Consider the following 121,896-nt stretch of genomic DNA (forward strand, 5'->3'; position numbering starts at 1 on the left):
ATCAAGTTTTCCATTTTGCCCGAAGGCCCCTCACACGTCCCAGCTGCTGCTCAAGAGGAAAGGGGAGCTTTTGCCATTGGAGAAGCTCCCAGTCGGCGTCTTTCCCGGTGGGGCTGGGGTGGAGAGAGCTGGCAGCTTGTCCCCCAGCCTCGGCCCATCCCTGGAGTTAAATCGGGCCTTCTGGAGTTCCCGTCGTGGCGCAGTGGTTAACGAATCCGACTAGGAACCATGAGGTTGCAGGTTCGATCCCTGGCCTCGCTCAGTGGGTTAAGGATCCAGCGTTGCCGTGAGCTGTGGTGTAGGTCGCAGAGGCAGCTCAGATCCCACATTGCTGTGGCTCTGGTGTAGACCGGCAGCTGCAGCCCCGATTCGACCCCTAGCCTGGGAACCTCCATATGCCACAGGAGTGGCCCAAAAAATGGCAAAAAGACCAAAAAAAAAAAAAAAATTGGGCCTTCTGCTGACTTGGCGGCAGGGTCTCTGTGCGTGGGGGCCGTCCCGGGCAGTGTGGGTGTTGAAAGCATTCCTGGCCACCATCTGCTAGGTGCCAACAGCACCCCCTGCTGTGGTTGGGACAACCCAAAATGCCTCTAGACACGGCCAATTCCCCCGGGCCAGGGGTTGGGGGGGCGGCGTACAAGTGCCCCCAGGAGAGAACCACAGAGTTAGGTCTCTTCATTTTGCTTCGGTTTCTTTTAAATCTCTTCCCATCCGTTCCCGCTTCCCTTGGTTCCCTAGCCTTCAGATCTGCCCTAAAGTCAAGTCACCCCCACCCCAGCGCTGTCCAAGGGTCAGTGACTCGGTGCAGAGTCTCAAGGCGAGGACAGTGGCCTCTAAAATGACTGATGCCAGCCCTGCAGGGTGCAGCCTGAACCTGCCTGGTGGGCATCGCCAGGCTTCCTCACCCTACTTGGGGATCTTCAGGCTTGAGATGGCCACGTTGCTTGTGGGTGCCCAGGCCCCACCCCTGGGGGTCCAAGGGTCAGAAGCCCACAGCACCAGAAATTCCTAGGAAGGGCTTTTCCCAACCCACATTTAAGTATCAGAGTAACAGGATTCAAAAGAAACGACTCTGAAAGGAAACTGAATTACCCGGAGCCACTTCCCATCAGCGGGACCTACCACAGCAGGAAACTGGGGGAGTCCCTGGGGCTGCCTGAGTCACCGACGGAGCCCACAAAAGGCACTGCGAGCGTACCTGTCAGGAGCAGCCGGCGGCACAGACAGAAACTTGGCCTTCAGCCCGCCTGAGCCCTGGTTTTCCCCCGCTGCCTGTCTGGAGGGGCAAATTCAAACCAGGAGGACCCAGGGTCGTCCTCCCCGGGTCTGAATGAGAAAGAGCTTCTGAGCTTACACGGGGTCATGCCTAACTGTGTGCCGGTCTCAGGTGACATTCCACTGTAACATTCTGTTCCAGCCCAGATGGAAGTTTCTAGAAAATGTAGACTTCCGTGCCCCCACCTGCTGGTCCCGTGGTGGACACAGACGCCATAAGCTTGAATCACATGGAGCTTTTGGTTTGCAGTTGCCCTGAAGCTTGGATTTAGGAGTCTATATACATATGAGATTGTTTTCACTTGCTGGTCTCTTGACTCCATAAGCTTGACAGCGAGGCTGCCTGCCCTCTGCTTTCCAGGTGAAGATGCGGGTGGGAAGCTCTCGGCTCAGACAACAGTCCCCAGCGGGGGCATCGCACCCGAGACAGTGGCCCCAGGGCCCTGCGCTCATCTCCTGCCGTGTGATCATGAGATCGGAGGCACAGGCAGCCTTGAGGGACAGTCCACTGCAGCTTCCAGGTTCTGAGGCGTGTGTTCCGGCTGTTCTGGGTGCCCGTGAGCCTCACTCCCACCTCCGAACCTGCCCTCCATCCACCGCCGGAGGCCCCACCTGCTCCGCCCGAAAGGGAGGGGAACCAGCGCCCGCACGGCCTTACCCACTCGGGGAGGCGAGCACCACGCCTGCTACACGCCGCCCTGCCTTCGCCAAGCCCACCTCCCTCCCGGCCGGGCGCATTACCCTCTCCCGTCCCTCCCTCCCGGAAACCATCGCAGGCTTTTCTCTCCTCAAGCCTCCAGCACCCCCTCGATCTTGTTCCTGTTTCACTGAGCAAACAGAAGCCACCAGAAGAGACGGTGCCCGGCCAAGAAGAGACAGGGCCTGGAGCCGAGGCCTGCCTTCGGTCGGGGTCTTCACGGAGGGTTCACCTCCCCGGCACCCGGCTCCCCAGGAGCTGCCACGGCATGAGGCCACGTGAGGAGGCCGTGATGCTCACCTGATCACGCAAGCATCTGACCCCAAGGCTGGCTGCAAAGCCCCGGGGTTCGAATGCCACGGGGCTCTCCCTCTTACAGGACAAACGCGTGGCCTGCAAGTGGACGGGAGCGGGCCGAAGGAGGAACTTGGCCATCGGAGGATAATACAGCCAACATCCTCTTCTAGGCCCCAGGAACAGAGCTGTGAACGAGACGGGGTTTCTGAAAGAGCCGGGAGACAGCCCCCCACACCCGCACGCAGGACCACGAATTGTGCGCCTGCCATGAAGCAAGGAAGCAAGGAGCATGCGGGGGGGGCAGAAAACCGAGTTGAGGGTTTTGAAATGGGCAGGTGGTCTGGCCCCAACCACGGGGGTCCAAGGTCATCACAGGGTCCTTACAAGAGCAAGGGAGGAGGGTCAAAGCCACGTGACGGCAGACACAGGGTCAGAGAGAAAGAGAAAATCGAAGCTGTTTGCTGCTGACTTCGAAGCTGGAGGAAGGGGCCACAAGCCCAGGAAAGTGGGCGCCTCCGGAAGGCGGAAGAGACAAGGGAACAATTCTCGCCTGAGCCTCCAGCAGGAGGCAGCCCTGGGACACCTGCTGTCAGCCCAGTGAGACCTGTGTCAGCTTCTGATCCCAGAACTGCAGGAAAGCAAACCTGGGTGGTTTTTGAGATGGAGGTAGACGAGACACAGCACGTTGCGTTCGTCTCAGCATATACAACACAGAGGGCTCGATAACTGTATCCACCGTGAAATGCTACAACACTACAGGTAGTTACAGAATTTTTTTTCTTGTGTGGAGAACTTTTAAGATCTACTCTCTTGGAGTTCCCGTCATGGCTCAGTGGTAATGAACCTGACTCATATCCACAAGGATGCGGGTTCGACCCCTGGCCTCGCTCAGTGGGTTAAGGATCTGGGGTTGCCGTGAGCTGTGGTGTAGGTCGCAGACATGGCTTGGATTCCGCGTTGCTGTGGCTGTGGTGTAGGCTGGCAGCTGTAGCTCCGATTCCACCCCTAGCCTGCGAACTTCCACGTGCCGTGGGTGCGGCCCTAAAAGGCAAAAAAAAAAAAAAATTAGCAGCTTTCAAATAGGCGATGCCGCTTTGTTAACCAGAGTCCCCCGTTGTACCTACATGCCTGCGACACAAATCTGTGTCGTTTTCAGCCATCACGTCCACAGTAATTTGTTACAGCAGCAAGAGGTAACTCACACAGGACCTTAAAAGTCTTCTGTTCAAGTCTATTCCTTAAATGACAAAAAAAAAAAAAAAAAAAACGGAAAAAAGAACTCGGGGCGCTATTACCAAGCAGCAAGGCAACCTTCCTAGTCACCAAATCCAATGTACAAATAGTATAAGCACATGGAGAGACGGGACATCTTCTCGTTCCTGCCAAGAGTTGCTTCTGGCTGCGCACAACAGCTGCTGAAACAAAGGCTCTCCCAGCGCCTGGACCCAGACGGGGTCCCACAGCCCCCCGAGAAAAGATGAAGCCTGGGAACAGTCAAGGGCTCTGTCTTACCAGGAGCCCCCCTTCATGCCTCCTGGACTATGCCATAATCGATTGTCCCCACGAGGAGAGCCCTGCACCAAACACTGACAAACAACTCGATTTAACCGTGAGGGGCTGTGCGTCCCTGTGACCTTTGAACCAGGCCCAGCACAGAGCCTCACATACAAAGATGAACAGGAGAAGTTGCGGGCTCCTAAGCTGCTCAGAGTGCAGCTCAAACAGAGTAAAATGCTACAGTGCAGCATATAAAAGATGCTGCTTCCAAGGTCTTAGATGCACAGATGAGAAATTATTTTTACTTCATTCTCAGTCCCAGGAATCACAACGGAAAAAAACATCCAAACATTTCCCAGTTTTTCTCTGCGTAGTCTGAACGTCCTCTTCTTCAAAGAGACAGATTGAGTGTGCTGATTTTCATATGTATTTACAAGATAAATATATCGCGTACGATAAATATATGTAAAATAGAAATAAATAGAAATGGTAGACTATAACGAGGGAAATTAAACCATTCGACAGGGAGCCAGTTCCCACGACCAAAAACAAAAGTGGCAGTTTTGGAAGTGTGCCTCCATGGAAAGGAATCGGTCATCCTTAAACTGAGCAACTCTTCCAACCATGTTTCCCGTGAAGTTCTGTGCTACCCAAACATTTCTGTGTCACCCTCTATCTCCTTGCAAGTTATTGTAACTATGACAATAATATAATCAGGGAGGTCCCGCTGTGGCACAGTGGGTTAAGGATCAGCGTTGCTGCAGCTGCGGTGGAGGTCACAAGTGCAGCCCGGATTTGATTCCTGCCTGGGAACTTCCAGGTGCCGTGGGTACGGCCCAAAAAAGGCAACAAAAACAGAAAGGTAATATAATCAGTCTGAGACGGTGGAGACCCCGCCCCCTGAGGGCCTCTTTGACCCTACAGACCTCAGCAACCTGACCTCAGGGCCCGGGGAGGGTACAGGCTCTCTCCACTTCCAGATACTGGGGCAGCCGCTCCCTTTTGAGGCGAATAGTAATATACGTGGAGTCCCACTATTTTCTTCCCTGACCCTGCTGTGCCTGCACCCCCAGGGGTGATGTAACTTAGCATCCTCCCATCCAGAGACACTGAACGGGAAGGAGACAGCCGGGGGCAACTGGGCAGGGGCAGCGCCTAGGGCGCGTCAGGGAATGATGCTCCGCGCAGTCGCAAGCACAGGGCGGACACTCGCCATCCATCCTGACCCTCCTCAGAGCTGCGAGGCTGTCGCTGCACAGGGAGACTCCTGGGAAACCCCCGGGATTCTAGAAAGCCCCATGGGACGATGGAGCAGCACGCTGTAGAGAAACGATCAAAACCGGGAGTCCTGGGTTCAAGTTCTGCCTCTGCCAGGAACTGGCCACATCATCTGGGTAGGCTGTTACAGTAATGACCCCCGCCCCCACGGTGAGTAGCACTTCCTGTGTTTTCCCCTTTGGTCTCATGGCTTTCCTGCTCCCCCCGCAGTAGGGGGGTCTCTTTGCCCACTGCTCGCCCCTGTGAGGGCCGTGGGACATGCTTCAACCACAGCAAGGACCAAAAATGACTTGCAACTCCCCAGGCGTGGCAGCGCCTGTCTGGCCCTCTTAGAACAGTCTCACCAGCATCTGAAGATGCACAGGATGAGAAGCTCCCCGGCAGGTTGCTGCCGCACGAGCGAGCCAGGTGAGACCAACTACAGAACGGCCCGCTCCACCCACAGCATCTTGAGGAATAATGAGCCACTGCAGTTTGAAGCCACTGAGTCTGGGCAGTTTGTTATGCAGCATGCTGCCCGCTACACCACTCTCGTCTGTTTACGCCTCTTCTATGCACCTGCTTCCTCATCTAAAATATGAGTTTGTAAAGAGAGAACTACCACACGACCCAGCAACCCCATTCTTGGGCATCTATCCGGACGAAACTTTCCTTAAAAAAGACGCACGCACCCGTACGTTCATTGCAGCCCTATTCACAACAGCCAAGACATGGAAACAACCTAAATGACCTAAACGACAGACAAATGGATTAAGAAGATGTGGTATATATACACAATGGAATACTACTCACCCATTAAAAAGAACAAACTATGCCATTTACAGCAACATGGATGGAACTAGAGACGCTCATACTAATTGAAGTAAGTCAGAAAGACAAAGACATATGATACCACTTATATCTGGAACCTAATATACGGCACAAATGAGCCTTTCCACAGAAAAGAAAATCATGGACTTGGAGAACAGACTTGTGGTTGCTAAGGGGGGGGGGGGCTGGGACTCTGGGGTTAATAGATGCAAACTACTGCCTTTGGAATGGATAAGCAATGAGACCCTGCTGTATAGCAGCAGGATAATGTGAGAAAAAGAATGTGTGTGTGTGTGTGTGTGTGTGTGTGTGTGTGAGAGAGAGAGAGAGAGAGAGACTGGGTCACCTTGCTGTACAGTAGAAAACTGACAGAACACTGTAAACCAACTATAATAGAAAAAAAAAATCATTGTCAAAATAAAACCTGAGTTTGAATGAGATTCTCTCGAGGCCCCCTCCTCTCTGGAGCAGCATTAATAAATACAGGAGCGGTGAGGATGGCAGGTCCCAGAGGGCCATGCATCCTTGGGGCTGGGGTCTGTGCCCTCCTGAAGATGCTGATGAGGAGCGCAGCAGGTGCGCTCCAGCGGCTCTCGGCGCCTGGGATGCGGCGGCGGCGGCGAGAGTTGGCTCAGCCAGGAGAGGGCGGTCCCGGAGACCTGCCTCCCGGCGCCAGCCTGCGCCCTGGCCCCACAGCCCCTGCGCCTGGCCTGCATCCTCCCCTGCGCATCACAGAGCAGCACCTACCCCGAAGCTGCGGGGAAGATGAAATGAGATCCGAGGAGCAGCACGACGTCGGCTGCCATCCTCACCCGACTTCGCTGCAGACGCACAAGGAGGCGCCGTCCCAACAGATGGAGGAGAACGCTGGCGGGACGTCAAGGACAAAAAGAGGCCGTGGGCCCTGCCTGTAACCGAAATGATGAGAACTTCTAGGGCAGCAGGGCTGGAGGCAAACTCCACGCCGTTCTCAGAGCCCAGACGGATGGGGAGACCCGAGGGAGCCCACCCTGGATTCACATGGACCAGCGCAGACACTGAGGGAGGTCGCTACCCCAGGCGCCAACGTGGGTGGCACATTCCTCGGGCCATAAACCCATACCCCTCGCGCCCCATCTCCTGTGAAAGGGTACCTTTAAGAGCAGAAGTTTAAAAGAAAGAAAGAAAGACGTAGGTTCGATCCCTGTCCTTGCTCAGCAGGTTAAGGATCCGGCGTTGCCATGAGCTGTGGTTGTGGGTCACAGCCGTGGCTCAGATCCCACATTGCTGCGGCTGCAGTGTAGGCCGGCGGCTATGGCTCTGATTCGACCTGGAGCCTGGGAACCTCCATATGCCGCAGGTGCGGCCCTAAAAATTTTTTTTTTAATTTTTAAAAATGAAAAACAAAGAAAGAAATAGAGCAGCCAGTCCTCACGGAAACCCCCAGGAGACCTGCCTCTGAGACAGACTCGGGTCTGAGAACCTGTGCTCTGGGGAAAGGCTTTTACTGCCTCTGTGCGAACAGCGCTGCCCAGGATGCCGAGCCGGGGTCTTTGCCTTGGAAGCTCCACAAACACCTAAGCTCGCACTATGAACGCTGACGACTGTAGGGGGTCCATGGGGAAGAAAGTGACCTTTGACAGAATTTTCAAGCATGATCGTGTGACCTCAAACAAACAGAGAGAGGGCGGCAGTGCGGGTCCCTGGGACCTCCCAGCTGGGGTCGATCTATTTCTCCTTGGCCCTTCTGCAAACCCTTCACTTCCCCATTGAGCCTCACTGAGTCTGCCCTCTCACTGCGGGCTCATGTCCAGCGGGTGTAGACTCGGCTCTGAAAGTCTCTCCCTCCCCAGGGGTGTTTAATGGTCACTCTGATCCTTTCCTTTTCTTTTCGTTCTTTTTTCTCAGGGCTTCGCACGGGAGCCCGAAGCGCCTCCTGACAGTGTCTGACTCGCAAGCTGCAGCCGCCAGGGAGGGCACGAGCCCTGTCTCCCCACCTACATGCAGCCTGTTGTGAAATCGAGGCTGTAGAGGGATGTTCAGAAAATAGCTTCTTGAAGGAGGCTTCCTTCCTGTGGCCGATTTCATGTAGACATGTCACAATTGCAGGGGGAAAAAAATGAGAGGTTAAAAAAACACACTGGATTTGCTGAAAAAGTTATTTCTTGTAGAAGCGTCTCCCTTCCACGTCGGGAGGGCACGGACAAGCAGATGCTCCCTGGTTGCCTTACTCTGTGAAGCTAAGGAAAACCTCGCTTCGGCAGGAGCTCTTGCCCAAGCCCAGCAACGTCCTGCCCGGCCGAGAGATGAGAGTAACAGCGAGGGTGGATGGGACCAAACCCGCTGCTCACCCCTGGCTGCGCTCATGCCCTGCTCAGTGGCTTCTGTTTGAACACTTCCACGACCTGAAAAAACTGGAATGGAATGGGGTCCCTGGGGCGTGGGGAGGTCTTCCTTCCACTGTTTCCCTTACTCCACTCCTTCCTACAGCTCTTAAAAGGTTTTCTTCTTTTTTTTTTTTTTTTTTGTCTTTTTAGGCCCGCACCCTGGGAACCTCCAGGCTAGGGGTCCAATCAGAGCTGCAGCCACCAGCCTACATCACAGCACAGCCACGCCAGATCTGAGCAGTGTCTGCGACCTACACCATAGCTCACGGCAACGTCGGGTCCTTAACCCACTGAGAAAGGCCAGGGATCAAACCCGCAGCCTCGTGGTTCCCAGTCGGATTCATTTCTGCTGCACCATGATGGGAACTCTTTAGAAAGGTCTTCTGGTGCAGGTCACTCATCTCCATCTGAAATGTCTCTGCTTCACAGGCACCCTTGAGTGAGGACTGAGCTGGGTTTAGATCCTAGCTTGACAGTTAGTTTTGCTTGTCTTTGTGAGAATATTATTCTATTGTGTTCTGCTTTAATAGGCATGCTGGGATAGCTGGGCATCCATACAGGGAAAAAATGAAATTGGACCCCTACCTCACACCACATATAAGACTCAAGTCTAGGCATTCCCGTGAATTCACCCTCGATGCGAATTACAGGCTTAATGCTACAAAGTCTTTAGAATTAATGTAGAAGTTTCTCTTCAAAAACTTGGAGGAAGGAAATTTTCCTTAAGACAATAACAAGTCATTAACCACAAAGGCAAAGATTGATAAATTCAGCTTTACAAAAATGTAACACTTCTGTTTATCAAAAGATGCCACTAAAAACGCACCGAGTGAGGTAAGCTATGTATGACACATGTACCAAACAACTCATTCTTATTCCCTCTGTACAGATCTCCTCCAAATCAGTGACAAAATGACAAACACTGTAACCGAAACACTGGGGGAGACATTTCACGAGAAAGCCAGAAGGTCAGAGTACCCTGGTAGCAAATGGGTTAAGGATCTGGGGTTGTCACTGCTGCGGCTGAGGTCACTGCTTTGATGCAGGTTCGATCCCTGGCCAGGGAAATCCCACATGCTGCAGGTGTAGCCAAAAAAGAAAAAAGAAAAGGGAGGATTATCCAGAAGGCCAATAAATATGCAAAAGCATGTTCCGCCTCTTTAATAATTGGATAAATACAAATTAAAACCACAAAGAGCTAAACTCTGTACCCTCCAAGACCCACGGTTCCCCATCTAGTATCTGCCTGATGGAAGTGCAAACACCAGAATACATGTAAATATATATACATGCATGTGTATATATGCGTGTGTGCGTGTACGTGTATACGCTGTGTGTGTGTGTGTGTGCGCATCTCCAGAGCGCTGCGGGAATATGCCCATCACCATTCAAATGCCGTGGTTACCAAAAGGCACAGATGTGGGGAGGGATGGATGGGGGCCGGGACTGGCATGTGCGCATCGTGGCAGATGGAGTGACTGGCCAGTGGAGACCGGCGGCACAGGGGACTCTGCCCAATGTTCTGTGATGAGCTATGCGGCCAAGGACTCTGAAGAAGAACGGACGTGTGTATGTGAAACTCCATCGCTCTGCGGTGCAGCAGAAATGATCACAGTATATTGAATCAACTACACTTCGATAAAACTCAAAAGGCAGAATAAAACAAAATAAAATGTTAAACGGAAAAGCACTCCAATGGATACACTGCGGTATATTCTTGCAAGGGAATAATACACAGCAATAAAGATGAATGGCCTGGGGCTACATACAACACGGATGAGCATTCTTTTCTTTTTTTCTTTTTGTCTTTTTTAGGGCCGCACCCATGGCGTATGGAGGTTCCCAGGTTAAGGGTCGAATCAGAGCTGTACCCGCTGGCCTACCTACGCCACAGTCACAGCAACACCAGATCCTTAACCCCCTGAGCGAGGCCAGGGATCGAACCTGCATCCTCATGGATGCTGGTCAGATTCGTTTCCACGGAGCCATGATGGGAACGCTGAATGAGCATTCTTTATGAAAGAATAAAGCCCTGAGTGAAAAGAGCCAGTCCCGCCCCCACAGTGTATAGGAAACGGTCCCAGCAGCATCACCTTGGAAGTAAAGGAAAGTGGCGCACTGGGGACGCGCACGCGGGCTGCGGGGGCGGAAGGCCAGGGAGGGACGTGGTGACCACAGGGCAGGCGGGCTGGCTGGGAGGGCTGCTTCCCAGGGATGAGTCAGGGCACGTTTGTATTTTATAGACGTTTCTGGAAAGCACGCCACAGCAGAAGGGGGACGTTAAGGGTACCTGCTAACATGAGAGGAAAACAATCTACAGCTTCCGAACTAGCAGCCCACGAAACTGGGGAGAGAGGTTCGGGGGAGCACATCGAAAGATCGACAAAACGTAAAGCAAGACGCTGGGGAAAAGAATAAAATGGGAAGGAGGGTAAACAGTAAGCACGACATAAATGCCAGTGAGGAAAGGTTATTCAGCGAAGGAGGGCACGGAACGGCTGCCACACGCCTGAGGGCCAAGGAAGCTCCCACTCTGAGGAGCGTGACGTCTGTCTTTGTTCAAAATAAGCACACGTTGGACTTCCCATCGTGGCTCAGTGGCTAACGAATCTGACTAGGAACCATGAGGTTGTGGGTTCGATCCCTGGCCTCACTCAATGGGTTAAGGATCCCGCGTTGCCACGAGCTGTGGTGTAGGTTGCAGACATGGCTGGGATCCCGTGTTGCTGTGACTGTGGTGTAGGCCGGCGGCCACAGCTCTGATTCGACCCCTAGCCTGGGAACCTCCATATGCGGCGGGTGTGGCCCTAAAAAGACAAAAATAAATTAATTAAATAAAATAAAATAAGCATGCATTAAAAATAATAAAAATAATGAAATTCAATAAGCATGCATTAACATGGTAACACACACGCATCTACAAGTTCTGGGAGACAAAAAACGTTCGGCAGTGTTGATGGCTGTGCGGGGAACCGTGGGTAATTTCAGACTTGCTCTTTGCATATTTCCACATCTAAGTGGTGGCCCCTCGACCGCCTCTAAGACTTCATCTTCTGGAGCAGTTGTCACAGCAAAACTGAGAGGAAGGTGGAAAGATCCCCCACACGCCCTCATCCCTGTCCTCCCCACCCCGCCCTCAATCTGTCCCCACCACCAACGTCCCCACCAGATGCTGCGTTTGTCGCACCTGACGAACCTACAGCATCGCCCCACAGGCTCCATTAGGGCTCATTCTTGGTGCTGCGTCATCTGTGGGTTTATTTATTTATTTATTTATTTTCTTCGTAGGGCGGCACCTGTGGCACATGGAAGGTCCCAGGCTAGGGGTCGAATAGGAGCTGCAGCCACAGCAACACCAGATCCTTAATGCACTGAACGAAGCCAGGGATCCAACCTGCACTCTCATGGATACTAGTCAAGTGCTCCTGGACGGTGTGAGACGATGCCCAGGGAACAGCTGGGCGCAGTTAGAGCATCTCGGGGATGCAGAAGGGCGGACATGTAAGAGCAGTGACCAGAGCGTGTGGCGCCTTGACCTCTGCCGCCGCCCTCTGGCTTTAGCATAACCCTGTCAGGTATGGCAGAAAAGGACGGCGGCACTCAGGGAGATGGAGGGACGTGGCCGAGACCGCGAGCAGTGGAGGGCGCGGCTACAATCAGAGCCACATCTCCCGTGGGCAAATCCACTTTGCTTTCCAATAAACACTCCTGTAGAGACGTCCCAGCTGTGGGCTGAGGAGCAGAGGGGCAAAGGACCCCATCCGCGAAGAGCGGGATGGGGGTGGCAGGTGGAGGCTGCACTGTCTGGGAGCCCGGCCACCAGGCATGGTGGCGGGGGACACGGGAGGGAGCAGGGGCTCTGGCAGAAGAGACCTAGCCGCACCCCGCGACAGCCACAAGGGCATCACATCAGCTGGCACCAGGAGGAGGCGCTTCACCCCACGGCTCTTGCCTTCTGCAGCAGAGCCTGGCGCGCACAACCGCTCTCCCTCCTCCCTGTGACAAGTGAAGAGTCAGAGCCCCCAGGTGTGGCAGGAGGTCCAGGGCACAGGCTTTGGGGTCAGGCAGAGCAGCTCTGAGCCTGGCTGTGACTTTCCAGCCTCAGGTTCCCCGTCTGTGCAATGGGAACAGCACCTGTTAGGTGCTAAGGTGTGTGAGCCACCATCAGGACGCCGGCTTTTACTAAGTCCTAAGAGCTTGCGCAGAAATGATGGCTCGTGTTTATCAAGCACCTGCCACGTATCAGACACTTTGTTAGAGTTCTCAGAGCCCTGAGCCCAGCACTGTTTTTCTTTTGTTTTGACTACAGTTCTAGGACCCTTTTCCCAATATTAGGCCACTTTGTTGGAAGACACAGTCTGTGAAAAGGAAGAAATTAGGAGGCTTGAAAATAAAGTTCTGGCTGAGAGTGAAAAGCAGAAAGAAGGGCTGAGGTGGCCGCAGGAGTGCGACCAGGATGGCTGGCGGGGGGGTGCATCTTCAAGGACTGACGTGGAGACACACAGTCTAAATCACTCCTAGGGGGGATTAAGCATTTAACTGAAACTTCCAGAACCTTCCATGCACAATTTCCTCACAGCAATCCCTGCGATGTAAGTTATACTGGCCCATTTTACAGGTGAGGAAACTAAGGCTGAGAGACATGAAGTGACCTAAGGACCTCAGTATGCATGTTGTTAATAACATTTCTTTACTGTTTTTCTTTTAATGTAAACTTTACAAATGATGAAACACATAAATTTTACTTATCTATTTACTGAGTTTTGACAAACGCATATAATTGTGCAGCCCAAAGCCCTACCGAGATAAAGACGTGTCCATCAACTGGAAAGTTCCTTCACGCCGCTTCTGCTCAAGCCCTGCCCCTCACGGTGACCAGCGCCCCCAATGTTTCCAGCCTGTAGTAGCAGACTTGCCAGTTCTAGACCCTCATAGAAATAGAATCACGCGGTAAGTCTGCTCCTGGGCAGGGCTCCTGCCACCCTGCGTGGTGCTAAGGTCCACCCACGTGGCTGTCCACCCCGGCTTTCTTCCGGGGCACCAAGCACCACGGCTACCTACCCCACCCTGCCACTGGTGGGACTTCACTGTCCCCAGGTCCTGAGGCTGCTCTGCCCAGTCTTGTGCCAACTGGCAGGCCTTGAAGAGTAAGTGGGAGCACTACCCAACGTCTGGCCACTGCTGTGGGCAAGCGGGGAGGCCGGCCAGTAGCGCCCCCTGCCGCCAATTCCAGCTCCCTGCGCAGCCAGGCTCTCCGCATCCTCGTCCCCACCCTCTGCAGCCAGGGCCGAACCCCGTCTGTCTGCCCCTAGCTTCCCTCCCCGCCCCGGAGTCAGGCCCACCCTCCGCAGCCAGGGCCGAACCCCCAGTCTGTCTGCCCCCGGCTTCCCTCCCCACCGCGGAGTCAGGCCGCCTGCCTGCCCTAAACATGGGATCAAGCCGCACAAGCACTTGAGGGGATCTCCTCCTCTCCCTCACACTAGTTTTCTGGAATATTGGATTTCCAGGTTCCCTGTGGCTGTGGGTAAAGCTGGCAACTCCTGCATTCATGGCAGGACTGTCCTGGTTGCTTTTGAGTCAAATGCACCTGAGTCATCACCCCTCCAGCTAGGGACCCAGAACGCGCCCCCCTCTCAGCTTCAACAGGCCCTCTGTGAGTGCCAAGAAAAGGCAGAGAGCCCTGCTTTGAGCCCCGCTGCCCTCACCGATGCCAGCTCTGCCCACATGCCTGCAGTAGCAAGGGGCACCCCCGGCGTCTCAAGTCAGGCTGGTGCTGGGTTCCTGCCTCCCGCCCTGAATCCCTGGAGGCGACTCTGGGCCTGGCAGCACGAGGCAGTTTCTGCAGGAAGTCTTTCCAAATTAGCTCCTAGGCTTGCCGAGCCCAGGGCTGGATCCCTTTGGACGAGTCTTTCTTCCGCTGACACGTGCGAAGCTTGGTTTGGGCATGACGTGCTTCTGGTTGTGTCTGGATCCCTGCCGTGCCTCATCCACAGCGGGGTTTGGATAAACATTTGGGGAAGCAAGGGAAGGCGAGGGCAGGGAGAGCCAGAGGGCAGCCTGGAACGAGGGCGGCTCTGGACCAGGATCTCCGTCGTGGAGAGTGTTTGGCCAGTGTATAAATATGAGGGGTGCAAGATTATACAATTTTGCTCACTCGCGATACAGACAAACTGCCTAAAGGGAGAGGTTCAGAGCAGACAACCTGGGCACAGAGGCCTCCTCCAGGTTGAAAAGCACTGCTCGGTGCCAAACGGACCGAGGATGCGGGAACCCGGCTGGGCTGGGAGGGGCGGCAGAGCTTCCCCAGTCCCAGGCAGCGCGCGCACAGGCTCGGCAGACAGCCGTTGGGACACTGGCCGTGGACCCCTACGACCAAGGAAGAGTCCTGGGGGCGGGGTGCAGGATTTCTCTGCAGGGGAACCTTCTCTCTGAAGGAGACACCTGCCCCCCCACTCGTCTCACACACTCTGAAATCTGGAGGTGCAAACTTTTTGGAGGCTGCACCAAAAAGTGAATGATGAACCTGTCAGACGGAGCTAAACACAAGCCCGCTCCCCAACACAGAGCCCCCACCCGCCTCCCCCCCGCCCCCGCCCGAGACTAGGCTTGACCTTCGAAAACCCAAAGGCGTATAAACCACAGTGCATGTGTGGCGGGGGCGGGGGGGGGGGTCTGCTCCACAGGGGAGCATCTGAGGACCTAGGGAAGTGACGTGTCACTTAAAGAGAGCGCATCCGTCACTACGTCGCAGCCCAGTTTCCTCCCAACATCTGTCTTCAGCTCCGTCCTTAGAGCGAAGGCGCTCTTGGAGCTGGAACTCTGCGGGCCAAGGGCGTGATTGAGGGGTCAAAGCCGGAACACCCAGAGCAGGCAAGCGGGCACCCCGATGAGCCAGCACTTCAGGAAGAGGCTTGTACAGCAACACAGGTGTGTCCACTGCACGCTGTCCGTGGCCGAAGGATCATGAACAGACATCACACCACCTTAAAACCGAAGACGGGGAAATGCCACGTACAGACCAGCCGATTTATAAAAGATGGAGTTACACATTTTCATTTGTTTGCCCCTGCCCACGGCATGTGGAAAGTTCCCAGGCCAGGGAGCAAACCTGTGCCAGAGCAGTGACCAGAGATGCTTCGGGGACAACGCTCGGTCCTTAACCCACTGCACCACCAGGAAACTCCCCGTGTATTCTGTTTTTAAAGTCCAAGTTGAAACACAAATGCCAGGGACAGAATTAATCCTGCACTGGGGGAATGAGTGCTGACACACTGCAGTGTGTTTGCCACGTGGAATGAAAGAACAACAAAGATTCAAACAAACCCGGAGGCATAGGGAGTGAGTGCTGGGAAGACGTAAGGCCCTGGCATCTCTGTTACAAGGACTTTGGGGCCAAAAGCAGAGCTTGGGGTGGGGTGGGGGCAGTGGGAGAGGTGCTGGGGTTCTGGGGAGGGGGTGGGAAGGCCAAGTATCAAAGCCCTGATGCATTAGGGCCACGAGGAGCCCGAAGGGAGCGGCAGAGGGACTCGGGGCAACAGCACTGTGCTGCTCACACAGCAGCCAAGACTGGGGTCCCCTGCGTCCCAGGCCGGCTCTGGGCTGGCATCTGGACACCTGGATTGGGGCGGGTGCCCCCACTGCCAGGACCGAGAAGCGGCTCCCTGCACCACAGCGCGTGTCCAGTGTGGCTGGTGCTCATTGTCCTGCGAGCCTGGGGTTTGGGCACCTGCCAGGCAGGGGTGCTCATGTGACCGGGTCCTGAGCTTCCCTGATGCACAGCACTGCACACGTGCTGTCACGGCTCGTCACTGGGGAATTAAGCACGGCCTGTGTGACTCCTCGAGGGAGGAGGCTGGAACCGCCCCCCCCCAGGTGTCACCCCCATGCTCGTCCCTGTCACAGCAGCAAAACCGGCCCTGGAAGCCAGTCGGCTCTGGGCTTTTTCCAGGAACCTGAACCACACCCGGAAGTGGAGGAAGGGCCTTCCAGGTGAGGGCGACCACAGAGGGAGCACCTTTCCTAAACAGCCCGCCACAGGGGGCCAGTCGGAGGCCACGCTGATGAAGGACAGCCGGCAAGACCCGAAGGGGGTCGTGCACCATCGCAGGAGGGTTAAAGCCAAGTAAGCAAACGCAACAGAACAAGCCATCCTACGCTTCTACTCTCGCTGAAGCAATGTGTTCTGAGGGTAAGACATCACCGAACTGGATCACCAAATACAAGTGAAAATCAGGGAGTTCCCACTGTGGTGCCACAGCAACAAATCCCGCTCGGATCCACGAGGATGTGGGTTCCATCCCTGGCCTCGCTCCGTGGGTTAAGGATCTGGCATTGCTGTGAGCTGTGGTGTAGGTTGCAGATGCGGCTCGGATCCTGTGTTGCTGGGGCTGTGGTGTAGGCTGGCAGCTTCAGCTCCGATTCGACCCCTACCCTGGGAACTTCCACGTGCTGCAGGTGTGGGCCTAAAAAGACAAAAAAATAAAGGAATTTTTTAAAAAGTAAAAATCAGGGTGCAGTTTTCCTCTTTGTCATGGGTTGAATTGTCTCCCCAAAAGACACACTGCAGCCCTAACCTCTGGTACCCGTGAGCGTGGCCTCGTTTGGAGGTAGGGTTTTTGCAGATGTGATCAAGTTAAGATGAGTTAAGATGGGTCAGACTGGGGGGGTGGGGCTCAGGCAAGGGCAGTGCCCTAGGAAGAAAAAAGACGTCTGGACACGGGGAGAAGGCCCTGGGCTGACGGAGCTGGAGCTGGAGCCAGGCCCCCACAAGCCAGGAAAGCCCAGGATTGCAGAAAGCAGCAGACAATGAGAGGAAGGCAGGGAAAGAGGAAAGAGGCTTCCCGGGGGGCTGCGGAGGGAACAGGGCCCCGCCGTCAGTTTCAGACCCCGGCACAGGACTGAGAGAATCCCCAGCCACTGTTTAAAGTCATCCTGCTTTTGGTATTTGCGCTGCAGCCCTAGGGAGCTAACTCACCGGGAGCAGGTAACTCACCGGGAGCAGGTAAGCGGACGCGTCCGTGTCAGCCGGTGGAGGAGTTCCGCTCGCTCCAGAGGCACTTCCTCCACGCAGGAAAGCTTCCCCTGTGCAGCAGAGAACGGGTCGACCTCAATAAGCTCAATGGTACGAGTCACAGTTTTTAAATCAACCTATCAATCAGCGCCCGGCCTTCCAGGCAAAAAGACAAGGGACCCAAACTGGGATGGAATCGGTGGTGAAAGGTTGCTCCCTGCCCGACAGGTGGGCTGGTCTCAGCCGCCACCCCCCTCCCGGCCCCAGGCCACAGACGAAAGGGAGGCCAATCAGCACACAGACTTCCTGCTTTGGGAGGGAGCTTGGAAAGGGGCTGCAGGTGCGAGGGGAAAATGCTTTCAAATTCCAAGTGCTCAGATTGAAAGAGAAAAGCGTTCACCCTCCAAACGTTCGTCCAGGGCCATCAAAAGTTCAAAGACAGATTTCGGGATCTCAACACCGCAGAGCGGATTTTAAATCACATGCATGCCAGGAGCACCAAAGAGCCCACGACAGGGCCCCTGCCTGGGGCGAGCCGTAGCCGAGGGCAGTGGAGGAAGGGTTCCCGATGCCGAAGAGGTCCCAGCGTGAGAAGCCCTTGAAACGGCATCCGAAGCTCCTCACAGCATGTCCAGGTGACCCCGGCACCTTCCAGATTAGAGTCTCTGATTTGAAGGGTCAGGAAATGCTGTGCCTGAGAAGGAAGCCACTCTCCCAGCTTTGCACAGAAGGTGGGACGGACTGGGCCCGTCTGGGGGCTCCTGGCTCCCCGCTCCCCGTCTCGAGCTCACCGGTGACCCACATGAGCGCACGCGTGTGTTTCTGGACCCTGCCAGGTGACAGGTGAGAAAATGGAGCAGGAAGAGGCACAGCGGCGTTTCCCGGGCCCCCACGAGCGATGGAGGGGTTAGGGCCAGAGCCCTGCTCAGCCCCAGTCCCCCTGCCCGGCCCTGCCTCCCGGCTCTGGGGAGGAGGATCGGATCCCGCTGACGGCCGGGCAGTGGCTGAGAGAAAGCTTCGAGGGAGCCGTTTGGAGGGGGTACGGGGCTGGGCCGAAGGGGTGGAGGGCATCCCCTTGGGGGCAAAGAGGGAAGGAGAAGAAGGGCATCTCATGAGCCAGACCCAGAACCGAGCCCTCTCCACTCACGGCTGCGCAGGGCGAGCGAGGGGACTGGGCTGAGTGGCGGCGGCTCCACGCTGGGCTCACCCCCAAGTGCTATCGTGGGGAGCAGTGAAGACCCTTGAGGTCACAAGGGGGCACCCTGTGAGGTGCACAGTCTCCCCAGGAGCTCAGGATACCCGGTGTTAGCCTTTTCCTGGCCAAGGCCCGTCTCCTGGACCCCGTGAGGATTCAGGGGGCACCGCGGGCCCCCCGAGGCTCCTTGAACTCTAAAGATGCCTGCACTTGGAAACGCAGCCTGCTCCCTCTCCTTGGGGACCCTGGGGGCCAGGACAGCTAACTGAGTCCCCAGCTCCGCCCTGACCAGCAGGTACGTGGGGGAGGTCACCCCCCATCCCCACCGCCATGCACACATGCGGATGGGCACGCCATCTCTGTGCTACCAGCCGGCTGGTGCTGCCCAGCAGGGGGCCTTCAGAAATGGGCTTCCATGAAGAGCGTCTTGGAGAGACGGCAAGCCAGCCTTGCCCCTGGATTCACGGGGGTTTCTGGCTTCCAGCTCGTTGGGAGAAGCAGTGTTCCTGGGTCACACCTGCAGAGAGCGCTTGGCTTTGGGGTCCCGTGAGTGTGGTCGTCCCCTGGTTTCCCCAAGGTTTGGAGGCGGGCTGTGTGCCTGCAGCTAGCCATTGTGGTGGGAGGGAGTCACAGAAAGACTCTGCCAAAAGGCATCCCGGGCCCCAGGCCACCCCGTGACCGGGACTCCTCCCTAGGATGTAGCGAGGGCCCTGCCCCAGACATGGCCCCGGTCAAGGGCTCGGTGTCTGCAGAGAGAGGGTCCGGCCGAGCTGCAGGGACCCACACCACGGACCTCAGCAGGAAAGAGCAGGGACTGTGTGGGACGTGGGGAGGGGGGTGAGGTGTCCCTCGTGAGGAAGAAGCAGAGCAGGGAAGCGCGAGAAGGTCCTAAGAGAGGCCTCCAAAGGTGGGCGGACACAGGCAACGTCTGGTACGAGGCGGTTTCCCACGTGGCCCACTGGGACCCACAGGGACCCTATGCCGTGGATCTTACTGCCCGAGTTTACAGAGCGGGCTCCGAGGGTTGAGGCCTTGCCGGGCAGCAGGGTACCCCACCTCCCCTGCACCCCCGACCTCTCGTCCAACTCTCCCAGACAGACGGCCACGCCCACGTCCCCGTCCAGGCCGGGCCAGGCGATGGCACGCAGAGCCCCACTCCCAGCAGCCGGGCCAGCCACAGGAGAGGGACCACAGCCCCGCGGCCAGGCTTCCAGCTGAGTTGGGCAGCAGCAGCCTGGGAACGGGGGGGCCAATGGGGAACTGAAAAAGTGCAGCCTGACCCAGCTGGAGCGCAGCGCCCAGTTCCCAGAGACCCGGCCAGGACAAGGTCAAGACCACACGGCTGTTTGTTCTGTTCATCGTTCATTTCTGAACCGCCACCGGCCCCTCTGTGTTGGTGCACGCGCCGGCCGTCCCCAGGGCCCCTGGAGAGCCTGGCCAACACCAAGCAGCAGCCCGCTCTCACCAACCGACTCCCAGGAGCTGGGGCCTTCGGCACCAAGGTGGAGACTGAGCCCACGGGCAGGAACGTCACCAGGAGAGGGCAGAGGGAGGGCAGGGGCTCGTGGGCCCATCCGTGACCCACGCACAGGGACGGGTCCAGGGACTTGCCCCTCCCTCTGCACCAAGTCTCACAGGTGCACCCTGAGGGTGGGCCCTGGGGACCCCCGGGAAATGTGTGGCCCTGGGTCCTACACCCCAGGTGTTGGCCGAACCGCATCTTAGCCCTCTCTTCTGGGCCATCCATCAATGCCCACCCCTCACTTAGTGACCCAGAAGCCCTCTGGCCACCGTCGCGGTGGTACACATAGCACCACAGCCCCCACTTTCTCACGTTCTCAGCTCAGTTCCGCATCCGATCCAGCTATAAGGCTCCCTGCCGCACAGAACGGGGCCCCGGCTGCGCGCTCCTGCAGGCCGCGTGTCCTCGGGTGAGGCACGACTTCTGGCTTTAAGAGACACCTCTGAAACCTCCCCAGAGATCCTCCGGCTCTTAGCTTCCCTGGGCAGGGGGACAGGGAGAGACAAGCGACCTTCAGCCAAGCCGATGACAGGTCACGGGTGCAGACCCCCGGGAGGGGCAGCGGCCGGGGGGTGGGGGGGTAGGGGAGGGGACAGCTCCTTCCAACTCCTCACTCCTGACTCCACATGGAGATCAGCCTCTGCGGGCGTGTTTCCATGGTAACGGGCAGGTGCTAAGGAATCAGGGCTCTCCCCCCTGGGCCCGCTGGTTGCTAAATCTTCCTGCAGCAACCGGAGGCAGGAGCAGGGGCAAAGCACCAGCCTGTGCCCTGCTAATGGTCCGTGAGAGGCTGGATTAGGAGCTGCAAGACCCCCTTCTATCTTTGGAACCGATTCTCTTCACCACGCGGCCAAAAGAAGCCAGGAGCTGCCGCCGGCTTGGCTTTGCCAATGGCCCTCCCTCCTCTCGGAGCCGCATCAGCACCGCACACGTGTGCAGAAGCTCAGGGTTGCCTGGAGCCCGCAGGGCCAGGGGCCGGCCCTCACTTTCCCAGCTGAATGCTAACTTTCCGCTCATTATTTGTAAAGGACATCCTACCTCCCAGAAGGGTTGGGGATGCCAGCAAGGAGTGTCCACACTGGAGTTCCAAGCCCCATCCTAAACCCGAACGAGCAGCACTTGCCACTACAGAGAAGGATCTGGAATGCGGATCTCGGGCTGGCTGGGAGACCGGGTGGGCCTCTCCAGGAGGCCTCATGGGGTGGAATCCGTCCCCTTATCCCGTTAATCCTGGTTCTCCGGAAGCTGCCAGGCTCAAAGATGCAGAACTAGTGCAGAGCCAACTCGCTAGACTAGCTGGGGAAACCAGAGGCTGCCGTACCGACCGTTGCTGACGATTCTGCTGTCGGGGGACCTGTGTCGTGACGCCCTTGAGACGGATCTGCCCGGGAAGCCGAGTCACAACCAGGAGCATCTGGGCGGCCTCAGGGCCAGCGGCAGGCTGTGCTCAAAGACGGCCTGGAACACACTGCCCTGGCCCCCCAGGAGGCAGTGGCCGCTGGGACTCTCCCTTCTCCAGACACCCAGGTGGGCCTGGTCCCTCCCCCCGCGTGGAAGCCGGTCTTCCTCCCACTAGGGTGATGCCCTCCACGGGCCGGTCATTGTGCAGGGGTGGAAATCACATCTGCTCTGCTGGGTCTGGTCTGCCAGCTGGACGTGCCATCCGGGTCAGGGTTCTGCCCCTGCAGCTGTGGACACGGGGCAGCAGACAGACAGCCACCCACCTCTACCTGCTGGGCTGCAGGTGCACAGGCCTGAAGCACAGGGCAGGCTGATGCCCACAGGCCCTTGTGTCGGCGCCTGGCGCACAGCAATCACGCCCAACGAAGATTAATGACCAGGCTTCAGCCCACCCCTTGCCAGTTTTCAGGAACTCCTTCAAGGACCAGAGAAGCCTCCAATCCCTACTCTCGGACGTGCGCTCGCTTGGAGGTGCGGGGCGGGCGGAGGGTGTCCCGCACCCAAACACCCAGAGAAAAGCCATCATGTTGCCACATTGAAAGCCTTCAACATGCGAGTGCTTTGCCACATGGAGCTGAAACCTGCCTTCCCGAACCTTCCCTCTAGGGTCCCACAACCAGCCCGATTCCTAACTCCTGCCCTGCAGGACGGTCTCTGCAAGGCTTGGGTCCACACGTTTCTCCATGGCTGCTCCCCACTGGCTTGGACACTGGCTGCCCCTGGAGAATCCGTCTCCTCGTGAGCCTGAGGGGCTCACCATCAGGCGAGAATCAGGAGCACTGCCCTATCCCAGACCCCAGAGGTGCCCAACATTAAGAGCTGGCATGTGTCCCACAGAGGTACTTCTCAGCGAGAGAAGCTCGTTTCAAACAAATAACCTGTAAGGCAAAGTGTGGTGCGTCCCTCCATGCATATTCTACTCAAAACAAAAGGAGTGGCTTTGTCTCCTGCTTTCTCCTTCCCACTGGCCGGAATGCAGACATGACAGCTGGAGCTTGAGCAGCCACCACAGACCATGAGGCACAGTGCTGGGAAGGACAGAACAGCACATCGGGAGGAGCTAGAGGTGCGGAAGACCATGCAGCGGCCACACCAGCCTGGAGCTACTTCCTCTGGAGTCTCCTTTTTCCATACGTGGGAGAGAAACGGTCTATCTGGTAAAAGAACTGTGTTTCTCTCGCATTTCTTTCCCTCGTCTCCCTCCCCCCCTTCCTCCCCCCCTCTCTCCTTCCTCCTTCTTCTGCACTCAAACTTAATTCTAACTTATACTCAGCCCAACACTCTTTCTTTCTTTCTTTCTTTCTTTCTTTCTTTTTTGTCTTCTTGTCTTTTTAGAGCCGCACCCATGGCACATGGAGCTTCCCAGACTAGGAGTCGAATCGGAGCTACAGCTGCCGGCCTGCGCCACGATGGGAACCCCCCGACACTGTTTCCATTTCGCCAGTAAAGCGGATCAAGCAGGGAAATAAACTGAGTGCAGCTGCCCCACCACCGGCTCTGGAGGAACACAGGATCCATCAGGAGAGCCGGCTCTCGCCAGACAGGCCGTGTGCTGAAGAAGAGCCGAGACGGGCACCCTGGACGGAGACACTCGGCAGGCAGGTCTGGAGGACAGTCCGGTCCCGGTGCGCTCGGCTCGGCCCAGGACCACGGGCTCCACAGCCGCCTCCCTGGGCACAGAGGGCCTCGCTCACTCACCAGCCCCACTGCGGGCACAAGCCTTTGGCTTTAGAGCTCCGTGGCTCCACCGGCAGGACCGGGTGGGTAAGACGCTGCAAGGAGATGGACTTTGGTTCAAAAGGAGGAAGAAATTTCTAGCCATCTGAACTTTCTAAAATACAACGAACGCCTCCCACAAGGGAACAAAGTCCCTGCACGAGGCTGTTGACTGCAGTGTCGTCGGGGGAGAGGGGAGGCAGAGCCACGGGCCAGCCAGCGGACCTGTGCCATCTCGGAACAACGAGGCTGCGTTTAGAAAGAACGAGCAGTCCCTGGGTCCTGCTACGGGACCCGCTCGGTTGTAGGTGGTTCAGGGACAAAAGCAACTTACACAAGGGCGCGTGTGCTTGAGGGTGGAGGTAAACGAAGAGCGCGATGGGGTCTGGCTTTGAGCGTAACAGGACTCTAGGAAGGCACAGTGGACGGACCACCATCACCACCCCCAACGGGACCCCCTGAGAAGACCTCAGCCTCGTTTCTGTGATCTTCCAGCCAAAATGCATAACCTGCATTTCACTGTGAGGCAGCACCAGACAAATCCACACCGAAGGGCATGTGACAAAAGACACGTTTGGAATATTTCAAACGTGTCAAGGCTGCGAACGCCAAGGAGCGGCCCAAGAACCCATCCAGACTGAAGACGGGGGCATCACGTGATCCTGGCTGGGGTCCTGCCCCAGAGAGCAGGAGCCGGGAGCCCCGGGGCCCCGCCGCTGGGGAACTTGAGTGGGGGTCTCTGGGTCAGGGGTGCCCAGGAATGCTCTGAAATAGTCTCATGTTTCTCTGGGTTCTAGAAGGTTTCCAAACAGAGTAACAATAAACATAAAGGAAACATGCAAAACAGGAGGGGACGGCGCTGATGCCCATGCCTCCTGCCTGCACAAACGTCAGAGGAAGGACGTGGCGCCCCCCACGCCTGCCCGCCCCAGACCGAGCCCGAGTCGGGTCCAGCCTAGGGACCAGAGGGACACAGAGACACACCCACCCCCCCGAGTCAGCATGTGACACACCTTCTCCAAACGGACGGTGACCCAGTCTCTTCAACAAGCAAATGGCCGGAGAGAGGACGAAGGAGACGTAGGAGGCAGCCCAGCCTACCCGGGATCCTGATTCCAGCAAACCACCCCAGGAAGACGTCCCCAACGTGATATAAGGGGCTACTGTTAAGCTGTCTGCGTGGAATCATGCTGTTATGATTTTTTTTAAATCTTCACATTTAAGAGCACTGAGACATTGCCATAGGCAAAATAAAATGATGTTCGAATTTGCTTACAAGCACCTGCGCAAACGTGCATCGACAGAGGAACGGAGAAGCCGAACGTGACACACACATACGACGGAACAGTATTCAGCCTTCAAAGGGACCGAAACGCGGACACCTGCTACCACTATAGTGAGTCTTGAAAATACTACGCTCAGTGAGAGAAGCCAGGCACAGGAGCCCAAATGATTTTGTCCCACGTTCTTGAGGCACCTAGAGAGTCAAAGTCACGGACACAGGATGTGGAACAGAGGTTCCCAGGGCAGGGGAGGGAAGACAGGTGGCCAGTGTTTAATGGGCACAGAGTTTCAATTTGGGAAGATGAAAAATTTCTGGAGCTGGATGTGGGTGATGACTGCAGAACAATAAGAACGTGCCTAATGACGGAACTGAGCACGTAAACGGTTAAAAGTGGGAAGTTTTGTGTTGTGTATGTTCTACCACAATAAAAATACACAGGGGTGCTGAGTCACAGGCTGACAATCGTTGAAATTGGATGAGCAAAACCTGGAGGTTCCTTCTACGAGTCATCGGACTTCTGTGGGTATCGTAACTGCGTCCACGCCAACATGCTTTCTTAAAAACCTACCAATAGGGAGTGCCCGTCGTGGCTCTGTGGTTAATGAACCTGACGAGCATAGCATCCATGAGGATGCAAGTTCGATCCCTGGCCTTGCTCAGTGGGTTAAGGATCCAGCCTTGCTGTGAGCTGTGGTGCAGGTCACAGGGGCAGCTCAGATCCCGCATTACTGTGGCTGTGGTGTAGGCCGGTGGCTACAGCTCTGATTTGACCCCAGCCTGGGAACCTCCATATGCCTCAGGTGTAGCCCTAAAAAGACAAAAGACAAAAAAAACAAACTTACCAATAAAACAACAGGCCAGACACCCAGGGCTGATGATGGCAGCTACGAAGACCACCGCAGCTCTGGAAAAATGCTCATTAGATGATGCTGGATCCGAAGCTGGCTCTCCAACTGTGTCGCTACTATATACTAAACCACATGCAAAAACGTCAATTAAGGGGAAAAGTTAGGAAGGAAATATACACATCACAACAGTGGTCAGATGGTGGGATCCTGGGCAAATTTTATTTTCTTATCGTAAATTTCCTCTGAATTACATGTACAGTTTGGGAGACAAATTACACAGACACCAAGGCAGCCTCAGGAGAGAGACTGCTAAGAAGCAAGCGAAGAGAAGGGCGCCAGCTGATAAGGTAACATTCCTTCTGGAGAGTTCCAGAGGCTTCCTGGAAGAGGCGGGCGGAGGAGCAGCCTGTGGATTCAGGGAAGAGCCGCCTGTGCCCCTGCCTGTCTGACTGTGGGGTGTGAAGTGGGGCTCCCGCAGTGCCACTCCTCCTGGGGTGCAACGGGCCGCGGCCACGTGCAGGACGGTGGCAGCCCAGGCCTGACCCCAAGGTGCCCCCTGTACAGAAGGGCCTGTGCCTCCTGGGCTGGGGGGCGCTTCCTGTGCAAACGCCTGGCGGCCACGGTACCCAGGAGCTGTGGTTGCCTGGCCCCAATCTGGGCTCCTATTGCTCAACCCGCCGTGCCTTTCCTGTTCCCCTTTCCCGACGGCGCAGCCCGGGCAGCGCGGCCGGCGGCTCTGCGGGCTCACCGCAGGGGAGCGGTGGCTCCTGCACGCCGGGCCCCCCCACCTCCCCCCCGAGCTGTTTCCATGTCTCTGATTTTGCTTTTTCCCTCCCCGGGTTGCCAAACAGCTCATGAAGAAAGCCCTTTCTTGTGCTTTTTTATTTGGGGGAAGGAATCTAGCACTGTTTGCTGAGAGGCTGAGCCGTCCAGCCAAGGTGACAGGACAGGCCCCAGTGCCCCCAAGGAGACCAGGTGCGGCAGCTCCCTGAGAACAGCCCAGAGGCTGCACAGTAACAGCCGTTAGCAGGGCCCGAGGCAGAGGGTGCTGGCCCCCGCCCTCCACCCAACAGCTCCCCAGTGGGCCTGCTGTGACCCTGGGGTTCAGAGGAGGAAGCTGCAGTGTCACAGGAGGTGACAGAGGTGACCTAGGTCAGGCGGGGTCAGGGGGTCAGCCAGAACCAGGACTCAGCCACCCACCCACGCAGGTTCCCCTGCGCTGAACCAGGTGCCCTGTGCTCCCAAGGCCACACGATGGCTGCAGGTACCGGAGGCCTCAGCATCCTCTGGAAAAGTGAAGAATCCTCCCGAGGTCACCTCTTTAGGAAGAGGAAAGTGCCGTCGGGGCAGGACACGTGGTCAAGGACAGCCCGCCTTCGGGGGGGGGGCAGGGAGGGCAACGGAGAAGGGGGCCCAGGATGTTCGGCTGCTTAGGCCACATGGCAGGTCCAGAGGTCCCTGTGTTACCCTGTCGACACTTTGCTACGTCGGAAATATTTCATAATAATCTTAAAACTGAAACAAACAAACCCAACTGCACAGGCTCTCCTCGACACGGAGCCAACCCTCTGAGCAGGGAGCCAAGTGGCTGGGGTGGCAGCGCACGCTGGGCCCCACTATGTATCCCAAGGCCCCTCCTGAGGACTGAAGCGTCAAACAGACCAACGAAGCGGGGAGCGAGGCCCTTCCCGACCCCAGAACTGTGGCGTCATGTGGGCCACCCGCAGCCCCGTCCGCTCCGAGGGAGGGCCCTGCCTCGCTCCCTGTGACGGGCCAGCCTCTGTGACGAGAACCCCCAGCGAGACCACCGACCGCGCTCCCACGGCACCCCGGCCTCTGAGGAACCTGCTGTACTTTCCAAGCCCAGTTACAGAAAAATTCAGGCTGCGCAGAGCCCAGAAACAAACACGGGCTCTTCTGATGCTGAGACCCACAGGGATCTTGACATAAACTCCTGAGGAACTGTCCTCTGTAAATGGACAAAAATACGTAATTCGCTGGCAACAGAAACAGCTCAGCGTTCCGCTGCTCCAGTGCCTGGTTATGCATTATTATTTCAAAAAACTCGTGCAGGGTTTTGTGGCCAGTGACCAAGGCTCGGTCACCAAGAGCACACGTCTGCGGTGACAAGGGGTGTGTGGCGTGAATCTGGGAGAGCCTGGACGCGGGGCCAGGACGTGGGACCCTGAGGGGCCGCATCCCAGCGCCTGCCCCCCAGCCCCCTCTGGCGCCAATGGTATTGGCTGGGGCTGGATCAAGACTACTTCAAATTGAAAACACTTCTACAGGCCTCGCTTAGAGATAGATACTGTGGATTTGGTTCCAGACCAATCCAGGAAATCCACACAAAAAGCAAGTCACGTGAATTTTTTGGTTTCTCGGTACAAACAAACATTATGCTTATGCTACACGGAAATGATTAAGTCTGCAATAGAATTACATCTAAAAAATGTGCATACCTTAATTTAAAAAAAAATTGTAAAAAAAATTTTTTCTTAATTTTTAAATAAATTAAAAAAAACAATTATGGCGTTCCTGTCATGGCTTAGCTGAAACGAATCTGATTAGCATCCATGAGGATGCAGGTTTGCTCCCTGGCCTTGCTCAGTGGGTTAAGGATCCAGCGTTTCCACGAGCTGTGGTGTAGGTCGCAGACGAGGCTCTGGTGTAGGCTGGTGGCTACAGCTCCGATTCGACCCCTAGCCTGGGAACCTCCATATGCCGCGGGAGCGGCCCTAAAAAGACAAAAAAAAATTATAACGGTTAACATTTAAGATCACTGATCACACGGCACCAAAGCAAATAAATAAGGAAAATGTTTGAAATGTTGCCAAGAATTAGCAAAATATGACACACGAAGTGAACAAATGCTGTTGGAAAAGGGGCACCGATGGACTTATCCAATGAATCATTGCCTCGAGCCTTAGATGTGTCTTTTTTTTTTTTTTTTTTTTTCCCGCCTTTTCTAGGGCTGCACCCACAGCATCTGAAGGTTCCCAGGCTAGAGGTCTAATCGGAGCTATAGCTGCTGGCCTACACCACAACCACAGCAACTCAGGATCTGAGCCACATCTGCAACCTATACCACAGCTCACGGCAACGCCAGATCCTCAACCCACTGAGCAAGGCCAGGGATCGAACCCGCAACCTCATGGTTCCTAGTCGGATTCATTAACCACTGAGCCATGAAGGGAACTCCTCAATGTGTCTTAAAAAAAAAAAAAAAAAAAAAAAAAAAAAAAAAAAACCACCTGTGTGTGGAGCCCAATGAAGCAAGGTACACCTGCCCAGGGAAGCAGGCGAGTGTTTACCCCAACACAGCCCACGTCTCTGAACCTGAGCTGTTCATCTGTGCTTCGGGACGAGGTGGGGACCAGATCAGCAGTGACAACGTCTCATCCGATTTCAGAGCCAAGGCAGGCTGGCAAGAATTTTGCAGCATTTTTTTCAGATCAACTTCAGCCTGAGACTCTTGGCATCCAGAAAATCTTAAAAGCTCCCCGGAGGCTAAGCGCGCGATCACGAGCTTGTGCCTGTCCGTGATTCCACACACGTCTAGGGAGGCGATACTCAGCTCTCGGTGGATTCTCAAAGGGGTGGTGACTGAATCTGTGCGTTGGACTCTTTCCGTGATGAGTGACACACAAAAAATTATCCAGCTTGGAGTCCCCGTCCTGGCACAGCAGAAATGAATCCAACTAGGAACCATGAGGACGCAAGTTCGATCCCTGGCCTCTCTCAGTGGCTTAAAGGATCCGGCGTCGCTGTGAGCTGTGGTGTAGGTCACAGACACGGCTCAGATCCCGAGTTGCTGTGGCTGTGGTGTAGGCCGGCAGCTGTAGCTCCGCCTGAACCCCTAGCCTGGGAACCTCCATATGCCACAGGTGCGGCCCTAAAAAGAAAAAAAAATTATCTTGGTTAAACTGACTGGAGTAAATATAGGAGAAAAAAGGAATTTATTGGTTCACGGAAGCAAAAGTTCCTGGAGACACTTGGCTCAGGGCAGGCTGACTGCAGGGCCCAGGTCTCTCTGCAGCTGGGGTGCCACAACCCTCTTTGGCTTCGTCAGTGTCAGGGACTCAGAACAAGCAGCGCCTGCCGTGGGTCTAGCCTCACAGCCTCACCGTTCCTGATGCGGCAGAAAGGGGAGAGGCCCTGGCATCCGGGGGTGTGATGCGGGTCACGTGCCCAAACCCTCCCGGCAGAGGACCAGGACGGTCGGGTGGACGCAGGCCAGGTCCCACCCCAGCCCTGGCCTGGGGGGTGACGGGTCCCCAGCAGAAATCCAAGTGGTGCTGAAGGAAGGGCAACGAAGGTGGCCGGGTCCGAGAAGAAGCCAACTCCTCAGCGAAGCATAAGCTCACGTGGTTGCCATGACCGTCGTGGGTGAGACCTGGCAAGCCTGGTGCTGCCCGCAGGGCGGGCCTAAAGGTGGCCGTGCCATCTGTTTGGGGTTGAATTATGTCCCCAGGAGATATGTTGAAGTTGGTGAGGTCCTCAGCCCTGGTGCCTGTGTGGCCTCACCAGCGAATGGTCTCTGCAGGTGTACTTGGTTAAGATGGGGTCACACAGGCCAGTGGCCCTAAATCCAATGCCACGTGTCCTTAGAAGAGGAAGGAGGGGAGATCAGACGGACACAGGGAAGAGGCCCTGTGAAGACAAAACAGACTGGAGGGAGGCGGCCAGGAGCCCCCAGAACCAGGAAAAAGCAGGAGGGACCCGCACCTGAGCCTCGAGATGGAGCCTGGTCCTGCCACCCCCTGACTTCAGACTTCTGGCTTCCAGGACGGCGGAGAAATAAACTCCTATCTCTCTAAGCGCCCCCAGAGTGGGGTCATCAGTGCAAGAGCCCAGGACGCTCATACACCACACAGCCTTGCCACCTGGCTACGAGCTGAGTGCGTCCAGGCCCCGCAGGTGGGTGCCCAGTCTCTCCAGCCCGTCTCCCCTGCGGCCCCAGAACAGTGGCTCTCCAGACCCATGTGGCTCCCACGCTGGTGTTTTCCAGGGGACCTCAGGGAGGTTTGAGGAAGTGGTGGCCCTAATGGCTGGGAAAGTCCTCCAGGGCAGCCTTGTGACTACTTTGCAGGTGACCCCAGCAGGCTCCTGATCAAAGGGAAAACCCAAGAGCCCCCCTCCAGCCTGGCATGGCCACAGCGGGTACAGAAATGCCTGGGAAGCACCAGAAGCCAACATAGCCACTGGCCAAGAAGCCCCAAACATGGAATTGCTATGAAACCTCCTGCAGGTCACACCTTCTGAAACCCACGTGGGCACCTCCAGCTCAGGCCCTCTGGCATCTGGACACGGACTACCTCAGCGTCCATGGAGAAACTAACTCAAAGCCACCCCTCACCAAGCCAGCCTCAAGAGCCCATGCCCTTTGAGCTTAAGTCCTACCCCACAGCTCTGCCAGGAGCCTCAGGCCACCGTGGTTCAAGGTGGGAGGCCAGGCACTGCAGGTGCATGGATCAGGGTCTAGACACTAACCCCATCATCTACTGGGGTACAGCCCTTGGAAGTTGTTCAGTTTCTCTCGGTGTCCCCATCTGGAAGAGACAGCTACACTTCCTACCTCCCAGGACTGCAGGAAGCTGTAGCTGGGCTAGTACGCAACACAGAGGGGAGCGTTATTATATGACGATGAGACACCCGCTCAGCAAATATTTATCGAGTATCTAATATATGCCAGACAATACCCCAGAAGCTAGGGGAACAGTGGGGAACAAAACAGACACAGGTGTTTCGGAGCTTATGATGGTGAAGAAGAAGAAAGAAGGTGGTGGTCGTGATGCTGAGGCTGGAGACGGTGGGGGAGGAGGATGAAGCTGGGGATGACGGTGGGGATGGGGATGGGGAGGAGCATCATGGTGAAGGAGATGCTGGAGAGGATGAGGATGCGGCGAGGATGGTGAGGGGGACGGGGATGGGGATGGGGGTGGGATGGGGATGGGGGTGGCGGTGGCGATGGGGACGGGGATGGGGATGGGGGTGGGGATGGGGATGGGGGTGGCGGTGGGGGTGGGGATGGGGATGGGGATGAGGAAGAGGATCACAATGACGGCGATGCTGGAGAGAGTGGTGAGGCGGAGGAGAGTGGAGATGTAGCCAAGACCCCTCCCTGGACCACCAGATCCTCAGGAGCAGGAGGAGCTGCACCTTCCACTTTCCACCCGTCCGTGTCTGGCCCAGGGCCTTGTACACAGTACTCGAGAAACGGGTGGAGTTGATAGATGAACTTTTCAAGTCACTCTCAGCAGAGGAGACCCCCCCACCAAGGGGAGGGGGCTCCAACCGGCCGCCATGCGAATCTCTTTAAAGTCGTCTGTTTTATCTTTAAAGTGGAAGGAGCCTCTTTCCACTTTGTGGTGTATGCTTGTTTCTTCTACTTGTAAACAACAGGAACCTTTTTCCAAAACTTTGAAAATAATGCCCCAAGAATACATGTCCTGTTTATTCCTGTGGCTTTTGAGAAACTAACCACACACACAGCACACGCACACACGCAGCCCCCTAGGCCACCCCCACACACACTGGAGGTCCGCAGAGCCCAGGGCCAGAAGCACGACCCCAGTCTGTCAAGGCTCCGAGCAGATGCGCCTCTCCCAGTGGCAGTGGGCCGCAGCAGGAAGGGCACTGGCCCTGGAGGCGGCTGCAAGGCTCCACCCTCTTGGCAGGAAGGCAAGGAGGCTGAGCCAAAGGCTCTGAAAAGGAAACTGGGAACTTTGCTGCCCCCTTAAAACCTGGCATTTCCATAGCAGGTGCCCCGTCACCATCACACGGACTCTGGAGGACAAAGCAGCAGCGAGGGTCCTGGAACTCGTGGCATTTAGGGAGCTGCTGCTCTGCGTGGCTAGAGCCTCGGGATGTGCTCAGGGGTCCTGCCAACTCCCCAGGGACAGCCTCTCCAACAACGAAACCAGGCAGGAAGAGGGCAGGACACTCCCGGGCTGCTGGGCAGACCAGAACCCCGGCGGAGAGGGGCTCCATGCTGTGCCACCACCATCCCCCACGGCCCCCAGGCTCCCTGAGTTTCTGTTTCCCCCTTTCTGAAGGGAGCCCTCCACGCCGCCTCGCAGGCGGTTTTCGGTCCTGTTACATAACATTCGCCCTCAAAGCGTGGAGGTGGGAAGCAGCTCACCGGCAACGCGATGACACAGTGGAATTTACTGAGCCGATGACAACGCGTGTCACCCGATTCCCCAAGATGGGGGTGGGGGTGGGGGGGTCCTGTCCTTCCCATGCCAGGAGTTTGGCACCAACGAGGAAATGGACGAAGGGGGAGACAGTGAAGCTCAGTTCGTCCCTTGCCAGTGTCGGGAGGCTGATCTGAAAAGCCTGGAAGAGCCAGTGGATCTGCCTGGGGGGTGGGGGGGGGCAATTTTACTCCCGATGCGCGGAAATAATTATTTCTGTATCAAAACAGACACGGCAGTATCATGGGGCAAAAGAGCAAATTCCCATGGATTTTCACCATCAAACACAAGACTTTGGAAGGCATGCCACACACCCGGCAGCACAATTCCGGTCACTGCCCTGCACTCCAGGCTGCACAAACCCCCTGGCCAACTTTTGAGCAGACAAGTCTGACAAGAAGGAAAAATTGCTTTTACTGCAGAGCCAGCCACTGGGGCTCCAGGACAAGGATGGAGCCCGGATGCCACCTGGTGTTCATTTGGGGTGTGGCAGCCAGTTTTGTGACACTGTCAGATTCAGATGCCCACGGGAGGAGGGTGGGAGGGTTCCTCCTTCGCAAGAGGACCTCTGCATTGACCGACCTTCCCACCCCACCACCGCCAGACTGCTGCAGCACCCGGGGCCCCCCTTTGTTAAAGGCCTGGCCTCCAGAGCACGCTTTGTGCCCCTAGAGATCCTGGTCCAGCAGCCCTCAGTTAGGCAGAGGTCTCTGTTTTCACCCAGTTTCCCAGGCAACGTGGGAATGAATGCAGAGGTTTGAACTTGCACTTGAATCACCTGGGGCAGACTTTAAACCCTGCAAGTGCCCCCGAGGTAAGACCCCGCCTCAGCACCTTCACACACCTGCCTAGGGGACCCTAGGCGTGGCCTGAGCGGACAACACTGGCATAGAGACTTGTTTCCCCTGAGTTTCCTGGTAAGATCCCGGCATCTTACCAGGAGGGACGCCGGCAGTGAACCGGGCTCCTTAGCTGGGGAAGCAGCTCTCAGTCCTGGGACCAAGGAGCTCAGGGACAGGGGTCCTGCGTCTGAGGATTATCCCCTGCTCCTGCCAGGGCTTTGTCAGGACACCCTAAGTGTTCTGTTTTCAGCTTTTTTTCAGCAGATCATAGAAATTCCAAAGAGCTTTTTTTTTTTTTTTGGCCTTTTGCCTTTTGTCTTTTTAGGGCCGCACCTGCAGCATATGGCATGTGGAGATTCCCAGGCTAGGGGTCCAATCGGAGCTGTAGCCACTGGCCACAGCCACAGCCACAGCAATGCAGGATCCAAGCCACATCTGCGACCTACACCACAGCTCACTGCAACATCGGATCCTTGACCCGTCACTGAGTGAAGCCGGGGATTGAACCCGCGTCCTCACGGATGCCGCCGGGGTTCATTAACCGCTGAACCACGATGGGAACTCCCCAAAGAGCTATTTTTTGCCACAGTAAGATCAGTGACATTAGGGATGCAGGGCTCGAAGGCTACAACTGGGACAATCCTGGGAAAAGCAAGCTAAGCTGGGCGCGCTCACCCTCAGACCTGCCTCAGACTAGCAGTAACTTGTTCCAGGATTCGCCGCGTGTGTGTCTGTGAGTGGCCACAGGACAGTCTAGCAGATTCTCGAAGGGTCTGTAATCCCTGCGGATGGCAATCCTGCCTCCACGCTTCCCCCGGCGCACGCCTGCTGGTGTGCAGGGCTGAATCTGGCAAAAGCACGCCTACGTTTTATGGAGGCGTGAGATTCCAAACATCCACCCCAAGCGGGGTGCTGCCCCCAGCGAGGGCCTAGGAAAGGAAGGCTCAGGAGGTCCCCCGTCACCTGGAGTGCAGCAGACGTCCGAGCTGAGCTGGTTTTGCTGCTGACTTTTGGTCTGGTTGAGGGGTGGGGAGAAAGCGTGGTTAGAGCACAAAAGATGTGGAAACAGTTTGCAAAGGCCCTGAGAGGCTGCCCCATTCCTAGGGTTTGGACAGGTTTGTTTGTTGAATAAACAAGCACGAGCACCTACGACATGCCAGGAGTTGTACAGAGGCAACTCAACAGGCATTTAGTGGGCTCCAGCGTAGGCTAACTAGAATTCAAATCCCAGCAGCGACTCTACTGGCTGTGTGCCCTTAAACAAGTCACTTAACCTCCCTGTGGCCTATTCCTAAACCTATGAAATGGGAGAACAAGCTCACGTCTGCAGAGGACAGAATGCATGTAGGGCAGGAAGCCAGAGCTGGGACCCAGGCGGCCTGAGCTGGAGACGGGTTCTCTTAGCCCCTGGCCAGCCTGCATCAAGGATAAAGCCCTTCTACGCTTTAACGCAGGTGCCAGCAAGGCCAGGAGCAACGACTCTCAGGCCGTGCACGCCTCCAGCGCACCCCTGTAAAGTGCATCCTGCTCTCGGGATCTGTGCCGAGTCAAAAGCAAAGCTTCCCTGCTTTATGAAATAAAGTCTCCAGCCTGCAGAGCTGCCCCTGCACAGATGCCCCCATGGGCCAGAGGATTCTGCAAGACAGAGCCTGGGCAGCCGGGGCAGGGCACATTGGGATGGGCTTGGCCAGAGCTGCCTGCAAGAGCCCTGCCCGTGGCGGAAGAGCGCACGGGCCAAGGAGGGTGTGGAACAGATGTGCTGCCCAGGCCCTGGTCCCTCTGCTGACACCCTGGAGAAAGCCTCGCTCACTCCGCTTTCTGGATGCTCCAGCCCTGGAACGGGATGGGTGAGGCTTCAGCTCTCCCTCTGCTGTGCAGAATGGAGAATGCAGCCCAAGGAAAGAAGTCTAACGCCACGAGATGCAGGTCCAGCTGCTCAACTTGGGATGTCTGCAAGCTGAAGACCCCTTTTCAGAAGGCAGGTGAGCCCCTGCTCAGGGGTGGGAACTTTGGCCCAGGGGTGAGAAAAGACATAAGCCTAAGTGAGCCAACCTCGAATGAGCAGAGGACCTGAATCTTCTCAAAGAACACACCCAAGAGGGCAACAGGAACATGACAAGATGCTCTGCAGGACCGGTCAGCAGGGCAGTGCAAACCCAAACCACAGGGCGCTCCCCTCGCCCCCGTTAGAACGGCCGTGGCTAAAAAGATAAGGGGTAACAGACGCCACTGGGGATGCGAGGGAAAAGGGACATGTGTGCCTTGTTAGTGGGAATGTAACAGACTCAAGCTACTATGGTAGAGGAGAGAGGATCCTTGCAAAATGAGAATGGTACCCGCCCTACGACCCAGCGCCTCCATTTCTGGGAATGTATCCAAAAGAAATGAAAACTCTAACCCGAAAAGATACCGGCGCCCCCAGGTTCAGAGCAGCATTAGTTACAACAGCGAAGACACGGAAACAACCAAAGTGTCCATCGATGGGCGAGCAGATGAAGAAGCTGCCGTGGATGTGAATACAGAGTGGGATACACTCACGCATATAAAATGAGAGATTCCACCATCTGACCGTGACTGGACCCCGGAGGCCTCGCGTTGAGTGAAATCAGCCTGACAGAGAAGGGCAAACACTGCATGATGTCACTCACACGGAGAATCCGAAACACAACCAACCAAACTCGCGCACAGAAAAAGAGATGAGACTGTGGTTGCCAGAGGCAGGAGGTGGCGGAGGACGGGACTGGAGGAAGGTGGGCCAAAGGTCCAGGCTCCAGTGAGGAGATAAATAAGGACCTGGGATGTGACGTGCGACCCGAGCGCTACAGCCGATGCCGCAGTGTGACACGCAGGGAAGGGAAGGCGAGTAAATCCTGGGTTTCCATCCCCCGGGGAGTTTTTCCCCCTTTCTTCTTCTTTCTTTTCTTTGTGTCGCGTCTGCGTGAGATGATGGGTGTTGGCGGAACCTTTTAGGGTACATGTACACGATGGAATACTACTCAGGCATAAAAAAGAATGACATAATGCCATGTGCAGCAACGTGGGTGGACCTGACGATGATTATACTGAGAGCAGCAAGTCAGAGAAAAGACAACCATCACAGAAGAGCACATACATGGAATCTTAAAAAATTACACAAGTGAACTTATTTGCAAACCAGAAATAAGACTCACAGACATAGAAAACAAACGTATGGCTGCCAAAGGGGAAAGGAGCAGGAGAGAGGGAGAAAATAGGAGTGTGGGATAGAGAGATGACACCTACTACACATAAAATGGATAAACAAGGCCCTGCGGCAGAGCACACGGAACTAAATTCAGGATTTTGTAACAACCTGTAACGGTAACGAATCTGGAAAAGAATATGTCTATGTCTCTCTCAAAGTGATTCCATTTATAAACACACACACACACACACGGACAAGGGTTGAGCTGGTTATGCGCCTGTGTGTGTATAATTGAACCACTCTGCTGTATACCTGCAACTAACACAATACTGTTAACCAACTACACTTGAATGAAAAGAGTTTCTAAGAGCTGCTATCAGAGATAGATCTACTTCCTCCTGAACAGCAGCTTGTCCCCTTCAAATACCAACACCAAAGATCATTTCTAAATAAGCGGTTGAGGGCCACACCCGCGGCACATGCAAGGTCCCAGGCTCCGGGTCAAATCGGAGCTGCAGCTGCTGGCCTACACCGAAGCTCACAGCAACGCTGGATCCGTAGCCCACTGAGCGAGGCCAGGGGTCCGAGGAAGCCGCATCCTCGTCATCACTAGTCAGGTGTGGAATACACTGGATGCTCGTCTTTTCTTGCAGTCAATCGGGAGAACTTCATGTGAGAGACAGAATTCAGATAAAAACCTCCTATCTAACGGCACTGGATTAGAGTCTATAGAATTAAACATTTTTAATATATTTATGCACAAATCTTTATGTAGGACATCACTGGATCATCACTCAAAACCAAAAAGGAGGAAACTGAATTGCTCGGAAATAAGGTGATTTCACGGACAAGCACCAGGTCCTAAACGGCTAAGCCTGAGTCTGTACCTTCACCTCTCAGCTGCAGAGACTGTGTCTTCAGCTCCAACTTGAGAAATACTCTAGGCTGGATCAGTGTGCGTTTCCCATGCAGTGTTTACAGACTGCTCGTGGTCTCTCACCCGCTTCCAGCGTGAGAGTATTTCCCATTCCTTCTACCTGCTCTGCCTCCATAAATTCTTGAGCACTTGCAAATTTCTAAAGCTGCTTTAGGAAGACCTCCTTGTTCTCTGCGGCAAACTGTTTTCCCCACTTAACACATTTGCATCTGTGCTCAATACACAGACTGTGTTGTGGAAAAAAAATTAAAATAAAAAATTCAGTAGTTGAGGGAGCTTCCTGGTGGTCTAGCAGTTAAGAACTCAGCGCTGTCATTGCTGTGCACGGCTGCAATCCCTGGCCCAGGAACTTCCACATGCCTCGGCCAAAAAATAAATTAAAAACAAATGGTTGGGAGTTCCCTTTGTGGCTCAGCGGCAACAAACCCGACTAGCATCCATGAGGACGCAGGTTTGATCCCTGGCCCCCTCAGTGGGTTAAAGATCTGGCGCTGCCATGGGCGGTGGTGTAGGTTGCAGCTGAGGCCTGGATCCAGCATTGCTGAACGTCCATGCCTTGGGTGAGGCCCTCAAAGGACAATAAAAAAAGAGTGGTTGATCTGTCCCCCCGCCTTTGCACTCTGGGGGGGCCGTGGGGGGGGGGTCGTGGTAACATCGCACCTGATGGCGTCATAGGTCTCATCAATAGGGGTTTTGGTCTTGCTCTCCCGTCACCACCTCTAAGCCGGGATCCCCCTCTCCCAACCTGGTCATCATCCCGTGGTTTACCCACCGGCGTGGGGGCATGTGCCACGGGGTTCCCAGGCCTCTGCTCCCCTGCCTTCGGCCACCTCCCACCCTCCAGTTGGGTTTCCTCCTTCCTGGACCACGTCCTTCAGGGCATCTCTGCCGAGACCTGTCAGTAATCATGCCCTCTCTCCATGGTCACCACGAAACACCTTGTCTTTCCTTTGCGCTGGGTCCGTAGTTCCGTGGTTACCACGTTCTGGATGAAACCACTGCTGCACTGCTTTCTGGCTTCTAGAGCTGCATTTGACATGTCTGCTGTCACCTGTCCCTCTGGACGTAGTGTCTGGCCCACCAAGTGCCCCTCCCACCCAGAATCCCCCAAGGGCCACTCCTGGCGGGGCTGCAGAGACCCTCTGGCCTCCGAGGAGCTAAGCCAATGGCTGCTCCACGGGCCTCGGTGTTCCTCAAAGCCCTGGCCCAACTTCGCCCTCCAGAAGGAGGGAGCTGCACTGGGTTCTCCCTGGACAGCCCAGGAGGGGCGTCTGGGGCTCGTGAGCTCTCTCCCAGCCTCCCACCCGGCTCAGGCATCGGCTCAGGCATCGGAGCTCTGCACACCCTCCTCAGCCCCACTGGTGGCGTTTCTCGGGCCCCAGAACGGAGCAAGCTGTCTTGGGGGGGGGGGGTTGTCCCCGTCCTTCGAGCATAAACTGTCTCCCGCCTGTGCTCCCACCGCCCGGCCTCTGCTCAAGTCTCAGCTCATTTGCTGCCCCTCCCACTGGCCTCGGCCTGTCCCATCACCCCCGGGACCCTCTTAATCCTTGTCTACTGTCTCCCTTGTCCTCCGTGCTCCCTGTTCCCGGAGGGTCCTGCAGGCACTTCCCCAGGACGTACAGCCCCACCACAGAGAGCTGACCTCCAGCCTACAGATGGTGGACGGCAGGCTGGCTCGAGCCCTCACGCTGCTCCCTTCAGGGCATAAGCACGAGTACTGAGATGACAGGCCAGCCGTCCGTCACATCCTGGAACCTGACACTGACGCGCAGGGGGCAGGACTCCGAGCAAGTGCAGAAGTGGTTCCCACCGTCAGGGGAAGCCGCGGGGCTCGGGGAGACCCCGTCTGGAGCCACCCCAGGGTAGAAGCAGTGTCTGGGCTCAGAGGGACCCCCTCTCCACCACCGGCTCGATCCCACTCACACAGAACCTGCTGCCTCTGGCTGTGCCTGGCCCCACCGTCCAGTCCAAGGAGGGCGCCTTCCTCTGAGGTCTCCCGAGGAGTGAGCGAGGGCGCCAGGCCCAGGGCGGGTGCCCCGCCAGTGACCACTTAAGGTCAAAAGATCCAGGTGGAGGGCCGGGGTGACCCTGCGCCGGGTCGGGCACTTCAGCCCCACCGCAGGAGCCCACCCTGGAAGGAGCTGAAGCCGTCCAGCCAGACGGGTCCTCACGGCCAGACGTGCGCCTGCGGCCCTGGGCTCTTCCTTTCCCACCAGGGCCCTGCGAGCACAAGCCATCAGGGGCATTTCTAAAGCAGCGGGACGCTACAGTCCGGAACTACCTTCAACCTGACCTTAACCTGGCAGGTAAGGCCTTCCCACAAGCCTGCCGAAGGCGTCTCCTGTGAGCTCCTCTGGTCCAGCTCCAGGGGTCGCGTCCCGTCCCAGGCACGGCTCTCACCTCCCTCCCTCCTGCACCGATGCCGCTGGGAGAGCCCTCTGCCCGCTGGCCCTGGTCCCTGCGGCTTGTTCCCTGGGATCCGTTGTGCTGCCCCTCGCAGGGGCTCCAGGGGAAGTAACGTGAGGGCGAGGGGGGGCCAGGACAGCAGGAACGCCCCCCGCCCGGGGACCTGCGGGGGCCGGGGCAGTGCTCCTCAAGCCCTGCCTGGCCTGATACTGGGCTCGCTGCTGCTTCTTGGACAGAAAGACTGAGAGGAGCCAGAGACCAGGCCGGGAGCGTGGGCTCAGCCTGCCCGTGCCAATCTCCACACCCCGACATGGATGATTTCACGGGCGCAAGGCCCAAAGAAACGTGGCCCGGAGACATCTGTCTGGCTACTGCCCCGGGCTTTCCCTCTCACGAGACCTCGACACCCCACATCGAAGGGCTCGCCTTCCTCGTCCGCGTTTACACGACGCTGTCTTACACCCTGTGTTCGGGCCGCTTCACTCCCACCCAAGCCGCGTGTACCAGACGCCCGGGAGGACCCGGGCAGCCCCAAAGAACGGATCACAAGGACTTCGGGTCACCTGCTCGTTTATTAGCACTGGTCGTGTCACGTGACGGTGCGCAGCCAAGGCGCTGCGCTGCAGGGCGGCGACAGGACAGGTGGGGTCGGGCCTCACTTCTTCCACTCGTTCTTGTCGTAGTCCCACTTGGCCGAGAAGCCCTGGATGGGGGCCACCTTCATGTCCAGCATCCTCTTGGTCTGCTTGGCCACCCACTCCTCCTCAAAGGTGTGCGGGATGGGGCCGTACACTACGGTCCAAGGCAAGCTCATGAGCCGCGTCGCACCGACACGTCGAGTCCGAGCCCACGCGGTACACGGCTGAGGCCTCCCCCACTCACTGGGAACCCGCTGCGCGCGGCCACCTGCCCGCCACACCCACACCCACACGAACACACCGCTTTCAAACTCTGGACACGGATTACTCCCCACGTTTCCAAATCACTCCTTCCTTTGTACACATGAGCAATAAACACATAAGCTAAAAGCAGACCGGCCCCTCTACAGGACAGAGACAGGCCTACAGCAAGCGGAGAGCACAAACAGAACCCAAGGGGGCCGGGGCAGACGAGACAGGCCTGGGTCTGTCACCGACCCAGGTCCAGGCAGGCCGCAGGCGCAGGGTGACACCACCTCAGGGAAACGCCTACGCCGCTGGACAGACAGCACGAGCGCGAGCGGGGAGCCCGACACGGCCACGCTCTCGGTCTTCGGAGGGAGCGGCAGCCCCGCAGCGGGAGGAGCGCGCCTTCCTCGCCGAGCCCCACCCCGCCTCCTGACAACTGGCTGGGGAGCAGGCAAGCCGCTCGGGAAGCGTGGCCCCACTTCGCAACACGACAGTGCTCGAGAGACACGGCAAGCAGTCCCGGGGTGGAGCCCAGGCCGGAGGCTGGGCCCTGGAAGCTGGAGCCGGGGGCCCCCCGGAGCCGCTGCGCCCCGACTCACCATAGTGCTTCTCCCAGATGAGGAGGAGGGCGGTGAAGCCGATGAAGAACAGCGCGGTGCCCACGATCGTCTTCCACTCGTTCGTGCTCCTGTTCATCTCGGCGAAGCTCTCGTTGAACTTCAGGCGGTACACTGGCGACGCAAAGGACGGGGCTGTGGGCCGGGGCCACGGGCCCAGGGTGCTCTGCTCGGGGCGCCACCACGCCCCGCAAGACGCAGCGGGAGGGCGAGCGTGGCGGCCTGAGGCCCGGACACGCCCGTGCACACGCACACGTGAGCAGCAGGCAGGGAAGGAGACGCGTGGCGTTCGCTCCGGGTGCAGCAGAGGGGAGCGCTGCCTCCTTGAGCTCAGCGCATCGGGGTCCCTCTGAGCGCTCGTCGCCAGCCTCCTTCCAACTGACCCCTTCCCCCACCTTCCCTCAAGGACGACCAGCAGCCCAGTCCTCGCGCGGAGGCCCCGGGAAGCCACACGCACACAGCGAACACACCACCAAGGCCCACTCGGCAGCTCTGCACCCCCATTCCCGCTCCTCCCCGGGCATGAAGGGCCCCGGGCGGAGGTCCGGTCGGCTGGCAGGGCTGGGGCCCTGGACACCCCCCACCCTCCCTCGCACGCCGGGCCCTGCGCAGCAGCCCGGAGCCCAGAGGCGGGAGAGTTCTCCCCTGACGCCGGGCGTCCCTCCGATACCCACGTTCCACTTTCTCATCCATGGAGAGGCTGCTCCAGGAGGCCTTCTCCTTCTCCTTCAAGGCCTTCTGGCTGGCGGAGAGGTTCTTGACGTGGGCCACGTCGGGCAAGGGGTAGTCGCGCCGGTCGACGTAGACCGGGAGGGCGTAGTCCTCACTCTTCACGACGCTGCCTACAACACAGGTGGATCGACATTTGAAAATTCACAGGTTCAGAGTTGCCCACGAGCTGGTACTTCTAAAAACGGAAATAAGCACGTGTACCCTGAAAACCTCCGTCATCCGGGGCCGCGGCCCCTGCTCCCAACAGCGGCAAGCCTGCCGAGTGACACAGGCTCGTCCCGGACAGCAGGCAGCAGAGTGAGGGTGGCGGGCAGGTGCGTCCAAGGCAGCACCTTCATCACAGCCAAAGGAAAACCTACCAGGGGCCCGGCCAACAAGGCGGCACCTCCTGCAACTAACAGCGCCGACGAAGCGGTCTGAGCTGCGGAATGGGCTCGATGAAGGCCCTTCTGCGAGGGACTCCAACTAACCAATGAGGAAGCACAAAAACAATACGACACGCGTAAAAGGAACACGCTTCAGGATCAGAAGGAAAGACGGCTGAAAAGACGGCCGTTACTGTGGCACTGCTGCTGCAGCACGAGACCACGGGGCAGTTCCTGCCTCGCCAACAAGCGTTTACCGAGCGCCTGCTGCGCACCAAGCGCGCTGCTAACCTGCGGCGACCCTCGGTGAAGATTCCTGCCTCTCGGCGTCTACAGGCCACGGCGGGGGCGAGACAGCAAACAAGAGACAGGACCCGATGGGCAACGAGCACTCTGGACAAGAGAGAAACTGGAGCAGAGGACGGGAACCAGGGCCGCACACACAGCAGGAAACTCGTCACCACCACAAAGTGAACGAGGGAGACCCCGGGCGCTCAAAACGGAACGACAACCAAGTCACAGGATACCTCGGCGTTGCTCAAGTTTCCTTTTCCAAAACACGAGGCTATGTGTACACACTCACGAGTGTATGGAAACTAAACCTGTCAAACTCCGAGCAAAAGAAAGCCAACTTGTCATCAGTGGAAAGAGAGGACAAGATGGAGACACCTGCTCCAAGAGACAGAAACCGTAGTATCTTAAATTGGCCCTGGGAGTTCCCTCTGGCGCAGAGGAAATGAATTCGACTCATTATTCATGAGGATGCAGGTTAGATCCCTGGCCTCACACAATGAGTTGAGGATCCAGCATTGCCGTGAGCTGTGGTGGAGGCCAGCAGCTGCAGCTCCAATTTGACCCCTGGCCTGGGAACTTCCAAATGCTGTGAGTGGGGCCCTAAAAATCAAAAAAAAGGCTCTGTACGCCATGTAAAGAGGGAAAAAGAAGAAACAGCAGATTAATTAAAAAAAAAAAAAAAATGATTGGAGTTCCTGTTGTGGCGCCGCGGTGGAAACGAATCCGACGAGGAACCACTAGGTTGCGGGTTCGATCCCTGGCCTTGTTCAGTGGGTTAAGGACCTGGCATTGCCGTGAGCTGTGGTGTGGGTTGCAGACGCGGCTCAGACCTGGCGTTGCTGTGGCTGTGATGTAGGCTGGCAGCTAGCTACAGCTCTGATTGGACAGACCCCCAGCCTGGGAATCTCCATCTGCCGCAGGTGCAGCCCTCAAAAAAAAAAAAGAGTATCTTAAATGTGATTGAGGGTTTTCCCTCTGCAAAAAGCTGGGTGTTGGGTTCTACCGCCTATCTACAAGAAAATGTTGTGTTCCAAACTGGTCTGGAGGCATCAAGTCCCACGAGAAGGCTGCACCTCCATTAGCTTAGTCCCAGTGAGCTCCCAAAGCCTGGTAAGAGTGGTGAAATAAAACGTTAAGTCTTAAACACAGCAGTGAAGTTTCTCTAGCTGCTTGTCTGTGCCATGCGAGTGAGCAGCGTACGTGTTCATACTGAGCCTCATCTCATAAGGATTTGAGGTGGAAATGGCTAGAATTACTCCCATTTTAAAATTCTCAGATTCTGTTAAAACGATGAGTGGACTGAAAATCACTCCGGCTACACATGGGTTACTAAAAATAGATGCTCATTAGGGTGACGAGAATGTTCTAAAATTGACTGTGTGATCCCGGCACAACTCTGTGAATGTACTGAAAACCGCTCAAGTGGGCCCTTTAAGTGGGTGAACGTGTTGTGCGAATTCCATCTCAATAAAGCGCTTGCAAAGGTATAAATGCTCATGACGCCGGGGCACTCTCAGCAGAAAACTGCAGTTGCTGGAACAAGAATGGCCAATTTGTGATCTCAGGGCTGCCAAGGGCTCTTCAGCACTCCGGGCCCGGTCCCCCAGCAAAGGCCTGGCGGGCAGGGGACAACTGCAGACACACATGAGGTTACCACTCCCAACGTTCCTTCTAAAAAGAGAGAAAAGCGGAGTTCCCGGCGTGGTGCAGCCGCAACGAATCTGACTAGGAACCATGGGGTTACGGGTTCCATCCCTGGCCTCGCTCAGTGGGTTAAGGATTTGGCGTTGCCCTGAGCTGTGGTGTAGGTCACCGACGCGGCTCCCATCTGGCACTGCCGTGACTGTGGTATAGGTAGGAGGCTACAGCTCCGACTGGACCCCTAGCCTGGGAACGTGCATATGCTGCAGGTACGTTCCTAAAAAGAGAAAAAGAGCAAAAAAGAAAGAAAACAGACTCCTAAACCTTCGTAGCTAGTCCCAGGTAGAAAGGAGTTTAAACCAGTTTAGTCTAGGACCTCGAGCTCCTCCCTTCCACTGCTGCAGTGATGTACAGGCATCCAAGTTAAAGGGCTGGGAGCTTATTTTTAGAAGCCTTTAGGAGCTCAATGCGTGCATCTCCTCATCTCTAGAAAACACTGAAATCCTTCAGGGTGCTATCGGCTCCTCGTGACTGGTGGTAACCTTCACAAGACCGGCGGCAAACTTGCAGCAACGGGCGTGCGTATGCACCTCCCCCCCACCTTTTATCAGAAATACACCAAACAAAGGATGTCAAAGTCGTCCGGGTGCAGCCACCGCCCAGGGTGAGCCGGTGAGCCGGTGAGCCCCAGGGAACTCTGGAAGGAAACAAAGACTACCTGCCGCCTAGCAGTCACTCCCACCACCCAGCCCCGAGGAAACTCAGGCTACGGAAAATGCAGGACAGTGGCCCAGACAGCGGAGGTGCCTATCAGAGAAAGGATTACAGAGAGCCCAGACCTTAGCATCTTCCCAAAGAAAAGTGCTACATTCCTTGAGATATCTGGTTTTCTGTTATTTACAGTAATCTTTTGTTCCCACTACCTGCTCTTTGTTGCAAAACTCCTACAGATCCTAACTCCTCCCTAGGTCTCCTCAGAGCCATTTTCTCAGTTACTTAAGACGCTGCCTCTGGGCTTGGGCTTAAATTCTCATTTTGCCCCAAATAAAACTTTACTCTCAACTTTGAGGTTGTGCGATTTCTTTAAATCAACACTTTTCAATATCGTTCACAAATACTCTTTGGTTTAGAACTTCGCTGGGTTAAAATACACATACCTCCCCTTTAGCGCCTCAACAACACAATCTCACGATCTGTCTGAAAAACTTCGGCACAGGGCCTGACACATGACAGAGCAAAAAGACGTTACACTTACCATGTGCTCGCACACACACCGAGGTGGAAATTGCTCGCCTGCCAATGAGGTTAAATACTCTGGTAGCCAACATCCTGAAAGATAAAAATGTACCCTTTCTATGAATGAGAGTAAACACCTACCAGGCAAGAGTCTCCTTTTTGCCCCAGTGCATTTTGGGAGTCACTGGAGTTCCTTTTTTTCTTCCCAACATAACTGATCTCTCAATTCACACCTAGGATGAGGTTTGTTTTTTTTCTTTTCTCGGCAGTCAACACGCCTTAGTGGAGCTGCGTTATAAACCAAGCACTGTAACATGTACACACTTTAAGCAATTCGTAGAACAGTGGCTTTCTTAAAAAGCAAAGAGAAAAAAAAAATTTAAAGGAGACTCTGAAAAAGACAGAATCCGCTCCCCTTTGTGGGCCCCATTGTTTAGAGAGAAAAGATAAATAGGTCAAAGGGACTGTGACAGGCACTGCGTTCACCGTTTGGTTAAAAACCCCATAGGTGCAATCAACAGAAAAGCGAAACCTGGAAGAAAGGCTGCAAGCAGGGTCCCCGTGCATTTCCAATCCCTGCAGGACCATAAATGCCCTGGATGACTCACCTCTCACCTGCACCTTTCCTGAATCTAGCCCATTTCCCCTACCTACCGGTCCCTTAGAACTGCACCTTTCAAGGGACTGTTAACAATGAAAAGGACCTCGAATGACTTCCAAAAATACCCATCACAGGCAGAATAAAGAGAAGCATGACGTCAGGATCGAACTGGCTCCCGTCTCCCACAGTTTCTCCCAGGGCCTGGCCCGCGCGTGGGCGGATGCTGAGCGCCTTCCAGGCCGGGAAGCCGAGCCCCTTCTCCGGAGCACCGTTCTGCCCGGAGCGGTGGCAAAGCTCCGTCTAATCGGGTGGCCGGGAGGCCGCAAGGCGACCTGCCCTCGGGCCGGCGCCCGCGGCCAGCGGACGCTCAAGGTCAGAGCCGGAAGCCAGCCCGCGGCCGCGACAAGTAAAGCGGCGATGGGCCGGGTGCTTCTGGCCGGCACATAGGCTGCGACACGGCAGCCCCCGAGACCAGAGCCCCCGCAGGCCGACCTCAATGTCACCGGGATCCGAGGCCCAGCCGCCGATTCCTGCTGGCGCCGGGCGGCGAGCACGCAAACCCGAGGGTTCCCGGCGCCCGACCCGCCAGCGCCTCGTAGCGTGAACCGGCCGCCGCCCGCCTCACCTGCCTCGGTCGCTCAGCACTGCCTCGGCGCCTGTCGCGACCGCCCTCTACGCCCCGGCTGCCCGCGACCGGAAGAGAGCGCGACCCTGCCGCGGAGCACCACGGGATCGAGAGGGGACTCCACCCCGCGCCCGGCCGCGCCGAAGGTCACAGGACCGGAAGTGGAGAGGGCCGCGAACGTCGTAAAACGCCGGGCCGGGGTGCTTTCCGGCGGACAGTGGGGGACCGCTTTCCGGCGGCGCGGGCGAGAAGAGCGACTGGAGGCTGAGGCGGGCGAGTTGGTTTCTACCCGGCGGGAGCCAGCGTCCGAGGAACCGGAACCGAGTGGGGCCGGGCCTGCGGAGGTCTCCAGAGCCGCGAGCCCGCGCCGGGCAGCCGCTGCCTCGTCCTGCTTCTCCCCTGAGGCGCCGCGCGGCTGGGAGGCGGATCCAGGCCTCGGCCGGCGCCGGGCCTTCGGGGCCCTCCCGGGCTCAGCATGCCCGGGGTGAAGCTGACCACCCAGGCTTACTGCAAGATGGTGCTCCACGGCGCCAAGTACCCGCACTGCGCCGTCAACGGACTGCTGGTGGCCGAGAAGCAGAAGCCACGCAAGGAACACCTCCCCCTGGGCGGCCCTGGCGCCCACCACACCCTCTTCGTGGACTGTATCCCCCTTTTCCACGGCACCCTGGCCCTCGCCCCAATGCTGGAGGTGGCCCTCACCCTGGTAAGCGTGGGAAGGGGCCTGCCTCGGAATCAGCGGGACAGGAGACGGGCTGGCGATTGGCTTCCGAGCAGTCCTAGCTGGAAGCTCACAGTGGTCCGGCCGGAGTCCAGACCCGCCCCCGAGGTCGCCGTGACCATGAACGGAGGACCCGCGAAGGCAGATAGGTTTTCCCTGCATTTAGCACGCGCCCGGTAGGCGGCCGCTAGCAGTAGCCGCAGCCAAGGGAGATGCCGTAACCGTCCTGGGTGGCATTAGAGGCGCTTTGGGCGACAAGTAGTACATTAATTTTCTCAAGCCAGTAGCTTTTATAGAAGCAAGCTGTCATTAACTGAGTAATGATTCGATAGCGTTTGTAGTTGGGATTTTGAGTTGCCGGAAGTTTTGACGCTGCGGTTTGGCTCTTGAGCAGCTTCACGTGTAGGGATCCGTGTCTGGCGTGTGCATAAAGATTGTGATTCCTCCGATGTTACTGCCCCAGACTCCCAGGATGGAGACACGCTTAGAAAGGCAGCGTTGGCATCATGGGCACTGTTGCCCTAGAATGCACGTGAGGACTCTGTAAGAAGAGGTTGTCTGTCCCCCTTAGTGACAGCTAGAGTAACTGGTGGTTTTAAAAGCTGGAGCTGATGTGCCTGCCGGCCAGCACATTTCTGTGTGTCTGCTTAGGACTGCTTCATTGAAGTACAGTGGGAAAAGATGTGTCAGACAGACAGACAGACTGGCTGGTCATTGAATCCTAGGCAGTAGCCTTCCCGGAAAAAAGCCCATCTACAAATTTGAGTTAAAACCTTAGGGAGAAATAAACTGGCCTCAAACCTCCCGCAGTACCTGCGTTGAAGTATGGTTTTCCATGTATCTATAAACTATGATACCAGAAAATATACTAGTTAACCTGTGGAAATAACAGTTAAGTTTGATAAGGGTTATGTAGAAATCCTTTCTCGGTACCTCCCAACAAGTAAAGTGAATCCATTTCGTAATTTGACTAGTTGTGACACGCGGGTGAATTCTTGGTAAGCAGGAAGTATCTTTAGACAAGCGGTGCTGGCCTGAACTCACTGACGGCATGTCTTTGAATGCCTGTTAAACCGAGTCACGTGTGGATTTCTTTATATCAGCTTGGGATAGGAGACAGATGAGAGGTAGAGGTGTCTGTAAAATCCGCCGTTTCAGCTCCAGCAGATACGTACGGGCTTTCCATACCAGTATGTCGCTGGGGTGAGCGTATGTGTGTTTGAATGCAAGTCTTTCCAACCAGCTGTCTTCATGATTCTGTTATCAGGGGAATTGCAGCGTGATTGGATGTGTGAAGTGCATTCCCTTACAGGGAACTAGATTAACCAGTAAGTGTTAATGCAGGATTATTCAGTTATTACATAGTGCCCAGCTTGTGCTGGGCGAGGATATGGCTGTGGATCCAACACAGTACCTGCTTAGCAGTTGAACTTGGACCAGGCAGACACGTACAATACTGAAGAAGTGCCACATGTGGGGTTAATCAGAAAGCGGTGAGGGGTCAGCTAACCCAGGCTTGGAGAGAAAGGGACATGCAGGTTAGGTGGCCCAGGGTCTGGGGGTGGAGGAAGAACACTCAAGCCAAAGGGACCAGCATGTGCAAAGACCAGGAGAAAATGGGGGCCGGGTGTTTGGGTAGACCTAGAGTGTGGGGTATGAAGGGCCTGGGCTTAGAGCGGGGTAAGCCGTGGCAGGGGTCAGGGTGGAGGACCTTGCACATCACACAAAGGAGGGTGGGTTCCATTACGAGGACAGGGAGGCCCCGGGAGAATTGCCGGGTCACATTTGGGTCCGGGAATGGTGGCTCCAGCCTGCAGCTGCGAGGATATTGGGAATGGGAGTGTCTTTTACACCCGAGGCAGAGACGTAGCCTAATCTGAGTACACTGTGGACACATGAGAGACAGATTGGAGAGGGCCAGGTGGGAGAATCCCCAGCGTTCAGTGACGGATCGTGTGTGGACGTAGGGAGAAGGGAGCTAGGGTGACAGACACCTTGGTTTCTGATTTAGGCGCTGGGGGGACAGTGGTACCATCATTCATTGAGGCAAAAAGAAGACAGCCTAGTGTTGAAAGTTGAAAAACGCATCTGCAACTCAGAAGATGGCCAGGCTGGAGACACAGATTGGAAACCAGTGGCTTCTCGATGCCTTTTGAAGCCATAAGAATGGGCCATGTTGGCGGAGACAGTGTGTAATGAGGAGAGAGCGGCGGACAGAACGCTAGCCTTTACGAGGTGGGTGGGAGGAGGGGAGTCAGCGGACCAAGGTGTAGCCTTGGGGATAGGAGAAGATGTCTGCCACTTTAAATTCTAGAAGGTCCCACAAGGTGAAGACAGACTTAAACTAACTCACTTGGAATGGCCAAAGTTGGACTAATTTTTCTCATTCTTCACGGGGTAAAGGGTTATGTTCTTATTACGAGATACGAATGCAAGTATCTGAGCAAATTAAATAGACTAACTCTAAACAACTATACTGGAGTCCCCTTTGTGTGAACTTTCCCCTAGGAGCGGGGCTTCCACCACTTACCGGGGCGGGGGGTGTGTGTGTGGGGGGGGATATGCCCAGACGGGACCTTGACTCTTAGATGTACCACTGCCACAGCTTGTCGAGGGGGGCACTGCTCGAGGCTTCATGCTAACCTTGCACCTCTGCACTCCAGACTCACCTTCTAGCACTTTTCCCCCAGAGCGCCTGCAGTCGGGGTGCAGTCGGGGTTTTGAGTCTCCCGACCAGCAAAATGAAGTGCAGACGAGACTGCAGTTCACTTCTTTTCACACAGTACAAGCAAACAGCCAAAGTTCTGCCCTTGCCAAGGTTTTGTTTTATTGACCAAAACTTAGATCGGAGACCCAGCATTTGACAAATATGAAAAGGCTGTTGATCGAGTCCAAATTAAATAACTCAGAGTCATAGAGGAAAGTTTGCAATTTGAGTCCGTCTGCAAATTTTGTGTTACAATTCAGAGACTTAAGTTTGTATCATTCACCTTTGTCTTAGCAATTCTGTAGCCCGAAAGCGATATAAAATCGCAGTGTTTGAAGCCACAGTTTATCAGCTATAGGAGACACGGTTTAATAAGCAGCTAAATTCATGAAACTGTATAAAGGAGACCTGATTCCCATGGCTTATTTCTATTTAGGGAGTCTCAGATTGAGTTATTTTTGATAAGTGGGAAAGGCTTACTTGATATGCAGTCCATCAAAGGGCCCCATCAGATCCCTTTTTAAGGCTTTTCATTATAATTTTCCATTTTAAAAAATGTTGCATTTCTGGGTGCTTTCTATCTTTTTTTAAATACTAATGCCTGTTTTTGTAATTTATCCTTATAACCCTTTGACGTAGGTAGTGATGGAATTATTTCTAATAGCAAAAGCCCATAAAATGTCAGTGGGGAAATTAGCATCAACCTGCTCTTTCCCGAAGCCTTCTCTGCCCTTTTCCCCAGGGCTGTGGAGCAGATTGCCACTCCATTCTGCTCACATGACCTCCTTATTTGCGGTGATCTAGTCACGTAGCTTCGGTAGCTTCGGTCGAGAATGTCTTCTCCCGCCTCCACGAGCTCGTCCATCCCCGTCCCGAACAAGCTGCCGGCCCCCTGGCTCTTTGCTCAGCCCCCTCCTCCCTTCTGCTCCTTTTGTCTCCAGAGCATAAACCTGCGGGCGCGGGCGAGGGAGGTGCTGCTCGGGCTTCTCCCTTGAGGGCTCCCCCGACCTTCGCCCTCTGGCCCTGCGCCGTGCCCTCCAGCGCCCTTCCTCCCCAGCCTGCTCCTTGCCCCGCCAGAGAAGCCGGCGGCCGGCTTGAGGTGGAGCTTGTCCTCTCGGAGACGCTCACACGCCCTCTCCTCTTAGACTCCGAGGCCCGTGTGTCGGTGCCGGCGGAGAGGCTCGCAGACGCCGCCAGCTTGGAAGCGGCAAGCATGGGATTAGTGCCTTCCTCGGGGCGGCTCATACCTGCTCTATGGCTGTCATCGTATGGTCACGGGAGGTTGGTGATAGTGCTTTGAAATTGCACAGTGCCCCATGCACGCATGCACGCGCACACACTCAGCAGCAGCTTTGCTGAGAGGAGCGGCCTTCTCTGTGCAGTCTGGCTGGGGTTGGGTGAGTTGGGTCCAGAGCCTTTAGAAGGTCTTACGTGTCTGGAGTGGAACAAACTGAAAGGGCAGAGAAGAGAGGGTGCAGCTCATGCCAGGGTTAAAGCGTCCTTCTTCCCTCTGAAACATCTCGCTGCGTTGCTAACTGCAGGTGTGGCTCCTCCACGCAGGGTCAGGTTTACCAAGTTGACCTCGGGGTTCAGAGTGTTGTCCTGAACTCTTTGACGTGACCGTTCACAGGTACAAGCAGGGTGAGGAAGACGGAGGGGACTCGCTCAGCACAGAGGTCACACAGCGCTGCCCCCCGCGGGAGGGAGCCCATCGCCTTTACTGTGGGGGCTGCCCCTTCGGTCCACTGGAGCTTTGCCCTGGCAGGCTGCCACGGCCGACCTCCGGAGCGGCCCCTCCACCCCTCCCCACCCCACCCCCGTCCACACAGCTTGCCTCCTCGCGCGCACCAGCCCCGACTCCGCCTTCGGTCACCGGCGGATGCTGTCTGCTTCCCCTGCGGCTTGCTTCCCCGGCCTCTGCGCGCCCGTGTGCGCCTGTATCTGGACATGGTGAGCCAGCCGTGCGTGCCTTGTACCGGCGTCCAGAGTTAACTTGGTTTTTCGTACTTGAATCATTCGAAGCTAAGGCCAAGCCAGAGCTTTTGTAACCTGGTTCACGTCCGGGGCAACCTTGTCAAAGAGGTCTACTGGAAGTTGGAGGGTATGACACTATTTTTTGACGTGAATTTGGGTGGGCCCTTGGAGTTCTTCATGCGGGAATCCACCCCTCTTTAGGTAGAGTGTAGGTCGAAGTGTGTGTTGTGTTTGTCACAGTCGTCCACTGTGTCAGCTGACTTTTCTCTTCTCTGAGTGAGGATACAAGGTGACACCACTTGTTTGCTAAGGAATGAGTCCTGACGCTTGCCCTCAGCCCAGGAAAGGGATCCGGAAGCGGTTTAGACTGCTCAGTGAAGACTCTGCTTGGCATGGTCCTTGTCCTTACCTTGTCCTTATATTCAGCATAGCTGTGGTGAGCCAGAAAATGACCCCCCAAGATGTCCCCATCTTAATCCGTGGAATCCGTGCACATGTAACCTGACAGGGCAGAGGGGGACATGCAGTGAGAGGAGATGAAAGATGCTGCGTTTTCCGATGGGCCAGTGTGGTCACGAGGGTACTTGTCAGAGGCAGCAGGGTGAGAGTCAGAGGACAGTTTTGTGACAGTAGCAGCAGAAGTCAGAGTGGTGCAGCCACCAGCCAAGGAGCCTGGTGACACTCAGGGGCTGGGAGAGGCAAGGAATGAATTCGCCCCTGGAGCCTCCAGGAGTCAGCCCTACGGATCCACCTCTAAGATACACGTGTGTTGTGTTAAGCGACTCAGTCTTTGTGACCTGCTGCAAGGCTATCGGGGGCCAGGCCAGGAGCCAGACTCGGGGGATACCTTCTGTAGTGGTGGCTCTGGATGTCGGAAGAGCCCCCACCGCCGAGCCTGGAGAGCGGCACCTCGGCAGAGGACACGCGCGGGAGGTCGGTCTTTGGTCAGAAGCAGAGGCTGAGAGGGCTGCTCTGAAGGGCAGGCTAACATGTGGCTTCGAGCTCAGGGAATGGGGCCAGGTGCCAGATTTTAGAACTAGGCTATGCCCTTTGATACCTCTTAGAGATAGATTTAGAAAAAACTAACGAATTTGCTGCTGTAAGCAGCCATAGAAAGTTTCTAGAACCCATTCCTTTAACCCATTCCTATAAGCAAAATGTAATGAATTGTGGAGTAATTTGCATCAAAGTTATAGGGAAAGAGCCATTATAAATATTTTGGACACATAGCCCTCATCTTTTGGGTGAATGACCACAACATCTAATTGGTTCAGTGAGCCTTGGTTTTGACCCAATATGGTAATTTGTGAGCTCTTAGGAGGCCAGAATTATTATTCTGATCCTCGTGTGAGCCAGGGAACCTTGAACTATAACCATTTTGTAATGTCTGCTTTTAGTCAGAAAGGAGATTGTTGGAAGCCCAAACCAGAATTCGAGAAAGAGAGCAATAGGGCTGTGTTTAAAAAGGAAAAAGAAGAAAATGTTTAACCAGTTAATTCACTCTGAAAAAAATCAAGGCTCAATTTTGTCTCCTCTTCTGCAAGCTGAGAGTGGAATTTATGATGGTGTGTTATTAAAATTCCATTAGAGCCAAACAGGAGGACCTTTTGTGATTTTTAACAACAGCAGTAGACCTGTAGGAAGCTAAATCTGGTGCGAGATTCCAAAAACTTTGAAAATCTGCTGCATGCTCCCATTTAAAAGCAGGTCACAGAGACGTGCGCACACCTACCTGCCTGGTGATGTGCCTGCTTCCCCACTTCCCAGCGCGCTGGGTTGTTCATGATGTAAAGTGACTTGGACTCCTCTGCCTGCTCCGCTCCCTGGCTGTGCCAGCTGAGGACCTCTCTGAGCGTTTTCGTTTGTTTATCTGTGAAGGGAGGACGTGAACGCCCTCAAGGCTTGTGCAAGCCCCACACCACCTCAGTACTTCGTTGCTTTCCCCTCACCCAGGACGCTGCACCCATTTGTATGTGTCAACACCGGGGCCTTCTGCTGAGACTGGGGAAGGAGGTCATTCGTCATGTCCAGCCCCATGCCTCCTGGCCAGCCCGGGGTCCTCATGTCTGGAAGACCACCCAGCTCAGTGCGAGGGAGGGCCCCGGCCCTCGTGTGCGCTCTCTGGCCTCCTGTGGACTGTGGGAGGCCAGCTGGGTGACTTTCTTTCCCATGAGCACCGTCTCCCTCTTGGAGGGAGGAGGATACAGGGGTTAGAGCTGTCCTGACCCAGCATTGGAGGGCAAGGGGTCCCTGTGTTTATGGAGACTTGATATCTAAGGGAAAATCATTCATGTTTTCCTAAATTTTGTTCTTCTTTCAGATTGATTCATGGTGCAAAGATAACAGCTATGTCATTGCTGGTTATTATCAAGCTAACGAGCGAGTAAAGGATGCCAGGTATGTCCTTGTGAAACCCTGTGGGCTCCGAATGCGCCTGGAATGGGTCTGACCTCTGTGGGCTCAGGATGCACAGTCTGTGACAACAGAACCCCTCCAGACCCTCTGTGCTTGTTTATAGTATGGGCGGGGGGTGGGGGGCGCTGGTATAGATAATTCCAAACAAAATTGTGAACGTTTATGTGAACGTTCAGATTCTGTTCTGTATGGCCTTTATTTTGCTTGAAGGGAATTCAGACAATGACAGCAAAAGTCAAGGGTCTTCAGTTTCCGTCCCACTCAGCCGGGACTTGCTTCCCGTCCCTAAACTCAGGACCCTGCAAGGCAGAGCATCGTCTAGGAAAGAGCTCTGCTCTCTTTGGGGTAACTAAAGCAGCTTCTAGCTTTGGTGCTCTCAGGGTCTCATACGTTGTTGAAAATACAGTGTCTGCTGCTTCTTTTGTCTTAGGTCCTGGCTCCTCTCCCCTGCTGGGGCTCTCACTAATGAGCAGAGCTGGGAACTTGGCTTTATTTCCGCGTCAGTATGAGTCCCAGCAGAAAACCAGATGCCCGTGAAGTTAGGCTGGTTTAAAGAGGGCTCGATGAGCCCCTTGTTTCCAGCGGTATGGAGAGCGTGGGAGAGCTCAGGAGAGGGAGGAGCAGCCACCCAGAGCTGGCACCTGCCCTGCCTGAAGGGTCAGGAGGGACTTGCAGGGACCTCGAGGAGTTCCCATTGTGGCTCAGTGGGTTACAAACCCGATGAGTGTCTATGAGGATGCGGGTTTGATCCCTGGCCTCGCTCGGTGGGTTAAGGATACTCTGTGGCTCTGGCTGCGGCGCAGGCGGGTAGCTGCAGCTCTGATTTGACCCCTAGCCTGGGAACTTGCATAGGCCACAGGCGCGGCCCCAAAAAGAAAAGAAAGAAAAAAGTCCACCTCGAGAAGGGCAGTGGCCTCTTGTCGAGGGATCCGACCAGCAGCCGGCCTGATGTCACCTTCCTCTGGTTTCCTCGGCCGGGGGCACGAGCCAGGAGGGGACCCTCACACGCTTTCCTCACCTCGTCAGGCGGAACCGACTGGCCCAGCGCCCAGGCAGGGAGGGACGCAGTGGAGGCCCCCAGGCCAGTGGCTCCTGGTCATTGCCTGTGACCGCTTGCCCAGCACAGACAAGCGGTCGGGCGCAGTGGCACTGTGGAAACAATACGTACGCTGACGGCGCTGGTCGGGGTGGCAACCGTCATGCCCTCGGAGGAGCGGCCCCGGCGTACGGCTGGGCTCGGGGCCACCCCTGTGAGCCTCTGCTTGGATGACAGCACCTGGTTGCTCTCTGAGCCCCGGTCCTTGGCTTTTCCTGCCGCCCTCCGACCCTTCTCTCCCCGTGCCCTGAACATCCCAGGCTCTGCTCTGGTGCATCTCATGCTGCTCCTAGGAACTCCTCTCCTGAGAGTCTACCTGCCCCCCACGTGTCGATGAGCTAGAGCCCATGCGAGGCCGTGTCAGTCTTGGTCCTTATTGCATGAAGGAGACTGACAGGCCCAGAAGCCTGCCCCAAGCCCAGCTCTGTGCTGAGCCAAGCTGAAGATGCTTGGCCCTGGCCCGCAAGTTGCTGAATTGAATATGAAAGACCCTGAAACCCAGGACTGGTGCAGGACCATAGCCCCTGCCTGAAGGCAGCACCCGCAGGAACCCGGAGGCATTGAATCCATTAGTCTGACCGGAGACGGCCTCGGGGAGGGACGTCGTTTGAGAACGGTCAGGACCTTGTCACACGGGCTCTGAAGACCAGAGGTCCCAGCGTGATGGAAACAGAGGTGGAGGGAATGCCAGCTAGTGAGGCTAGAAATGGCAGCTGAGGCATCGGGGCTACGCGGCATCTCACTGTGTTTTGTAAGCAGTGGGGGGCCGTCCTTGGAAGGTTTTCCTGACCAGACAGTACTTGCCCACGGCTGTTCTTGCGGGAGGGCGTGGAGAAGACCGGGCAGGAGGTGACGCATTGGCTGCCTTCATCCTCCCCTCCCCCGCCCCAGTCCCCGTTCTGCGAGGTCACCCCAGATGCACCTGCACAGGCGCTCTCGTCCACGAGCCCATTTGGGTCACGGCCTCTGTCTTCCTGCCTCCGTTCAGACCCCATTCCAGCCTAGCCTAGAATCATCCTACTCAGACACCGTTTGCCTGTCTTCATTCCCCTGCTCTGCTCAGGGGGTCTTCACTCTGCCACTGAGGTGTGCCTAGAGAGTGCGGGGGCAGTAGGGGTGCAGGCCCAGGGAGCTCTCCAGCCCTTTGGAGCCTGGGAGCCTTGGCCCTACTCAGGGTCTAACATCTGCCCCCTGTGCTCACCGTCGACTCGGGGCACTGACCCTGCCCGGCACAGGCATCCTGTACTGGTGGCATCCTTTCAGATCCTCACAGGACACGCATTTGAAGAAACTCCAGCCAGAGCTGCTCCCCGCACAAAAGCCACGCAGCCTGGAAGCTCGGAGCTGGGGCCTGTTCGCGTTGTTACTTAGTGTTGTTTGCTTCCACCTGGAAAAGCTTCCGTTCCTCTTCAGCCAGGTCAGGCTCATTTCTCCTCTTTGAGGAATATCAGCTGATGAGCACTGTCTCACAGCGGAAGCTTTGGAGCTGGATAGGCTTGGATTCCAGTCCTCGGGGCTTCCTGATGCACCTTCTTGGGCCTCAGTGGTCCTGCCTGTAACACGCGGCTGACTCATATTTCGGAGAGTGGTCGTGGGGAGGGCGGAGTGGAGCCGTGTGCAGGGTGCGTGGCTTTGTGCTTGGTTCAGAGGAGGGGCTGGTGCTGTTACCAGGCCTGTGGTTCATTTTTCAAAAAACGGTGGTGGGGGGAGATCATTCAGTCAGTGTTTTAATCTCGTGAAAAGATCTATAAGGTGTTTGTAGCTGTTTGACTCATTTCCTGGTCTTCAGAAATGATCGAGTAGTATTCTACATTTCATAATTGCTGGAGCTTTGCTTCATAATTAGCATTTCGTGTGGGTGCATTTCAGTACCAGGTCTGTACCCTGGCCTGGGGCAGATGCTCAGGAAGAAGCTCGTAGATAGAGTTCCTGTTGGGGTGCAGTGGGTTAAGGACCCAACGTTGTCTCTGTGAGATTGTGGGTTCACTCCCTGGCCTGGGAACACCCACGTGCTGTGGGCAGGGCAATAAACAGAGAAGAGCCTAGAAATTGACACCCATTGGGAAGCAGTGTTAGAATCCCATGCCTGAAGCTCCCGTTGTGGCTCAGCAGTAACGGACCAGACTGGCATCCATGAAGTTGCGGGTTCGATCCCTGGCCTTGCTCAGTGGGTTAAGGATCTGGCATTGCCGTGAGCTGTGGTGTAGGCCGCAGGTGCGGCTCAGATCCCATGTGGCCATGGTGTGGGCTGGCAGCTGCAGCTCCCATTCAGTCCCTAGCCGGGGGGCTTCCATATGCCACAGGTGTGGCCCTAAAAAGCGAAAAGGAAGGAAGGAAAGGAAGAAAGAAGAAACCCATGCCTCTGGTGGAAGCCCAGAGAAGGGACGGCCGGGCCGAGGGGGAGGCACAGACCAGGAAGACATCTGCAGCCTGCGGCGAGGGGCGAGAAGGAGGCGGGCGAGGCCGCGTAGATCAGAGGGGCTGGTGTCCAGCCGGGAGGCCTGGCGAGTGTGGCAGTTGGTAGGGAGGCTTTGGGGGTGCTGCCCCTTGGGGGTGAGGGCACAGATACCAGATGGCCCAGTGTGTGAGGAAATGGAGCAAGGGGACAAGATCGTCCACTCATTGAAGAAGTTGAAGAGATACTGCTGAAAGGGACAAGAGATGCTGGACTGCGGCTGGACAGAACCAATTAAGTCATTCTTCTTTGTCCTGAAAAGGGAAAGACTCAGATTCGACGGCAGAGCTGGCTCCATCGTGCAAGACATGAGATAAATAAGGCCTGAGGAGGAGGTCAGAGGGGAGGGCCTGTGGGCGGAAGGAGGCGTCTCCCTGCACAGGACGTGTGTGGGGTTGGAGGGGAAGCCGCTCTCCAGGGGTGAGGGCAGGGCTGGAGCGGGCCGTCGAAGCTGAGGAGAAGACTTGGAATGGCTTGGCAAGGTTTAAAATTTAAAAAGAACAAGAAGGAACAGGTGCATGAATGCCAGCAGCCGAGAGTGAACGAGTCACTGCGAGCGCAGGTGGGGCAGGCGGAGCGCTAACAGCACGGGTGTCTCTGTGCCCTGCGTGGCGCTCTGCACCCGGCTCCGGGCAGCCTTCCTATTTAGGAGACGCCCTCTCCAGACCCCCTTCCAGGGCTTCCTGGGAGGAAGGGGCCAGCTTTGCCGTGTGCCCCGCGTGCCCTGTCCTCACAAGGCACTGTGGCAGGACTGTAGTCACCAGCAGTTACTGCGGCAGGGGAGCATCATCGCTAGTTACCTCTGCCTTAGGCAGACGGTGTTGACCGGCCGTTCGGGGAACCACAACCTGGGGACCTCACAGCTTCTTTTTTGCAGTCCAAACCAGGTTGCAGAAAAGGTGGCCTCCAGGATCGCCGAGGGCTTCAGTGACACAGCCCTCATCATGGTAAGTCACCTTTTGTTTTTGTTCTTTTTTCCTTTTAAGGGCTACATCTGCGGCATATGGACGTTTCCAGGCCAGGGGTCGAATCGGAGCTGCAGCTGCCGGGCTGCACCACAGCCACAGCAACGCCAGATCTGAGCTGCATCTGTGACCTACACCACAGCTCACAGCAATGCCGGATCCTTAACCTGCTGAACAAGACCAGGGATCAAACCCGCATCCTCATGGATACTGGTTGGGTTCGTTTCTGTTGCACCACAAAGGGAAGTCTTGGTCAGTCACTCCTGACGGCTCCAGAGTTTTCTGTGTACCTCTTGCTAACATGGTGCTTTACCTGGGTCTGCGGAATCCATCGGGCCGAAGCCCTCTTGTGCCGTCTTCTCCCAAGTGCCGGCCTTGAGCTGCTGAACCGCAGGCCGGTGTGCTCACAGCACACAGACTTCCGGAGGTGGGTGTTCAGCGGGTCTCGGTCCCCAGGCTGGCAGCTTCAGCACCGCTTGGGAATTGGGTGGGAGTGCAGATTCTCAGTCTGTGTTAAATAAGCTTCCGGGTGATTCTTAGGGACGCTCTCGAACCGTTGAGTTGGGTCAGCCAGCACAGCTGAGGACCCCGAGGGTCAGTGGAGGGTCTTCCCACCCCAGCTCCAGGGCACCTGTCCCCCGGCCAAACCCTCTTTCCAGGTGTTTGGTTTATTTATAATCAGTCATCTGCCTCCAGGTTTTTCAGAATTTGAGCTGGAGGGTGTCTCTTTTATGCCTTCGTGCTTCGAGGCAGGGCTAGGGGTAGGTTGGGGAGGGAGGCAGGTGGATGGGTAGCCAACGGCAAGAGCCTTGTTGGAGTTCCTGCCATGGCTCAGCGGTTAACGAATCTGACTAGCATCCATGAGGACACAGGTTCAATCCCTGGGCTCACTCAGTAGGTTCAGGATCCAGTGTTGCCATGAGCTCTGGTGTGCCACGGATCTGGCGTGGCTGTGGCTGTGGAGAAGGCCGACAGCTCCAGTTCCGATTGGACCCCTAGCCTGGGAATTTCCATATGCCGTGGGTGCGGCCCTAAAAAGAAAAAAAAAAATTTTTAAGAGCCATATTAATCTCAGTTCAGAGGGGATTCTCACAGGGAAGGCAGGAGTGAGGTTTAGAAGCTTCCCTTTTGTGAGAAAGCACTAAAGTCCGCAGTGTTTACCCTGCACGACGCACGGGTACCTTAGGCCCCGCTCTCGGGGTGTCGTGCGCTGTGAGGCAGGGCTCCTGCCACAGGCGTTGTTGACACTGCTCCTGGGAGAGTCCGGGGGGCCCTGTGGACGTGTGGAGGTGCCGGCTCTATGGCTCTGCTCACAGCACGTCCTTGTCTCCTGGCAGGTGGACAACACTAAGTTTACGATGGACTGCGTGGTACCTACCATCCATGTGTACGAACACCATGAGAACAAGTGGCGCTGCAGAGACCCACACTAGTGAGTGCCCCGATCCCCGGGGGGCCTCCCGGGCCTTGAGCCACGTGGACTAGGGCTGTTCCAGGCACCCAGCTCCCACGGGCAAGCTGACCCCAGCCTTCGGAGGTTCTTAAGCTGGCGTGCCCTCCAGGAGTGCGCAGCCCTCATGGAGAGATCGCGCGTGCTCCTTGCCCCCTGGAGGACTGAGGCCTTTAGGGTTCCCAGGCAGCTGAGGGACCCTGAGGGTCAGTGGAGGGTCTTCCCACCCCAGCCCCAGGGCGCCTGTCCCCAAGCCAAACCCTCTTTCCAGGCGTTTGGTTTATTGGTCGTCAGCCATCTGCCTCCAGCTTTGTCCGAATTTGAGCGGGAGGACGCTTCGTATTCCGTGTGTGCATCCTCACGTCTGAGTGTGCGTGTTCGCTCGGCTTCGTTGTTGTCTTCCTTTACGCCCTGCTGCCTGTGGCTGGTTTCCTGTTGACTGGCCAGCCCTCTGCTTTCATTAAGAGGCTGAGTTCTCTTGTTTCACCTCGTAGTGATTACTGTGAAGACTGGCCGGAGGCCCAGCGCATCTCCGCGTCGCTCCTGGACAGCCGGTCCTACGAGACGCTGGTGGACTTTGATAACCACCTGGATGACATTCGGAATGACTGGACGAACCCCGAGATCAACAAAGCCGTGCTGCACCTGTGCTAGGGAGGGGGTTCGGGGACCGGGCTCCGGGCGTTTCCACTGCCCCGAAGAGGAAAAGCTATTTTTAAGTGTAGATAAACGAGCTCGTGGCCTGGGTGGAAAGCTGGCCCGTTTCAGAAGTGGCCCGTGCCTTGGAGGAGGCTGGAAGGTCCTGTCCGTTGTCTGCCTCACGCAGAGCCTCTGGAACCGGGCCCGTCGGCCCGTCGGCCCGTCCCTGTGGCGTCCTTCCCAGTGTACGTTACGCTCATTCTCCAAATCAAAGCCACTCCTGCTTGTCCAAGATTGCTCCCATTAAACAGTTTTAATTAACCTTTTCTAATCTGGAGAGAATGCTTTTTAAGGCTTGTGAACGGTCTTTTAAAAAACAAAACAAAAAACCCCCATGCTCTACCTGAATGAGAGTGTTTGTGAGTTTTCACGCCGTCTGTGTCTGTGTCGTCCCGTCCCGGGATCGGGCGGGCGCGGGCTGCACCGGGGCTGAGCCCTGCTCGAGAGCGCGTGTGCCGTGCTCAGCGGGCCGGAGGCTGCAGCCGCCGACAGCCCTGCCCCACTGGGGTCGGGCTCCCGGAGCCGCCACGGCTCTCCACGTGGGAATAATGCCACCGTTGCCCGAGAAACCTTCATCATTAAGGGTAAAAACAAACCTTGTCGGGAAGGCAGCTTGGATGAGAGCACTGGGTGATGCTTCTCAACCAGAAAGCTTGTAAACCTGTGGCACCAAAAAGGAAAAATGGATCTGTGCTAAGATTGTCTTAAAAAGGCAAGAATCAGTCCTGAGGCCTGACTGACTGGCATGATTATCCAAATGGTTCTAATTTATGTCTTCAGAGCAGTTCTTCCTTTTGCAGTTGAAGCAGCGAAAGCAAAACAAAACTTAGGCTCCCTGAGTTGCGCAGGGCACTGCCTGTCACTGTACTTGACACGTTGGGTCAAGCTGCTGAAGCCGGTCCTAGGAAGTCGACGGGAACCTAAATCGTTCCATTGCATGTTTTCTTCTTTACGTGAATTATTTGGGGCAGAGTCGAGAGCGCTGTGCCCTTGCTACTGTCTTCTTTGACTACACGAAGGAAACTTAGAGCAGTTGGCATCATCTCTCGGAAGGGTTGATGACGCAGAAGCATTCGCTGTTTTCACAAGCAGCAACATCATTTCAGCACTGCTTACCATAGATATGTTTTATGTGGTCCACCAGCTTCTCTCCTCTCTCCACATACTGCTTCCCCTTGACTCCCTAAGCTCCCTCGTGTCCTGCAGGGAACACGAAGGAAGGGCCATGTGTCCGAGCTCGGGCTTCTCACGCTCCTCGCCTCAGACGCGGGGCCGTCGCGGATGGAGCACGGCGGACCGTCTTCCCGGCTGGGTTTGTGATGTTTCTGAAAAGAGAAGACTCTTCTCCAGCATGTACCACAGGAAAGGCTGTGTTCTCCGGGAATTAGAACAAACATGTGCTACTTCCGGTTCAAGGTCCGGGGAACTGGCAAAGCCTTTTGGAATCATAGGTGTGGCCGAGGCCAGTTTCAGGTTCACGGCCAAGATGGTCTTGTTTTCCCTGATTTTCACCCCTTTGTGGAATCCTTGTTCTGGATTCGCCCACCAGCTTCCCAGGAACGGGAGCCCGTCCACTTTGGATTTCAGCCTAGAGCCAGGGGCCCTTTCTGTGGCTGAGTCAGGCTTAGGTTTTCAGAAGAACGCATGTTAAATAAATACTCCAAAGGGAAGAATGTATCCACTGTCGATGAGCAAACAACACATCTCCAAAGTGCAGAGAGCTGCTCCTGCATGCGGGGGAAAGAGAACAAAAGCCTCTGCTGAGCCCCCGGCCCCCCGAGCTGGGTTCCCTCCCTCCTGCCTCTCCGGCCCTCGCTGTGTGGCCTCTGGGCCTCCCGTCCCCTTGACCCTAAGGACAGTCTGCACTCCCCCCGGGATTAAAGTGCGAGCCTGTCAGGTAGCCACAGAGACGGATTCATACCCTGCCTTTTCCTAGAAAAGACAGAAGCAGCCCCACGTGTGTTTGTGTGCTGAAGAGCTCATGGGCGAGAATGTTCCTGAGATTCTTTCCTGCTTCAGTCTGAGGGGGTGGGAGGGGGAGGGGGGTGGAGCTGGCCCCCGAGAACCAGCAGGTGTTTAAATCACTCTGGGGGACGCTTTTCTCTTCCACAGGATCCGTCTGTCCGGAGGCGAGGAGGACAAATGAATTCTTGATTTATACAAAAATACCACTTTCCACGTCTAATCGTGGTTGCCTTTAAGGTCCGAGGACACGAGACAGGAAAAAGTAGGCAGGGACGTCAGAAATAACAGAAAGCAATGCGTGTACTCAGGAAGAACTGATTTTGCTAATTCTAATGAAATGAGATTGACCTAGGATAAAGAAACAACTTAGAAATCTTGAGTAATTTAAGTTTTCCAGGGATCTGGTACTTTTGAGTCTCCTGTAAAAATTTCTATATAATTAGGTTTGATTTTAATACCTTATTTTTCTGATGGATGTGCTTGGAAGACGTCTGTTCCCATGTGTTGTCATTTTCAGCTTTTCTGACCTACCTTTCTTGTTTTGCCTTCACAAGAAGAATATTTGTTAACACCACTGCCCCTTTTGCGCGTTAGGTCTGTGAAAACAGCGGCTGTTTTATGACATGGTAAGTGGAAGCAGGGAAAGAGCCGTGAGCACGACCCTCCCTGCCCTGTGGACATTTTTAGCCACTGTCATGAAGCGAGCCGAATTTAAAAATAGACGTTGCTTTCATTAATTGACGTTGCCTGAGACTTTCCCTCAACTCAGTGCCTCTTAAGCATTGGATTTCTTCTTCAGTTCAGCCCTGGCAGCACATGTTAGTTTGTGTTCGCTCTGCCAGCTCTCAGGCGAGTATGAATCCTCATTTCCGTGCCTGTCAGAATCCAGGGGATGACGCACATGGGTAGCCTCGTGGTGAGACTTGTTGCGACGCCTTAAAATGCCTAAGATGGCCCTGAGTGGGCTGCAGCATCGGACCAGGGTTTGGCGTTTCTGTGGGATACAGCCACCTGTTTCTGAGGAGCCTTCTTCCCCTGAAAGGTTCGTTCCTGGGGTCTAGCCCAGCTTTAGAGCTGCCGAAACGTGTGTGCCCCTTGGTCTTTTGCTTTCCAAGTGTGCGACACCTGCCCGCAGGCCACCTCCCTCGCTTGACCGGAGGGCGCCTTTGCCTGGGGCTCGTGTCGCCATGCGGAGCGCAAGAGCCCCTGCCTGCGTGGAGCGCCGTCTGAAGAAAGGACCGGGTGCTGCTGGGCAGGCCGCAGCAAGTGCACCCAGCACACGGGCACACCTGGCCTCGGCTGTGCTTCACCTCTCCGCCGTGAAGCCAATGGCAGAGAAAGCTGGTCACGTGACGTTTTCGTTTCCCAGTTGATGTGAAAGTTAGGTTCACACCGCAGTCTAATCTGAGGCGTGCACAGTATGTCTGGAAACAACAGTGTATGTGCCTTAACTTTCACATTTTTCGGCGCCGACACCCTGGAGCCGTCGTCTCGGGCTCAGCGAGCCGTCGTCTTGCTGGCGGAGGGTCTTGCCTCCGCGGACGGCGGCTGACCGCGCAAGGCGGTGGCTGCGGAAAGTTGGGCCGCTGCGGCCAGGTCTTAAGATGCGACAAGGAGGACGTTTGCTGCATGGCTGACTTTGCGCAGGAACAGTTTCTCTGGAGCACGCGGTGCTGTTTGATGGTGTTGGACCCGCAGTGGAACGTCTTTTCAGAGGGGACGTCAGGGAGCCCCCGTCGTGGCTCAGCAGAAACGAATCTGACGAGCACCCATGAGGATGCAGGTTCAATCCCGGGCCTTGCTCAGCGGGTTAAGGACCCGGCGTTGCTGTCAGCTGTGGTGTACGTCACAGATGCAGCTCAGATCCCGAGTTGCTGTGGCTGTGGTGTAGGCCGGCTGCTACACGTCGGATTCGACCCCTAGCCTGGGGACCTCCATATGCCGTGGGTGCGGCCCTAAAAAAGACAAAAAAAAAAATTGACGTCCATTCTCTCGAGCCTCAAACCTGCTTTCTCAACGAATTTGACGTTGTATTGTGGCTCCGTCGTCGTGGTCGTGTCAGCGGTGTTCCCAGCCGCTGCACCAGGAGTAGATTCCATCTCAGGAAACAGTGGGCTCTGCTCGCTCCCAAGAGCGCCTCAGCCACTGAAGGTTTTGTCGTGAGATCGCAGCGCCTCAGTCCCATCTTCAGGCTCCACTTGCAGTTCTAGCTCTCTCGCTGTGTTCACATCTGCAGTGACCGCCGCCCCCAAAGTCTGAGCCCCTCAAAGGCATCAAGAGGGCTGCAATCAACGTCTTCCACATTCCTGTTTTTTCTTTTAGGGCTGCACCCGCAGCACATGGAGGTCCCCAGGCTACGGGTTGAATCAGAGCTGTAGCTTCCAGCCTACACCACAGTCACAGCAACGCCAGATCCGAGCCGTGTCTGACCTGCACCGTAGCTCACGGCAACACCGGATTCTTAACCCACTGAGCAAAGCCAGGTATCAAACCTGCATCCTCATGGATGCTAGTCAGTTTCGTTTATGCTGAGCCCTGCCGGGAACTCCCAAACTCCTCTTAATTTTAATATTCTGACCTTTTCCCCAGAGTCACAAATGTTCTTGATGGCATCTGGAAAGGTGAATTCTTTCCAGAAGGTTTTCAGTGTACTTTGCCCAGATTCATCAGAGGATCACTGTGGCAGCTATAACCTTAGGAAATGTGTTTCTTTTTTTTTTGTCTTTTTGCCTTTTCTAGAGCCGCTCCCACAGCACATGGAGGTTCCCAAGCTAGGGGTCTGATCAGAGCTGTAGCCGCCAGCCTGTGCCACAGCCACAGCAGTGTGGGATCTGAGCCGTGTCTGTGACCTACCCCACAGCTCACAGCAACGCCGGATCCTTAACCCACTGAGTGAGGCCAGGGATCAAACCCGCAACCTCTTGGTTCCTGGTCGGATTCGATCACCACTGAGCCATGACAGGAACTCCGAAATGTGTTTCGTAAATAGCAAGACTTCAAAGGCAGAGTGACTCCTCGACCCACAGGCTGCAGCGTGGCTGCTGTGTTAGCAGACGCTAAAGAAGTCTAACCCCAGCGCGCGTCTCCATCAGAGCTCTTGGGGGACCAGGCGAACAGTAATAATTTGAAAAGAATCTTTTTTCTGACTTTCAGGTCTCAACAGTGGGGTTAAAGTATTCAGTGGGGGAGTTCTCATTGTGGTGCAGCAGAAACGAATCTAGCCAGTATCCATGAGGTTGCGGGTTTCATCCGTGGCCTCACTTAGTGGGTCAGGGATCTGGCGTTGCCCTGAGCCGTGGCGTAGGTCACAGATGGGGCTCAGACCCTGAGTTGCTCTGGCTGTGCAACCCCTAGCCTGGCAACCTCCATATGCCACAGGTGCAAAAAAGCAAAAAAAAAAAAACAAAAAACAAAACACTCAGTAAACCGTGTTGTCAGCAGACGTGCCGTCATCCAGGCTTTGTTCCACGTCCAGAGCACAGGCCGAGTGGCTTTAGCGTCCTCCTGAAGGACACTGGGACATGTGAAATCGCCAACGAGCCCTGGCTTCACCTGAAAGTCACCAGCCGCATGAGCCCCCAGCAGAGTCGGCCTGGCCTCCGAAGCTTTGACGCCCGGCGCGGACGTCCCCCTCCAGCCCTCGAAGTCCTAGCTGGCGTCTCCTGACACCAGGAGGCTGTCTGGTGGCCCCTGAACATCTGTCCGCGTGGCCACCTTCCTGGGTGATCCGAGCTGCAGCTTCTCCCTCGGCTCGTGCCCCTCGCCGCGCGCTTCGGAGCTGTGGAGGCGGCCTCTGTGCTTCGGCCTCGTGACCCGGCCTCTGCGGGTGGGTGTCTGCTCATTGCCTCCTGCAGCTCCCTCGCCTGCGGCAGCCTCTGCAGAATCGGAGAGAGTGCGGGCCCTGCTCCGGTCGAGGCCTCGGCTTAGGGGCGTGTGGCTGCTCTCATCTTCTGTCCGGAGCAGCGCAGCCTTCTCCACGGCAGCAGGGAGGCTGTTTGGCGCGCTCCTCCCTTGGGTGCTCCCTGGATCCGTGCTTCCACTCCCTTCGAGAAGGCCGCCTTCCTCTCACGACTCAGATGCCCGTTTGGCACAACGGACTTCTGTCTCCGCTTCTGCACGAAGCTCGGTCTCGTCTGGTTTTTGATGGAAAGTGAGAGACACGCGACTCTCCCTTCCCTGGGAGCCCGGCGAGGCCGCTGCAGGCTTGTGGATTGGCCTCATTTCCACATCGCGTCTCAGGGAAGAGGGAGGCCCGAGGACGGGAGGGGGGGCTCGTGGCCAGTCACGGGGGCGGTCAGAGCGCACCTGGCCACAAGGTCACGGTCTCACATGCACACAGCTTGTGGTGTCCAAAGCAGTTAACCACACCCCCCTCAAAGCCCCGGTCACACCTCACCGTAACAAGTGACAGTAATGGAAAAGTTTGACATGTGAGATTGACCAAAATGTGACCCAAAGTGAGCAGATGCTTTTGGGGAAATGGTGCCAGTAGACGCTCAGCAGAGTTGCCACAAAGCTGCAGTTTTTTGAAAATGCAGTATCGGCAAAGTGCAACACCGTGAGCTCTGCCCCTGCTGGTGAGGGTCTCCGGGCCAGGCTGCCAGCCCCGCGCAGCACCTGGCAGTCAGGGAGCCTGCCCCACGCAGGACGCTCCCCAGAGATCCCCAAGGGCCCTGGCTGCAGGCTGAGTGCTGAGGGATGAGTGTGAAGTGTGTCGAGTGGACCCAGTTTCTCCACGGCACCCGGCTCAGTACCACAGAGGCGCTCTTTCCTCAGTGGGTGCTCTCAACAATTAATCTTCCTGTCGCCTGGGCAGTGCCTCCTCCCCGTGGTTGGATCCCAGCTGCCACTCCAGTCCCGCGGCTGCGGGCAGGCGCCTCTCGCGTCTGAAAAGTGAAGGTGGGGGTGCTTTGGCGACACCGTGCGCGCCGGCTCTCAGCACTGTGCGTCTGGGCTCCACTGAGCAGAGGTCTTACCTGCTGAGGTGTTCACAGTTCTAGAACACACTGCGGCCAGACTGACCCCCAGGGTCAAAGCACTGCCCGCCTTTGCTGAGAAAGATCTAAGTGCTTGTTCCCAGGGACCATTCAGTGGACGCTTGTTGAAAGAGGAAGTGAGCGGATCAAAGCGTTTCTTCTCGGAAACACCAGCAGCTTGTATTTCCTTCCCCCCTTGTTTACACCTGCCCCCTGCCCCCAGGGCGTCAGGGTGTCAGGCTCTGCAGGTTGCAGGTCCAGAACCACAGCCCGGCCTGGGAGGGACTGCCTGACCCCTCACAGGACCGGGCCGGGCGTGCAGCCCCTCCCTGCACAGAAGCTGCCTTCCTCCTCCTCCCCGCCCCGCGTCCTCACTCCTGTCCCCCGCCCCCAGCTTTAACGTGCTCTCGTCCTGTGACAACCCCAGTGTGTGTTCATGGTAGAAAGTCAGAAAGAAGCCAGGAGTCACTCCTGGTCGCCATCCTGCAGAAGACGAGGTGGAAAGCTGTCCCATCCGTCGGGATCTCCGAGGCCTCCCGTCCTGGATGCTGAGATGCAAAGAAGCGGGAAGCAGGCGTACATTTGAGGAGCTCACACCGTAAATTAAGAGGTAAAAGGCACAATTACCAGTAAAATATCAGAAAATGTGTGAAGATCTCTGGGCTCAGGCCTGAGAACTCAAATGCATCGAGATTCCTGGCCCAAAAGTCGATTTTTAGCAGGTGGATTCAGGCCACACTTAAAAAAAGCCCTGATCTCTGATGAAAATTCGTGCTTTCTAATGAATAATTGAAGATCCTCAGAAGGACGCGACTTACCCAGTGACCGCGTTCAGCCAGGGGCGGAGGACTGAGCCTGCTAATTCCGCAGGTCGCCAGCGCTGCGCCTCCAGAGGGTTCAGCCTCGCGGGATTCAGGTCTCCGGAGTGAACCTGCCTCGGCAGCAAGCGCTTTCGTTTTTTTTCTCTTTTAAAAGGTGTTCAGCGCAGGATGCGCAAAGGTGCTGTAAACAGTTGAGCAACAGGGAGCAGGCAGCTGAGGCCAGACCTGCAGCTTCTGAGCCGTCTCACAGCCCTGGACCGAGGACAGCAGGGCGAGGGCCTAGGAAGACCTGTCTGTTTATTATCTTAACTTTCGACAGTTGGGTCTCGAATCTCTTCATTCTTCCCACTTCTCTGAGGTGGCTCTGTAGCCAGAGCTCTCCAGGCAGCTGCCGCCCGTGCCCCCAGGGCCCTGTCCTAGTCCCTGTGTGTGGGTGCAGGACGAGCCCCCAGAGACCTGCTGTTGATGGATTCAAACAAAGGTACAAACGGGAAACATGGAGTCAGCTAAAAGCTCTGCATCTGCTCAGCGCCCTTCTAGGCATCTCTCCCCTAAATAGTAGAATTCTTCATTTTTGTTTTGTTTTGTTTTGTTTTTTGGTTTGATTGCTTGTTTGTTTTTTGTCTTTTTGTCTTTTTAGGGCCGCACCCGCAGCATATGGAGGTTGCCAGGCTAGGGGTCTAACTGGAGCTGCAGCTTCCGGCCTACACCACAGCCACAGCAACACCAGATCCGAGCCACATCTGTGACCATATACCACGGCTCACAGCAAGGCCAGATCCTTAACCCACTGAGCAAGGCCAGGCATTGAACCCAAAACCTCATGGTTCCCAGTCAGATTGGTTTCTGCTGCACCATGACAGGAACGCCCTTTTTTTTTTAATCTTCGTTTTTGAATTCCAAAGTCTTCAATTTAAATTCATGAAAGATGTAGTTCACATTTTCTGATTATTTAACCACTTTATTTCCAGAACCATTAAGTTTGCCCTTTGGGAGTTCCTGTCGTGGCGCAGTGGTTAACGAATCCGACTGGGAACCATGAGGTTGCACGTTTGATCCCTGCCCTTGCTCAGTGGGTTAACGATCCGGCCTTGCCGTGAGCTGTGGTGTAGGTTGCAGACACGGCTCGGATCCCACGTTGCTGTGGCTCTGGCGTAGGCCGGCAGCTGTAGCTCCGATTAGACCCCTAGCCTGGGAACCTCCATATGCCGCGGGAGCGGCCCAAGAAATAGCAAAAAAAGACAAAAAAAAAAAGTTTGCCCTTTGTATTCACATCCTACATTTTCTGTGTTCCCATCTCAGACATATTGGGCAAGAGTCTCTTTTTTAAGTGTTAAATCTGTACAGGGAAGTGTTCGAATCACAATTACGAACCTCGGTGGATTTTCACAAAGTGGGCAGAGCGGGCAGGCTCAGGCTCATAACCACCACTGAGCCCGGGAGCCCCCTCATCCCTGAGCCTGCGTTGGGTCTGCCTGGTTTTGGAGCTTTCTAGAAACGGACGTATACAGCGTGCATTTGAATCGGGTGTGAGATCCATTCGTGTTTCGTGTAGCAGTTTTTAATGTGTTTTCATTGCTGTGTGTTACTGCATTTTATCGACGTACCCCAGTTTCTCCATCCCGCTGTTGACGGATATTTGGGGTTTTTCCCGGACGTGGGCCAGCACAGATACTGCTCCGTTAACATTCTCGTGTGTGCTTTTGGGGGGCACAGATGTACACACATCCTTCAGGATTAGGCGTAGGATTAGGATTTTGCTGGAGTGTGTACGTTCAGCTTTTAAGGGGTGTCGCCAGGGGAAGCAGTGGGTTGCTGACCACCTGTTGAACATCTGCCTCCAGTTGTGGGAGCGCCAGTGTCTCCTTCTCTTCAGTGAGACCATGTTGTCAGTCTGTTTAATGTTAGACACTTGGGGGCGCGCAGTGCTGTCTTGTGGATTATTGGTCTAAATATGAAAAGTAAAATGCTAAGACTTCCAGAAAATAACAGGAGGATATTCACGTCTGTGGGCTTGACAAAGATTTTTAAACGGGACATGCAAATATGTGAGCAGTCGTCCTACATTAAAATCAAAAACTTTTGTGCACTTGATGAAAAAAAAAATGCGATGTGAAAAGGAAGGCCACAGAGCGAGAGGAGATTTATAATACAGTCAGCCAACAAAAGACTTCTGTCTGCTCTAGCTGTCCAAATATATTAAAAATTAGAGGATGGCGGAGTTGGTTTCCTGGCTCAGCGGAAACGAATCTGAGTAGTATCCATAAGGACACAGGTTCGATCCCTGGCCTTGCTCAGTGGGTAAAGGATCTGGCATTGCTGTGAGCTGGGATGTAGGCCTCAGACGAGGCTTGGATCTGGTGTTGCTGTGACTGTGGTGTAGACCGGCAGCTGCAGCGCTGATCCATCCCCTAGTCTGGGAACTTCCGTGTGCTATGGAGCGGCCCTAAAAGCCAAAAAAAAAAAAAAAAAGAATGGAGGTTCCCGCGTGGAGCAGTGGGTTAAGGATCCAGCATTGCTACAGCAACAGGGCAGGTTCCCTCCTTGGCCCAGGAACTTCCTCATGCCGCAGGTGCGGCCAAAAAAAATGAAAACTTATAGGCCAGCTTTTTAAAAAAGGACCCAAGGGATCAGGGACCCCCCAAGGAAGCTGTCCAAGTGACCGTAAGCATCTGAGTGCGCTCAACTGATGTCCTCAAGGAGAAGCGAGCTGAAGGAGTTCCCGTCGTGACGCAGCAGAAACAAACCCGACTAGGAACGATGAGGTTGCAGGTTCGATCCCTGGCCTCACTCAGTGGGTTAAAGATCGGGCGTTACCGTGAGCTGTGGTGCAGGTCACAGGTGCGTCTTGGATCCTGCATTGCTGTGGCTGTGGTGGAGGCTGGCAGCTGTAGCTCCGATTTGACCCCTAGCCTGGGACCCTCCATATGCGCCCCCCCCCCCAAAAAAAGAGAAGCAAATTGAAGACATGAGTCAGTTTTCTCACAGAAGGAAACGCGAAGCAGCAGAATCCCGTCCCTGCACAGTCCACTTGGGTCTCCCCGAACACTCTCTGGTGCTGCGGCACTCAGGTGCGCCGAGGAAGCAGCCGTCCCCATGGCTCCATCAGTACCAGGCGGGGTGTTCCTGAGACCCGGCTCTAACACCTGCCCTTGGCAGGCAGGGAGCAGCAGTGTCTGCTTTGAAGAGCTCGGGTGTGGCTTTCTCCTCGGCCACTCAGGATGTGTCAAAAACTGCTGTCGGGGGCGTTCTCTTGTGCAGCGGCGGGTTAAGATCTGATGTTGTCACTGCAGCGGCTCAGGTCCCTGCTGTGGCCTGGGTTTGATCCCTGGCCCAGGGATTTCCAGATGCCGCAGGCACAGCCAAAAACAACAAAAACCAAAAAAACCCTGCTATAGGTGTCACCTGCCTCTGCCACCCTGGCCTCCCCCCCAGTCCAGCCCTGAGGCTCAGAACTAGTCCTGACATTGTTCTGTTAATCACCTGTAATGCCTGGAATTTACTCAGCCCGCCTCTGCGGATCTCAAAGCCCTTTGCAGATCCTGCTGGTGAGACGGCTGTCGGCTGTCGCATGGTCAGCTAAGCTCTCTGCGAAATTACTTCTGGGCAAAGAGGCAGTTCTCAAAACTCAGGGGGACATGGGGCGCCTTAACAGGCAGGCTCTGCACCGACTGGAGCCCCAGGAGGAAGGCACGGTTCATCCAGTCATTACTGGATTATCCAGGAGGGACGGCATTCTCTGTAATTACGGGAGCGTGGCTCCCAGGCTGGGCTGGTGCACCTGCAGACGCAGACACGCTCCAGCCTGCCCCTCACATCTGGGCAGAGGGAGATGGAGGCAGGACTGGACCTGGGCTGGTGGGGCATGCCGGCACCAGAGAAGAGGGGGGTGCGTTTTGGCTGGGGGACCAGGGGAGCAGGTGGAGAGAAGCCTAGGACCCCAAGGAAATTAAGGGTTTTCCACTTTCAGCCAAGGGTGCCTGGGCGTTCTTCCCAAGAGTGTCTCCCGGCCAGCCCGCTTTTGAGACCAGCCCAACTCAGGCACCCTATGGACCCCTTGCTTGGTCCTGCAGGAAGATCGGGGATGGGCCTTGGAGCTGCCCCCATACCTCGGCCCCCCCGCAGACGCTAACCCCACTGACTCCCGGTCCTTCCTTTACCCAGCCCTCTGGACACTATGGGGAGCAGAAGGCACAGAGCAGAGTGACCTGCAGGCCTCGCCCCCAGCCCTTGAGTGTAATGAAGTCCCGAAGCAGGTGCACTGACACACAGCAGGAGCTTGAGTTCCTAGGTAAGGCCATCCCTCCGGTTGGAACGCCCATGGGAAGTTTTGTGGGGAGGATAGAAGCTGGGGTGCAGAGAAGCATTCCAGGTGGGCCTCTCACCTGAGCAGCCAGGGAGGAGTCAGAACCAGGACGTGGTGACCGGGAGCCACTCACCCCCAGGAGTCTGGGCAGATGGACAGCTATCCCTGGCCACACCCTCTCCATTGCTCGGCCGTCACCTGCGGCTCAACTCCCCCATCCCTGTAAGTCCAGGACTGGGTGGTGCTCAGAGCCTGGCAGTGGCCGCGGGAACTGTCAGCTGGGGTGTCAGGCCTGGGGGCCCAGGTGACAGCTGACGTGCTTGTCATTTCCATTCATGTATCTGAAGTCTCACATATCTGAACATCCAGCCCAGGCAGCGTGCCCCGCGTCCAGCATGGAGGAGGCGCAGGTGCTGGGTCACAGGCGCTGCAGGCACACTGAGGGGGAGAAGCCTGCTGGTGAACTGAGGGAGGGAGCAGGCTCCATGCACACAGGCCTCCCTCTGTGCCCCAGAGCAGGGGCTCCCTGGGACCAGAGAACATGCGACGGGAGAGCTCGCAGCCCCTGCTTCCCACCCGCCAGGAACCTCCTGTGAAAGGTCTGTCTGTGAGGGCTCCGGCTCACTGAGCCCCCTGGGGGGCACCTGTCGAACCCCCAGCAGCAGATGCTGGAGGGAAAAGACCTGGAAACGTGTGTCTCTGACCAGCTTGTCTCGCAGAGCCCGGCTGGCCATCTCGCCGTCCTGGCTTGATCTGGGCTGGAGACTGAGGGTCACTGGCTAAGCCTGGAGCTGAGTAAATCTTGTCATTTATTGTCCCTGCTCCACCGGGAGCTGTCAGCCAGGACTCGACCTCCCAGCACCCCAGGTGGTCCAGACGTGGCTCTGGTTTGCTGGGTCCTCGGGAAGGAGTGCCGAGCGCTGTCTCGGTCCCTCCCACGCTGTCTCGGCCCATCTCCCTGCCCCTCGGGGTTGGCCTTCACCCCCCACCTCCCCCTTCCCCACCTGCTCAGGGCTGGAAGAACCGTGTTTTCTTGGTGGCATACTTGCCTTCCACCAGCCAGAAACTTCTATGGCCCCAGGACACGCAAAGCCTCCCCCCCCCCCCCCCCCCCCCCGTCAACTCCAGAAGAGGAGGTGAGGCCAAGGCCCTTCCCTGGGGCCTGCCCACCCCACTGGAGCACCGACCAACCAGGAGCTGACTGGCAGGTGCAGCCAGTTGGGGGCTCAGCCAGGCGTCCGGTGACGCTCAAGGCTTGGCCCCTCTGTCAGCTGCAGAGACTTCGACTCCCAACCACTGAACAGGCGAAGGTCAGAGCTGAGCAGGCCTCACCTGGCCCATGTGACGCACCCCCCCCCCCCATGGAGAACAATGACAGGAGCAGCAGGGCCGGGCCAGTGCCGGGAATGTCTTTGATGTGTGTGGTGACCATAAAATTCCAGAAACCAGAACAAGTCTGGGAAAACCGCCACCGTGGCCATGTCCCCCTGGCTTCCAGCAGCGCCGTGGCGCTCCCTGCCCCCGCAGGGGCCCTGGCTCCAGCTGTGCTTCGTGCTCCCGTCATTTACAGCAGCTCAGGATAACGAGTGACGCACTGTCTGAGGTCCTTGGCGTGGCGGTACATGTGCAGAGGCCAGGCTCAGCCGCAGACCGTGTTCTCTTGGCCCCGAGGAGGCACAGCCCCACACGCGCCCCCCTCAGAGGCACTGGCGTCCCAGACCCCCCAAGCCACTCTCGGCCCGAAGAGTCTCTAGGGTTGTCCCACAGCGGTGGCAGAGCGTGCCCTCCGGGCCTGTCCTGGCTGAGTCGGGCCTTGAACGGAGGCTCTGGTGGGAGCAGGAGCCTTGCACTCAGCCTCCTCTCCAGCCTGATCTTCCTCTCGCACCCAGGAGGGCTGTGTTCTCGACACGGGAGCCTGACACAGGCTGGGACCCTGCACCTGACTCCCCTTCCTCTGCCTCCCAGGCCCTGGGCTTTCATTCCAGGAACGTTCTCTGCTGGGGCGGGCGCCGAGCCTTTGAGCGATGCTCTCATTTCAGCTGCAGGAGGCTCTGGGGAAGCCTGGGCTGTGCTGGGAGCAGAGACCCTCCTCCCCGCCCGGACCGCTGTGAAGGATGCTTCCGAGTGGGCTGCCCGGACTGAGGCCGTGTCCTTGCCGGGGCTGAGCCGGGTCTCTGCCAGCCCCCTGGAAACGGCCGGTCTCTCTCTCCGCCCAGGCCCTCCCTCGGCCGCGTGCTAGGACCTGGCCGCTCTCCACCCAGGGATCACGGGATCCCTTGCGCTCCCGTCTGGCGGCTGCTTCTCGCCCTGGGGCTGCCTGCCCGGCGTCTCACCGGGCTCTGTTGGAGCCTGACAGCTTCTCCCAGCCCCAAGGCCGGGGCGCCCCCCGACCCACTGTGGGGGGACTTCGTTCTGCTCTTCCTCCCTGAGGTGCCCCTGCTCTCCAGAGGAGCTGTGCAAAATGACACTGGAACCTGGACGCCCTCCCTTCCCGGCCTGCAAGTGGTCAGGTCAGCCGCGCCTGTGACGCCCGACACACCCACACTCGGGGAACACACTGGATCCTTGGCCAGCTCACCCCAGTTCCTCAGGCCAGACCTTCCCCCTCTGGCTGTGTGTGAACCCCTTGCTCGCAATCCCCCCGGGCCCCCCGAGGGTCCCACAGCCGCCGTCCCGGGAGAGCCTTCCAGACGTGGGGCCGTCCTCCCTCTCCCACGCCCACCCGGGCCACGGCTTTGAGTCCCTCCGCCCTGGGGCTTTCTGTCCTCTGCCTGGGCTCCGACTGGCCCGTCCCTCTCTCCCCAAGGCCAGAAACGGGGGTTGCGAGCCAGGGATTAATGGCACAGCCTAAGCTGCCGAAAGCCACGGGGCCCATTGGAAGGCCTGAGCTTAAAGGTAATTTTCCTTCTCTGTAAAGGCCACGCATTTAGCCCAAATGGGCAGAGTCAGGAGACAGTCAGCCAGCAGGGGACAGGGAGCAGCCACAGCCCAGATGGCCACCGGAGAAGCGCGAGCAACTGTCCCCAGCCTGAGACCCGAGACGGCCCCTGACCTCTTCTCCTAGAGGTAAGAGCTGGGCGCCGGGAGCCTCGCAGGGGAAGCAGCCACCCTCTCCCTCCCCCGCCGCCGTGCCCCAGGACCCCCAGAAGGCTTGGGGTCCCCCTGCCCCCTGTGCTCACCAAGGAGCTCCTGTCACGTGCCCAGCAGTGTGCCAAGCACTTCCCTGTCCTCATCTCCTGAACTTTAAAAGCTGTATCTAGAGTTCCCGTCGTGGCACAGCGGAAACGAATCCAACTAGGAACCATGAGGTTGCGGGTTTGATCCCTGGCCTCGCTCAGTGAGTTAAGGATCTGGAGTTGCTGTGGCTCTGGTGCAGGCCGGCAGCTATAGTTCTGATTCGACCCCTAGCCTGGGAACCTCCATATGCCGCAGGTGAGGCCCTAAAAAGACAAAAAACAAAACAAAACCTATCTTTATGTTCTCATAGCAAAATACATGCCTGGGTTTTCTCATGTAAAGATGGCAGAAATTTAATTAGAGGACGAGAAGGCGGTGCTGCGGCTCCCCCTGCCCCCCCACCCCCCGCAAGAGAGTCCTTCCCCTCTCGGTTGAACACGGTGTTGAAATTCAGTGAGACTGGGAATGCACGTCCACTTTCTTCCCGCGGTTGGCTGGCAGCCTAGCAGGAGGAGGATGCTTGTCTGGCACAAATGGTTTTCTCGTGGAGGAGCGCTCATTGCCGGGGAGAGAACTTCCCAGCGTCCAGGTTTTGTCTTGAGGCTGCAAAGACGCGTGGCCACAAAGAGTAATTGAATAAGCAGCAGGTGGAAGGGGGTGTGCTCGGGGGTCCCCCAGGGTCGCCAAAGCACTTTGACCTTCCCAATGGGCTCGCGTGTGCCGGGCAGGGGGCGGGGCTGTGGCCCCCGCAGCCGAAGTGGGAGCCCCTGCCTCTCCAGGCACTAGCCGGGCCCTGCGCTGGGCTGTGACTTGGCGCCTACAGATGTGAACAGTCATTTCCAGGCTCTCGAACAGGAGAGAGAATCAGCACTGCTGAGAGGCCGTGTACAGAAGGGGTAAGAATGCAGCTCCGGACCTGCTGGCCGAGGCCAAGGGCCAGGTCCACCACTCACTCGCTGGTAACATGGGGCAGCGTTCCTAACGCCTCTGCCTCAGTGTCCCCTGAGACGGGGACCGGGACACCTGCCTTTTGTCCCTGACGTCGTCCGTCAGTTCAGGGCGGGTACGTGTGGCAGGCAGCAAGCACCCAGTCAGCTCGTGTGACCGTTGCTGTCGTGTGAAGAGCTTCTGCTCCCAGAGGCTGGTCGTGAAAAAGCAGCTGCGTTTTTGCCCCGCATCCGCGCATCAGCGCAGGTCCCGTTATCCCATCTTTCGGGTGTGGGGACTGAAGAGGGGACAGGTGACTTTCTCAAGGCCATGCTTTCCTTCCTTTCTGTAATTCAGAGGGGTTTTATCTTTTCCTGTGAAATACTTCTCGTAGAGAGGAGTACGGAGACGCCCTTAATGTGGACTCCCGTCCTCTGCACACACGAGCATTTTGCTGTACTTGCTGCCTTTTTTAACAGATTAGAATGTTGAGCTAGGACCCCCTCTGTCCTCCTCTCCTTTGCCGGCTTTTTCCTGCCCTCCCAGCATCACCCACTCGCCTGGAGAGCCCTGCAGGGTTGTCAGGTGCCGTGATGCACGGCTTTGTCTTTTCAAATGTCCCCACGGAGCTCACGCGTGCAGCGTTGCTTTCTTCCGCTCAGCGTGCTTTTGAGCATGTCCCCCACGTGGATGCCCGCAGACCTGGTTTGTCCGCTCGGGCCGCTGTGCCGTCTTCCACTGCACAAACAGGCCGTGCTGAGGTGCCAGAGATTGTCTATTCATTCTTCGGACCAAGTTCCCTGCTTTGCGCCCACTGCTGCAGGGGACACCCCCAGGCCCTCCCCCTCCGGGTGCTTCCCCCATGCGGCCTTCCCGGGACACAGACCCTTCCGTGGGGTGGTTGGCTGGCAAGGGCTGAGCTTCCCCAGATGGTGCCAAGGTGCCCTCCAGTCACCCCCTTCCGCTCGCTGAGCAGGGAAGGCAGCTCTCAGCCCTGTGGCCAGGACCAGTTTGCAGTCTGGTGAGCGTGGAGCAGCCCCTCCTTGTGGTGGTGAATTCATTAAATGCTGAGTGGTAGCCGGAGCTCTCCAGGTCACTAGTGGCAGAGCAACAACCAGGAGCCCACGTAGGACCCAGGGGACAGAGCATCCCTGTTGTCACGTCCTGCAGCACCTGCCATCGGGTAGCGCAGCCTGAGCTCCGCGTCGCAGTCTCCACCCCTCGCTGGGCAGAAAGCCGGGGTGTCGGCGTCCTTGCCTCTCTAGACCCCTGCTGTCCCATGTGGCTCCTGAGAACGTGAAACATGGCTGGTCCACATCGGGATGCTCTCTGAGTGAAAAAGACACACTGGCTTTGCAAGACGTAGCACGAAAAGAAAGTTGTGAACTATCTTGTTAATAATTTTTGACCAGGAGTTCCCGTCGCGGTGCAACAGAAACGACTCCGACTGGGAACCATGAGGTTGTGGGTTCGATTCCCTGGCCTTGCTCAGTGGGTTAAGGATCTGGCATAGCCGCGAGCTGTGGTGTAGGCTGCAGATGCAGCTCGGATCCTGCATTGCTGTGGCTGTGGTGTAGGCCGGCAGCAACAGCTCTGATTAGACCCCTAGCCTGGGAACCTCCATATGCCGCAGGTATAGCCCTAAAAAGAGAAAAAGAAAAAAAGAAGAAAAAAAGAAATTCAGTTGGTTTTTTGCTTTTTAGGGCCGCACTCACAGCACATGGAGGTTCCCAGGCTAAGGGTGGTATCAGAGCTACAGCTGCCAGCCTGTGCCACAGCCACAGCAGGATCTGAGCCACCCCACAACCTCATGGTTCCTAGTCGGATTCATTTCTGCTATGCCACAATGAGAACTCTGGGTTGTTTGGTTTTTTTTTTTTTTTTAATGTTTTTAACCAAAGTCACTAGGAAATCATAAATGGCAGCTGTGGCTCCACTTAGTTTCTACTGGACAGAAATAGCCCTAGACTTTGCCAGTCTGGCACCTTGTGGCGGGTGCCCAGGGCAAGTTTGATGAATGAATAAGTGACCTGACGCTTTGAGAACAGAACGAGAGTGTACCAGCATCCCCCTGGCCCATCCCTGGTGTCCTCAGGCTGTGCTGTCCCCTTGCTCGAGGGCCCTGACACCCTTCCCTTCGTCCCTTCTTCTCCTGCTCCAGGGTCGTGAGGCAGAGGCCACCAGGGCTGGCCGCCTGCAGAGGCAAGGCTGGCTGCTGCCGGGGAGCCTGCCCTGGGCAGGGCCTTCTGGAAGGCCCCACACTGACCTGGAAACAGTGTCCTGCAGAGCAGCCCAGGCCGCGCTGGGGTCGGCCCCCTCCCAGCCGCTGCATGTGATGCCCCAACCCTGCTGACACTGTCCCCGCAGGTTCCTCCAAAGCTCCTGGAGGCCAGGAGCACACTGAGGGCTGTGAGCCAGCCCTCCCGCTGCCCAAGGCCTCCTGGAAGAACACCAGAGCTGCGCTTGCCCGCTGGGCACGGCGCCCGGCCCCTGCACGCCACGGCGCCCTCTTTGATGCCTTGGGAAAGGTTAACTTTGAAGCTGCCAGTCTGGGTGGCCTGGCCAGGCAGGGCTTGAAGGAAGAGCTCTATGGCTCTAGGCCGCTGCCATCTGCAGCGTGACCCCCGAGCAGATGGGAGCCTGGTCTGAGCTCCAGGGAGCCCCTCTTCCCAGAGGTGTGTGGAAATCTTAGCTGTGCGGCATCTTTGGGAAGAAGTACGGTTGACGTAAGCTAAGGTTTCCGCAACTGAATCTGCTCCCCCGCCAGGCACAACACTGAAACTTATTTTAATGGTTTTAGGTGAGAAATATTCAATAATGGCTTTTAGCCTTTTCTCTGTGACAAACGGTGACCGTTCAGCGTGAGACTGTCAAGCTTGAGGCTTGTTTGTCCCTCCACCACCGTCCCCAAGGCCACACTCCCTGAGTCTGCATTGTCCTTCCTGCCACTAGGCCTTTCTCGAGCTCTGGCCCCATCAGGGCACCTGCCTCCCACGTCCTCCATGACTCACTGTCCCGCAGCCCATCTAGGTCCCCTTAGAAATGCTTCTTCTAAGCTGAGCTGGAAAGCCTGGTTGATTCAAGTGTTTATAAGATAAGGACAGAGCTTTGGACTTGGTCTTACCTCTGACCCTGGCGGACTTCGGCCCAGGGCTTTGGGGTATGAACAGGTGAGGTTCCCCATACATGTCCTCAAATAAAGGGGGTGACTGTCCTTATAAGAACATATTGGTACATGAACAAGAATGTCTATCAAAAGCCACAGATTTGGAGTTCCCATCGTGGCTCAGCAGAAACAAACCCGACTAGGAACCATGAGGTTGCGGGTTCGATCCCTGGCCTTGCTCAGTGGGTTAAGGATCCTGCGCAGCCATGAGCTGTGGTAGGTCGCAGACATGGCTCGGATCTGGCGTGGCTGTGGCTGTGGTGTAGGCTGGCAGCTGTAGCTCCGATTGGACCCCTAGCCTGGGAACCTCTTTGTTAAAAAGCAAAAAAAAAAAAAGCTGCAGATTCCCTACAGATCAGAAAGTACCAATATTTTATCTTCACAGTAGCTCCAAGGTCTACTATTTCCCTGAATTTGGCAAGATCAAAATTAATCCGACAGAGCAACTCACCCGTGGGCTGCAGGAGGCCCAAGACTGGGAGGTGTCCTTGAGTCAGTCCTTCTGTCGCCACCACCTCCCACGGGTCCCAGATCCGTGCCCGCTCCTCCCCCACCTCTCAGGGAACTGCCGCCCCCGACCCCCCACCGGATCTCTCCACTGCCATGACCTCAACCCCGGCCCGGGCTGGGGTTCCCCACCTGCCGGGGGAGGTCCCATCGCAGAGCACAGAAGGCGACGAGACAGCCCACCCACACCCACCATCAGACGCCTCCGGTTGTGGAGCATTTTTAAAATAGTTCTTACGGTTTGGCATCCGCAAGGATTTGGCGGCGTGTCCCCTTCCTAGAGTTCACAAGCACAGTCTCGCACACTCAGGAACGCTTGTGAAGCCAAACCTCACTGTGTCTTCAAAGCCCTGGCACGCTTACAAAGACCAAGTTTGATGCCAGTTTCAAAAGGGCTAAAGGGAAGGGCCGAAAGGGCCCCGGGGCCCCTGCCCCCGCCCTGGCACACGGGCAGCCCGCCTGGGTGCTGGGGAACCCTCCATGCCCGGGACTCAGGGCCCTGTCCTCCCCTCCCTTTGCAGTGACAGGATGGAACGTTGGGACCTGCTTCTGCGACTTGCTTGCTTTCCCTTGGAGACCGTCCCACAGCAGGGCGCCAAGAGCTTTGTCGTGCTTTCTTGTGGCTGCAGTCTTGTCTTCGTTTATAGTTTGTCCCCACAGCCCTGAAGCAGTGTCGTCGGTCAGGGAGCGCCCAGGGCCTGGAGCCCCTGACGGTGCCTCTCCCGCCCCCCCCACCCCGCCTTTTCCCCATCTGCAGGTCCCCTGGTCATTTCAGGGCTGGGTGCCTGGGGCTCGTGCTGTGCCCGGAGGGGTTAATACGGCAGCTGGTGTAACCGCTGTATCCCAGGCTTCATGGGGTGTCACTTACAGACTGGAGCATGCACCTGCTTTATGGGCATAATTCAGTGATTTTTGGTAAATGTGCAGATCCCTCTGCCCCCAGTGGCAGTCTCTGCCTCTCCTCCCTGCCCTGGGCACCCCCAGTCTGCTCTGTGTCTCCATCCACGTGCCCGTCTGGACGCTTCGTTTGAGTGGAATCTGTGCTGTGTGGCCTCCATGTCTGGCATTGTGCACTGAGCACAGTGGCTTTGAGGCTTGTCTTTGGCGCTTCGGGGACCCGGCTTCCTTCTGTCTTACGGCATCCCCGTCTGCATGGACCATGGTTTATTCCTCTGTGCCGCGGTCCACGGCCCTCTGTACCGTTCCTGCCTTTTGGTTCTCGTGCGTAGCGCTGCTGTGAACGCCGTTTGTGCACATCTCTGCATCGGATGCGGGGTTTTGCTTCTCTTGGCTGGAGACCTAGAGGTGGTCAATGGGGTGTGTTTGCTAAATAAATGGTGACCTTTCTAACAGTTGGCTGAGCTGGATTCCAAGGCGGCTGTATCACTTTCCATTCAAGCAGTAATTTAAGAGTCTCTCCACATCCTCACCAACGTTTATTATCCTTTTATTTTATTTTTTTGTTTTTTTTAGGGTGGAACCCAGGGCATATGGAGGTTCCCAGGCCTGGGGTCAAATCAGAGCTGCAGCTGCCAGCCTGCACCACAGCCACAGCCACATGAGATCCAGGCCACCTCTGCGACCCACACCGCAGCTCACGGCAACGCCGGATCCTTAACCCACTGAGCAGCGCCAGGGATCAAACCCTCATCCTCATGGGTACCCGTCGGGTTCGTTAACTCCCCGTTCGCCTTCGCGTTACGAGTTCCGAGAGTCCGGTGTGTGCGCTTTCTCATCAGGTGTATGATTTGCGAGCATGTTCTCTCGTTTGCGGCTCAGCTTTCCGTTTCCTTAAGGACGTCTTTGAGGTTTGAGGTTTTAGATTTTGGTGAGGCGGCAGCGGGTTCTGGGACCCCAGCTATTGGTGGATACCACCTTGGTGTCCAGCATGGGGCAGAAACGAGGCTCTGTCCCCCACTAGCCCCAAACCCAGAGCGGGTGCCAGCCCTTCTCTGGGCATCAGGCACCCTGTCTGCGAAAGAGGCTTGGTGCCAGAACCCGCCTCAGAAGACCAGGCAGAGGGATCCTTACAACACCCGCCGCCTGGTTACTGCACAAGCAACTCAGCGATGATTCGGGCTCTCAGCGAAGTGACCCTCGCTCTCACTTTGCATCCCTACGGCAGCCCTTGGAGCGGGGGCTCCTCGCCCCCATTTCAGGGTGAAAAACAGACTCAGAGAAGCTGAGCGACTTGCTGTGAGTGGCTCATAGAGGCCTCACCCCTGTGGGGGTCCCAGACCTGCTGACCGACGGCTGCTCCCGGAGGCAAAGGGAGGCTTCTCCCCCCACCACAAGCTCAGGACGCTGTCCCCAACTGCCCAGGGTCATTAAACGAGCTCGAGCCAGGCACCTGCCAGCAGGGACGGCTGGTATGCAGAGCCCAGGGATGCATGGCTGCCGCCCCACGCCAAGCCCGCGGCTCCAGAGGCAAGCTGCTAGGACATGGCAGGACAGGGTGCGGCCGGAGGGACATGGGAGAGCCCAGGGTCAGGGAGCAGGCAGCCTCTTCCGGGGTGGGGTTCAGCCCCTGGGCCCCTCCTGACAGGCTCAGCAACTGCAAGGTGAGCCTGAGGCTCTCCAGTGACCCTCTAGGACAGCAGGCCTCCAGCCTGGGGTGTCCCCACCTGTGTCACCCTCCTGCCCACCCTGCATCTGGGACCTGTGTTCCTTTTCTTTTCTTTTTTCTCTTTTTAGAGCCACGCTGATGGCATATGGAGGTTCCCAGGCTAGGGGGGAAATTGGAGCTGCAGCTGCCAGCCTACACCACAGCCACAGCAATGCCAGATCCTTAGCCCACTGAGTGAGGCCAGGGATCCAGTCCTCACCCTCGTGGATACTAGTCGGGTTCATTACCACTGCGCCATGACGGGAACTCCCTGTGTTTCTTTTCTGGCTTGGGGAATTTTCAAACACACGTGCAAAGGGCCTGGCCCACCCAGCCCCATGCGCCCATCACCAGGCTCCAGCGACGACCGCTTCAGGCCCCTTCTCATCTAGTCCCCCATCCGCTGAGCAAAATCCAGCATTTTCTTCCTGCGACCCGTGCTTCCAAAATCCCACAGTGCAAGTGTGGGCATCCAACAGTTTCCCCAGAAAAACAGGAACCACCTGCCATCCACGCAGCATTGGTGGGTCATGGTGAGAGAGGCCAGCCCTGCCCCTTCCCAGCCACACGTCCTCGGACCAAACCATTTGACCTCTCTGAGCCCAAGTGTCCTCGTCTTTACAACGGGATACCAGTGCCTACTGCCTGGCAAGAGGGCGGTGGAGGTGAACCAAGACTGCAGGCTGTCCGTGGTGCCCAGGTAGGCAGCAGAACAATCCCAGCAGGCGGGGAGGGCCAGCCCCAACCTCAGGTGGGAAGGTGGGGAGAGAATGGGATGGAGAGGTTACAGGCAGATCTTCAAGTTTCGTAACAAGGTATCGAGGCGAAAAAGAACTCAAGCAAATCGAGCAAGTTATCAGTGTACGTTTTCTTAGGCTCCCGGCTCTTTTGGACGTTCGGACTAGTTCATAAATCTAACTGCAACAAATTACAGCTGCAGTTGGATCATATTTCTCCTTGACACTTAGAAGGAGCCTGGCTCAGCTATCTCTTGCTGTGTAACAAACATCCCCAAACTTAGAACAGCAGTGGCTTAAAACAACCCCCCTTGTATATTTTCTCCCAACTCTGTATTGCATGGTGATTCAGGCAGGTCGTTTGGGGGTAGCTCCTGACACCAGCTGGGCTGCTGTTAGCGTGGGGACTTGCCTGGGCTGGATGTCGGGCCGGGCTCACCCACAGGGCGTGTGGAGGGTGCTGGGCATCGGCTGGGAGCTCAGCTGGAGCTCTGCTGAGTGGTCTACACCAGGCTCTCCTGGTGAGCGGCTTGAGCATCTCTCAGTGTGATGACGGGGTCCTGAGAGGGAGCCTTGCCGAGAGCACGTGTTCCCAGAGAGAGAAACCGGGACTCCTGAGGCCTCGTTGCACCTCTCTGTTCCGATAGTCATGCGGTCTCGGTCTCGAGGCCGTGACTCCAGGAGGAGGGACTAGGAAGCCTCACCTCTCAGCGGGGGAGGGATGAAGAACCTGAGGTCGGGGTCAGCCGCCACCTCGCTCAGTGAAGGATGGTTGATTGTGAAGCTGAATTTCACAGACGTGCCTCAAATAGGGAATCAGCTGCTGGCGAGGCCTGGGGGGTCATGAATATGGAAAGATCTGCCCCCTCCCCAAGCCCTGGACCGATTGTGAAGCCCCTCTGGGCCCCAAACCCCCCAGTGCTGCGTATGACTGGATAGTCTCTGGGGTGTGCGGCGGTCATGCGATGGTGACGGGGGTCTGCTGGGGGCCAGTCTGCAGGGCGCCCGCTCTCCCCACTGCCATGGCCGTGGGCTCCCAGGCACGGCACTTCATAGGCATCCTGAGCTGGGAGATGGTCTTTGGTCAGCAGTGGCCCTGCTGAGCCCTGGGTCTGCCCTGGTGTCCTTTTAAGCTCAGAAAGCGTCTGCGGCAACCACACCTGCCAGCCCTGCCCCTCGTCTTTGCTTCTGCCGGTCCCCTTGCCCGTAGCCCCGGTGCAGCCCCTTTATGGCAACAGAAGGGGCACCTGCCTGAACCCCCTCCTCCCCATTCCGGGCACGGCCCCCCACAGAGGCGCTCCCTCCCTGTCAGCTCCCCCGGGCAGCTCCACGGGCTTGGCATTTGGGCAGATGGCTTCCTTTGGGAATGGGCTGTAGCATCTGCTGCTTTCCTTGGAATGCGTCTGGCCCCCTGGTCCCCAGAAACCTTCTGAGGACTCGCAGTTCTTTGCAAGTCCCATCCATTCCACCAGCATGTCTAGAGTGCCTGCCCTGTGCTCTGCCTTGCGCCCCACGCCAAGGGCAGCATGCCAGCACTGGCACCTGGTCCCCGCCGTCCGGGGTCTCCCTGATCGAGAGGCACAGACCTTCACCCATGGCATCCATGAACCCATGGCAGCCTGGCAGCCTGCAGGCCGCCTGGCAAAGGGACACTGGCTTAGAGCTGTGGCCAAGGGGTGGGGGCGGGACAACTCTGGAGGAGGATCTGGTCCCTTTTCTGTGCTCCTTGGGTGGCACCCAGAACCCAGGCCCCTACAGCGAGCGTTTCCTCCTGATGGCCACACGCCCCGCCCACCGCACCCCCGCTCCCCTGGGAGGGGCTTACTCCAAGGCCAGCTTCTCAGTCTCCTCTTGTCACCTGTCTAGCTTTTAGCTCCACCCTTCCCAGCCCCTCCCGCTTTACTTTTCCTCCTTAACACTCGGACTCTCACATCCGTGGGGCAGAGGCTTTGACTCACTGTGTTCTCAGCTGGAACTGTTTCTGGCACATGCCAGGCGCTCGGTCCGCAAAGGGATTCTTGTCGAATTACGCTCAGGAAGTTACTCCCCGGGGCGGGGCTGGGGGACGATGACTGCTCTCATTACTGTCTCCTACTTCCTGGAGATGAGACGGAGACCCAGGCGCTGAGAAGGGAGGCTCTGAGGGACACGTCACAGCGCCCCTCCCCCCGGGCGCACACCTGAGGAACCCCCGCCTCCAGCACCTGCCTTTTGCCCAAACTCCAGGAGGGTCTGAACACAGGCAGGTGTGGGGCTGCTGCCCTGGCTTCAGGTCCAGGGGCTGTGGGCTCCAGGCTGCCCCCTCCTCTCCAGTCCCCGCTGTTTGTGGGGGCGGGCAGGCAAGCCCACTGAGCTGGATTCTCCCCCAGAGCCCAGGGGTCCCCACCACCTGCGTCCTCTACCCACCCCACCCCAAAACCACCTTCCCAGGAGTGGGCACCTCACCTGGCTGCCAGGAAAACCCTCTCCAAGTGGACTCTTTCTCTCTTTAAAAAAAAATAAATAAATAAGTCCCACTTTATTTTGGAAATTTTCAACACATCTGAAAGTAGAGAGAATAGTATACTGACCCACCATGTCCCTGTCACTTCAGCTCAGCAATTATCACCGGTTTTCCGTTGCTTTCTTCTCCTTCTACCCCTCCCACCCTCACTCAGCCACTTTTTTATTTTCCCTGACTCTTTAAAAGCAAACCTCGGCTTCATACTAATTCACTCATAAATACTTTTCCGTATGTATCAGTAACAGAGAAGGGCTTTAGACGTCAAAATGATGGAGTTCCTGGTGGCTGAGCAGGTTCAGGACCTGGCATTGTCCCCGCTGTGGCTCTAGTCGCTGCTGTGGCACAGGTTCGATCCCTGGCCCGAGAATTTCTGAATATCACTGGTGTGGCAAAAAAAAAAAAAAAAGAAGAAGAAAACGTATCCCTATCCCATCTATTAATATCAGTCATAATTTCTTAATATTATCTAATACATGGACTACGTTCAGTTTTCTGCTATTACCTCCCAAATGTCTTTTTTTTTTTTTTTTTTTTTTTTTTTGTCTTTTTAGGGCCACACCTGTAGCATATGGAGGTTCCCAGGCTGGGGGTCTAGTTGGAGCTGTAGCTGCCAAGCCTACACCACAGCCACAGCTACAGCCACGCCAGATCCGAGTGGCATCTGCAACCTACACCACAGCTCACGGCAACGCCAGATCCTTAACCCACTGAGTGAGGCCAGGGATCGAACCCGAAACCTCATGGTTCCTAGTTGGATTCGTGTCTGCTGCGCCACAACAGGAACTCCCCCCAAGTGTCGTTTTCTAGTTGCGTTGTTGGGATTAGCACCTATCCAGACTTCACACACTTCGTCTGGTTGAATTGCATCTGCAGTTTCTAGGCTCCTAAACTCCATCTGAGGGTCTCCATTGTATCAACTGATGAGCATCACCTGGGAGTTTTTACAGACCACCCATGCCTGGGCCCCACCTGGACCAATTAGATCAAGGTCCCTGGGTGACCCTAGCCCTGGGGGTTGGTGTCAATCATTTGATTGATTGGTTAAGTGATCCCCCTCCCCTGTCTCCCCCCCATCCCATGCAGTGATCCCGGCAAGCTCCCAGGGCTGGGAACCAGTGGAATCCACTCGGGTTCTCAACAGGCACCAGCAGATGTGCCCCAGGGTGTCCCCTGGCAATGTCTGGAGATGCTTTTGGTTGTCACAACTTGGGGAAGGGGTGATTCTACGAGCATTTAGTGGGAGGAGGCCAGGGATGCTGCTCAGCATCCTGACTGCCCAGGACGCCCCCACTGGGCTGGGATCAGCCAGCCCCAAACGTCAAAGGGCGGACAGTGAGACATTCTGAGACTGAAGCACAAACCCCACTGTTCTAAGGGGCAGAGGCCTCCTGGGGGAGGAAGCAAATTAAGCTGGATTCTTTCCATTCCTCATCTCAGCCCCGACTAACAAATCGCATCCTGTGGCCTCCTCTCCTTAGCCCCACGTCCCTCCCCCAGTGTCGAGTTGGGCCAAACTCCCCCGAGGGACTGGCTGCTCCCTGCCTGCTGGGACAGGAGAGGAGGGCACAGGTCAGCATGACTGCTTACCAGCTAGGCGACCTATGGCCTCCTGTGCCTCGGGGCCCACACCTGCAAAACGGAGGGACTAGGGCTGTCCTGAGCATGTGGTGACATCAGGTCACATGCCCACGGGCGCTTAGTCAGTGCCAGTTATCCTGGTCACTGTGGTGCCCAGGGCCCAGTGCAGAGAAGGTGCTCAAAAGGTGCTTGTAGGGAGTTCCCGTTGTGGCTCAGCAGGTTCCGAATCCACCTAGGAGCCATGAGGATGTGGGTTCGATCCCTGGCCTCTCTCAGTGGGTTAGGGATCTGGTGTTGCTGTGAGCTGTGGTGTAGGTTGCAGACGTGGCTCAGATCCTGCATTGCTGTGGCTGGGGGGTAGCCCAGCAGCTGCAGATCCGATTAGACCCCCAGCCTGGGAACCTCCATTTACTGTAGGAGCGGCTCTAAGAAGGAAAAAAAAAAGTGCTTGTAGAAGTGAATGAATCCCCATCTCCCCTGTGGAAACCAGGGACCAGAGACAGGCTGATGTCACAACCAGCGCCCAGCACTCAGCCTGCCCAGGGCTTCTCAGCTGGCGGAAAGGGCCTCACTTCCGAGACACAAATGTGGGTGCTGTGCGTGCCCGCTGTCCCTGGGGGCTTCCCCACCCCCCCTGTTGCCACCGTCAGAGGAGGCCATGCGGAGCAGCCCTGCCCCACAGCTCCCTGGGGAGGAACAAGGGCAGTGGACCCTCACAGCCCACCCTCCCTCCCACCCTGCCCTAACCCTGCCCCCTCTGTGCTCCGTTGGGGTGGGACAGGATGCATTTCCTGCTTATCACTCTGGACATGATACAGTCAGGGGAACCAAAAGATTGTGACGTGTTGGAGTTCTCTTGTGGCGTGGTGGCTTAGGGATCTGGCCTGGAGCGGCTTGGGTCACTGCTGTGGGATGGGTTCGATCCCTGGCCTGGGAACTTTCATGTGCTGTGGGTGTGGCCAGACGAGGAGAAAAAAAAAAAAAAAAAAGATTGCAACATTTTCAGGAATGACTCCGAGAGAAGCCGGCTAGGGCGCCCACCCTAGTCCCCGTGATCTGATCCTTTCCTGCAGAAGGCGAACAATGGTCCTGCTGAAACTCAGTTTCCCTTTCTAAGCTTCTGGAAGGACACAGGGCACAGGGTATGGAGACCTTGGGCTTGTACGATGGAGCCGGCAGGAGAGGCTTGTGACAATGACATGAGAAACACGTGGGAGGCCTCCTCAGAAACCCATTTGGATAAAAGGCCCCTGCACCCACAGGGTTGGGAACTGGGGAGTTACTATCAGTTGGGCTTGGTAAAAAAAAAAAACCTGACACCTGCCTGGCAGGCAGGAAACAAGTCCTAACACCCCCAGCTGGGCAGCACCCCTGCGTCCCCCCTAGAAGTGGGGTGCATGTGTGGAGAGCCAGGGCCAGACTCAACCATGGGGGGAGCTGCGCTTTGATCACGAGGGCCATCTGCAGCCCCCAGGCCAGCGGCCGCATACGGCGGGGGAGGGGGCACATTATGAGCGGAGTCCGGGTGCCGGGCAGCAGGTGGTGAGCTAGTGGGACCGCCCACTCCTCTCGCGCGCAGCCTGGCGTTGGGGCGCACTCAAGCACGGCCATCCGGTAGGGGGACGCCCCGAGGCCCACCCTCCACCCCCCAGGGCTGGGGGGCAGGGCCCAAGGGAGCCTGGCACCCAGCCTCGGGGCGGGGCGCGCGGTGCAGAGACCCCCGGGCCGCGGCCCAAACTTTCCCCGGGTTGCCCCCCTGCCCGTCCATCTCACCCCGGGGAAACTGACGAGGGCAGGGGGAGGCCGCAGGCACTCCCCGGGGAGGCAACGGGACCCCGCTCCGCCCCAGCGCCCGGCCAGTGCGATCGGGCGCCCGCGGGCGGGGCGGGGCTGCTGCCAGCCCCGCCCTCGGGGGCCGGGAGGGGGCGGTGGGAGGCGTGCGCGCCGCGGCAGCGGCGGCGGCCGGGAGCGCCGGCCGGGGCGGAGCGGGGTCCCCGTGCGCGGCCCGGCCCGGGCCATGACCCCCGCTGCTCTCTCCTGCAGGCTCGCCGCCGCGGCCCCTCGAGCCCGGCCGCCGCCACCGCCAGTGCCCGGGCGGGCCCTACAGTGAGCCCACCAGGAAGCGGTGAGTGCCCCGCGCCGCGGCTCCTGGCACGGCGCTGCCCACCCCACCCCACCCTACCCCAGCACTTCTAGAAGACGCCGCTCTTCTCCAGGGCCAGCGCCCGGCCGGGCAGCGTCCAATCCCGCCCGCTCCCGCAGGGGTAGGGGCGCGCCTGGGCGGGGTGGGGCGGGGGCGCAGGTCCCGGGGGCCGTGGGGGAACCCTCGCGGGCTCGGGCGTCCCCCCAACTTCTTGCCCACTTTTCTGCGGAGACGCGGGTTTGGGCAAAGTTGGGCTCCCTCTGGCCGTGCTGCAACTCACACTGGGCGGGCTGGGGGTGTGTCCCCCCACTCTCCCTGCCGCTCCGAGATGTCACGAGTTCCTGGGGAGTGGACCAGACCGCCATTCCTGAAAGCTGGAAAGGAGCCCGGCCCGGGGTGGGGGCAGGAGGCCTCAACAGGAACCACTTCCCCTCCATCGAGTATTTCGGAATGTATTATTTATGACCCGCCTCACTTAGGGGCCCCTTTCGCTCCCAGGGCATCAAAGCAGGTTTGCGGCCGCAAAGGGCGACCAGTGTGAACGCGCTCGGCATCCCTCCGGCCCGCGGAGCTCAGCGGCCGGGGAGGTGGGGGGGGCACTCTTTCCAAGGTGGATCCGCGGCCCCGCGCCGCGGCCGGGTGGGCGGGCTCGGCGGGTGGGGACGGCCTCAGACCCGCCCGCGGTTGCCGGCCCGCTGTGCTGGACACCGAAGAGCGCGCAGGTTCAGACGCGCTGCTCCCTGACCAAGAGCGAGGAGGAGGAGGAGTTGCAGGCAGCCTGCTGCAGGCGCTTCTGTGCTGGTCCAGCCTTTGTGCAACAAACACCCCATGTTACTGATAAGGAAACTGAGGCCCAGCGAGGCACGCCTGGTTTGGCAGGCTCTGGCCTTTGCTGCACAGCCCCCAGGGGTGCTTGGGGAGTCGACCTTGTCCCAGCCTGCGTGAACTCCGGAAACACCCCCTTACCTGTCTGGGCCACACCCACCTTGCGTTCTGGGTCCCCACCCTGGATGGGCGGGAGGCAGGGGAGGTATTTATGGAAAGACTTAATCCCTGTGCCAGCCCCAAGGAGGCTGAAAGCTCCGCCAGCCTAATCTCCTCTCCCTGGAAGGCGTTCTCTTGCCAGTGGGGTGCGCCCCTGTGGGCCCTGAGCCCAGGGTTTAGATCAGCTCCGGAGACTTGAATGGGAACTTCCCTTCAGCGGCCACAGAGACAGCAGGGATACTTGGTGTTTCTTGAGCACGGGTGCTCGGTGCTGGGCTCCGGCACCTGCATCTTCTCTTGTCATTCGCTGACCAAACGCTCTTATCCCCATTTTGCAGATGAGGACACAGACGCTTGTAAATACACAGTGACTGATTCAAGGGGCAGGTAAGTGCCAAGGCCTGGTCTCGAACCCCTGGCCCTCACCGTGTAGGACCCCCAAGGACAGACCTCTCCCCGTGAAAATATTGTCAACCGATAATATACACCCAGGATAACATGTCCACATCGAAAGTGTGCTCCCCAGGGAGTTCCCGTTGGGGCGCAGCAGAAGCAAGTGTGGCTGGTGTCCCTGTGGATTCGCGTTTGATCCGGCGTTGCTGTGAGCTGTGGTGTGGCTCGTGGACGCAGCTCTGATTCCACGGGGCTCGGGCTGTGGTGTAAGCTGGCAGCTGTAGCTCCAGTTTGACCTGTAGTTTGGGAACTTCCACATGTCGCGGGTGTGGCCCTAAAACAGCAAAAAAAAAAAAAAGTGTACACCCCAGATGAAGAAACACAAATCCCCCAGGAGCCCACCCGTCCCCCTTGGGGCAACAGCCTCCCCTGGGAGCCTGTGGATGGTGCTCTGGGTCCCACAGGCGGGGCTTCATCACAGTGACTTTTTATGCGGTAAGAACACAGAGTTTGCTTTTCTCTTTCCCCCGCAAACCTGCATGGGGCGAGCTGCCGGCAGGCGCTCACAGCAGAGGGCTGGTAGTTCCGTGGTGTCTAATGTCGGGGCCGCTGGAAAAATAATGACATGTTTTCTGATTAACCCATGAGTAATTAACTGTTACCCCAACTTCAAATAGAACACCGCTTGTTTCTACATAAACATTCTCAGGGACGTATAGCATATGGAAAATTGCACAAATCCTGAGAGTTGAGCTTGCTCTCACAGAGGCCCAGCGCGGCAGTGGGCAAGCATTTTGCTCAGACGTAGGTGGCCCGTCAGCGGAAGGCCACAGTTACGCGCCAGGTGGCCCAAGACCTCGCCTGATGACTGTGAAGCAGGTGGGCATTTGGGTGGGCACCTTGACCCTCCTCCCACACCCGTCCTCTTTCACTTCCTGTGGGCGAGCGCTGCGGGCCAGGCCACCCCCTGGCTTCCCCACGCCGCCCCCTGCGGGTCTGTGGGCTAGAGCCAGGGACAGGCTCATGTTTGCACTCTGTGGACCAGGACGGGAGGCATGTTAACGCCTGTAGCATCTGTTCCCAGCACCGCTCCTTTGGCTGCTGTTGCAGGAATTCTAATCCCGTTGCGAAAAGAAAAGGCCTTTTTTTTTTTTTTTAAGAAAGGAAGCAAACCAAGCTGTGTCGTGTGCTTGCTGGGAGCGGTGATGGGCTGGCCTGGGTTCACAGTCGAGCGTGCCTGGGTGCCCCCTGCCTCTGCCACGGGGAGTGGAACCTGATTCCCTGGGGCTGGCGGTCCGCCCACCTAGGCCACCTGTCACATTGCTCAGCTGGGATTCCTCCCCCCTGCCCTCTCCTTGGTCCTCACGGGGGGTCTTTGTCAAGGCTGTGAGGCGCTGTCCCGTGTGGAGTCACGGCCTTCTGATTCATCTGGGAGGTGACACCGCAGAGACCCAGATCCAACTTCTAGCCTGACCCCGCCTCGCCCGCACTTGCCCGCTCTAGGCATCCCTGGCCTCCTCTGCGAAACCCAGGTGACAGCCTTTGCGGAGGGTTTCAGGTTTAGCAAATACGAACTCAGGGTGCCCAGCTCCTTGTGAAGGGCGGATCAGCGATGCATCATTAGTAGGCTGCGCGCGTCCAGGCAGTAGTGGGGCGTCCCGTGTTTCCCTTGGCATCCTTTGCTCTGAGACCGCCTCCAGCTCCAGAGCCGGATGATTCATTCCGGGCAGGGTTTGTTTCATCCTCGCGAACCCAACCTCTTGAGCCACAGAAGTGGAAACGGAAGGGAAGTCAGACATTGGAGCCAGAGCGCGCAGAGCAGGGTCCCTTCAGCCCCGGAGGGGTCCTTGTGTCGCCTGCCTGCAGCTCTCTTGCACCTTTGTGAGTTTTGACTTTGTGCAGAGAACACATTAGTTTACTGTTTGTTCTCTTCCAGTCACACGCCTGCAGGGCGTGAGTCCAGGCACCAGCTCTGTGGGCTGGTGGCGTGTGGTTCTTCCCTTCACGGTGGCTCTAAAGGTAGTCACCGGAGTTCCCGTTGTGGCGTCAAGGGTTAAGAGTCCAGCTAGTATCCATGAGGATGTGGGCTCGATCCCTGGCCTTAGTCAGTGGGTTGAGGATCCAGTGTGGCCCTGAGCTGGGGTGTAGGCCGGCACCTGTAGCTCCAATTCGATCCCTGGCCTGGGAACCTCTATATGCTGCAGGTGTGGCTGTAAAAAGCAAAGGGAAAAAAAAACCAGTCGCAGATACCTTGGCCAGGTGTGTCTTTTCCCATGGAGATGCTCGTGGCCTCAGAGGGACAAAGCAGCTGCCGCTCGTGGATCTGGCCACCACGTTTCCCCACTGCCCAGCCCTGTCCCCGGACGACTGTGTCGTGGCCGTGTGGCAGCAGGGAGGTTTTCATGCCCGGGCGGGCGCAAGAAAGAATCTGTTCTTCTTCAAGCTGTTGTGCTGATAATTAACAACCTGATATTTTGAAGGGAACACAAACAGCACGATTCATTCTGAAAGGGAGGTGTTTCACACTCCCGCACATGTGTGAAAGAGAGAGGGCACACTTAACTCTTTGCAGTTAAACCAGCTCAGCGAGCGGCTCTCTTGGGCCCAACGGCTTTCCTGCTGTCTTGCCAAGCTAAAGGGGCCCCGCTCATGAAGCTTTTTCTTCCGCCCCCATTAAATCTTTATTTTCTGATTACAAAAATGTGTATCTCTGTGACACGTGCAGGCAGTATAGACGGCGGTGTGTAGAAGGAAGGTCCTGGAATGAAACACCACCTCCTTTCTCTCCATAGGCGATGCAGCCCATGCCTCTTGGGCATTTGCTCTGTGCTGCGGGGAGCAAAGCCCTCTCACAGTCACCATCTGCCACCGTGCAGTGCCCCCTGCGGCCTAGGGAGCCCGCTGCACGCCCAGCAGCCCCGTTGTGCAGATGAGGACAGTGAAGTCCTGGCGGGTTAGGTGCCCGGGGCCCGCGGCTCAGCCAGGCTTGGTCCCAGCAGCTGCGGGCCTGCTCCTCTGGGGAACCGTAAATACACCCCTGTCCTGAATCTCCTGTCCCTGTCTGGCTCTCTGCCCTCTCTCGCTTCCCGCTGCCTCCCCAGGCCCGTCCATCCCTAGCTGATGGCTCCAGTCCGCCTCCTACCCGCCCACAAGTCCAGCCTGGCTGAAACTGAAGCCTCTGTCCCGGCCCCTCCTCCACTCGGACCTTCCCAGGGTCCCGCTGTCACCCCGGCTTCTAGCAGCTTCTCTCTCTGCACCCTCACTGCCTAGCTGTCTGCAGCCCTCAGGCCCCAGTTTCTGCCTGGAGCAGAGCTGCTCTCACATGACAGACACACGAATCGCCAGGGTCCAGGTGGCGCTGAGATGCTGTATGGCTGACAAGTTCCTGGGGTGCCCCAGGGGTCTCGGCCTGCCCAGCCCCTAGAAGGCAGACACTCCTACGGGAGCTCAGAATAACCTCCAAACTTCATCCCCAGCCTCCAGAGACCTCGCGGTCCAGCTCAGCTTTGGCCCTTCTGTGGACCGTTCCTGCCCCAACACCCCCTCTGGTTCCACCCATGGGCCACACCCCCTCTTGTCCTCTGAGCCTTTGCACATTCTGTTCCTGTCACCTGGCCTGCTCCCGCTTGGCCTGCTCCCGCCTGGCTTTGGGGAGGTAGGCCCCAGGTCTCCCAGGCTGGAGCAAGGACTCTCCTCTGTGCTCCTGGCCTCCGTCAGCTTCACCTGGGTCACCAGCCTCTGAGCGGGTGTGGACCCTATTTGGCCTTGTATCCATCCGCCTGTGTTGGGTCTTCTACGAACAGAAGCAAGAGCTGTGTTCAGGGCAATGGGAAGGGGGCTGGGAGGTCTGAGCCTGAGGAATGGAAGAGGCGGGAAGAACAGTTGGCAGAACCAGAGCTGACTGCCAGGGGTGCCAGGCTGGACACAGGCCACGGCCACACTTCGTGCCGCCCCCTGCCGGCCTGCACACAGGGGTCTCCTGGGAGGGAAGCCATCCCTCCCCTGGGCCTCTCAGAGACCCGAGGAGCCTCCGAGTGTCGACAGGAGCCTGCAGAGCCTCACCCTGTGGGGCGGGTGGGTTGGAGCTCCACTCCTAGTAAGCTGGGTGGCCGCAGGCGGCTGCCGCCCCCTCTCGGAGCCTTGGTTTCCACATCTGTCAAGAGGCGATCGCGCCACTGGGGGTTGTGAGCGAGGGTTGAGCATCACGAGCCCTGCCAGCTGCTGCCCCCATTCATTCATTTATTCATCAGCTCCTGGGAAGGCCAGGGTGCTTCATCTTGCAGGGGACGGTGGCGACCCCCGTGGCCTGTGCTCAGGGCCACCCTGCAGCCCACCCCTCCTCCCCCACCCAGGGCCCTCTCATCCCTAAAGCCTGCCATGCTCTGCAGCCCCTCAAGGTCAGGGGCCCCGTCAGCCCTCACCTGCAGCCTCGCCGGCCCGGCCGCCACACGGGGCCTCCTCTGGTATATTTGGCTTTTGAGGCGCCTCACAGTTTTTCCACTCAGCGCACAGCAAATGCAGCCCAGGACTAGTCTGCAGGCGCCGTGACCTCGTGGGCTGCGGTTTCCCTCCGCCACTCCTTCCTGTTGTGCCCCGGGCCAGGGTGGGGGCCTGGCCACGCGTGGCCGATGCAAAACAAGCCTCTCCTCTCTCCCAGGCTGCAGAGGCGCCGACATGGGGCTCAAGCTGACCTGCCTGAAAGGTAAGCGCGCGGCTCTCCCCTCCGGCTCCTATGGGGAGTAGGGGCGAGGCAGAGGGAGGGAGACCCCAAGACCCAGGGTTGCTGCCCAGGGGGCAGAGGGGACCGGGCCATCAAGGTCAGCACCTGTATACAGTAGGCGCCAGGTAAGTGCGTGCTGACTGAGCACACCTCCAGGCCTTCCTTTCCGCAAGCCTGGGCGACAAGGGTACGGGGCAGTGCCCCCCATGTTTCGGTTGCCCCCTGAGAGGGGTTCACCGCAGCCTGTGGCGGTCCGGGCCCTGGAGGAAGGTGCCAGGCACGCAATGGGATGGAGGGTGTTTGCCGTCTACCCGGGGGCGTGTTATCACCCAGATGGGCTGTGCCACCTGCTGGCTCCTGGGGAAGGAGGGCTGGGAGAGGGAAAGACCAGGAGAGAAGCTTCTCCGAGGAGACAGAATCCCTGGGAGGTGTTGTAAGTGTGGGCAGAGGCAGCCAGACCTCTGTCTCGTGCTTGGACCTTCCATCCAGCATCCGGGGCCCCCGGAGCCCCTCAGACCCACATGGCCTGCAGGGAGGCCTCTTCCCTCGGCCCGGTATTTAGTGACAAGTGCTCCCCCGCCGCATTCTCCCCCCTGAAATCCCCTCGCCTGTGTGCAGCAGCGTGCCACCAGCCCTGACTCCCCTCCTGCCACTCAGGCCTGCACCCTGCTCCCTCCTTCTGCCACGGCACCTCCCCAGGATGGGGGACCTGGCCGGGATGAGTGAGCTCCAGGGGAGTGGCCCTCAGGGGGGCGGGGCCTCTGGATGGACCGACTCCCCCAAGACCTCGGGCAGCGGGGAGCCCTGGTGCCCCTGGAAGGGACCTTCAGGAGGGTCAGGGCCTGTGGCTGATCCGAGACCGAGCCCGTGGAGCTCAAGGACCCTCTTCCCTTGGACTCGGCTGCGGGCCACCCCAGTGCTGGGTGCATGCGGCACGTAGGCTTTTTGTGTTGGTTTTGAATTGTGGTGAAAGAGACACAACACAATACTTGCCAGCTTAGCCATTTTAAGCGCACAATTCAGTGACATTATATGCGTTCGGGGTGGTGCAACCACCACCACCATCCGTCTCCAGAAGTTTCCGTCTTCTCCCACTGAGACTCTGTCCCCACGAAACACTAACTCCCCTCCCCCTTCCTGCAGCCCTGACACCCGGCACCCCCTTTCTGTCTCTGAATCTGCCCGCTCTGGGGCCTCACCTGAGTGGAGTCCTCAGCTTCTGTCCTTTGTGTCGGACGCACCTCACTCAGCACCAGGGTCTCGAGGCTCTTCCCTGCTGTAGCAGGTGCCAGAAGATCCTTTCCTCGAGTGTAGACCGTGTTTGTTGGATCTGTTCCCCCCTCGACAGACACCGGGCTGCTTCCACGTTTGGCTGTTGAGTCAGCACTAGCCAGGACCCCGAGGAGATCTGGGGGCCCCCGACCTTCCAGCCTGAGGCTAGAGGCTCAGCCAGGGGAGGAGACCCGGGAGCTATGCTGCTGAGGGCCCCTGGGCGACCCCCACCCCCACCCCATCGCCCTGCCTGCGGGATTGAAGCTGAGTGTTTCTGAGCTGGGAGCTTTTATTTAATTTAATTTAATTTTTTCAGGATTGCAGTTTGATTTTTTGCTAAAGTAGAGCTGATTGACACTGTTGTACCAGTTGCTGCTGCACAGCAAAGAGACCCAGACATACGTGTATACAGACATTCTCTTTCTTATCTTCCGTCATGGTCGCTCCCAAGACACTGCGTCTAGTTCCCTGTGCTGTACAGCAGCACCTCGTTGTGTTTATCCATTCCTTTTTTGGGGGGGTTGCACCTGCGGCATACCGAAGTTCCCAGGCTAGAGGTCGAATCAGAGCTGCAGCTGCCAGCCTACACCACAGCCGCGGCAACGCAGGATCCGAGCCATGTCTGCGACCTACACCGCAGCTCACAGCGACGCCAGATCCTGAACCCACTGGGCAAGGCCAGGGATCGAACCTGCACCCTCATGGATACTGGTCGGGTTCATGTCTGCTGAGCCACAGCGGGAACTCCTCTCCATTCTAAGTGTAATATAGTTTCCATCTACTAACCCCAAACTCCCAGTCCATCCCCTCTCCCCTTGGCAACCATGCGTCTGTTGTTTCTGTCTGTGAGTCTGTTTCTGTTTGTACGTAGGTTCATTTGTGCCCTGTTTTGGATTCCACGTGTAAGTGATACCCTGTGGTGTTTGTCTTTCTCTCTCTGACTTATTTCACTTGGTATCCGAATCTCCAGTTGTGTCCATATTGCTGTGAGTGGCACCATTTCCTTCTTTTTATGGCTGAGTAGGGTTTTTGTTTTTGTTTTTGTTTGTCTTTTTAGGGTCACACCCACAGCAAATGGAAGTTCCCAGGCTAGGGGGAGAATCGGAGCTGCAGCTGCCAGCCTATACCACAGCCACAGCCAGGTCAGATCCTTAACCCACTGAGCGAGGCCAGGGATCGAACCCACATCCTTGTGGCGTCTAGTCAGGTTCATTACTGCTGAGCCAGGACGGGAGCTTCCCTTTTTTGTTGTTGTTCCATCTTGTTTATGCACCACGTCTTCCCAACCCACCGGTGTTGATAGGACCTTGAGGTGGCTTCCGTGTCCGGGCTGTTGTGAATAGCGCTGCTGTGAGCATGGGGGCGCGGGTATCTTTTTGAATTAGATTTTGTCCGGATAGACGCCCAGGAGCGGGACTGCTGGCTCACATGGTCCTTCTGTGTTTCATTTTCTGAGCAACTTCCATCCGGTTCTCCATGGCGGTGGTACCAACTTACCTTCCCCCCGGCAGGGCGGGAGGGTCCCCTTTCTGCACCCCCTCCAGCTTTTATCTGTAGATTTAGTAACAGTGGCCATTGGGACCACCGTGGGGCACGGCGGGGAGCTTGGAAAAGGGCCGCCTTCCTGGCTCGGCCCCGGGGGAGCGGAGCCAGTGCGTGGTTCATTGCTGGCTCTCTGGCGGCCAGCCCCCTGCCCTGTCCCACCCCCAGCCCCACCTGGCCTTGGCCTCTGGAGGGCAGCACAGGCTTGGGTGTGACCCAGGGCATGGGGCGTGGGGCAGGGTGTAGGCCCCCCACCCCCACCCCGCACGCGCTTAACCAGGACGACCCAGGCCCACAGCCCAGGGGCCCCCGGGCCGCCCTCCTCCGCGGAGCTTCATTCTTAGGGGACACACCACAGACGGGGACAGCAGGAGGCTGAGTCCCCAAGCCCTGCGACTTTCATGGCTGCACACATCCCTCCCCTCATGCTGCCTGCACGTGTGGTTTCACTTGGTCGTCAGCGCTGGGACGTGGAGGTCTGTGTACCATCGGTTTTTGGTTTTGTTTTTTTTTGCTTTCTAGGGCCGCTCCCGCGGCATATGGAGGTTCCCAGGCTAGGAGTCGAATCAGAGCTGCAGCCACCGGCCTCCACCACAGCCACAGCCACGCCGGATCCGATCTGCGTCTGTGACCTACACCACAGCTCACGGCCACGCTGGATCCTTAACCCACTGGGTGAGGCCAGGGATCGAACCCACCTCCTCATGGTTCCCAGGTGGATTCGTCTCCACAGCGCCATGATAGGATCTCCCGTGTTGATTTTTTATTTCCTGTCTGGGCGCTTTGCTGCGCTTCCCCAGGCGTACCAGCCTCACGCTTCTCGACGCCTGTGTCTGGTGCCGCCAAGAGCAGGCCTCGGGCTGGTTTCCCACACGTCCTTCTTACCAGTAATGTCGTTTTGAACATCTTCGTGTTCAGAGTTTCTACAGCTGTTATTTCTTTGGGATGAATTCCAGAAATCAGAATGTCCTGGTCAAATACCCAGAAGAAACGGTCGACTCTTGCTGGGGGCCTGGCCCGGGCAGGACCTCCTCCCCCTCCCTCCCTCCCTCCCTCCATCGGGGGGCGCTCTGGGATGCCCAGTTTCCGGGTGAGGAAGCAGAGGGGCAGACAGGCAGTGCGGTTGCCTGGGTCTCGCAGCTGGGACCTAGGTGGGATTCGAAGCCAGGCAGGCTGGTCCCAGAGGCCTCGTCAGAGGAAAGCTTTTTAATTCAACATGGGAAGTAACCTCTGCAGCCAGAACCTTGATCCACGTGAGCTCCTATATCTCCACGTTATCCCTGGAACCTGGCGTCTTCGTTTCCTAGAGCCAGTGCAACAGCTGACCCCAAACCAGGGGGCTTAAAACCACAGAAGTCTAGCTTCTCACCGTTCTGGAGGCCAAAGGTCTGCAGTCAGAGTGTCCGCAGGGCCAGGCTCCCTCCGGGGCCTCAGGGAGGGTCCCTCCTGCCTCTTCCAGTTCCTGCGGGGCCCGGGCATCCTTGGCTGTGGCCACCTCCCTCCAGGCTGCCTCCGTCTTCACACAGCCTTCCCTGTGTTTGCTGCACGCTTTTTCAGAAGACCTCTCTGGAGTTCCCTGGTGGCTCAGTGGGTTAGGGATCCGGCATTGTCGCGGCTGTGGCTCAGGTCACGCTGTGGCTTGGGTTCAGTCCCTGGCCCAGGAACTTCCGCATGCCATGGGCGTGGCCAAAAGAAGAGAAAGATCTCTCTCTCTTTAATCTTTTTTTTTAATCACCAGACCCACCGCGCACACATGCGCACATGCACGGCATAAAGTTCCCCGGCCAGTGATTGAATCCGAGCTTCAGCTACGACCTAGCTGCCTCAATGCAGTTGCTTTAACGCACTGCGCAGGGCCAGGGATCGAACCCACGGTCCGCAGTGACCCGAGTGGATGCAGTTGGATTCTCAGCCCACTGCACCACAGCGGACATGCCTCTCGCTCCTTAGTCTTCGGTCTTTGGCCCTAGAGCCCGTCTTAAATCCAGGATGCTTGTGTCACAAGATCCTGAACTAACTACATCTGCAAAGACCTTGTTTCCAAGGGAGGTCACATTCTGAAGTTCAGGGTGGCCATGAATTTGGGGGGAATCTCTGCTCCCCCCACCACAGGTCACGGTACCTCTGGGCCTCCCGCACGCAGGATGGGAACATACCTCTCTGTCTCATTTCTGGAACGTGCTTACTGCCTGTCTGGCTGTAAAGTCTCAGCCCCAGGTGGGAGGGAGATCAGAGAGGGTGACAGCTGAGAGAGGAGCGCACCTGTGCCAGAGTCCTTTTGTTTCTGGTTCCAGAGGAGAACAGGCACAGTGGGACCCCCTGGGATCCAGGGCAGGGGGGGGGAGGTCCTTGTGCTCAAGGGCCTGGCCGTAGGGCTGTGACTTGTGGTGATGGTCCCCTGGCCAGAGCGCGGTTCCCCGGTGCCTCCCCATGAGAGGACTGGCACGCACGGGGCGAATCTGTCATCCAGGCCCTGCTCCCCGATTTGCTTATCTCAGCATCACTATAGCTGGGTGACATGGGTAGCCTTACAGATGTGGGGGCCCGAGCACAGGGGAGCTCCCCCCAGCGGCGGCGGCAATAGGTCAGGAGGGGCTTGGCTCAGGAGGCAGGGAGGGTGAGTGGTTCTTTGCGCCCTGGTCCCCAGTGGTGGCGCTGCCTGGGACCGTGTGCTTTTCTGCGGGGGTCCCCAGCCCTGCAGCTTCAGCCTCACCTGGGAGCCAGGCAGAGGTGAGAATTCTCCAGACCCACCCAGACCTGATGAGTCAGAAACTCTGGGGGTTTTTAACGTACCCACTGAGAGATTCCAGGACCTGCCCAAGGTTGAGCCCCGCTGGTGACATCGCTCTGGAATTGGAGGGATCCAGGTGCAGATCCCAGCTGTGCCCCCGACCCCCCGCGGTCAGTGCATGTGCCCGAGCCGCAGTGTCGCCATCTGTAAAGTGGAGTGATGAGTGGTCGTGTCTCCTGGGCTGGTGGCAGGCGTCGTCTGAGAGGAGCACGGGAGAGGGTGCCCAGCGTTTCCCGGTCCTCCCGCCTTCCGCTCTGGAGGCAGCTCCAGCTGGGTGGGGACCTCAGCAGAGGGAGGTTAAAGTGGGGGACGGGCTTTCCCCTCGGGACTGCCTCGGGGCCCACGGTGGGCTCTGGGGTTCCCCAGAGGATGCTAGCTGCAGCCCCAGCCCACGCCCGTGTCACCATGGCAACGGGATCCTGAGGATGGGGCTGGGCCCAGGGGACTGTCCTTCTGGGGCCAGGCAGGAAAGGGCCAGGAGCTGGAGACTTTGTCCTGGCCTGACGGCTGGTTCGTTTGTTGAATAGACTATTTTTTAGGATAATTTTAGATTTATAGAAAAAATAGTGAAAACACTATGTGGTTTGCACACACCCTACAGCCAGCTTTCCCCGTAGCTATGTCTTAGTTTAGTGTGGCCTGCTCATTACAGTCAGTGGATCACTACAGACGTGTTATTTTTTATTTTTGATTATTTTCTTTTTGTCTTTTCAGGGCCGCCCCTGCGGCATGTGGAGGTTCCCAGGCTAGGGGTCATGTCAGAGCTGCAGCTGCCGGCCTCCCCCACAGCCACAGCAACGCAGGAGCCGAGCTGCGTCTGTGACCTACACCACAGCTCGTGGCCACACCGGATCCTTAACCCACTGAGCGAGGCCAGGGATCGAACCCGCATCCTCACGGATGCTAGTCGGGTTTGCTAACCGCTGAGCCACGACGGGAACCCCCACACATGTTATTTTAACTCAAGTCCCCGCTCGATCCTGATGTCCTGGTCTTTTCCTGATGCCCTTGTTTTGCGGCCGAGTCCCATCCCAGGCCCGCCTCGTATTTAGTTGTCCCCTCGGGGCCCGGCCACTTTCTCAGAAGTGCCTGTCTTTGTCACCGTGACCTCTCTGCGGAGGACTGGCCAGGGCTTGGAAGGACCCCCCTTCCAAGGGGTTTGGCTGATGTTGGTGCGTTTGTCGTCTCTTCCTTGAAGTATGTGATGAGGTGACCGTGGGCACGAGGAGGACACAGGTGCAGCCCCCCAGGCTCCCGGGCGCGGGGTCCTCTGACTGCCAGGCGTCTTTCCTGGCCCCCTCCCGGGGCTCAGAGCCTCTGCTCCCTGTGCCTCAGGTTTTGGTGAGGGGCTGTTGGGAGCTGGCAGTGGCGATGCCCATTTTTCTGATTGGTATTTGGAGGCCCAAGACTAGCCCCACATCACCCCATTCGAGCAGGAGAACATGGTTCCAGCAGCCCCGCAGCCGGGTCCAGAGCTGGTCGCGAGCGTGTTCATCACGCAGGCGTTGACTGCACCCCCACCGTGCTCCACCCCGTGGCCAGGACAGGGCTTCTGGGCGAGTGAGGCTGCCCTGGGCTAGGACGGGAGCCCGCCGCCTGGCCGCTGGCCGGGGCTGGGGAGGGGAAGGGGACAGCACTCCTGGCTGCGGGCCCTGCATGGGCAAAGGCCAGAAGCAGGAAGGTGTTTGGGGGGGGGGGGGTTGAAGAACAGCAGGTGGGCGAGGCAAGGACTGGCCCTGCTGGATGGGGTGGCAGGGGGCAGGGCAGGAGCCCCCCAGAAGGAGGGGGCAAAGGCCTTCGTTTGGCTAACACATCTTGAGCAGGTTTTGGAACACACGGGGGCTTCATACCTTTGAAGGGAAGGGATGTGGGGGGGTCCACCCCGAGGTAGAAAATGGCCAAGGCCAGATGTCCTAGTGTCCCAAGCTTTAGTGTTTGCATCTGTGAAGTGGGCTGGGGCTTCCTGCCCCTGGGGATCTGGGGGGCCCCCTCACCTCACTGTCCAGCAGTGCCACTGCCAGCAGGCAGGCATTTCTGTCTCCTCTGCCCACCCCTGCGCCCCCTAGAACAGAGCCTGACACACAGCAGGGGCTCCCTTCCCCTGGGGTCAGGCCCAGACCAGAGCCGCGTCCCTGTGCCGCCTTTCGTTCGTTTGGCAGTCACTGACCACCTGCTCAGTGCTGAGCACTGCGCTGGGCCCAGGGGACACGGCAGCCAACGGCACAGCGCCCCTGTCCCCACGCAGGAGACAGAAACGAGTGTGTGCACGTGCGGTAGATGTGGTGGTGAGAGCTGCAACGGAGAGGGGCCGCAGAGTGGCTTGAGGCGGGAGAGGGCCTCTCTCAGTGCCCACACTGAAGCCAGCTCAAATGCAGGGAACAGAGTTCCAGGCAGAGGCAACAGCAGATGCAAAGGCCCTGAGACAGGACCAAGCTTGGTGAGCTGATGAGCAGCAAGGAGGCGAGAGTGTGGCTGAAATGGCCGGCGAGGGGCAGGGGCCAAGCAGGAGGAGCTGAGGTCACGGGGACAGGCAGGGCCATGGGAACGGAGGTGTGGTATCGAGAATTTAAGAGTTCGGGGAGCCCTGGGATCATTCCAGGCCACGGGCCTCAGCCTCCACTGCACATGAGAACCACCCGCAAGGTGTTCAGGAAGGGGCAGCCGGGGCTCGATGCCCGGGGCAGGCATTTGGGTGTGATGAAGCGCGTCGGAGGTGATTGTCCTGTGCGGCCCGGGGTGAGAAGCATGGTCTGGGCCCCCGTCCTCGCTTTCCAGCCAGGCCTGGAGTGCACACTGACGGCCTGAAGTGACAAGGACCAAGTTAGCTTAGCTGGGCTTCAGGGATGCAGGCTTTAGTCCAGGACTCTTTCTGGCCCCTTCTGAACAGATCTCTCTGCTCAGGAGATGGGGGACTGGGGGGAGGGGGGGCGTGGCGTTGAGACCCCCAGCCTCCTCGGAGGAGTGGTGGGCCGTCAAAGCCTGTTTCCAGCGCTAAGCAGATGGGGCTGCCTTTGCTGCCCCCCCAGGGGCGAGCTGACAGCCCTCCTGGCTCACAGCGGGATTTAGCCCCGCTCAGGCTTAAGCTAAACCCGGCACCTGCTGTGCCCGGAAGGAGGGAGGGCCTGTCTCAGCAGGTGGGGGAGCCGTGTGCTCCCTAACGGGGCGCCCTGATCTACGTTCCTGCCTCCTGACTGTCCCGGCTCCACAGCCCAGAACCACGCTGCCTTGCTGACCGCGGAGTCCCCTTCCTGGCTTTGGGTCCGCACGCAGTAGGGACACAATAAATATGGGTGGAAGGAACAGTCTCTTGACTTTAAGGTGTGGAGAGCCCCCCAGGACCGCTGATTGGCGGGGGCACCTTGGCGCCTCCCTCCCTCCCCCGGGAGGGGTCAGGTGCAGCTCCTGCCCACCCCCCCTGCTCCGCCCAGTATCTCCTGTCATCTGCCCAGCAAGGCTTCGAGGAGACTGGCTCCCTGCCGGGGTTCAGGTGGGGAAACCAAGGCATTGGTGGTAAAGCCCCAGCCCCAGGTCACGCAGCGAGAATGGGACGCAGAGGCTGAGGAGGCCTGGTTCCGGCGGATCCTCCCGGACCCCTGGAATTCTCTTCTTCCTGGGGTGTGGTTTCTTTTTTTTTCTTTTTTTTTTTTTTTTTTGTCTTTGTGCCTTTTCTAGGGCTGCTCCTGCGGCACATGGAGGTTCCCAGGCTAGGGGTCTAATCAGAGCTGTAGCCGCCGGCCTACACCAGAGCCACAGCAACACAGGATCCAAGCCGTGTCTGTGACCTACACTAAAGCTCACTGCAATGCTGGATCCTTAACCCACTGAGCAAGGGCAGAGATCGAACCTGCAACCTCATGGTTCCTAGTCGGATTCGTTAACCACTGCGCCAAGATGGGAACTCCAGTGGTTCCTAAGGCTTCATGGTGAGGGTTCAGGCATGACCCCGGGCCAGGGCCATGCTGCCCCCACGTCCACCTCTGACTGGCCCTCCCCGCACCCCTACCCCCACCCCCTGCATGTTTCTGCTTCTGCCTCGCAGGCCTTGCAGTGCCCAAGATCAGTGCCAAGAGAGCTGGGTGGCTGGGGAGTGAGGCGAGAGCAGGACTCAGGTGGCCTTGAGTCTCTTCCAGCTGATGACCTGGGGAGATCAGCTTGATCCCGTTCCCCGGATGCGGTGGGGTTGGCTCCTGGCTTCCCCGGCCTCTGTGACCACACACTGGGCCCCGCTCCTGAGTGCTTCAGGGGAGAAAGACCACTCTTGGGGGTATTCTCAGTCCCTTCCTGCCTCTCCAGGCCTGTGCGCTGAATTCTCCCCCTGGCCCCGTCACTGCCTTTTTGCTGTCTCAGCTTGTCACCTTGATCAGCCCTCTCCTGCGGCAGCATTCTGCACCTTCCCCTTTGTTCCATTCCACCTCCTAAATTTGTCAGCACCTCCTCAGAAAATGTTTTATGTCTCTTTTTTCGGGGGGGAGGGATGTGTATCTTCATGGTACAGAATGTAAAACCCGCACAAGAATATGCAGTAAAAAATCAGCCTGCTCCCCCCCTCTCTCCCAGCACCTGCCTGGTGGTGGCCATTGTTGCCTCCCAGTCTTCAGTCTCTGAGTGGACATATCCCTGTCTTCAGGGCCCAGGCTCCCTCAGGAGCTGCCCAGTTTACTCAGGATGGCCAGGCAGGTGCCCAGTGTACTCACTCACCTCCTTCCTCTGGGACTAACTGGAATCTACTGGCTTAATTGTAGTAACAGCAAGGTTCGGTTAGGAGCCCTAGTAACTATTAATAGCAGCAGTAACAGCCCTAACGATATCGCCCCACGATGCACCTGCTGTCGGCCAAGCTGCCCCAGACACCTTCCTGACGTCACATGTGCTGCAGGTTAGGGGTTGGAATCTAGGGTGAGGGTTCGAATCCTTATTCCGGCAAGAGGCCCATCACACGTAGCTCCGCTGCCCCTGAGGAAACAGAGGCTCAGACACGGTAAGGACCTGGCTCAGGCTGCACAGCTGGCAGAGGGCAGGCTGGGGAGGCCAGTCCCTCTGGCTCGGGCCATCCTGAAGCGCCTTCCCATGGCTCCAGCCACACAGGTGGGGACAGGGGAAACCAGCAGCTCCCAGCACCTGCTCTGAAATGCCCAGTATTGTCTCAGTAAGGGCTCTGACCGCGCTTCTCAGCTCTGGGGGATCTTGCCTCTCCCCAGGTAAAGTTGCCAGATTTAGGAAGGAAAAAAATGCTAAAACAGGATCCCCAGTTACCAGCGAATTTCAAATAAACAAGGGTAATTGCCTAGGATAAGTATGTCCCATAGATAGCATGGGCTATACTTAGACCGAAAGTCCTGAATCTCATCTGGCAGCCAGCCCTACCCACAGGGGACACTTGGCAATCTCTAGAGACATTTTGTGTTGTCACAGATGGTGGGAGCTACAGCATCTAGAGGCCAGGGACCTGCTCACACCCTCCAATGCACAGGACACCCCCCACACACCCAAGAAGAGTCCAGCCCCAGCATCAGCTGTGCCCACGCCCAGGCCCATGGCTGACCCTTGGCCAGGCAGGTGCCAAGGGCTTTGCAGATGCTCTTGAACCTCAGCTCTCAGTCATCCTCTGAGGGCCAGGAGCAGGGCTCGCCCACGGCCCAGGAAAGGCAGGGGAGGAGCCCTTGCTGCATGGCTGGGGTCCCAGAGGCCCCCGAGGGGCTGGGGCCACGGCGAGTGTTAGGACCTGGCAGGGCTGGCCGGGAGGCCAGACTGCGGCTGCTGCCTAGCGGGGAGGTGGATGCTTCCCGCCTCTCTGTGGCTCCTCCTCCCGGGTTCTCTGCAACAGCTCATCCCTGACGCAAGCTGGGGCTTTTTCCTTAATTAAAAAGAGATTTAAAACATCCCCTGCCGTCTCCATTGGTCCCAGGCTGCCTCGAAAAGGTAAAACCCCCACCCGCCCTGGCCTCATTCCTAATAATGTAAGGCTTTCCGCCTTAATTGGAATTTAGGAAAAAAAAAAAAAAAGATGAAGTGCATCTGGAACCCTCGGAGGCATTTGTCAGTTTGTTTTTGAAAGACGTGCCCTAAATCCAGTCACCTGGTCATCTTCGAGGAATTAGTGTCGGCCTCACCCAGACTCCGCCCGGCCCCAGGGCCTTTGTGTGTGCCAAGGCTGCCCACGCCCTCCCTCCCGACGCTCTCAATCAGCCCCCTCCGGGAAGCCTTTTCTGACCCCCTCCCACCTCCCTCCTTCGTGCTGCTCCTCCCACTGTCTGCTCCTTCCTCCTCCCATCACTGACTCAGACTCTGGAAGGCATTGGCTTTCTAGTCCCTGAGTCACCTCCCCTGTGACTTCCCTGTGCCTCAGTGTACCCGTCTGGAAGATGGGCCTCCTTGGGCGGACCATTTGGATGCCTGCAAAGTGCCCACACAGCCCCCAGCCTCTCAGCTCACTGTCCTCACAGCTCAGGAGCGTGGGCCCCTCCCGACAATGGCATGGCTCACAGGGGACCCTCCCTGTTATTTTTTTCCAGTCTTTTCTGTACTTTGGGGGGGGGTGTCCCAGTTTGCTGCTGGGGTCAGAAGCACAAGGTGAAGGCAGGCGGTGTGTGGGGGGAGCAGCGGAGAAACGTGCGATGAGACTGTCTTGGTCTCTGCTGCGTCCCCAGCACCTGGGAGGATGCCCAGCACGCAGTAGGTGCACAATAGGTGCCTGTTGCCTGGGCCCGGCGCTGTGCTGGGGGGGCAGGGAGAATCCCCTCACCCTGCAGGTGGACAGGCGGGGCTGGCGGAGTCCCGGAGGCAAAGCAGGACTGAGGGTCGGATTCAGTTTGTCCTCCTTGCTGAGCCCGTGGCCCTCCCAACCCGATGAGGAAAAGTGTCTCCGGGTGTTAGGGTGGAACCAGAGGCCTCTCGTCAGAGTCACTCCACAGCAGTGTTGAACCCCCTGGCGCTGTGACTGCAGGAATGACACCTGCACTCAGTAGATGCTCGGAACTGGCTGAATCGGTGAACACGCGCTAAGGTTAGAGTCTATGCTATTAATAACGCCTGGCATTTACTGAGCCTGTGCTGCAAGGCCGGCCAGGTGGCTTCCTCACCTGCAAAATGCACCTAATGAAGTCGCAGTGAGGACTTCAAGTGTGGCTCTGAAGCCTCTCAGCGCCCCCTGCAGGTGGGAACTATTAACCACCCCAATTTTGCAGGCGAGGGAGGAATCGAGGCCTGGAGAAGTGGAGCCGCTGCCGGGTGGATTGACGCCCAGGTGTACGTTCGGGCCTCCCACTGCACTGCGGGCCCAGCAGGGCCACCGTGTGTGACGGTGCCTGGGGAAAGAGTGCACGTGGTCCCAGGGACATGGTCCCAGGCGGGGATTGCAAGCTGGTACCGGGGTGCGGATCGAGCGCCATTTTTATAAGAACCAGCAGAGGGCGGCCTTGAGCCACGATGCCTGCAGAGGAGCCGCACCTGCTCTAGGCTCCAGCCGGGTGTGGCTGTGGCCTCTAGATGGCCTGGGGGCCGGGAATGGTGCCAAGTCCCCAGTGCCTGGGGCATCCTGAATGGAGGACAGGCCTGGCTCAGGGCTTCTGAGCAGTGGTGAATGATACCAGAAGGAATGAAGTGGGTGCTCAGGCCTGTAGCCACCTGGCCTCTGTGTGCCCACGTCACCTCCCTTCTCCAAACGTGTTCTCACTGGGGAGTGGCCATGACCCTAGCATCGGCCCTGAGGGATGGTATGAGGACTCATGCTGCAGTGGAAATGGTGAACTCACCCAGGGCCTGGCACGGGGATGCTTAAGACAAGGCGGCTGGTCCCCGTGGGAGGTGGCAGCAGCCTCACCTCCCCCCAGTACTCATCCCCGGGCCCCCGCCAGCTGGGCAGCCCCATGCCGTACACCCGGTATTTCCTTTCTACAAGATTGGTATCATACTAGAGTTCCTGCTGTGGCTCAGCGCGTTAAGAACCCGACTCGTATCCATGAGGATGCAGATTTGATCCCTGGCCTCACTCAGTGGGTTAAAGGATCTGGCGTTGTTGTGACCTGTGGTGTAGGTTGCAGATGGGGCTTGGATCTGGTGTTGATGTGGTGAAGGCTGGCAGCTGCAGCTCCAATTTGATCCCTAGCCTGGGAACCTCCGCAGATGCAACCCTAAAAAGACCAAAAAAAAAAAAAAAAAAAAAGATTGGTGTCATGGTTCCATCTTTCTAGCGGGGGATGCTGAGGCTCGGAGAGGAGAGCACAGGAGCCCCAGCTTGGGGCGTCTCAGCCCTGGCTTAGACTCACTCAGGAGCTTTTCTAAGTCCTAGTGGCCAGGCAAAGCAGTGAAATAAAGCTTCTCAAGGGGGAGGGTCCTCCCCCCCACTCCAGGATATTTTTAAACTTCCCAAGATGCCAGGATGGAAAACCATATACCCTGGGTAAGGGCAAAACCAGGTTTCAGAAGACGTCTGCCTGACGCCACGTGACACCACATGTGCCCCAGAGCAGAGCTTGGTCTAGGTGGGTGACAGCCCCCAGCCCGGAAGGCTCCCTGCACAAGCTCCCTGTCACCTCCCAAATCAAAATCTGGGAGTTCCCTGGTGGCCTAGGGGTTAAGGACGCAGCGTTGTCATTGCCATGGCTCCCGTCACTGCTGTGGTGTGGGTTCAGTCCCTGGCTCAGGAACTTTTGCATGCCATGGGCCTGGCCAAAACAACCACAAAAACCAAAATTGAAATCTTTGCTGGCTCTGAGGTGTGGAGGATGGGCTCCCAGCCTCCTCCCTCGGGGCCTGCCCCCCCCCCAATCCCAGCCAAGCCTTTCCCCTCAGGAAATGGGTTCTTAATGGCCCAAGACAGGCACGTAATTAACAAATAACAATTCTGGCTTTAGCACAAATGAGCTTCTTGTCTGGGGCAGGGTTGGCATTTGTTTTTAATCCCCACAGTTGGCTTTATCTCCTGAGAGCTGTTCCTCGTGCTCAGCCACCTCTGCTCGGAGGCTGGGCGGCCCAGGGGCGTTGAAAGGGGCTGGAGTCCTGGGCCCCGCCTTCCCCTCCCCCTCCTCCCCCTGCCCCCTCCCCCGCCCTCCTCCCCTCCCTCCCCCTCTCTGCCCCGCCCTCTCCCCTCCCCTCCCTCCTCTCTCCTCCAGCCTCTCTTCAGGGCCCACCTAGTGACTTACTGCTTCGCGCTGAAGGATGCGCGCTTGGTCTCTGAGCTCCCAGAACAGGTTAAAATGCAGACGCGGGCGCTGGGCTTGTCTCCTTGAGCATTTCTTCATTTTGGAACTTTGGACTCTTCGCGGGGAAAGGAGCCTTGGAGAGTGAGCTGGAGGTTCCCTCTGCTCACAGGAACAATCGGCTCTGTGAGAGGCCCTTCATGGATAATTCTAGAGGCAGCTGGCAGGGACTGAGCACCCTCTGGGCCCCCGGCTCGCTGGCCAAGTGCGGCCTCTGAGTTCATTTCCTCCTGAACACCTGTCACTTCCCAGCATCAGCCAGGGTGGGGATTTTGGTGGGGCTTTTTTGTCCTTAGCAAATCGCAGGCTTTTGATTTTGAGGTTCCCTTGGAGCCTGTTAGGACATGAGCTGTGTCCCTGATCCAAACTCCCCAACTCCTGGAAGTTATAGAGCTGGCACTGGCAAACCACAGCCCTTGGGCTGTTCTTCCTGTTTTTATAAATAAAGATTTATTGGCACACAGCCTCACCTGCTCATTTACATATTGTCTGTGGCTGCTTTGGGGCTCAAGGGCAAAGGTGAGAAGTTGCAACATAAACCCCAACACAAAATATAGTTACTATATGGTCATTTTCAGACAGTCTGTGTTGGGGGATCACAGTTACAAGGAGCAGAAGCTTTTGAGTCAGGCAGAGTCTGGTTTGGGTTCAGATCCTGCTCCCACCTCGCACCAGCTGTTCACCGCTGTGCAAGTTCTTAGCCTCTCTGGTCCTCAGTCTCCCCGTCTGTGAGGTCACACCTCACGGGTGGCGGTGAAGACCGAAGGAGGAAGTGGTTCTTGGACACCCTGAGCTGTGTCTGGCATGCGGCCAGAGACCCTTAAGGGCTGACGACAACTGCAGCTCCAACAGGAGGGCTTCCTCTGTTTTCCATCCTGGGCTTCTGCCAGAGATGGCAAAAACAAACTGCTCCACTGTTTTTTTCTTTTTTCAAGTTTTAGTGACACGTTGATTTAGAATGTTGTGCTCATTTCTGCTGTATGCCAGCGTGGTTGAGGTGCACGTGTGCACACAGCCATTCTCTTTCCCGCAGAGATGATCAGAGAATATTGGGTGGAGGTCTCTGTGCTGTACAGCAGGTCCCCGTCGCCCAGTCATTCCGTGGACCTCAGTGTGCTTATGCCAATCCCACACCCCCAGTCTCTCCCCTCTCACCTGTCCCCTTTGGTGACCATAAATTTGTCAAAGCCTCTGAATCTGTTTCTGTTCTGAAAATACGTTCATTTGTGTCCAGTTTTTAGCCTCCACATGTAAGTGATAGCATATGCTGTTTATCTCTCACTGACTGACTTCACTTAGCAGGATGATTTCTAGGTCCATCCTAGTTGCTGCAAATGCCATGATTTTGTTCTTTTTCATGGCTGAGTAATATTCCATTGTATATATGTACCACATCTTCTCTATCCACTCCTTCATTGATGGACATTTAGGTTGCTTCCGTGTCTTGGCTATTGTGGATAGTGCTGTACTGAACACTGGGGGCCATGAATCTTTTCCAGTTACGGTTTTCTCTGGATAGATGCCCAGGAGTGGGATTGCTGGATCATATGGTCGTTCAATTTTTAGTTTTTTAAGGAAACTCCATGCTGTTCTCCATAGTGGTTGTACCAGTTTACATTCCCACCAGCAGTGTAGGAGGGTTTCCTTCTCTCCACACCCCCTCCAGGATTTATTATTTGTAGACTTTTTCATGATGGCCATTCTGGCTGGTGTAAGGTGGTATCTCATTGTAGTTTTGATTTGCATTTCTCTAATAATTAGCAATGTTGAGCATTTTTTCATGTGTTTTGGGCCATCTGTCTGTCTTCTCTGCTGCTTTTTCAGAAGATGTAAAGACTGCCTTAGATCAAGTTGGCAGCAGCCTTGGCGAGGGCTCGTGAGGGGCTTATGGTCTGATGGGGGGGACATGGCCTCTTTCTACAGAACTAATTAGCTTGGTAGATTGAGAGGGCCCCACAGAGGAAACAGCAATGGGGTTTCAAGGACAGGCAAGCTGTGCTGACTGTATCAGTTATCTACTACCGTGTAACAAATTACCCCCAAACTCAGTGACTTAAATATTTACTATCGGAGTTCCCGTCGTGGCGCAGTGGTTGGCGAGTCCAACTGGGAACCATAAGGTTGCGGGTTCAGTCCCTGGCCTTGCTCAGTGGGTTGGGGATCCAGTGTTGCCATGAGCTGTGGTGTAGGTTGCAGACGCGGCTCGGATCCCGCATTGCTGTGGCTGTGGTGTAGGCTGGCAGCTCTGATTCGACCCCTACCCTGGGAACCTCCATATGCCATGGGTGTGGCCCTAAAAAGACAAAAAATAATAATAATAATAAAAATAAAGGATAGGACGCCTGTGAGAGATGCAAGCAGGCGGGCTCGGAAGCTTCTGCTCCGAGGGTACGGTTTTATCCTCCAAGGGGCGTGATGGTGGGAAAGGACCACCTCTTCCTCTGTCCTCGAGTCGTAGCTCCTCCTCAGCATCCAGCTCAGCTGAGGGGCGTCCTCAAACTCCTGCCCTTGGTCCGAATCCGAATGCCTGCCTCACCCCATCTCCCACCGGGTGACCTTAGTCAAGCGAGCCTGCCTCGATCGGATGGCTTTCCCGAACTGCCAGTGGTCTCCCACCTCCCCAGGTTTCCCTCTCTCCCTGTGGTCCCCCATGGGGACCCCACAACCACCTGTGCCTCCTCCATCCCTGTGGGTTCCATTCAGTCCATTGGCCAGGCCTGTGGTCTCCCCCCCAGGCTGGACTCAGCCGGAGACCCCACTTCCTAGGTGGCCCCTCCCATGGCTGGAGGCCTGGTTCCCCACCGCCCGGGCTCCCCCTCTGGCCGCTTGAGCCGAGGTCTTTCGTGACTCACCTTGGGAGGCTTACTCTGTGTTAGGATGCATCCTGGGTCCACCCCACACCGGAGGGGAGGCGCCTCGGGATGCACCTGCTGGGACGTGCTTGAGAACCGCCGCACTGACCCTGCCGGGGTCCTTGAGGAGCACTGCCCCCCTGGGGGGCAGAGGAGGCCTGAGTAGGACCATCTCCCCGGTGCTCAGCACCTGCTGTTGGCCAGGAGCTCAGGTACTCGAGCGAACGCAGTCCTGGTCTGCGGCTGTTGTGGGGGGAAGTGAAGCAGCGAGGCATGGAGACAACAGTGGGACCACCCCAATCCGCGGTGCCTGCAGTTGGTGGGGGGGGCTGTTTTTGGGGGTTTTTTTGGTTTGTTTTTTTCGGGCTGCAGCTGTGGCTTGTGGAAGTTCCCAGGCCAGGGATGGAACCTGCACTGCAGTTGCAACCTGCACCACAGCTGCTTAACCTGCTATGCCACATGGAACTTTCTGATGCCCTTTATTTCTTTGTTTGTTTTGTTGCTTTTTAGAGCCACACCCGCAGCATGTGGAAGTTCCCAGGCTGGGGGTCCAATTGGAGCTACAGCTGCCAGCCTACACCACAGCCACAGCCACTGGGGATCCGAGCCGCATCAGGGATCTACAGCACAGCTCGCAGCTTCGCCAGATCCCCAACCCATTGAGCGAGGCTAGGGATTGAACCCACGTCGTCATGGATACTAGTCAGGTTCGTTTTGCTGTGCCACCACAGGAAGTCCCTGAAGCCGTTTTTTTTGTTTTTTTTTTTTTGTCTTTTTGCTATTTATTTGGGCCGCTCCCGCGGCATATGGAGGTTCCCAGGCTAGGGGTTGAATTGGAGCTGTAGCCACCGGCCTACGCTAGAGCCACAGCAACGCGGGATCCGAGCCGCGTCTGCAACCTATACCACAGCTCAAGGCAACGCCGGATCGTCAACCCACTGAGCAAGGGCAGGGACCGAACCTGCAACCTCATGGTTCCTAGTCGGATTCGTTAACCACTGCACCACGACGGGAACTCCTGAAGCCGTTTTTAATTTAGAATGGAAAGCATCCCCACTTGCTCTGTCTCAGGCGTCAGGCTAGACTCAAGGGAACCAGGAGTGAGTGAGACTGTGGCTGTCTTCCAGACACTCACGGCAAAGGGAGACAGAACTAAGCCTGCCCATCCAGTGTGATCAGCGCTGGAAGACTGATAACTGAGGGAGGGGGCATCAGCCACCTGGGACACCTTCTCCCAAGGAGAGCCTATTGTGCTGGGTTTTGAAGGTTAAGTAGGAGCCCGTCACCTGGCAAAGCAACAAAGAGCATTCCAGGCAGGGGGAACAGCCTTTGCAAAGGTATGGAAGGCCTGGCGAGCCCAGCGCATTTGGGGAACTGTGAGCAGGCAGGTGGCTGGGAAGGAGGCTTCAAAACAAGTCTGGGCCAGGCTGTGAAGGCTGAAAGCTGGGCTAAGAGGCTGACCTTAATTTAGGATCAACATTTCCCAAAATGTATTTCATGACTCATGGTTTTATGAGATGTTAACAGGTGTCCCTCCAAAAACAGGCTCCAAGGTCATTTAAGTTCAGGAAGCCCAGGGTAAAGCACAATGCAAGGAGCTTCCTTGGTGCAGGACTTCTCAGAGCCTTTAATTCTTTTTAAAATTTATTTAATGATTTATTTTTTTTCATTATAGCTGGTTTACAGTGTTCTTTCAATTTTCTACTGTACAGCAAAGTGACCCAGTCACACACACACACACACACACACACACACACACACACACACACACACCATACATTCCTTTTACTTGCATTATCCTGCTCCATCGTAAGTGACTAGATATAGTTTCCAGTGCTATACAGCAGGATCTCATTGCTAATCCATTCCAAAGGCAATAGTTTGCATCTGTGTTCCCCAAAGTCCCAGTCCATCCCAGTCCCTCCCCCTCCCCCTTGGCAACCACAAGTCTGTTCTCCATGTACGTGAGTTTCTTTTCTGCAAAAAGGTTCATTTATGGCACGTATTAGATGCCACATATAAGTGATATCATATGGTATTTGTCTTTCTCTTTCTGATTTACTTCACTTAGTATGAGTCCCTAGTTTTATCCATGCTGCTGCAAATGGCATGATTTTGTTCTTTTTTACGGCTAAGTAGTATTCCATTGTATATATATACCACATCTTCTTAATCCATTCATCTGTCAGTAGACATTTAGGTTGTTTCCGTGTGTTGGCTATTGTGAATAGCGATGTAATGAACATGCGGGTGCATGTATCTTTTTCAAGGACAATTTTGCCCAGATATATGCCCAAGAGTGGGGTTGCTGGGTCATGTGGAAGTTCTACGTATAGAGTTCTAAGGTACCTCCATATTGTTCTCCATAGTGGCTGTACCAGCTTACATGCCCACCAACAGTGCAGGAGGGGTCCCTTTTCTCCATACCCCCTCCTCCAGCACTTGTTATTTGTGGACTTGCTAATGATGGCCATTCTGACTGGTGTGAGGTGGTATCTCTTGGGGGTTTTGATTTGCATTTCTCTAATAATCAGGGATGTTGAGCATTTTTTCATGTGCTCGTTGGCCATCCATACATCTTTGGGAAAATGTCCATTTGGGTCTTTTGCCCATTTGCCATTGGGTTCTTGGCTTTTTTGCTGTTGAGTTGTGTACGTTGTCTGTGTATTTTAGAGATGAAGCCCTTGTCAGTTGCATCATTTGAAATCCTTTCCTCCCGTCCCATAGGTCGTCTTTTAGGTTTTTTGCTGGTTTCCTTTGTCAGAGCCGTTAATTCTCTAACGTGCGTTAGACTCTCCAAGAGAAGGACAGAGTAGATGGGATTCCCAAACTCACTTGATTGTGAAACCCCCTTCCTAGGGAGTCTGAGGAGGCCAGTGTTCCAGGGAACACACTTTGGGAAAGGCTGCTTGTGTCTAGCTGTCAAGAGCTAAGTGAGTGTTCTAAGCGGGTTTGCGGTCTCTGGCTGCTGTTGGGAGGGTGGGCTGATGAGGAGCAAGCCAGCAGGCAGGGGGGCTGGGAGGGGCAGGAGGAGAGGGAGAATGTCACCGAGAAGGAGGGGGTGGAATCTGCAGGCTTGTGGGGGATTAAAATGGCCCCAGGCTAGAGGACGCACTGTGCCTGAGGCTCTGGTGGACGGTGATGGCCTTGACCGAGTGGGGAAGAGCAGAGGCAGGGGCTTGGGGAAGGAGATGGGGGAGTGCTCTCAGGTCAGCTGGAGATGAAAACTAGGCTCGGCAGGATTACCTGAGTTTACAGGAGAAATAGAATGAGAATTCAACAGCTTGGACAAAACGGATAGATTCCTTTTTTTTTTTTTTTTTTTTTATCCTGGCCACTCCCTTGGTTTGTGGAAGTTCCCAGGCCAGATATCGAACCTGCTCCACAGCTGTGACAGAGCCGAATCCTTCACCACTAGGCCGCCAGGGAACGCCCCAGATTCTTTGCTAACTGCACCATACCCAAACAGATGCCGGAGAAAACAGAAAATCTGAATTAGCCGCATGGCTGTGAAAGAAGCCAAGTTCATGATCCAAAGTCTACGCCCACAGAAAGTTCTGGGCCCGGGCAGTTAGTCTGGTGAATGCAGTCTAGTGCTCATGGGAGACACCCCACAGATCGCACACAGCCTCTCGGAGGAAAACAGGGGAGCGGCAACTGAGGCACCGCGGAGGCGCACAGGCCACTCTTCCGGCTCAAGCCGTGTCGCTTTCTCCCGAGTCACGTCTTGAGAACCTCCCGTGGGTCACACACGGAGGTACACTAGGGAACAAAGCGGAGAAGGCTCACCGCACTGGCCGAGTGAGGCCGGCTCGGACAGGTCACTTCACCGTCCTGACATGTGGCTTCGTCACCTGGGAAGTGGGGACGCAGAGCTGTCCCCCTCTCCGGAGTCCTGGGGGCGCACGGTGATGAAGAGGGGAGGCCGCAGGCAGCGGCGGCAAGTCCCAGCGGCCCCTGATGCTTTTCCCTCTGTCTTGTGTGCACGTGTGTTCCTCGGCCGGCCCCTCAGGCTTAAAAATGTGTGTCAGCGGCAGCAGCCACGACGAGGCCCCCGTCCTGAGCGACAAGCACCTGGATGTTCCCAACATCATCATCACCCCGCCGACCCCCACGGGCGTCACCCTGCCGAGGGACTCCCGCAGGGCAGGTGAGGCCGCCTTGCCGAGCCAGGGGTCTGGGCGCCCCCTTCGGGGCTGCCGGGCGCCCCCCACCCCGTTTACTAAAAATCTGGGATCCGCGCCCATCCGCCACACACCCCTTGCGGGGCACCAGCCTCGGGGAGATGTGGCAAGTAATTAGCCAGACAGTCCCCGCCGGCAGCCAGGTGAGTGACGGCTGGAGCGGGTGGCCGCCGGGTGACGGATGGATGCGCGTCCCCTGTGGCCACGGGCAGGGCGGGACAGGCTGGGAAACTCAGCCACGCCGGGGCAGACCCCTGTGCCTCGGTGCAGGCGACAGAGGGGATGGCGTGTTCCCAGTGAGAGGCTGACAAGAGGCCCCAGACTGCTGCCCCCTGGGGCCCCTCTGTGGATCCCACTGGAGCCAGAGGGGCGAATTGTTTGTTCATTTCTGCATACATGATTGAGCCAGACCTGTGCTGGGGCTGAGGCTGCTCTTGAGACTAAGAATGGTAATAAGGAGTCGTGGTTATGATATAGCCCTGAGCCTATTTTCCCTGGAGGCCTCATGGCAACTCTGAGTTAGGTCCAGTTTTCACCCCCAGTTTACAGACGGCGAGACCGAGGCTCAGGGAGGCTGAGACCCTCTGGGCAGCTGGCACGCGGCTGAGTTGGGATTCAGACCCAGGCCGTGTGACCTGGAGCTTGGGCTGTGGCCCCCGGGCTCGCGCCCTCTCGGCACCTGCCACGGGTCAGCTGACCAGCCGCGGTGATGTGAGCCCTGCCCGCCTCATGCCGGGGACACAGGCCCGCCAGGCTGATGTGGAGCTCGTAGGAGTCTGTTGGGGGGACTTGGGTGGACATTTCCAGAAGTTCTCAGCTTGGAAATCAGCTTGCCCAGTGGGGCGAGTGACCTGGGGGAAGGCCCTGGGGCTCAGCTGTATGCAGGCGTGATGGCCGCGGCTCCCCCACATCGCAGGGACGGTGGCATCCAGGGAGGCTGTGTGGACTCGTGAAAAAGACGGTCAGGGGCCCGACCTCACACCCCACTGTGCCCACGTCATTGGCCTCAGGGCAGGAGGAGAGACCAGCAGACCTGGGCAGTGCTGCCTGCGGGGCTGGGACTCCCCACCCCTCCCGGCCACCTTGCTGCCCTGAGGCAGGTTTCCCCTTCTCTGGCCTCAGGTCCCCATTGAGAACCTGGGGGAAAGGGGTGGCCGTGTTGACCTCTGGCCCAGCCTCAGGCTTGAAGGCACCTCCAGGAGGAGGCTGAGCCGAGGGTGTGGCCCTGGGGGCAGTGGGGACGATCTCAGGGGTCTCGGCCAGAGACCTGGGGGCTCGGCACTGGGTGTGGGCAGAGGGTGGCCGGGAAATCCTGGGATGCAGGAGGGGGCGGGGCCGGGATGCGCCGGGGCTCCCCCCAGACGCTGATCCCCCTCTGTCTCCTAGTCTGGCTGGATGAGTCGGGGTCCTGCCCGGAGGATGGAGAAATAGACCCTGAGGCCTGAGAGGAGGACGCACAGCTGGGGGATTTGTCCACCTCGGCTCCAGCTCCGGCTGCCCCTCCCGCTGCGAGCCCCGGGGGCCTGGGACAGATGGGCACGGAGTGCAGAGCGCCAGGGGCTCCCGACCCAGCGAGGCATCGGGATGAGCAAGGAGTCGCCCCACCCACTCGCAGAGCCACGTGTTTCCCAGACTCTAGTGCCTGCCCGCGCGTCCTCGCCAGCCTGGGTCACGGCGATGGCCATCGGGGTGCCAGCAGGAGGCTTTCTCCTGGACAGACGTAGACGCCCGGTGCCCAGGAGGTCAGCACACACAAGGACTTCTTGCAAAGGACTGGCTCCATTTTTTACGTGTTGTCTTACAGACATTGAAACAGTCCAAAAAGCGATTTATAACTTCTTTTTTGCATCATAAATAAAGATCCCGTGTCAAGAGACCTGGACCCTGCTTCTTGGGTGGGCAGGGGAGGCAGCACACAGCCCGGTACAGAGGTGGGTTTAAGAGAATCGCTCTCACGACGTGGTGGTCTGATGGGTGATGGGTCCTTGGAGGCCCCTCAATTTGCAGCCTGCTTGTAGACTTGGACGAGGCCAAGGGGCTCTGAAGTCACGTGGGCCTTGTTCGAGCCCCAGCTCCCTGCATCTTTGCCCACAGCTGTGGGGTCAGGTAACAATACGTCTCTAGGGTGGGAAGTAGTGGGTTTCTATTGTTTTCTTTTGGTCGTGCCCATGGCATCCTGAAGTTCCTCGGCCAGGGACCGAATCCTCGCCACAACTGTAAGCAGAGCCATGGCAGTGACAGCACTGGGTCCCTAAGCCACTGAGCCGCACAGGAACTCTGAAGCAGTGGGTTTTGGGGGGTTTTTTTTTGGCGTTTTTTTAGGTATAGTTGATTTACAGGGTTGCGTCATTGTGTTTCTGCTGTGCAGTGGGTTTTTTTTAAAACAAAATTGTTGGTCTTTTTCTCTTGCAGACTGCTCTGATCGTGCATGTGTGTTTCGGCTGGTTTTCTGTGGCTTTTCCTGCTTCTGGTTTGCCCTCTGTCTTGGGATTCTTCCTGAAGCACGGCCCGAGCTGTGCCCTTCTGAGCAAGGAGTCTACTGGGGAGGTTGTCCTGGGGTGCACAGGGTAGGGGCTGGGGTCCCCGAGGCGACTCACCATTTCAGTATCTCAGTAGAGGGACTCACAGGTCTCAGAACGGTCGCTGTCGGTGAGTCTCTGGTTTCTTACAATGACAGGATGCAGATGGAGAGCGGGCCTGAGCGGCCAGGAAAGTGGGCACACGTGGGGATCGCCCGCCGGGCTGCTCTGAGCTGCGTTTTCACTTGGGGTTGGCCACCTAGACAAGCCTGACTGCCCACGTGGTGGCTTGAGTCTCCGGACCACCCCTCGTCCCGGGGCAGACTGATGCTCTGTGACCCAGGCTCGCCATAAGCCACACTGTCAGCCTGTCCCGTGTGGCCAAGGCCCCCAGGTAAACAAAGACCCTATTAGCAGACAGGACATTCCAAGGGCTTCGAGGGCAAAGACCAGGCCCCCACGGGCGCAGTTCATGGCACAGGAGGGGAGGGGGGGTGGCATCTCCGTCAGCGCCCCCTGGCCCCGGGGGAGCAGGTATGAGCAGGGGCTTTGGTGTCCGCCAGACCTGCGCTGTGCTGTGTGACCGTGGACAGTCATTCAGTCTCTCGGAACCTTTTCTTCGCCTGTGAAGTGAGGACCCCAGGAGCTCCGATGTGGGAGCACATGGGGGATTAAGGATCTGTGTGCAGCCCCGAGTGGTGCCTGGCGCAGAGCCCACTGTCAGTAAAAGGGAGTCACGAGCAGACAGGT

General features: G+C 57.0%; 3 protein-coding genes across 6 annotated transcripts; 2 read left to right on the forward strand and 1 right to left on the reverse strand.

The window, feature by feature from the left end:
- LOC100624067 lies at positions 40,355-46,957 on the reverse strand. Of its 2 annotated transcripts, none has more exons than XM_021093705.1 (5): positions 46,800-46,957; positions 45,593-45,666; positions 41,980-42,147; positions 41,288-41,419; positions 40,355-40,593 (listed from the first exon to the last, which is right to left on the reverse strand). In XM_021093705.1, exons 2-5 carry the CDS (start codon positions 45,663-45,665, stop codon positions 40,457-40,459), a joined length of 510 nt encoding a protein of 169 aa, XP_020949364.1. In that variant the 5' UTR covers position 45,666; positions 46,800-46,957; the 3' UTR covers positions 40,355-40,456. The 2 variants fall into 2 exon arrangements, with proteins under 2 accessions (XP_020949364.1, XP_020949365.1); XM_021093706.1 differs by having other exon boundaries at positions 46,667-46,877.
- Positions 46,968-61,629, forward strand: EMC8 (ER membrane protein complex subunit 8). Its single transcript, XM_003481777.4, has 5 exons — positions 46,968-47,505; positions 54,522-54,598; positions 59,045-59,114; positions 60,470-60,564; positions 61,077-61,629. Exons 1-5 carry the CDS (start codon positions 47,275-47,277, stop codon positions 61,234-61,236), a joined length of 633 nt encoding a protein of 210 aa, XP_003481825.1. The 5' UTR covers positions 46,968-47,274; the 3' UTR covers positions 61,237-61,629.
- Positions 66,119-120,503, forward strand: C6H16orf74 (chromosome 6 C16orf74 homolog). Of its 3 annotated transcripts, XR_002344458.1 has the most exons (9): positions 66,125-68,832; positions 73,208-73,334; positions 75,566-75,859; positions 76,267-76,415; positions 90,593-90,674; positions 92,015-92,063; positions 96,727-96,771; positions 118,456-118,593; positions 120,014-120,503. XR_002344458.1 is itself a non-coding variant. In XM_013998143.2 (8 exons), the coding sequence occupies exons 6-8, from the start codon at positions 96,744-96,746 to the stop codon at positions 120,070-120,072; spliced, it is 225 nt and encodes a 74-aa protein (XP_013853597.1). In that variant the 5' UTR covers positions 66,576-68,832; positions 73,208-73,334; positions 76,267-76,415; positions 90,593-90,674; positions 92,015-92,063; positions 96,727-96,743; the 3' UTR covers positions 120,073-120,503. The 3 variants fall into 3 exon arrangements, 1 of the variants encoding a protein (XP_013853597.1); XR_002344457.1 differs by having other exon boundaries at positions 66,119-68,832; positions 75,566-76,415; XM_013998143.2 differs by lacking the exon at positions 75,566-75,859 and having other exon boundaries at positions 66,576-68,832.

The sequence above is a fragment of the Sus scrofa genome, chromosome 6 (genome assembly GCF_000003025.6).
Source record: "Sus scrofa isolate TJ Tabasco breed Duroc chromosome 6, Sscrofa11.1, whole genome shotgun sequence".
Taxonomy (NCBI): domain Eukaryota; kingdom Metazoa; phylum Chordata; class Mammalia; order Artiodactyla; family Suidae; genus Sus; species Sus scrofa.

What these genes read in the sequence shown, in the direction of transcription:
- EMC8 (XM_003481777.4), top strand. Translation starts at nt 47,275, where the DNA reads ATGCCCGGGGTGAAGCTGACCACCCAGGCTTACTGCAAGATGGTGCTC. An exon ending in GAGCGAGTAAAGGATGCCAG is followed by an intron (nt 54,599 to 59,044) that starts GTATGTCCTTGT and finishes TCTTTTTTGCAG; the next exon opens with TCCAAACCAGGTTGCAGAAA. An exon ending in GTGACACAGCCCTCATCATG is followed by an intron (nt 59,115 to 60,469) that starts GTAAGTCACCTT and finishes GTCTCCTGGCAG; the next exon opens with GTGGACAACACTAAGTTTAC.
- C6H16orf74 (XM_013998143.2), top strand. Translation starts at nt 96,744, where the DNA reads ATGGGGCTCAAGCTGACCTGCCTGAAAG. An exon ending in CAAGCTGACCTGCCTGAAAG is followed by an intron (nt 96,772 to 118,455) that starts GTAAGCGCGCGG and finishes CCGGCCCCTCAG; the next exon opens with GCTTAAAAATGTGTGTCAGC. An exon ending in GAGGGACTCCCGCAGGGCAG is followed by an intron (nt 118,594 to 120,013) that starts GTGAGGCCGCCT and finishes TCTGTCTCCTAG; the next exon opens with TCTGGCTGGATGAGTCGGGG.
- LOC100624067 (XM_021093705.1), bottom strand. Translation starts at nt 45,665, where the DNA reads ATGTTGGCTACCAGAGTATTTAACCTCATTGGCAGGCGAGCAATTTCC. An exon ending in GGTGTGTGTGCGAGCACATG is followed by an intron (nt 42,148 to 45,592) that starts GTAAGTGTAACG and finishes CCTGTGTTGTAG; the next exon opens with GCAGCGTCGTGAAGAGTGAG. An exon ending in CATGGATGAGAAAGTGGAAC is followed by an intron (nt 41,420 to 41,979) that starts GTGGGTATCGGA and finishes TTGCGTCGCCAG; the next exon opens with TGTACCGCCTGAAGTTCAAC.